This window comes from Gossypium arboreum, chromosome 2 (assembly GCF_025698485.1).
Source record: "Gossypium arboreum isolate Shixiya-1 chromosome 2, ASM2569848v2, whole genome shotgun sequence".
In the NCBI taxonomy this organism is placed as follows: Eukaryota; Viridiplantae; Streptophyta; class Magnoliopsida; order Malvales; family Malvaceae; genus Gossypium; species Gossypium arboreum.
The window spans coordinates 5,596,751-5,740,929 of record NC_069071.1 but is presented as its reverse complement, the minus strand read 5'-3'; the positions used below and the strand labels follow the sequence as shown (position 1 = coordinate 5,740,929).

General features: G+C 35.2%; 4 protein-coding genes, 2 long non-coding RNA genes, 4 other non-coding genes and 2 pseudogenes across 10 annotated transcripts; 9 read left to right on the top strand and 3 right to left on the bottom strand.

Annotated features, from left to right (window-relative positions):
* The first annotated feature begins 6,803 nt into the window (after nucleotides 1–6,803).
* Nucleotides 6,804–8,411, top strand: LOC108465189 (linamarin synthase 2-like; annotated as a pseudogene).
* Nucleotides 8,412–41,216: 32,805 nt separating this feature from the next.
* LOC108465208 (UDP-glycosyltransferase 85A8-like) lies at nucleotides 41,217–41,642 on the top strand. The gene has a single exon (XM_017765529.1). It carries the CDS (start codon nucleotides 41,217–41,219, stop codon nucleotides 41,640–41,642), a length of 426 nt encoding a protein of 141 aa, XP_017621018.1.
* A 1,739-nt stretch (nucleotides 41,643–43,381) lies between these two features.
* Nucleotides 43,382–44,677, bottom strand: LOC128284178 (zinc finger BED domain-containing protein RICESLEEPER 2-like). Its single transcript, XM_053021934.1, has 3 exons — nucleotides 43,657–44,677; nucleotides 43,527–43,556; nucleotides 43,382–43,428 (listed from the first exon to the last, which is right to left on the bottom strand). The coding sequence occupies exons 1-3, from the start codon at nucleotides 44,675–44,677 to the stop codon at nucleotides 43,382–43,384; spliced, it is 1,098 nt and encodes a 365-aa protein (XP_052877894.1).
* Nucleotides 44,678–49,524: 4,847 nt separating this feature from the next.
* On the top strand, nucleotides 49,525–51,462 carry LOC108466597 (linamarin synthase 2-like). Its single transcript, XM_017766983.2, has 2 exons — nucleotides 49,525–50,172; nucleotides 50,342–51,462. Exons 1-2 carry the CDS (start codon nucleotides 49,674–49,676, stop codon nucleotides 51,283–51,285), a joined length of 1,443 nt encoding a protein of 480 aa, XP_017622472.1. The 5' UTR covers nucleotides 49,525–49,673; the 3' UTR covers nucleotides 51,286–51,462.
* Nucleotides 51,463–51,855: 393 nt separating this feature from the next.
* Nucleotides 51,856–52,840, bottom strand: LOC128286607 (uncharacterized). The gene is made up of 2 exons (XR_008277221.1): nucleotides 52,500–52,840; nucleotides 51,856–52,258 (listed from the first exon to the last, which is right to left on the bottom strand). It is a non-coding gene; the product is annotated as an uncharacterized LOC128286607 (long non-coding RNA).
* LOC128286603 (uncharacterized) lies at nucleotides 52,225–52,812 on the top strand. The gene is made up of 2 exons (XR_008277218.1): nucleotides 52,225–52,593; nucleotides 52,712–52,812. It is a non-coding gene; the product is annotated as an uncharacterized LOC128286603 (long non-coding RNA).
* A 4,324-nt stretch (nucleotides 52,841–57,164) lies between the features above and the next one.
* LOC108466712 (linamarin synthase 2-like) lies at nucleotides 57,165–58,098 on the top strand. The gene has a single exon (XM_017767087.2). It carries the CDS (start codon nucleotides 57,303–57,305, stop codon nucleotides 57,906–57,908), a length of 606 nt encoding a protein of 201 aa, XP_017622576.1. The 5' UTR covers nucleotides 57,165–57,302; the 3' UTR covers nucleotides 57,909–58,098.
* An 11,333-nt stretch (nucleotides 58,099–69,431) lies between these two features.
* On the bottom strand, nucleotides 69,432–69,538 carry LOC128289601 (small nucleolar RNA R71). The gene has a single exon (XR_008279246.1). It is a non-coding gene; the product is annotated as a small nucleolar RNA R71 (small nucleolar RNA).
* A 31,231-nt stretch (nucleotides 69,539–100,769) lies between these two features.
* LOC128289537 (small nucleolar RNA R71) lies at nucleotides 100,770–100,875 on the top strand. The gene has a single exon (XR_008279183.1). It is a non-coding gene; the product is annotated as a small nucleolar RNA R71 (small nucleolar RNA).
* A 10,689-nt stretch (nucleotides 100,876–111,564) lies between these two features.
* On the top strand, nucleotides 111,565–111,671 carry LOC128289461 (small nucleolar RNA R71). Its single transcript, XR_008279110.1, has one exon. It is a non-coding gene; the product is annotated as a small nucleolar RNA R71 (small nucleolar RNA).
* A 10,471-nt stretch (nucleotides 111,672–122,142) lies between these two features.
* Nucleotides 122,143–122,248, top strand: LOC128289819 (small nucleolar RNA R71). The gene has a single exon (XR_008279463.1). It is a non-coding gene; the product is annotated as a small nucleolar RNA R71 (small nucleolar RNA).
* A 9,383-nt stretch (nucleotides 122,249–131,631) lies between these two features.
* On the top strand, nucleotides 131,632–133,437 carry LOC108465224 (linamarin synthase 2-like; annotated as a pseudogene).
* The last annotated feature ends 10,742 nt before the right edge of the window (nucleotides 133,438–144,179 follow it).

The following is a 144,179-nucleotide window of genomic DNA, read 5'->3' as shown; positions in this document are numbered from 1 at the left end:
AATTAATTTAATTAGTCATAAATTATTTGAATATAATTGAAACGAACTTATTATAATTTTTTTATATTAAATGATAATATTTATTCTAATGTTTATTAAAATTTAGATAGATGTTTATGTAAAATAATTATATCTTCAATTTAAAATCTAGATGATTGAAATTATTTATTTATTAATTAAGAATTTTAATTAAATTTTTAATCAGTAAAATTATCTTTTTACTATACGCAAATTTATGATTTAGTTGCTACATTTTTATTTGATATAATTTGTGTCGGATATATATTATCTTCAGTCATATTATAATTATAATTATGATTTTTTTATTATATATGTTTAAATTTAAGATTTAATTACTATATATTTTTTGTTTAGTAAAATTTGATTTATTTATTATTATTATTGACATTAGTTCGTTCAAATAATTATTTTAATTTTTTTCAATCAAAACAAATTTATTCATTAAGGAAAAAGGTGGAAAACAAGAAACAGGGGAAAGACAATGACTCAATTTATTCAAACCAAGGCTGGTTCTTATTTGGTTGTCCCACTTTTTTAAAGGCATTGTTTCTTGTTTTGAGCAGCCAATTTCGAAAAACAAAAAGCAGGCATTGCCAATAGACTAACATATCAAAATTCTTGAATGTATTTTCGTTGCATCTCTCACCAATCGTTATCAAGCATGTTTAAATTCATTCATTACCGAATTATAACACATTATTTACTATGCATAAGTAGCTTTCACTTTCACTAGCAAAATTGACATTTAGCGGCGTTTTTTAAGGTCTTTAGCGGCGTTTTCAAGCGCCGCTAAAACTATTTGCAGCGTTTTTACAAGCGCCGCAAAAAACGCCGCTATAGACAGCGCCACAAAAGTTTGTGGCGTCTATTTAAAAAAATGCCGCTAAAGGTCATGACCTTTAGTGGCGCTTTTCCCACAAACGCCGCTACAGGTCATGACCTTTAGCGGCGCTTTTCCCACAAACGCCGCTAAAGGTCACTAAAGGTAATGAAATTTTGAAAAATAAAATATTATAAAAGTCATGAAAATATAAAAATTTAAAATTCATTATCAAAATATTGAGAAGAATAATATCCATGATATAAATATAAAAATTTTCTATTAAATTTTTAACTAAAAATATTAAAATAAAAATAAAAATTTAGAATCAAAACTAAAATAAATAATAAAATTAAATTAAATATAAAGATATCAATGAAATAAGGACTTAAATCATAACCATGTAAAATATAAGATATTATCATCAAGATATCCGAAAAAGTTGTCAATATAGAAACCCAGTGCTCTCACCAGGCTTTAAACAACCTTACAAATGCCCAGAGCAAAACATTTACAGGGTCAAAATCTCACAATGTGTGGAAATGCAGCTCTTAGCGATGCCAATCTCCGTTCACTGCCACAAATCTCACCAGAAGCTATGTAAATCTGAGTTTCCTTATCGAAACCTAATGCTTGCAAAACTAACGTCGCTTCTTGGGTGTCGAGGACACAACCCTTGTTATCTCCTCTCTTCGACATTATCTCTTTCTCTCCACCAAGGGTATGCATACCGAAAGAAAGGGTAACTACCTAGTTACATTTCGTATCATTGTGTCCCGATTCTTGAAACCGATAATATTAAGATCACAAGATACTTCATAGATTTAAAAGTGCAGATTAATATCTTGTCATCACTAGTGCAAACATTTGATGCAACTCATAAAAAACAAGGCAAGGGTACACCATGGTCATACTTTGGTTATTTGCCTACCAATGTGAAGGCATCATCTTGTTATTTTTATTCCCTGTCGACATTATACTTTAGAGAAGTTCTCATATCTAAGTCGCAGACACGATTTTCTATCTTATTTGTAGGATGTGTGAATGCTGGGGTTCACTAATCACTACTTTGTGTCTCCTAAACAGATGGTACACCACTTTTTGCTATGATAATTTGAGTGTTTTGACATGAATATTTTTAAGCTAAAAATAGTAATTAATAACGAGCAACCAAACCTGTTCTAAGTAGTACTTTTCATTTGACCAGCTAACAGGAGACATCTGAAAAGCTTGAAACCCATATTTCCTATTAAACTTCTTTGCCAGCCTTTTGATAATCCGAACTTCATCCATTAGAGAATCAATGAAATGGCTCACATCAAAAATGTCACCAAAATCACTGCCAAACAGATCATGAGTCAAAGACAATTTACAACAGCTGAGAAAGAACTAAACAACCTTTCCAGAATTATAAATTTATCTAGGGTCCGCCCAGAATGATGTCTTATCAAGTTTTGGAACAACCAAAGTGAGATTTAAAAGTCGAGCAATGACTACCATGTCACAGATCTAAAAGGCTTAATCACTTAAATTAATAACATAATGTTGAATAGAAGAACAAGGAAAAGATGAGCTAGAGGAAAACACAGACATCAAAGACGCATTTGATTCAAGCCCCCATTGCATGAAACTTTGAGAAAACCATTACTTTTATAGTTTCCTGCAAAATGCAGATGCAAAAGAATGAAGGTCTTACTTTTACCCAAAGATCAAACTGAGAAAGCAAAAATATTTCCTTCAATAAAATTCAGGGACACATACAAGGTACCAATGTTTATTATTTTATCTTTCTGAAAACCCATTTTTTCAGAAAACCTATTTCTTCTTCCAATTACACTAGAAAAAGGGAAAACCATGTAAACCCTAAACCCTAGTAAATGAGAAATGAAATTACCTCTAAGTTCTTCGACCAAATCCTTAGAAAAAATAGCACGAAACCCAGTATACCTCGTTGTACAAACAGAGTATATTCTCTTTTTCGCTTCCTCTTCATTATAAGATCAGAACAAATAAAAAAGAAAAATAAAACCCAAAATTTAATGAAATCTGAGGGAATAATTATAATTTAAAAACCTTCCGACAACAGAAGCGAGGGTTTTAACATAGGTATCGATCATTTCTTCTTTCAAAGGTTTTGGGCGTTCTGGGAATTCCAAAATGATAAGCCAATGTTCGGAATCACGGCCATATAGGAAAACTGACGGTAATCAGGAAGAGTTGTTCAAAGGGGAGTAGTCGAACCCGGATGTCTTGGTTCGGGTCTGTATTTTGGTTGAATCGGGGATGAAAATTCACAATTTCATTTATAGAAAAAAGTTGAAAATAAGTAAATACCTGGACAATGCCGGTGTGGTCTCTGAGATTAAAAAAGGTAAGGCCGCCATGGACCTGGTGGAGAGCGACCCAGCACCCGAAAACCCACATCTTGATTAGACAAATCACCCCAATAAGTGGTACAAGAGACCCAACGGAGAGAGTCAGAGAGAGGGGGTATGGGGGTGGGAGTTTCAGGGGAAAAGGAAAGAGGAGGAGATTGAAAATTGGAAGCAGAAACAGAGGAAAGGGTTCGTGTTCGACGGTTCCTTGGAAGCGATTTTGGAGTTAGAATGGAAGGGAAAACAGGGAGAGCTCTGGCGCGAAAGGAGAGGATAAGGAAGGATTTGAGAAGCACAGACATTGTGTTCTTAAGGCTTTTTGAGGAAAGTGAGTGAAATGGTGGTTCGGGTAATCTTTTAGTTTAGGGATATAAGCAGAAAACACAGGGTTTAATGGATTGGGTGCTGGCGTGCAAAGCACATGGCTTCTATATTGTTTCAAAAATGGACTTTAAAAATCCGTTTAAAGATCGTTCCAAATGGCTTTTCTCTAGTGCAACAGCTTGATTCTCAAATGCCTGGGCTTATCAAATTTTGCAGCGTTTTCACTAAAAACGCCATTATATTAATTTTAAAATTTTTTTAACATATTTTTTTATTTTTTCTCTTTTGGAATTTTTTTAATTTTGAATATTGAACTTTTTAATTGAAATATGGACTAAAATATTAATTTTAAGTTTTTAATTTTTATTTTAAATTTTAATTTTTAAATTTTAAATTTTAAATTTTAAATTTTTAAATTTTTATTTTTGAGTTTATTTTTATTTCGATTTAATGTGTAATTGTAGACGTGAAATTCTAATTGTGGTTTAAATGTATAGTTAAAACTTTAATTTTGATTTAATCATACACATTTAAAAAATAAATACATCAATATATTTTTATATTGAATAAATATAAATATTTATGTATCCATGCAATATATAAATATAAAATGATGTTATATCAATAATTGTGTAAAAGAAAATGAAAAACGTGGAGACACAAATATATATTTTAAAAAGAAAATGAGTTACAATTAAGAAACGTGGAGACACAAATGAGTGCGAGAGAATTTTCGTTCAGATAAATAAATATATATTTTAATTAATCAGTATAGATAAATATTAAAATAGTATAAACAAAAACTATTAATAAAATTTAAAGGTAAACTTATCATTTAAAACATTTTTCACAAAATATCCCTTCAATCCAATAAACAATATAACACCTTATTAATATATAAAAAAATTTTTATCAAAATCAAGATATCTATTATCGATAACAATAATTAATTATAGGGTTTAGGATTTAATTATTGAATATGATTCAATTAAGATTAACATACTATATACCCATGGCCATTAAACCTTAAACCATAAAACCCTAAACCATAGACCTTAAACCTTAAATATTAAACCGTAAACCAAAAAATAAATTTAATCAATATTAAGTATTGCTTCCATAATTTATTATATGAACATAAGCTTTTACATTAATATATATGTATATACACATCAACATCCATGTGATGTTTTTTGGGGTTTAGTGTTTTAGAAGTTATAGTTTAGGGTTTAAGGTTTTTAGGGTTTAGGGGTTATAGATTAGGGTTCATGATTTTTTGGGGGTTTAGGGTTTTAGGGGTTATATGACTTTTAGCGGCGTTTTACCGGAAGCGCCGCTATTGCTCCGACTTTTAGCGGCGTTTTACCGGAAGCGCTGCTATTGCTCTGTTTTTAGCGGCGTTTTAACAAAAAGCGCCGCTATTGCTCTGTTTTTAGTGGCGTTTTACCAAAAACGCCGCTATTGATCTGTGTTTTACAATTTTTGTGGCATTTTGTGATAAAACGCCACTAAAAACGCCGCTAAAACCCTATTTTCCTGTAGTGTTTTAATTATTATTATTTTTATGGGTTTGGATAGGCGGTGATAAATCGTAATCTATACATATTTTTTACCTCTTGCTTGGCATATTTATGAATGATTTTTCTTTGTTTTTAGTAAATTTGATGCTCCTAATCCTTTAATTTCATATTTTATACTCAGGAGAGCTTAGGATAGCAAAAAGAGCGAGAAACGGGCAAAAAACGGACAAATTGGGCTTAAAAGAGTGTTTCACACGGCCTAGGCACTTCCACACGGGCAATCCACATGCCCGTGTGAGGCACACGGGCAGACCACACGCCCGTGTGTCAGGGCCGTGTCGACATTAATCCAAGTTAGAATTGCACACGGTTTGAAGCACTTGCACACGGGCATGGCACACAGCCGTGTCCCTGTCAAGCCCAAGTCTAATTCTACTCGGAAAAGGGCACTTTTGAGGGTTCTGAAGCATTTTAAAGCCTATATAAGCACCCTAGGGGAGGATTAAGGGAGACATACAGAGTTGGAGGCAGAAAATACCCGCGATTAGCCATCAGAATCACCTCGGAGCCAGGATTTACATCAAGACTGAAGATTTTCATCTTAGAAGTTCTTCGGTTTTCTTTATGTTTTGTTGTCTTCCAAACTTTGAGATGTTTTCCATTATTATTATGAACTAAACTTCCCAAATACCTAAGGGAGATGAACCCTATGACGAATCCTATTATACTTTGATTTATATGATAAATATTTTTCTTATTCTTAATTATGAATTTTAATTCTTGCTTTTATATTTTAGGATATTACTCTAGGTTTTTGATATGCTTGTTCAGTGGAGCAAAAGTCCTTGTTTAAGAGTAGATCATTCATAATTAAGTGGAGTTGAATGCAATCCTAGAGATAGGACGATATAAATCTGTCGGATTAGAGTCAAATCTAGTAAGGGAATTCATAGATCGAGTTAATGCGACAATAGGAGTTTTAATTAGAAAGAGATTTCAATTAATCAACCTAGAGTCAGTTGTTCTTAGTCTTGAGAGAGATATTAACATAAATTAGGGATTTCTAAGAAATAAGTCAAGTGAATAAATCTTCTAAGTCAAAGGTAATAAGTGAATCTAGGTGGATTCTTTCTTCGGTATTGTCTTCTCAATTGGTTTTCCTAAAGTATTTTCCAACTTTCATCTCTGTTGTGATCTTAGATAAATTAGAATATTAGTTTAGTTTAAAAACACCCTTAAATTCTTAGGCTAGATAATAAGAAGAGAGTAACTGCTAGTACTTTAGTCCTCGTGGATACGATATTCCAGTCTCACCATAAATATACTACTGTTCGATAGGTGTGCTTGCCTTAAGTCGAATTATTAGTTAGTTCTGCGACCATCAGGTGGTGTTTTTACTTACGATTAGTGTAAAAATTTCAGTAGCAATGAGTTTAAATATTGTAGCGATATTGTAACGTGAAAAAAAAAGTAAACTAAACTCAGGACACCGCACCCAATCGCCCATCCAAACTCACGTGGCTCAGAATTATGAAGCACTATTGAAAAGCAGTTGATATTTTCTCAACCTTATCCAATGGGAATTATTTTACACCATAATCAAATGGAGCCATAATTTCCGCCTGCTTTATCCTGTTTATCTCTATCTCCTCACTTTTTGTATATAAATGTCACAAGTTGTAATAGTATCTTCAATTTTCACTACCTACTTGACTTATTTGCTTAATTATTATTTGCGGAAAGATGGGTTCAATTAAATCACATGCAGTACGTCTCCCATACCCAGCACAAGGTCATATTAACCCCATGATGCAACTGGCCAAGCTCTTGCACTCTAGAGGCTTCTATATAACCTTTGTCAACTCCGAGTTCAACCATAGACGGTTGATATGGTCTAGAGGAGAAGAAGCTGTTAAGGGTCTACCTAATTTCCAGTTCGCAGCAATACCTGATGGGCTGCCACCTTCCGATTCCGATGCGACTCAGTCTATTCTTGAAATATTTATTGCCACACGAAATAATTGTTTGGCTCCATTCTTGGAGCTACTATCTAAGCTTAATTCCTTGCCCCAATTGCCGCTTGTTACTTGTATAGTTTGTGATGGAATCATGAACTGTGGTACCAAGGCATCTCAACTCATTGGGGTGCCTTATGTTCAACTCTGGACTTCTTGAACCGTTAGCTTTCTGGGATTTTTGCACTACAAAAACTAGCTCAAAAAGGCATTGTTCCATTCAAAGGTTACAAATTTTATGTTTTTTTTTTTGTGCTTTGTAACTTAATTTTGGGATATCTTATGTTCATTGATAATAATCTGTTTGAAGTTTTATGGGTTACATACAACATGATCCAGGCTTATTTTTTTTACATATTGAAACAAAAACATGCGTTTTACTTTCGTTGTAGATAAACGCTTTCCTAACGATGGGACACTTAAGATGCCCATTGATTGGATCCTTGGTATGCCTAACATGCGTCTCAAAGACATACCAAGCTACATAAGAACCATTGACCCTAATGATTTCGTGTTTAATTCCATCATAGAAGTATCACAAGAATGCTTAAATTTATCTTCAATTATCTTTAACACGTTCGATGAATTGGACAAAGAAGTGCTACAAGTTCTTGCATCCAAATCACCTAATATTTATGCAATTGGTCCACTCGCCTCACTAAGTAATAACTTACTCGAAATCCAATACGACTTATTAAATTCAAAACTATGGAAGGAGGACATAAGCTGCATCGAATGGCTTAACATAATGGAACCCGAGTCAGTGGTGTACGTGAATTATGGTAGTGTAGCGATGATGTCTAATCATCATCTAAAAGAATTTGCTTGGGGACTTGCAAACAGTAAATACCCATTTTTATGGGTAGTTAGGCCTGATCTTGTGATAGGTGAATCAGTTATATTTCCAAGAGAATTCTTAGAGGAAATAAAGGGAAAGGGTTTCATAATAAGTTGGTGCACCTAGCAAAAAGTGTTGTCCCACTCAGCGGTCGGCGTTTTCCTTACACATTATGAATGGAATTCTAATTTGGAAGCTCTATCCGAAGGTGTGCCTTTAATTTGTTTACCATTCTTCGATGATCAACAAACGAATTGTCGATATATGTGTACCACGTGGGGCAATGGCATGGAAATCAATCCAAACATAAAGCGTGAAAATGTGGAAGCTCTTGTTAAAGAGATGATGGAAGGAGATAATGGGCAAAGGATAAGGCAAAAGGCATTGGAATGGAAGAAGAAAGCTGAAGCTGCCATTAGCCTTAGGGGATCTACTGTTACCAACTTTGATAGAATGATAAATGAAGCCCTAAGCCATGGTCGAGTAGTAAAATCATAATACAATTGTGTTATATGTTGTGTGCATGTTTTCTTTACAAACTAAATTATTAAATATTAGATTTTCTAATTAAGAAAATTTTTAATGATTGAATTTTTATTACTTCTACAATTTAGTCATTGTAACTTAAATTAATTATTAATTTGGTAAAATTACTTATCCATAATTGACTTCCCCTATACTATATCCCATATTTTAATAAAAAATATTTACAAGCTCGATTTACTGGAATGAGGCCCTGAAATCGTATTTTTCGACACCACTAATTTTCAGGTCGCTATAGGTTCGATTCTCACTTATAAGAATGTAGTACATTTCATTATCAACCATTTACCTTTCCAAAGAGCACCAATGACGAAAGAATTAGTTATTGTTGTCAATAGTGAACGTCCTAATTATGAGAAAAAAATAAAAAAAAATAGAGATGAATCAACAACAAGATTATTTTTTTGTAATAGTAGGAATAAACAACATTTGAGTAGTAAAAATAGTAGGCAATTTAGAAAAACAAAAAGGAGCTATTGCCAATAGATTAACATATCAAAATTATTGAGTGTATATTTCATTGTTGAGTGTATATCCACCATGTCTAAATTCATTCATTATCAAATTATCACACATTATGCACTATTTCAATTATTAAGCATAAATAATTTTCATTTTAAATATTATTACTTTTAGTTTGGATCTTAATTTCATCATAATCAATTAATCATTTAAAAATTACAATTTTTTTTCTTATATCTTAAAAAATTAATCAAGTTTTTCCTTATTAAAAATGAATTTAGACATTGAAAATTAAATTATAAGAATAGATAAATTAAATGACATTATAAAGAAATGATGTCTTCGAGGAAACACCAATAGGAACCGTTGACGGAAAGAAAAGACAGAGGGTTCAAGAATTAGAAGGAGCTCATCAAGTTACTAACTCAAGCCCTTTCACCAACAATGATATATCGGCGACTACTAATAAGCAGGCCGACCGGTCACAATGAAAATCTTAAGTTGGAATGTTCGTGGCTTAAGACAGCCACGAACAGTAAAACGTCTCACAAATAGCTTGAGACAATTTCAACCTCAAATTTTGTTTTTAATTCAAGCAAAAGTCAATTCAAGAAGGATGGAAGCAATAAGGAAAATATGTATACAAATGGGATTGATGTGCGTGCGGAAGGATCAAAAGGGGGACTTTCTCTTGGTTGGAAGGAAGGAGTATATGTTATGTTAAGAAGTTATTCTAAATCTCATATTGATATTGAAGTTATGGAAAATAGTGAAGAGGAATGTTGGCATTTTATAGGTTTTTATGGCTCACCAATTGAACATAAAAGGAAAGATTCATGGAACCTTCTTAGACAGCTAAAAGGAAATAACAAGTTGCCATGGCTTGTAATGGAGGACTTTAATGAAATACTATACTCGTTTGAAAAAAGTGGGGGTAGATTAAGGGAGGAAAGACAAATGTTGGCATTTAGAGAGGCTTTGGAAGATTGTGAATTGAATGGTTTAGGATTTTTAGGACAATGGTTTACACAAGAACGAGGGAGACTTCCAGGTAATAACATTCGTGAAAGATTGGATAGGGGGTAGCCAATCCACTGTGGTGGGAAAGATTCCCGAATTTCTCAGTTAAGCATAAGTATCACAGTATTTATGATCATTGTCCCATATTTATTAATATAGAGACGCATGAAAGAGTGAGATTTGAGAACAGTAAAAATTTGTTCAGATTCAATGCTACTGGGTGCTAGAAAATGATCTCAAAGAGGCAATAAAACAAAGGTGGGAGTTGGGAGATAAGAATTTGCCAAAAAAAAATAGAAGATCTGAAATTGAAATTGAAAATTTGGGTTAAATCTAGTAGCAGCTCCAGATGAAAGGTAAGAGAGGAATTAAAATCATGACTTATCTACTTAAATAGAGAAGATCCAGATAATAGTGTTTTGGCAGAATTAACAGAAGTCAAACTAGCACTCAACATGGAAGCCGGCAAGGAAGAATTGTATTGTGAACAACGGGCAAGAGTAAATTGGTTGAGAATGGGGGACCGAAACACTGCCTTCTTCCATAATTTTGCAACCCAGCGCAAAAAAAGAAATACAATAAAGAAATTGGAGGATGGTAGGGATGGATGGGTGGAGCCTGACATCGCCATTAACGAACTTGCAACCAATTTTTTTCGACATCTTTTTTTTTATAATACTCTAGAATAACATATTTTTATGTATTAATTACATATTTATTTTGAGTATAATCCTATTAATTTGAGTTATTTATGGTTTTTTATCTTGTAGGGACTAAATTGAAGACAAAAAGAAATTTAGGGGCAAAAAGTTTGAATTTAAAGATAAAATGTGCCAGCATACGAAGTAGGAAGAAAATAGTGCCAAAAATGCAAAAAAGTGGAAAACTTGGGAGCAAAAGTGTAAAGAATAGATTTTTTAAATACAAGACTCTATTTAAATTTTAATTATATTAGGATAACTGTTAAAGATTATTATTAGATTTAATTTTAGCTTTTATCTTCATTTATCTTTAATTATATTTATTTATTTGTATTTATCTTTTAGAATTTAATTAGGAATAAACTAGGTTTCCTAGTACTATAAATAGGGGATGGAGTGACACAAATTTCACTCATCTTTTCTGTCAACACTCCCTTTCCCAAAAAGCTTAGCCTTATTTTCTTTCATATTATTCAATAAAAATTCTGTTTTCATTACATTTATTTCTTTTCCCTAAAAAGCACGACCCACTAAATTCATTTAGCCAAAGGTTGTCGAAATTCCCTAAAAAGGGTTCATGAGGCTTAGAACCCACGCTTAGCCTTCTTAACGAGTATTTATCTCTTCTCCGCACTACAGAACTGACGCTTCCATCCATGTCCCTTCAAAATTGATTTTTCATCTTATGAAAAGGCGGTCTCTTTGCATGTTTTGGGAAGGTTGTACAGTTGATTCGTTAGCTTACTGCATCAGTGGTTGTCGAGCCCAAGAGACAAAATGACGTGGCATTCGCCATTGAGAAGTGATGATCTAGTGTAAGATAGTCCCACAAAAGCGACGCTTGGCTAGAGTCAGGTTCCTCTAAATCGTAAGTTTAAAATCTAAGTGGGGTTGGTGGTTGTAGGCGTCCTCCTCCACTATAACCGACTTATTCTGTTCTAGAAGGATCACCTAAAAGCTGATGATAGAACCCAAGGTGGATCGAGACAACCGGAGGCTGGAATCTCTCCATAAAAACTCTTTCCTCAACTATGTTTTTCATTACAATTTTAATTTCAATTTATGCAATTTCAATTCAATCAAACTTTTAATTCTATTTTTTTTCCAAGTATGTAGGTTTTCTTGGGCACGACTCAGTCTGGGATTTCGAGGAAAATGAACTTGTGCAAATATAGTCCCTGAGGATTTGACCCTACTTCTTTTATAATATTCTTTTCATTATTTTATAGGGATAGGATATTTTTGGTGCTCTCAACGACCGCATCAAGTTTTGGCCCCATTTTCGGGGACTGGTAATGTACTAATCTTGTTTCTTTGTTTCTTATGACTAGATCTACTTTAGGTATTCTTGCGTTTGATTCAGAGATAGAAAAGACTACAAGAGCTAATTGCAAAGAAACAAAGCTACGTAAAAAAACAGTCAGGAATAGTTAGGATTCAGAGTAACCCACCACCAGAAATTGAAGTCGACGACGAAGTTGAGTCTAGGGTTAACAAAAACCCTCCTTAAAAACTTGAAAGCGAAAAAGTAGAAGTTGATTCACCGAAAGAAGTGCTTAACATTAGGGTTAACGAAAACCTGAATCTAGCACATCAACCTATGGCTCAAACGATTCGGCAACTGGCCGAAGCTTCGACAGAAAAACCACCATTGTGCATTGTGTATCCTACCATTGATGCTAATTTTGAATTAAAGTCAAGTTTAATCCAATTACTGCCAACTTTTTGTGGGATGCAAAACAAAACTCCCCACAAACATCTGAAAGAGTTTTATATAGTTTGTCTTAGTATGAAACCTTAGGGGGTAACTGAGGATAAAATCAAATTGAGAGCTTTCCTTTTTTCCCTAGTAGATTCAGCTAGGGAATGGTTATTTTATCTATCCCCTAGGTCTATTACAACTTGGGCTGATCTTTCTCGTTTGTTTCTCAATAGGTTTTTTCCAGCATCACATGTAACTGAGTTAAGAAGAGAGATTGTTGGGATAAGGCAAAAAGAAGTAAAGTCTCTTTACGACTATTGGGAGCAATTTAAGAAGTTGTATGCAAGCTGTCCACAACATGGTATAATGGAACAGTCTCTACTCCAACACTTTTATAAAGGCCTGAAACCCATAGAGATGAATATGGTGACGCCGCTAGTGGAGGAACGTTGGTCAACATAACTCCCCAACAAGCAAGGGACTTGATATCCACGATGGCTGTTAATACTCAACAATTTTTAGCCAATCCTAAACCCACTAGAACGATTCATCAGCTAAGTATTTTAGCTTTAGAAGATAAAGTTGATTGACTTACTAATATCATGAATTCTCTTTTTACAGTAAAAATAGGAAAAACCCGACTGTGTGGAATTTGTGCAACATCTGAACATACAACTGATGCATGCCCTAGTTTGTGTGATGATACTATGGCCCATTTCGATATTGTGGGAACTTTTCTAGACCGCCCCAAAGGCGATATAACCCCTATGGAAATACATATAACCCAGGATGGAAAGACCATTCTAACTTTAGTTATGGGGCAAACCTGTAGTACAACCAGCCATACCAAAATCAGTTTCCACAACAACTGCGAGATCCAGGTATCTCTTTAGAAACCATGGTTAATAAATTAGCAACTAATATGCTTAATTTTCAACAGAAAATCAAGGCGTCTATAAGAGAATTGACAATATCAATTGAGAAAATGAACTCACAAGGGAAGCTACTGTCACAAACGGAACCTAATCCAAGATAACATGTGAATGCAATGAGGTTGCGAAGTGCAAAAGTACTGGAACCAATTCTTGGTAGAAATCTTGGCCAAGATTCCGCTCAGAAAAAGCCCAAGAATGATTAATAGGTCTAAACGAAACCTCCATTGCCTAAAATTCAATCTCATTTCCAGGACTATTGAACCAATGTTAAAAAGATAAAGAAAACAATGAGATCTTTGAGACATTCAGAAATGTCGAGATCAACATACCACTGTTAAATTCCATCAAATAAATTCCGCAAGGAACTCTACACCAACAAGCAAAAATTAACTAGTAATGAAAGGGTAAGCGTTGGTGAGAATGTATCCGTAGTATTACAGTGGAAGATGCCAGCGAAATGCAAAGATATGAGCATGTTCGCTATACCATGCAAAATAGGCCACTAAGGATTTAAAAAAGCTATGTGTGATTTAGGGGCCTCTATAAATGTAATATCTTTTTCTATTTATGAATCACTTAATACGGGTTTTTTTACGAAAATAGGTGTTAGCAGACAGGTCTATTGTGCATGCCAAATGAGTCATCGAGGACGTATTAGTGTAAGTCAAAGGACTTATCTTCCCTGCAGATTTTTATGTGATAAAAATGGAAGAGGATAACACTCCTGGGTCTTCAGACATCTTGATGGGGTGACCTTTCCTTAGTACTGCAAATACTAAGATTGAAGTGCATAGCGGAACCCTCATGATAGACTTTGATGAGGAGATCGTGAAGTTTAATGTTTACGATGCTATTAGTCACCCAAATGGAATCTTGAACGTAAAATGTGTCGACATAATTAACTCATTAGTAGAAAAAACTTTTGAGTCATCTTATGGAGATAAATCTAAAATGATGTTTGATGATTTTGAATCTGTTAATGAATTATTGGCTCCTATGGATACTAAACTTCTACCTTCTATTGTGCAGGCACTAGATCTAAAATTAAAACCACTTCCTGAGCATCTCAAATGCACATTTTTGGAGAATGATGAGACCATTGCCAACTTAAAAGGGATCAACCCCTTGACATGCACACATAAGATTTTCTTGGAGGAAAATACGAAACCAAAGAAAGAGGCGCGAGGACTATTGAACCCAAATATAGTGGATGTGGTAAAAAATAAGAATTTTCGAGCCCATACGAATGAAAGAATTCAGCTAGAACAGCTCCAATACTAATTGGGGCATCAAGCTAACGACGTTAAACAAGAGCTTGTTGGGAGGCAACCCAATTTTGTTTTATTTTATTTTATATTTTTATTTTATATTTATATTTATATTTTATTTATTTTTTTGCATGTTAATAAATTTTATCTCTTTTCTTATATACAGGAGAATTGAGGAATCGAAAAAATTAAATTTGTAAATGAGAAAAAACATTAACAAAAAATGACATGGTGAGTGTTCTAAACCCTTTCTTTTCATCATATTTATTAATATTATTTTTTCACATCGAGGAAAATGTGTTTTAAGTAGGGGGAGGCATTCCTCATTATTTTTGTCATTTTATCTGTTGTTTTTACTGTGTGTTACTATTGTTGCTGCCTTATGCTCGTTTCTGCCCACATTTATTTTTTTTAGAATATTCTGCCTCTTTTCATGTCCAAGATTTTTTCCAGGACTTGCCCATTGTTTGACCTGCAAGCATGATTCTTGACTATTGAGTTAGTTATGATTTTGCTAAGTTTGATTTTGACTCTACTATTTTATTTATATTAGGCTAAAATAATTATTATTAATAAAATTAGCTCTATCTTGCTTTTAGTAAAATCGATTAAGTTTAAACGCAAAGAGGACACTTAATATAATTGCATGCTAAAATTATGTTCATAATTGTTAGGTGGTTGTTGAAACTTATTTTTGACACTTGATTGTTTTTCCTAGTCCTCCAAAATAAAAATTTCGTTTAATGATAATAATAAATTTTGATGTTTCCATGGTTATGAATGCAGCTTAAAAACGTGACTGGCTGAGTAACCGAGGTAGAGTGCTTGGGTTGTCATCCTACTTCACGTCAAAAGGTTGTGTGACGTGTTAAGTAAAACTCTGCTAACCAGAATTAAACAAAATTTTTTTAAGAATGTGTTAGGTTGATTAACCGGGGTGAGGTGCTTGGCTATCATCTCTCTTTGCGTCAAAAAGTTCAATATATTCTTAAGCAAAAAAAGAAAAAAAAGAAAAAAAGAAATATATTAATAAAATTGTATTAGGGGACTAAGGGTGAAACAAATTGGGTGTCTTGGTAAGTTTAGTAAATTACCTGATTTTCATGAAATAATCCAAGTCGATTTTGAGTTTTGTGTGTATTAATTGGAATACTTTTTCAGTTTTACTTAAAGCAAGTTAAGGGTTCTCTTTATTTTTCATATGCATTATGCCTACTTCTTATAAAACTTTGAAGTGATATTTCTTTCATGGAAAAATTCTAAATTTCACAGTGGATAGAAACCATACTTGAGGGCAAACATGGGCTAAGTAGGGGGAATTTGATAATACTCTAGAATGACATATTTTTATGTATTAATTACATATTTATTTTGAATATGATCATACTAATTTGAATTATTTATAGTTTTATCTTGTAGGGACTAAATTGAAGGCAAAAGGAAATTTGGGGGCAAAAAGCATGAATTTAAAGATAAAATGGGCCAACATGAGAAGTAGGACGGAAGTAGTGCCGAAAATGTAAAGAGTGGAAGTCTTTCGAGCAAAAGTGTAAAGAAGAGATTTTATATGTAATGGCCTAAATTCAAGGTTATCGGAATAGTGGTTTCATAACCACAAATCCGATTTAAAGAGAAATTTATTTCAATATTTTTACATGAAAATTGATATGATAGGAAAATCGTATGAAAATATTGATAGAAAATTTTTTTACCGATTTAGTGGTTAGTTAAAAAGAGAAATTATTGAAGACATTGGGTAAAAACAAGGTAACGGGACCTTATTTCGTAAAACCGAGTCGAAAATAATTTTATAAATATTTATGAAATGTTAGTAATGTGGTATTAAAATTTCGTTAGGAAATTTTAATGTTTGGGTAGTCAATTAAGTGAAAAGGACTAAATTGTAATAGGTGTAAAAGTTACTAGAATGATTAAATACTTAAGAGTCTAATGAGAAAGGATTTAAAAGGCAATTAGACCCAAAATTTATTATGGCTGGACGGCAAGGGCATGAAATCAGTAGGAAAATTGATAAATTAAGGGAAAAATTGGAATATTGTAAAATTAACTAAATAAAACTAGGACTAAATAGGAAATATCTAGATTTCTCTTCATTTCTATTCAATTCCAACAGCTAAAAACGCTCTAAGCTGGTATTTCATAATTTTTGCACCAAGTGAGTTAATCATTGCCTTTATCTTGTAATTTTTGTGTTTCTAAGACTTTTACAACTAGGTCCTACTATTAAATTCATTAGTTTTTGATTTCATGGATGAAATTGAAAGTCACCATGGTTGAGTGCTGTAAGTTTATGATGACATAGAATGAAATTAAAGCTTTAATTTGTTTATGAGATGATTTTATTAGGTAATTTCAATAGAAATTCATTTTTAGGACCTAATTGTGAAAATTCTTGGAATTAAAGTATATTGCTGAAATTATGATTCTTAAAGGTTGTAAACTAATTTAAGGTGATAGAATAAAATGTTAATTGAGAAAAATTAGCTCAATTGAGAGGCTAATTCAGTAGGGACGAAATTATCATTTATTAAAAGCTTAGGGGAAAATTGGTAATAAACAGTGTCGAAACCATTTTTAAAATCGAGTTTTCGGAAATGGGAATCGACTTTAAGAAAAATGAAAACGGGAGTCGCCACCAATCTTTTTAGGTGTGATTGGATCACCTTTAAAACATTTTGTTTTAAAATCATTAGTTTTGGTCTACGTAATAAAAAGAACGGGTTCGGGAGTCGGTTACGTACAAGGAAGGATTAGCACCCTTGTAACGCCCAAAATTTGGTGCCTAATTAATTATCAAATGTCTTTAAGGTCTGAAATTTAAAAATTTTAAGATACAATCCTCTTTAAAATATTTTGATTTTGAAAATTGGGATTCACTTGTATCAAAATATTGATACTAAGTTAGCCTTTTTGGAAATCCCTATCTCGAAACGACAAAACGCCACATCCAGTAAGTAAGAACACAACGCTTTGAAATTCCAAGACAGTTGCTCGTTTTTTGAAAATCTTAAAAACTTAGAAGGGTACTTGACTATTTGAACTCAACGAGAAAAGTTGCAACCCAATAAGTTAGGGCACTACTTTTCTCGATGATTTCAAATACCAAGCATTGCCTTTTTATTTTTTGAAAACTTTGAAGTCTCTTTTTAAAACCGATGCATGAAGGAGCATATTAACATAACATATGAGATAACATATAATTCAACATAAAACATAATACATATTTAAAAAGAATAGGTAAAAATTCTGAACACATAATTCAACATATATTTAAACACAAATGATGTATGATATACAATTTTAACACATATAAAAAAATGCATTTGAAAATAAATTATAAAAGTCTAAGATATTACATAATATATAAAATACATAACATAACAATAATACATTAATTCTATAGTAAAAGCAAATATTGTTTAAAAAAATATGTATAATATAAACAATTGATAAATAGAATGAGCATATAAAATGTGATATTTAATGATAGATTTAAAATATAATATATAAAAATATATTTATAAGAATAATACTTATATAAAATTATAAAATATATTGGTTTAGAAAAATAATGTATAAAATATCAAATATGTAAAAGAATTTATATTTATAATAAAATAATTGTATAATATATATAAATATAAGTTTAGAATAATATGAAATAAGTGATTAATGATAAAATATACGTATTATGCAAATTATAATATTATGACATCTTCAAAATGTGTAATAATAGAATATAAGTAAAGTAATTATTAACATATAAATAAAATAAGTATATAATACAAGTTAAAACCTTTAATAATAATAATATATAAGTAAAAAACATATAATAGTATAAAAATGACATAATATAAAATGAGTATAATATATAATATAAAGTATATATGTAAAATAATATATAATGTATAAATAATTAATAAGTATATAATACAAGTAAATAATAATAATAATAATATATGAATAATGTATAATAAATAATAATATAAATAAAATAAATAATTATATAATATATAATATAAAAGTAAGGTTTAAAATAAAACAAATACAATATAAAAAATTTGTATACATATAATAATAGAAATAAATACATAGGATTAGATTTGAAGTTTAATAAAATTACAGGGGCAAAATTAAAAAAAAATAAAACTGAATTGAGGTCCTAATTAAAACACGCGAAAAACGAAGTGGACTTATTGGGCAAAATGCCCTATTCCCAAAACGGTAGCGTTTTAATTCTGGACTTAAAACAGCTATTGTAGGGACTAAATCAAAACTGAAACAAAATACTAGGGCTGAATCATAAATAAAATAAAACATAATTGTAAATACAAAAAAATGGAAGGATCAATTGGGTAATTAACCCGATCCTCAAAAACATGCGGATCCTCCCCGGGTAATCGGGTCAACGCGCGGTCCTGGGGCCTTAATACGACGTCGTTTTAAGCTTATTGGATTAAGCTAAAACGACGTCGTTTAGTTAAGGCTATATAAGCCAAACCTTTGGTTTTAAATCAATTTAAATCTATTCTAAAAAAAAAAGAAAAGATTCTCTGAAAAAGAGTTGGGGAAGGGTACTCGGAGGGTCAACGGACCTCCATCCAGGGGTCTACACGCGCTCACGCACCCCCGTCGTCTCCACCGTGCACGGTGGTCGGAGGTTTAAAAACCTCCCCTTTTAACGCCGACTAAAGGTACCACTTTCCTTTTTATTATTTGCAGTATATATATGTATATATATTTAAAAAATTTCACCTTTGTGTATTCAATCGATTGAGATGCTTGCTGTGTATATGTGTGCAAGAATAAATTCTTTTGCTGAATCTCTAAATTTTTATTGATTCTCTCTGTGTGTATTTTTTTAGAACCCCCCGTCTTTACAGATTTGTGAAAGGCTTTATAGCCTTAAACTACTGCCTATTTTGGAAAGAAATTGGAAGATTTTTTTCCATTTCCTGTTCTAGTATATCTGCTGCCTTTTTTGCTTTGATTTCTTTCCTTTTCTTGCAGATTACTTGAGAGGATCTCGATGGTGACCGTGCTGGGCATGACACAATGCTGAAGTCACGGCCCACTGGTAGAGGCATGATCGGTGGCTGAGCTAGTGTGTCGAAGGGCCACAGGACAGTGCCATAATGGTGGCCTCGATTTCGGGGACTGGACAGACTCTCCCTGAATATTCCAAAAGCAGTTGCGGCGCGATAGTGTTCAGAAAACCCTAGGGTTTCTTGTTCCTCTTAAGTCATTTGGGCCTTTTGGGCCGCTGATGTATACGGGTCAAGGGTGTAAAGGGGCTTACTGGGTAATGTTTGAGTTGGGTCGGCTATTATGGGTTAGGTTGGGTTTGAGGGTGTAATTTGGGTCATACGGGTAGTGCTTTTTTTGGTTTTAAGTTTTGGGCCGGTAGTGTTTGGGCTTTGTAACCTGGACTTAGATTGTTTAATAAATAAATATTTATTTATTTATCTATTTTCATTTGGTCTTAAGGGTCGGTTAAATTTGGGCTATTACAGATATCCCTCTTTGCTCATTGCTGTGTAACGGGAATCGAGCAAAGATTTAGAAAGACCAAATTTGACCAGTCCTATCAAATCATGGTCTTCAATCTTCTTGTAAGCTTATGACTGTTATGTTGATATCTTCGATCTGCTCTCTGCCAAACACAGAGACGCCAAATCTGCTTCTTTGATTTGTTCTCTGACAATACAGAGATGCCAAATCATCTTAGATTTGCTTCATCGTAAGCACGTGAAAGCCAAATCAGCTATGTCTTCGATGTTCCTTGTAAGCATAAGAATGTCAAATCTTCTTGGATCTTGCTTCAGTGAAAACATCTGAAGGTGAGATCTGTTATGTATCTGCTCCCCATTGAAGTGGAGATGCCAGACTTCGATTTGCTCTCTGACAATACAGAGATGCCAAATCATCTTAGATTTGCTTCATCGTAAACACGTGAAAGCTAAATCAACTATGTCCTCGATTTGCTCCTTGTAAGCACAAGGATGCTAAATCATCTTGGATCTGCTTCAGTATAAACATCTGAAGGTGAGATCTGCTATGTATCTGCTCCCCGTTGAAGTGGAGATGCCAGACTTCGATTTGCTCTCTGACAATACATAGATGCCAAATCATCTTAGATTTGCTTCATCGTAAACACGTTAAAGCCAAATCAGCTATGTCTTCGATTTGCTCCTTGTAAACACAAGGATGCTAAATCATCTTGGATCTTGCTTCAGCCAGATCTGCTATGCTGCGGCCTATTACCCTACTGCTTAGGGGATTAAGGCACGCCATCTTTGATAATCTGTAGAATGATTATGCCTGATAATTAGGATGCTATGGTCGAAGTGAGTCGAATGTTCCTAATTAAATATGTTATGATGCAGAATGTTGTGAACATGACCCCTATCCTAGACGTCACCACTCATTTCTTCATTTGTCTTTTCAAAGCATTATTCTTGCTCAGCTTGTAGGCTTGTACCCTTCCTCCAATGCTATGATCCACTGAGGATGTCTGTAAAACAATCTTTCCTTAAAATCGAATCGTTGGTTTTGTCCATTTTCCTTTTAGACTAGGAGAAGGAAATTCCTCGAGTTCCTTCATCTCTTTCTTACATGAATTTCTCGAACAATTGTCCTGTTTTAGTTTCTTGTATTATCTAGAAATTCCAGAGTAATGCACAAAACTTCGTTTGTGAACATATTTAGTTCATCTATAATTATTTCAATGCAACATACTTAAAGAATAATGGAAAATAAATAAACTTTATTGGATTAGAATGAATTATCGAAAAGATACAAAGGAAATTAATTTGAAAGCTTATCTTTAAGAAGAAATAGAATCTAAAGATAGCAAACAGGATAAAAGTTAAGTGCCCAAGATATCATCGCTTGAGTGTCTATACACCAGCTCCATGAAGTCTTTCTTGAGTTCAACATGTGTTTAAAAGATCCAAAGCACTTTGTTGATGCCCCAATATGCAACATGCTTCGCTTTTTGCAAGATTACCGTTTACTCTTCAAAATTTGAGTTGCCCTTTCGGGTTTTCAACTCAAAACCACTTTGGTCACAAGGTGCCCTTTGCAGGTTTTCACCTTGGCCTCTCCATTTTTTTTTTGTTTTTTTAGAAAAAATCTCAAGGCGCCCTTTGTGGGTTTTCACCTTGGATTCTCTTCTCCTTTAGACAAAGTATTTTTTAACTGAGTCTGAGTTCGCTGGATTGGGTAAACTTTTCCCATCCATTTCCGTTAAGATCAATGCACCGCCAGAGAAGGCTTTCTTCACGACATACAGCCCCCCCCAATTCGGTATCCATTTCCCCCTAAAGTCCTTTTGAATGGGAAGAATCTTTTTCAATACAAGGTCTCGCTCATGGAACTCTCTGGGTCGAACTTTCTTGTCATAAGCTCGCATCATTCGCTTCTGATATATCTGACCATGTCAAATGGCTCTTAGCCTTTTTTCCTCAATCAAGTTTAACTGGTCACATCGAGATTGAACCCATTCAGCTTCATCTAACCTTATTTCTGTCAAAATTCGAAGAGAAGGTATTTCTACTTCAATAGGTAACACTGCCTCCATCCCATAAACTAACGAGAATGGGGTTACCCCAGTAGAGGTTCTGACAGATGTTCGATAGGGCAGGAGTGCAAATGGTAACTTCTCATGCCAATCTCTATAGGTCTCAGCCATCTTTCCCACTATTTTCTTAATGTTCTTGTTGGCAGCTTCTACTGCCCCATTCATTTTTGGACGATAGGGAAAAGAATTGTGATGATTGATCTTGAACTGGTCGCAAACCTCTGCTATAGTTTTGTTGTTCAAGTTCAATGCATTGTCGAATATGATCTTCTCAGGCATTCCATACCGATAAATGATCTCCTTCTTCAAGAATCAACTCACAGCTGACTTAGTAACATTCGCATAAAAAGTGGCCTCTACCCATTTTGTAAAGTAGTCAATCACCACAAAGATAAACCGATGTCCATTCGAAGCTTTCGGTGATATTGGTCCAATGACATCCATGCCCCACATGGAAAAAGGCCATGGAGAAGTCATAACATGCAAAGGTGAAGGTGGTACATGAATTTTGTCCCCATAAATTTGACACTTATGGCATTTCTTGGTATAGTTGATACAGTCCTCTTCCACAGTGGCCCAATAATAGCCAAACCTCATTATTTGCCTTGCCATCGTGAACCCATTTGCATGCGTCCCATATACACCTTCATGAACTTCTTCTAAAATCAGCTTAGCTTCCACAGCATCAACACATCTCAAAAGTACTTGGTCTTTCCTTCTTTTGTATAGGATATCCCCATCCAAGACATAGTCGCAAGCCAACCTTCTCAAAGTTCGTTTGTCATTTTCATTAGCCTGTTTAGGGTATTTACGATCTCTCACATATTGTAATATATCTTGATACCAAGGGTTATCGTCCTTTTCCTTTTTCTCAATGTTACAACAATGAACTGGAGCCTCGTAGACACTCATTTGAATTGGTCTCATCTCTTCCTCTTTATTCGCCTTAATCATTGAGGCCAAGGTTGCTAAAGCGTCTACCATCTGATTCTCATCTCGTGGGAGATAATTGAAGGTGATATCATCAAACTCCTCAAGTAACCCCAAAACTACCTTTTGATAATTGATCAATTTAGGGTCTCTTGTTTCCCATTCACCTCTAAGCTAATAAATTACCAACGTAGAATCTCCATATACTTCCAGGGTTTTTATACCTTGCTCTATGGTTGCTTGAAGTCCCATGATGCATGCTTCATACTCAGCCATATTGTTCGTGCAATCAAAGTCCAACTTGCACGTAAATGGGTAATGATCGCCATTCGGGGATACTAAGACTGCCCCAATTCTATTTCCGACTGCACTAGAAGCCCCATCAAAATTTAGCTTCCAAGGAGAATCTTCGGTCGTTGCTATACACATTAACTCCTCATTTGGAAAATCAAAGTTCAATGGCTCAAAATCCTCTAGAGCCCTACTGGCCAAAAAGTCTGCTACCGCACTTCCTTTGATAGCCTTCTGACTTACATAGACTATATCAAACTCTGAAAGCAAAATTTTCCATCTTGCCATTCTCCCATTTAGAGCCGTTGACTCTATCATGTATTTCAATAGATCAAGCTTTGCGATGAGCCAAGTGGTATGGTATAGCATGTACTGTCTTAATCTCCGAGTTGTCCAAATCAACGCGCAACACAACTTTTTAATCGGTAGATATCTCATCTCACAGTCAGTGAATTTCTTACGGAGATAATAAATGGCCTTCTCCATTTTCCCTGACTCGTCATGCTGACCAAGCACACATCCCATAGAAGTACTGAACACTGACAAGTACAGTATCAACGGTTTATCTGGGCTAGGTGGAGATAACACCGGAGCATTCAACAAATACTGCTTGACCTTTTCAAAAGCATTCTGACACTCCTCATCCCAAGTACCTTGATTGTGCTTTCTGAGGAGACGAAAGATAGGATCGCATTTCTCGGTCAGTTGTGAAATGAACCGAGCGATGTAATTCAACCTTCCTAGGAATCCTCTAACTTCCTTCTGAGTACGTGGTGGAGGTAACTCTCGTATGGCTCTGACCTTGTCTGAGTCAACTTCAATTCCCTTTTCACTGACTACGAAGCCTAATAACTTTCCCGATCTGGCTCTAAAGGTACACTTTGCTGGATTGAGCTTCAACTGAAATTTCCTCAACCTCAAGAACAATCTTCCCAAGACCTCAATGTGTTTTTTTTCTGTATGCGACCTGGCAATCATATCATCAACGTATACCTCAATATCCTTATGCATCATGTCATGGAATAAGTTTACCATGGCCCGTTGGTATGTTGCCCCTGTGTTCTTCAGTCCAAACAGCATTACTTTGTAGCAAAAAGTGCTCCATAAGGTTATGAAGGTGGTTTTATCCATGTCTTCTGGATGCATCTTTATCTGATTGAACCATCCATGAAGGAAAACAACGAATATCCTACTGTGTTATCCACCAAAGTGTCTATGTGTGGCAGAGGGAAATTATCTTTGGGGCTAGTTTTATTTAAATCTCTGTAATCAACACACATTCGTACCTTCCCGTCTTTCTTAGGAACTGGTACAATGTTAGCTACCCATTCAGAGAATTTCACTTCTTGTAAGAATCCTGCATCGAACTGCTTCTTGACTTCATCCTTTATTTTTAGAACAATATCTGGCATCATTTTTCGCAACTTCTGTTGGACTGGTTTACAATCCTATCTTATTGGAAGATGATGTACTACAATGTCGGTACTTAATTTGAGCATATCCTGATATGACCAGGTGAAGATATCCTTGAACTTTCGAAGCAACTCAACCAGACCATGCCTTGTATCCTCGGTAATCAGTGTTCCAATTTTCAACTCCTTCCCCTCCTCTAGGGCTATATTCTCTATTGCCTCTTTTTCATGTGGCATGATTTGTTTCTCCTCCTGCTTTACCATTCTTAACAGATCCAGTGATATGTCACAATCTTGAACATCCTCAAAATCCTGAGGTTCTTCTAAACACATGTCTTGCTCGCAAGAGAAATCAGGAGCTGTGGTATCAGTGCTCATATCATTGATATCTAGGGACCTGTGGGGGTATGAAAGAACATACAAGGAATGAATGAATCTAAGAATGATTGTTTATGTGCTATAAATAAAAGAATAAGAATTGCCACAATTTAAAGGAATATTGGTTGGTAAAAAAAGAAATAACACTCGTTTAAATTGATAAAAGTTATGTTTTTTTTAAATAATAATAGATGAACATAAGCCTATCTTCGCAAATGTAATCTTACTACTCCTAGGCCCTAGAGTAACAGACATATTTCGAGAGTTACTTTGAAAAATTCCTAAAGACTACAGGAAGGTCCTCCGCAGTCCAATTGTTCAGAGAGCTCCCCGGTTCGTAAGGGTGAATACCCTCGAGGCTTCCTTGCTCCACTCCCTCATCGTGTACAGCATTAATTTGATGACTTTCCTCTACCAGTAATCCACCTGACTTAAAGGATTTGGATATAGGTGGGAATGTCATCGGTTCTCACTCCACTTCTCCTCCATTCAAACGCGCCTTTCTTCTCGCTTGGCGCTTCTCAATCTCTTGCATCTTGTGCTTATGGCCTGGCTTGAAACCCAAACCAAAGCGATCTTTCTTCTCAATCATTTTGGGATCTGAACCCCTCCTTGCAACTGTCTTCCTAGTCTTTTTTCTGGCAATGCTCCCTTCCCTATCAACATTTGCAGGGCCATCCTTGTGGCTCTAGACATTTTGGGTACCGGAACCTCACTTCCTTCCAAAATGAAGGTTGCATTGATAATTTCTAAAAAGTGGAAAGAACACTCAATAGCCTCTTCATTTGTCTCGACGTAAGGGGTCTTGCTAGTGGCTGCTGCTATAATGTCCTCCTCCGTATTGATGGTTATTAATCGTCCATCTGTCACTAACTTCAATTTTTGGTGCAATGAGGAGGGCACCGCTTCTGCCGAGTATATCCATGGTCTTCCCAATAAACAATTATAGGAGGGTTTGATGTCTATCACCAAGAAATCAACTTCATATGTACTTGGCCCAATTTCTAAAGGGATGTCGATTCGTCCCATCACTTTCCTTTCAGTTCCATCAAAAGCTCTTACCACGTTGTGACATGTTTTCATATACGAACTGTCAATGGGTAATCTGTTTAATGTGGATAATGGAAGGATATTCAAAGCCGACCTATTATCAACGAGTACACTTGGCAGCATGTATCCCTTGCACCGAGTAGTGATGTGCAAGGCCTTGGTTGACCCTATGCCTCCAGGTGGAATTTCATCATCATTGAAGTAGATGAAATTGTCAGCATTGATGTTATTCACCAATCGATCAAACTTGTTAACGGATATGTCGTGGGTGACATATGTTTCGTTAAGCACCTTCAATGATGCATCCCGATGTACCTCAGAAGTCAGAAGTAGGCTAATACTGATATACGCGCCGGCTGCTTACGTAACTAATCGACCACACTGTACTCGCTGTGCTTAAGGAATTTTAGAAACTCCTTAGCCTCCTCTTCCTTTACCGGCTTTTTGGCAGGCACTTCAACCTCTTTCTCCTTCTCAATGTCAACATCCTTTGTTTCGTGGGCTCCACTCTGATGCCCCCCATCATAACGCTTCCCACTTTGCGTATGGGAACCTTCATTTTGCTCGCTCTTAGACGCACTGTCTATGCTATCCCCCTCAGGTACTATTACACTGCAGTCATAGCTTCATGGCACCCTCTTGTCATCTTTGTAAGGGAAAGGAGTGGGTTTATAGATGACGACCTTGGGCCCGGTTCGTGCCCCCACTTCAATATTCCCCGGCAAGGAAATAATAATTCTTGGTCGGCTGGTTCCTTGTTGTTCATTTTTCAGCACACATATTTGTCTTTTGCAAGAACTACTATAAAAAATCTGTAGCTCTTTGTTAACCATAAGGCCTTGCACCATGGCCTTGAACTCCTCACAATTTTGGATCATATGACCCATCTTTCCATGGAATTCACAATAATTCTCTATTCCTCTTCTACCTTTCTCAGAAGTCAACATACCTCTCTTCACCATCTCCTCCTATATTGTTTTTATGGGTGTCTTCACCTCAGTAATATCTTCATTGATTTTTCCTTCCCTGGTTTCATCAATGGCATTCACTCCTTGATTGCCATGATCTGGTAATGGATTTTCAGCATTAGGGGTACTATCGAACCTTACAACCCCTATTTTGATAAGCCTCTCCACGACCTTCTTGAATCCAGTGCAGTTTTCAATCGAATGCCCCGGTATTCCCGCGTGATATTCGCATTTAGCATTTGCATCATACCATTTGGGGTACGATGGCTGTAGCGGTTACAAGAGAAATGGAGCAATGGCATGTGCATCGTATAAGCTTTGATAAAGCTCACGATACGTCACAGGGATAGGCGTGAATTGCATCCTCTCCGAATTCTGTCTTGTACCCGATTCTTGACTTTGAGTACTTTGTTGCTCGACCGCAGCTGTTTTGTGTTGATCAACTGTGATGGTCCTCAAGTTGAGGCTATTCATATTATTCACCTCGTTGTCTTTTCTCCTTGGGGTCGATCTTTTAGCCACTTCCCCCTCAATTTTACCGCCCCTTACAGCGTTCTCAATCATCTCTCCTGCCATAACTATATCCGCGAAACTTTTTGTGGTGCTTCCAATCATGTGAGTGATGAATGGCGCCTTTAGAGTGTTGATAAATAACATGGTGGTCCCCTTTTCTAACAGTAGTGGTTGTACTTGCATTGCCACCTCCCTCCATCGTTGTGCATATTGCCTAAAACTTTCATTAGGATTTTTTTCCATGTTTTAAAGTGTGGTCCTATCTGGCGTCATATGGTTGTACTGTTGCATGAAGGCCTACGCCAGATCTCTCTATGAACCGATTCTTGCGTGGCTCAACTGATTGTACCATCTAGTCACTGCTCCTACTAAGCTGTCTTGAAAATAATGGATCAATAATTGATCATTGTTCACATGCCCAGTCATTCTCCTACAAAACATTGTTATGTGTGCCTCTGGGAAAGTAGTCCCGTTGTACTTTTCAAACTCTGGCATCTTAAATTTATGAGGAAGCACCAAATCTGAAACCAAACTTAAGTCTTTGGCATCAATCCCATGATGATTGCCAGCATCCTCCAATACTCTAAATTTCTCCTCCAACCACTTGCAACGATCCTCTAACTGTTTTGAGGATTCAGTTGTCATTCTTTCTTTCTCCATTAGATCCAAATCAGGAGTGATAGGTTTGATCGAGCTATCACCCAAATTATTTCCCAACCCAGATGGGAAATTCACGAGGATTCCAGCATCAACCGGCCCATGTTGAGGCCTCACAGTGACAGATGGCCTTCTAGGAGGTGTCTCAGTTTGTAGTGGCACATAAGGCAGAGTAAAACTCGGAGGAGGACCCTCATTCTCCTCTTCAATGATTGTTATGGGAGCTTTTCTTTTATCAATGGCCTCAGCAGCTGGGCCATTTCAGCCATCATACTCCTTTGAGCCTCAAGCATTTGTTCCCTCATGTCATTCTGCATTTTGGCCAACTGCTCTTGCAATTGGTCTTGCATATCCTTTTGCAATTGCTCGAACCTTTGATCCATACTCTTAGTTTTAGTGCGAGTGCCGTAAGGATGTGTGATTTCCAGATTTTCTTTTCTACCTTAAGAAGTAAACTTTAACTAATTAGGGTCTTTCTATAACTTTGAATGCAAACGATGCGATGAAATGCTATGAGATGCAAATGCATGAATGTAAAAAGACATCGATCTCAATTCAATCTCATTTAGAAAACTTTATTTAGAAAAATATTATCTTTACGTATAAATGGATTACATATACGCCTTTGCCCTAAAACCCAAAGTTCTAACTTTATCTAATAAAAGGGCTAACTCTCGACCCTTATCAGACGCTGACTCATACATCATACTCAAAGCATCAGCTCGTACTGCTAAGTCTCGAACATATTCAGCAACCTCTCGGATCTGAGCTATAGCCTCCCCAATAATGTAATCCCTATCTCTGACTTGACCTTTAACTTGATGGATCTCTTCTTTGAGACAATCTTCTTGTGCCTCGAGCTGCTCAATCCGCAGTTCCCCATCATGCAATGCCACTTCCAAATCTTCAACCTTACTTTTTAGCTCCTCTAACTCGACCGTAGGATAATGGTTTCGGTGCCAACGTAGGGATCTTCCAAGCTCAGTTACCTTAGTCTTCAACCCTTTATTCTCTTCCTCTAATGCCGAATTCTGTGATTGCATTTCTTGGAACTTCCTCTCCCAATACTCAGCTCTAGCCTTTTCCTCTTGGACCTTTTTCTGCAATTGATCTGAAGATCCTCCTACTCTCGCTCTCCTTAAGAATATTTGTGCCTTTTTGTAATACTCCTTTAGATTATCTCGATCTTCCTCTTTTCTTTCCTCTCTTTCTTGACCTCCATCTTTTGAACGTCGACTTCTAAGCTCAAGTACATTTTCTCTTCTTCGAGCTTTGCTACCCTCTTCTTGAACTCCAAGTTCTTTCTCTCAAACTCTTGCTTCATAATTTCTAACTCTGAGGGCATTACTTGCAAATATTCCTCTATCGGTCGAGCTCCTTCCACGCTTGGCTTAGGAATGTTATCATTAACCCTTCTGTCTCTCCATTCGACGTATTCTGGTGTCGTAGCAAGGCTAATAGCTACTCCTTTCAACTGACAAGTCTTATTCCAAGCATTAGAAATCTCGCTAACCTTCCTCTTGTAATCGGTTCATTTGTACATGAACTCACTTTGAGCCAACCCATAAGTTGCTGGTACAAACTGCCTCAATCCAAGTTGCCTCAACACAAGCAAAGAGGCATAACCAATGGCACCCCAAATTCCCAACAAAGGGACCCAATTGAAACTTCCGCATTGGTAAAGAATCTCACCAGGAATCATCCACGGAGCCCTCCACTCAACATCTTTCGACTGAAGGTTCTGAAGTAGCGCTATCCAATTCTCTTCTGGAACATCAACTCTCCTAGTTGAAGCTACTATGTCCTTCAACGGTGAATAATCCTTGAAGAAGACTTGACAAATCACCCTATCTATCAATCAGAAATGACTGTAGAACCAAGCCAAAAGTAACTGAGCACATCCTATAAACCTGCCAGCACCAGCCCTCCTACATGCACCTAAAGACCTGAATGTCTCCGCCAAAATTGCAGGGACAGAAGTGACCTTTTTACTGAGTCGATGAAAAAGATCCGTGGTTGCCTCGTCAACATATCCCAAAGCCCTAGGAAAAACCATCAGTCTATACAAACTTAAAGCAAAAACATCTACCTTTTTCGTCTCATCAGGGTGTGTCAAAATCAGATCTTTCAAAGCGTCCCACGAAATGCACTTGCACTCACCCTTCTCTTTAATTCTGGCTGTGATCCATTGCTCGCTCATCCCCGTAATAGTCATCAATTTCTTCCAAAAGGTAGGGACACAAGAAGCTCGAGAATAGATCCTATCATTCTGAAACCTGGGACAACGAAGTAAAGCAGTGTACTCCTCCACAGTAGGTACCAAGTCTACTTCCCAAAAGTGAAACAACTGTACGTCGGGTTCCAAAACTGGGCAAGGGCTCGGAATAAGTGCTCGTCTACCTGAACATCCAGCAAGTAAGGTAAGTCTCCGTAATTATCGTAGAATAACTGCTTGGTCTTTTTGCCCCACTGATCCCAAATTTCCTTAAGCTCTTGGAGACTATTCTGTGTGACACTAATACGAGTGTAATCTGACAGCTCCGACACGTATCCCACAACTATACTATCTCCCTTTTCTAGTTGAGTTTGCTCAGACCATCTATGGACGTTGGCGTTGCCCTCCACTCTATCAAGAAGTCTGTTCTCCATAATAAAACTTCCTAACTTAGAAACTGACCGTGAATCGATACCTTTTAAATGCAAAATGACATGCACAAAACCAAAGAAAAGAAATAGTTAGTATCACATGATATCAATAAATCTCAACAATAATTTATAAGTCAACAATAATTTATAAGGGTAGTATCTAAAGTTTTACTCTAACTAAGTTGGGCTCTTACGGTTTTTCTATATGAGGTTGGTTCTAAAGTTTGAGGTACTCAAACCAGCAGATTCCTCGATTCTCACCCATTATAGGCTCATTTGAATCGAGTTCAGTTCAGGGGAATACATTTCCCTATGGCTACACGGAGATGAAAATCTCACGAAACCATAAGTACAGATGTATCCTGAAAGTGATCCACTATCCTGCACGAAGGCGAAAACCTTACGAAGGCGTAGTTTTTCACTCCCACTTAAGGGTGTGACCACAACGGTCATGCAAATGCAATGCGTATCAGAATATATAACATATGCAATAATACAAACACATGTAATGTAAAGAGGATTAAATTTTAAAATTTTTAATTTCCGACATTAAGACAAGAGATAATCAATCACACGGCTTGACTCTCTTATTAGTCCCCAGCGGAGTCGCCAAGCTGTCGTAACCATTTTTAAAATCAAGTTTTGGAAAATGGGAATCGACTTTAAGAAAAACGAAAACGGGAGTCGCCACCAATCTTTTTAGGTGTGATTGGATCACCTTTAAAACATTTTGTTTTAAAATCATTAGTTTTGGTCTACGTAATAAAAAGAACAGGTTCAGGAGTCGGTTTCGTACAAGGAAGGATTAGCACCCTTGTAACGCCCAAAAATTGGTACCTAATTAATTATCAAATGTCTTTAAGGTCGGAAATTTAAAAATTTTAAGATACAATCCTCTTTAAAATATTTTGATTTTGAAAATTGGGATTCACTTGTATCAAAATATTGATACTAAGTTAGCCTTTTTGGAAATCCCTATCTTGAAACGACAAAGCGCCACATCCAGTAAGTTAGGACACAACGCTTTGAAATTCCAAGACAGTTGCTCGTTTTTTGAAAATCTTAAAAACTTAAAAGGGTACTTGACTATTCAAACTCAACGAGAAAAGTTGCAACCCAATAAGTTAGGGCACTACTTTTCTCGAAGCTTCCAAATACCAAGCATTGCCTTTTTATTTTTTGAAAACTTTGAAGTCTCTTTTTAAAACCGATGCATGAAGGAGCATATTAACATAACATATGAGATAACATATAATTCAACATAAAACATAATACATATTTAAAAAGAATAGGTAAAAATTCCTGAACACATAATTCAACATATATTTAAACACAAATGATGTATGATATACAATTTTAACACATATAAAAAAATGCATTTGAAAATAGATTATAAAAGTCTAAGATATTACATAACATATAAAATACATAACATAACAATAATACATTAATTCTATAGTAAAAGCAAATATTGTATAAAAAATATGTATAATATAAACAATTGATAAATAGAATGAGCATATAAAATGTGATATTTAATGATAGATTTAAAATATAATATATAAAAATATATTTATAAGAATAATACTTATATAAAAATATAAAATATATTGGTTTAGAAAAATAATGTATAAAATATCAAATATGTAAAACAATTTATATTTATAATAAAATAATTGTATAATATATATAAATATAAGTTTAGAATAATATGAAATAAGTGATTAATGATAAAATATACGTATTATGCAAATTATAATATTATGACATCTTCAAAATGTGTAAAAATACAATATAAGTAAAGTAATTATTAACATATAAATAAAAATAAGTATATAATACAAGTTAAAACCTTTAATAATAATAATATATAAGTAAAAAACATATAATAGTATAAAAATGACATAATATAAAATGAGTATGATATATAATATAAAGTATATATGTAAAAATAATATATAATGTATAAATAATTAATAAGTATATAATACAAGTAAACAAAAATAATATATGAATAATGTATAATAAATAATAATATAAATAAAATAAATAATTATATAATATATAATATAAAAGTAAGGTTTAAAAATAAAACAAATACAATATAAAAAAATTTGTATACATATAATAATAGAAATAAATACATAGGATTAGATTTGAAGTTTAATAAAATTGCAGGGGCAAAATTAAAAAAAATAAAACTAAATTGAGGTCCTAATTAAAACACGCGAAAAACGAAGGGGACTTATTGGGCAAAATGCCCTATTCCTAAAACGGCAGCGTTTTAATTCTGGACTTAAAACAGCTATTGTAGAGACTAAATCAAAATTGAAACAAAATACTAGGGCTGAATCATAAATAAAATAAAACATAATTGTAAATACAAAAAAAATGGAAGGATCAATAGGGTAATTAACCTGATCCTAAAAAACATGCGAATCCTCCCCGGGTAATAGAGTCAACGCGCGGATCCTGAGGCCTTAATACGACGTCGTTTTAAGCTTATTGGATTAAGCTAAAACGGCGTCGTTTAGTTAAGGCTATATAAGCCAAACCTTTGGTTATAAATCATTTTAAATCTATTCTAAAAAAAAAGAAAAGATTCTCTGAAAAAGAGTTGGGGTGGGGTACTCGGAGGGTCACCGGACCTCCATCCAAGGGTCTACAGGCGCTCACGCACCCCCATCGTCTCCACCGCTAACAGTGGTCGGAGGTTTAAAAACCTCCCCTTTCAACGCCGACTAAAGGTACCACTTTCCTTTTTATTATTTGCAGTATATATATGTACATATATTTAAAAAATTTCACCTTTGTGTATTCAATCGATTGAGATGCTTGCTGTGTATATGTGTGCAAGAATAAATTCTTTTGCTGAATCTCTAAATTTTTATTGATTCTCTCTGTGTGTATTTTTTTAGAACCCCCCGTCTTTACAGATTTGCGAAAGGCTTTATAGCCTTAAACTACTGCCTATTTTGGAAAGAAATCGGAAGATTTTTTTCCATTTCCTGTTCTAGTATATCTGCTGCCTTTTTTGCTTTGATTTCTTTCCTTTTCTTGCAGATAACTTGCGAGGATCTCGATGGTGACCGTGCTGGGCACGACACAATGCTGAAGTCACAACCCACTGGTGGAGGCGTGATCGGTGGCCGAGCTAGTGTGTCGAAGGGCCACAGGAGAGTGCCTTGATGGTGGCCTCGATTTCGGGGACTGGACAGATGCTCCCCGAATATTCCAGAAGTAGTTGCGGCGCGATAGTGTTTAGGAAACCCTAGGGTTTCTTGTTCCTCTTAAGTCATTTGGGCCTTTTGGGCCGCTGATGTATACGGGTCAAGGGTGTAAAGGGGCTTACTGGGTAATGTTTGAGTTGGGTCGGCTATTATGGGTTAGGTCAGGTTTGAGGGTGTAATTTGGGTCATACGGGTAGTGCTTTTTTTGGTTTTAAGTTTTGGGCCGGTAGTGTTTGGGCTTTGTAACCTGGACTTGGACTGTTTAATAAATAAATATTTATTTATTTATCTATTTTCATTTGGTCTTAAGGCCCGGTTAAATTTGGGCTATTACAAACAGCTTGCACAAAAACAGTTTGGACAGCAGCAGTAGACTAACTTTGAAAAATCACCATAAATTGTAGAAATTGAATTAGAAGATGAAAAAAATATGGAATTAAATCTTATTGAGTTTATTTTCTTATAGAATAAATACTGTAAGCAATGGATTTTTAAATTTTGAGATATAATGAATTTTGTGAGACAAGGTCAGAATGAATTCGGGTTCCCCTGTTCTGACTTTGAAAAATCATAAAAAATTGAATAAAAATAATTATGGGGTTAAATTTATATGTATAAAATCCTGAATGAGTCTATTTTTAAGAGAAACAAAAAATAACATAATTTAAATCCTGTATGAAGAGATACTTAATTTTTAGTGAAGACGGGTAAGAACTGTCAGACAGCAGAATAGGGGTGATTTTAAAGAATAAACTGTACTTATTTGCTAAACCAAAAATTCTTAAAATTTTATGATAATAAGATATATGAGTCTAGTTTCAGGGAAAATTAACGGATCTTAATTTGGAGTTCCGTAGCTCGAGTTATAAATAATTTAGTGACTATGACTCAAATAGACAACTTTGAATAAACTATAAATAATAATAATGAAATTATAGAAATTGTTGCATATGAACATGAAATGTATTAAATTGATAATTAAATTTATTTATTTAGATCCAGAAGATTCAAATACGAAGCTAGATCGAGGAAGGGAAAAAGTTCAGGATTAGTAGATTTTTGTACACGAACAAGTATCAAGGTAAGTTCGTGTAACTTGAATTATATTCTTAAATGCTTGAAATGTATGTTATTGATGTGAATATGATTTGAATGTTCATTGTATGGAAATTGATGAAACATTGATATATTTGATAAAAGGGGGAAGAAATCCCGGTTGAATGAAAGAAAATTTCGATGGATCTCTGAAAAAGAATTGACGGTAAAAAGGATCTAGCCTGGACGGGTGATCCTATTATGATATAGCCCTCCCGAAGAATATGTGTAAAATGGATTTAGCCCGGACGGTTAATCCGAATTAGGATCTGAATTTAGCCTGGACTGGTAATTTAGATCCAAGCTCATTAGAGTAATTGTCGTTGCAGGGGATTTAGCCTGGACTGGTAATCCCGACAATACTCTATGAGTTTATATTATAAGGGATTTAGCCTGGACTGGTAATCCCGCTGTAAGGATGAGGTTCGCGGGAGTGTGCTCTCTGAAATGGAAATGTGCGCACATGAATGTGAATTGACAGACCCAGGAATGTACACTAAAAGTGTACCTCTGAAAATCCATCAAAATTCTGATAAATTCAATGGGATAAATATGGAAAAATAACAAGGAAATGGAAATTATGATATTGATGAGCTCATCAATCATGGTATATATTATTGGTACATGGAAATTATTGTACTAACTTGAATGTTGAGTTTGTGCATATTAGGGTAATAATGCATTGAATGGATATATGAATGTTTATTGTATTGTATTGAAAATATTAGGTAAGTATAATTCTTGTTACATGAGCTTACTAAGTACGAAGAGCTTACTAAGCACGAAGTGCTTACCCCGTTCCCTTTTTCTCTGTTTTGTAGTGTTAAGAGCTCGGAGGTCGGATTTGGTATGAAGAAACTTTATTTGAAAATCAATGGCATGTATAAGTTAATAAAGTAAATGTTAACGTGAATTGAATATAAAGTTAGCCATTAGTATGGTTAACAAACCTGGTTTTGGGTATGTGATAACGTTATCTTATAAATATGTATGAATTTGTCTTGAAAATATGTTGAATTGGTTTGGTTGAAGTGGATTGGTCTCGATTTAATATTGCAGGGAAGGTTAGATATTTATAAAGGGGCTATATTGAATATAAAAAAAAAAATTGTAAACTCCGGTAATACCTCGTACCCTATTCCGGCAATGAATATGGGTAGGGGGTATTACATTATAAATACAAAACTCTATTTAAATTTTAATTATATTAAGATAATTGTTAAAGATTATTATTAGATTTAATTTTAGCTTTTATTTTCATTTATCTTTAATTATATTTATTTATTTGTATTTATCTTTTAGAATTTAATTAGGAATAGACTAGGTTTCCTAGTACTATAAATAGGGGATGGAGTGACACAAATTTCACTCATCTTTCCTGTAAACTCTCTCTCTCCCAAAAAGCTTAGCCTTATTTCCTTTTATATTATTCAATAAAAATTCCATTTTCATTACATTCATTTCTTTTTCCCCAAAAAGCATGAGCCACTAAATTTATCTAGCTAAAGATTGTTCAAATTCCCCAAAAAGGGGTTCATGAGGCTTAGAATTTGTGCTTAGCCTTCTTAACGAGTATTCATTGCTTCTCCGCACTACAAGACTGACGCTTCCGTCCATGTCCCTTCAAAAGTGATTTTTTCATCTTGTGCAAAGGCAGTTGCTTTGCATGTTTTGGGAAGGTTACACAATTGATTAGTTAGCTTACTGTATTAGTGGTTGTCGAGCCCAAGAGACAAAATGGCGTGACATTCTCCATTGAGAAGTGATGATCTAGTGTAAGACGGTCCTACAAAAGTGACGGTTGGCTAGAATCAGGTTCCTCTAAATCGTAAGTTTAAAATCTAAGTAGAGCTGGTGGTCGTAGGTATCCTCTTCCACTATAATTGGCTTATTCTGTTCGAGAAGGATCACCTAAAAGCTGATGATAGAACCCAAGGCGGATCAAGACAGCCGGAGGCTGGAAACTCTCCATAAAAACTCTTTCCTCAACTCTGTCTTTCATTTCAATTTTAATTTTAATTTATACAATTTCAATTCAATCAAACTTTTAATTCTGTTTTTTTTCCAGGTACGCAGGTTTTCTTGGGCACGACTCTGTCCAGGATCTCGAGGAATAGGAACTTGTGCAAATCCAGTCTCTGAAGATTTGACCCTACTTCCCTTATACTATTCTTTTCATTATTCTATAGGGATAGGATATTTTTTGTGCTCTCAACGACCGCATCATTTTTCTTCTAATCCACTACAAAGTTGTGAAAGGCTCAAAAGCGAAATACAACCATGTATTACAGACTCTCTAAACGAAGGACTCATTAGAGATTTTAAGGAAAAGGAGGTAGTGGAAGCTTTAAAAAGTATGGCACCTCTCAAAACATTAGGAAGAGATGGATACCTAATGTTTTTCTACCAAAAATTCTGGCATACTATAGGAACAGACGTTAGTAAATATTGCCTTTAAGTTTTGAATAATGGATGGATTTTGAGGAAATTAATAAAACCAAGATAGTGCTTCTCCCAAAAGTACAAACCCCTACAAATTTGGGACAATTCAGGCTAATAAGTCTTTGTACTGCCATATACAAATTGATCTCAAAGATGGTTATCAATAGATTTCGAAGGGTGTAACACTTATGTATTGAAGAAACACAAGGTGCTTTTGTTCCAGGAAGACAAATAACTGACAGCATAATGATAGCTTATGAATTACTACACTCTTTCAAAAAAATAAAAAGGAGGCATAGGATATTTTGCTTTAAAACTAGATATGAGCAAAGCCCATGACAGAGTGGAATGGGACTTTATTGAAAGCATGATGAAAACGCTAGGTTTTTGCAATAGGTGGATTGAGCTCATAATGAGATGTGTTCGAACAGTGTCATACTCAGTAGTAATTAATGAGATTCAAAGGGAAAATTTTAAACCAACAAGAGGAATCAGACAAGGAGATCCACTGAGCCCCTATTTATTTATCATATGTGCAAAATGATTCTTTAAGCTCCCGAACAAGGCTAAAAGGGAAAGACAAATTGAAGGGGTCAAAGTGGGAAGAGGAGAGCTAGCTATCAATTATCTCTTTTTCATTGATGCCAGCATCTTATTTGGGAAAGCAACTATGGACAGCACAATGTCAATAAAGGCTGTAGTCAATGAATATGAAAATATCTCCGGACAACTAGTGAATTTTGAGAAGTCTTTCATCTATTTCAACAATAATATGCAAGATGTCATAAAAGGATAGATAGGGGGAGTTTTGGGTGTTCGGATTTCAAACAATCCAGAAAAATATCTGGGTTTAACTACAATGGTTAGGCAAAGAAAGAAAGGTGCATTTATGGAACTAAAAGAAAGATTCATCCAAAAATCGAAGAATTGGAGTATTCGCAATTTGTCCTTTGGGGATAAAGAAATTTTCATCAAATCAATTTTACAAGCCCTACCGATTTATGCCATACAGTGTTTTAAGTTACCAGTTTTACTTTGCAAAGAATTAGAAAATCTTATAAGTAAATTTTGGTAGCATAATTTAAAATCTAATAAAGGCATCCACTGGTGCAGTTAGACAGCTATGTGTAGTCCAAAAGAGTTTGAGGGTATGGAGTTTAGGGATTTAACAAAGTTTAATACGGTCCTGTTAGCTAAACAAGGATGGAAACTAATCACCCAACCTGACTGTTTGTTTGCGTGCGTTATGAAATTAAAATATTATCCGCATGGTAATTTTTTAAATGCAAGTTTAGGAGCTTACCCCTCCTTTACCTGGCGCAGCATTTGGAACGCATGAAGCTTGCTTGAAGAAAGAACAGGCTGGAGGATAGGAAATGATGAATCAACAAATATCTGGAATGACGCTTGGCTACCCACTCCTGATAGTGGAAGAATAAAAAGTCAAAACATTAATATCAACTATACAAAAGTTTCAGATTTAATCAATAAAGATTCATTTTCATAGAACTACGAGGTGATATGGAACTTGCTCGAAGGAGAGCAAGTAAAGGCAGTTTTGTCAATTCCTTTGGTGAATAGGATATAGTCGGATGTCTTAGTATGGAGAGGGGACAAATCAGGCGAATACACAGTACAAAGTGGTTTTAAATAGCTAATGTCTAAGACTCTACACTTACAGAACTATATTACAGACCAAATCAACAATAAAGAATATTTTACAAAGATTTGGAACCTCCTGATCCCAATTAAAATAAAAAAACACACTTGTGGAGGGTGGTCAATAGTTTTATTCCGACGCTCAGTATTCTTAAATTTCGAAGACTCGGGAACGATAATGCATATCCAGTTTGCTCAGTTGAAGAAGAAACTGTAGAACATCTATTTCGAGATTGTGAATTCACGAAACAAGTCCTTCAGGAAGTTGGGTTGGACACCTCGCATTTGAACGCTAGATATACATGGAAACAATAGTCAGCATTTTTCTTCCATATGAATAATACTAAAGCATGCACAATCATGGCATTACTATTTGGGCAATATGGTACAACAGGAATAGGATTTATCATGAAGGAAAAAAGGATAGAGTTCGAGAGGTTATCGGTTTTATTATAGATTATTTAAGGGAGTTAGAGCAAATTAAATCATCAACAGAAACTGGGCTCATTCCAAAAGAGATATTCTGGAGACCCCCCATGGAAAGACAGATCAAAGCCAATTTTGACGCAACATATTCACAACAAGATATGACAGCAAATACGGGAGTTATTTTAAGAAACCATGAAGGATTTGTTATGGGAGCATGCTCTTACCCACTAGGAAGGACAAGGGACCCGACTACTACAGAAGCGAAGGCGTGCCTACAGGCAGTCATCTTTAGGGAAGAAATGGGCTTCTGAGATCTAGTTGTCGAAGGTGATGCCCTTACAATTATTAAAAAGCTTAAGTCAGACACAATGGATAGATCGGTGATTGGCAACATTATTAATGAAATCTAAAAGAAAAAACTCAGTTTTGTTACCTTCCGATTCCGATGAGACTCAGTCTGTTCCAGAAATATTCATTGCCACATGAAATAATTGTTTGGCACCATTCTTGAATGTACTATCTAAGCTTAGTTCCTCACCCCAATTGCCGCCTGTTACTTGCATGGTTTGTGATGGAATCATGAACTGTGGTACCAAGGCAGTTCAACTCATTGGGTGCCTTATGTTCAACTCTAGACTTCGTCAACCATTAGCTTTCTGGGATTTCTGCACTACAAAGAACTAGCTCAAAGAGGTATTGTTCCATTCAAAGGTTACAAATCTTATGTTTTCTTTATGCTTTGTAACTTAATTTTGGGGTATCTTATGTTGATTGGTAATAATATTTTTGAAGTTCTATGAGTTACACGCAATATACTCCATGCTTCTTTTTTTTTTTTGCATATTGAAACAAAAACATGGGTTTTATTTTCGTTGTAGATGAACGCTTTGCTAACGATGGGACACTTGATATGCCCATTGATTGGATCCCTGGTATGCCTAACATGTGTCTCAAGGACATACCAAACTTCGTAAGAACCACTGACCCTGATGACTTCGTGTATAATTACATCATGGAAGTATCACAAGAATGCTTAAATTCATCTTCAATAATCTTCAACACCTTTGATGACTTGGACAAAGAAGTGCTACAAGTTCTTGCATCCAAATCACCTAATATTTATGCAATTGGTCCATTCGCCTCACTAAGTAAGAACTTACTCGAAATCCAATACGACTTATTAAATTCAAGCCTATGGAAGGAGGACACAAGCTGCATCGAATGGCTTAACACAATGGAACCCAAGTCGGTGGTGTACGTGAATTATGGGAGTGTAGCAGTGATGTCTAATCATCATCTAAAAGAATTTGCCTAGGGGCTTGCAAATATTAAATATGCATTTTTATGGGTAGTTAGGCCTGATCTTGTGATGGGTGAATCAGTTATATTTCCAAGAGAACTCTTAGAGGAAATAAAGGGAAGGGGTTTCATAATAAGCTGGTGTACCCAGCAAAAAGTGTTGTCCCACTCAGCGGTCGGCATTTTCCTTACACATTGGGGATGGAATTCTATTTTGAAAGCTTTATTTGAAAGTGTGCTTTTAATTTGTTTGTCATTCTTTGGAGATCAACAATCGAATTGTCGATATGTGTGCACCACGTGGGACAATGGCATGGAAATCAATCTAGACATAAAGCGTGAAAATGTGGAAGTTGTTGTTAAAGAGATGATGGAAGGAGTTAATGGGCAATGGATAAGGCAAAAGGCATTGGAATGGAAGAAGAAAGCTGAAACTGGCATTAGCCTTGGAGGATCTACTGTTACCAATGTTGATAGAATGATAAATGAGGCATAGAATGATAAATGAGGCCCTAAGTCATGGTTGAGTAGTAAAATCATAATACAATGTTGTGTGCATATTTTCTTTACAAACTAAATTATTAAATATTAGATTTTCTAATTAAGAAAATTTTTAATGATTGAATTTTTATCACTTCTACAATTTAGTCATTATACCTTAATTAATCATTAATTTAGTAAAATTACTTATCCATATTCAATTCCCTATAATATATCTCATATTTTAATAAAATATATTTACAAGCTCGATTTACTGAAACGAGGCCTTGAAATCATATTTTTCGACACCACTAACTTTCAGATCACTATAGGTTCGATTCTCACTCATAAGAATGGAGTACATTTTATTATCAACCACTTACCTTTTCAAAGAGTACCCATGATGGAAGAATTAGTTATTGTTACTAACAGTGAATATCCTAATTATGATAAAAGAAATTAAAAGATAGAGATGAATAAAAACAAGATTTTTTTTTGATACTAATAGTAATAAACAACATTTGAGGGTAAAAATAGTAGGCAATTTAGAAAAACAAAAGGAGCCATTGCCAATAGATTAACATATCAAAATTATTGAGTGTATATTTCATTGTTAAATGTATATCCACCATGTCTAAATTCATTTATTATCCAATTATCACACATTATGCACTATTTCAATTATTAAGCATAAATAATTTTCATTTTAAATATTATTACTTTTAGTTTGGATCTTAATTTCATTATAATTAATTAATCATTTAAAATTACAATTTTTTCTTATATCTTAAAAAAACATTTTAATCAAGTTTTGCCTTAGTAAAAATGAATTTAGATGTTGAAAATTAAATTATAATAATAGATAAATTAAATGACATTATAAAGAAATTTATATAATAAACTTTTATTTTGACATTTAAATTGAATGACTGTTTAATTTTATTTTCACATATTAGAACAAATTATTTATTTATAGTAGATGAGTAGGGGTGAGCATTCGATCGAATCGAATCGAATCGAATAGAAAATTTTCGAGTTAATCGAGTTTTCGAATCTTATTTTATCATCCTAACTTTATTTGAAATTTTCTCGAATCGAGTCGAGTGAGATGTAATTTGAATCGAATCGAATCGAATATATTTGTTCGAGTTAAGTTTAAAAAAATGACTCTAGCATTATTTATTTTTATGTAATTTTTCAAAAAATAATTTTCTTTAAAGTTTTTAAACATGAACATACAACAAAAATTAAAGTAAATAAGTGAATAAATACAAGCAACACAACATTAACCTAAATAAACAACATTAGTCCAAAAAACAACAAAAAAATACAACAAGATTATAATAAAAAACATAAGTAAAAGTCAAAGTAAACAACATAAGTTGAAGTAAACAACAACATTATAATAAAAAAACATGAGCAAAAGTTTAAAATACAATAGAAACCTACACCACTCAAAAAAAAAAAGAATACAACAAAAGTTCAATTAACCAACAACAATAACAAACCAAACCAAACTAATAACAATAACACATCGGTTCAAAAACCATTATAGAATAGTTTAAGTTTCTTCATGAGTCCAAATAAAAACAAAAACAATACAACAACATTGTAATAAAAAACATAATTAAAAGTCTAAAATACAATAAAACCTACACCAGTCCAAAAAAAAGAACACAACAAAAGCTCAATTATCCAACAACAATAACAAACCAAACCAAACTAACATCAGTTCAAAAACCATTATAGAATGGTTTAACTTCTTTCTTGTGCTTCAATCACTGTTGATAATCTTGAAACATCTAGTAAAAGTATTGATTGAGTTAGTTAAATGATAAAAATGTTTGCAAAATAAATTAAATAAACACTTAACTTTATAAACTAATGTTAAGTGTATTACCTTCTTGATCTTCGGGTATTTTGAATAAATCTAGCAAATTTAAAAACAAAAGTGTTAGTTAAATTATGGGAATGCTTACTAATATAAATAATACAAAAGCTTATTTTATAAATTAAAATTTTTATATTACCGTCTTCCATGATTTGAAGTTCATCAACATAATCTTCAAGATTGATGGCATCACTAGATTTCCGAAGCCAATCTTGTGTGCAAACTAAAGCCTCGACCATGAGAGGAGTTAGAGAACTTCTAAAACTATCGAGAACACGTCCACCCGTGCTAAATGCACTTTCCGAGGCAACTGTTGAGATAGGAATAGCAAAAATATCTCGAGCCATTTGTGCAAGAATAGGGAACCTAGGGCTGTTCATTTTCCACCACAATAGTAAATCAAATGAACTTGAATTGTTTACTTCTTCATCTTCACCCAAATATCTATCCAACTCAGATTTGCTTTCTAATCCAACTTGTTTCTTCTTCTTAAGGTATTTTTGTTTGGCCAAGCCCGTTTTCATTTCTGACTGATCTATTTCCATTGAACTGCAAAGATTAGTCAAAGAACTAGATCTACCTTCAAACAATTCAATTCTCCCAGCATTAGAAGAATACTCATTGAACAAGCAATGCAATTCTTTATCAATCATTTTTATAATGTCATTAGCGACATTAGGAAAAAGCAAGTTGACCCCAAAGTCCAAAAAACTCATTTTACATCGCGGATCAAAGATGACCGCCAAGTAAACTAGCATGTTGATCTTGTTTCCTTCACCCCAATACTTATTATATTTCTCTCTCATTTTGGAAGTCATAGAAATTATTTCTAGATCTCCACAATCTTGCCACCCATCAAAAAGACAATGCACATCCGTCAATACTTCAAAAAGTGAATGAGAGGTAACATGCAAAGATCCGGACACCTTCAATGTAAGATGATAAAAAGGCTCCAATACTTTTATAACTCTTCGAACAATTTCCCAATCATCAAATGTAGGAACTCCATCTCCAGCAGTAAGATCAAGAAAAAAATTATGGTCATCACGTACATATGATTCAAATGCACGCTCATATTTTTCAGCCACCTTTAACATCATATATGTTGAGTTCCATCTAGTAGGCACATCTAAACACAATTGAGCCTTACTATCTATCATTTCTTCTTTTACCCGTTGGTTGAATTTTGTCAACCTTGATGGTGATGCTCTTATATACCTCACAGCACCTCTAACTCGATCCACGATACGAAGCATCCTTAATACCATATTGCACAATGAGATTAAGAATGTGTGCAACACATCTCATATGAATAAATTTTCCATTTGCAACAGAAGCATTTCGATGATTGAATTTCTTTCTCAAATATTCAATGGCAACACTATTGGCGGATGCATTATCAACCGTAATAGTGAAGACCCTCTCAATCCCCCAATCTCGAAGACATTTTTCAATGGCTTGACCTATGCTTTCACCTCTATGAGCGGATATTGGGCAAAAATTTATAATCCTTTTTTGCAACCTCCACTCATCATCCACCCAATGTGCTGTTAAAACCATATAAGATATCCTCTGCAATGAAGTCCAAGTGTCTGTAGTCAAACAAACTCTACTTATATCTTTTTCAAAATAGTTCTTCATCACACTCTTCATGGAGTTAAATAAATCAAGACAATCCCTTCTAATTGTCCAACGAGATGGAAGACTAAACCGTGGGCAGGCTATAGAAAGAAAGTATTTGAAACCCTCTCCCTCTACAAATTTAAAAGGTAGTTCATCCACAATTATCATACGAACTAATGCTTTTCTAATAGCATCTTTATCAAACACCCAAGTTGATAAATCTGTTGTTTCTTGGCTAACCTTCACAAATGCTAATTCTGATTGCTTCGGATTAGAAGTATTACCTCGAGGTCTTTTTAGGCATGTTTTCAAATGGTTATTCAAATTCGTTGTAGAACCCGAAGTTGATTCCATGGTGTAAGTAACATCACATGTATTGCACCTTGCTCTCTTCTCCCCCTCTTTAGTCACAAATTTGGTGAAATGGTTCCAACAAGATGCTCTTGGAGTAATCTTTTTTCGAACATTTTCATTGGTTGTTGTTTGATCATCTTTACTTGGGGAAGAATTTTGTGAACTTTGAGTTGAACCATCTCGCTTTGAATCACTCATCTACAAGTAAATATTTGTTGCAATCACTAACCATGACCAATAATTAATTTAAAATCAAACCTAATAAATCGGTTAAATTAAAAATTAATTAATATAATAGTACAAAAGCATGTTTCTTGGTATTCTTGCAAATAAACAAAACAATCCAAAAGCCATGGCTTATTTAAAGTATTCATAGTCGTGATATCATAGAAATTTTGCTTTGGAAATCATTGCTAGTGGATACTAATGAAAATAGATGTACATTAAGTGCCAATTAACCAAAAATAGATGTTCATAAAATAAATGTACAGATGGATAAATAAACATTAATGTTGTAGTTTTTCTTCTTCAATTATTGAAGAAAAATTAGTTAATTCATAAGGATAAAAATCATACAAAAATCTAATAATTACAACTTGAACTAGTAATACAAACTTAATTAACTAAGTTTTAAAAAAATCTTATAAATTAGTAAACCCTAGGAAATAAATAACATTTAATAACAAATTAAATTTATAACGATCGAGATGGAACAAAGTCTTCAATAATTTAACCATTGAATCAAAACAAAGTCTTCAATAATTCAAAAATGTTTCAAGAGTCAAGACAAACCTTAAAGATGCAAAAACTTGAGCTTAAAATGGAAAAGAACAAAGTACCTCGGTCATTACTCAGAAGGAACAGCAACTCGATTTGGAGGTAAAAATTTTAATTTGAAGGTTGAAATAAACTAAAAGAAGAAGAAGGATTTTAATTTTAAGATTTTTTTTTAGCAAAACAGAGTAAGGTTTCGTCTTTCGTAGAAATGGGGGGTAAGGGTTTCGTTGAAATGGGGGGTAAGGGGTTTGAATAACAGTGTTTAATTTTATGGTTTTGTGAAAAATAAAGTCTGGAGAGAATAAGAAAATTAATTGGATTTGGCTGCTGGAGATGGCATGGGGCTTGGGGGTTTGAATTGATTTGGGGGAGGAATTGGGTTTGGGTTTTAGGAAAATAAAGTTTTGGGCAAACGGGCTTGGGGTTGGGGTGAGGAAAAATGGGATAAAATAAAATATTTGGGCTTAGGGGTAATTGGGTTTGGTAATTAGTAAAAGTTTAAAATTTAAAAAAATTTAAAAATATAGTTTATATTCGGTTTATTCGAATTATTCGAGTTATTCGAATTCGAGAATTCAACTCGACTCGAATTCGAAATTCGAAAAAAAAATTCGAGTTGATTCGATTAATTCGATTAACTCGATTAACTCGATTCGAATAATTCGAAATTCGAATTTTTTTTCGATTTTTTCGAATCGAATCGAGTTTTGCTCACCCCTATAGATGAGTATTAGAATTTATAATTATTAGCACTGAATCCATAATATATGTTCTATATAAAATATTAGAGTAAATTACTCAGTTAATTACCTTAAGTTTTATAAATTTTCATTTTAGACATAAAAATATAAATTTGCAAAACGGAACTATCAATACAAACCGTTTTCATTCCACCATTAATTTGGGTTAAATAATATTATTGTACATTTAGTCATCTAACTTTAATAAATTTTTATTTTAATCACTCATTTTTTAGAATTATCTTTATTCTTTTATTGGGAAATCTATATTTTTTATTTATTGAGATTAAAATTAATTCTAAAAATAAAATTAAAATTTTAACAAGGTTTTTCCTTGTGAAAACCCAAGGCTTTTCATATATAAGATCTAGGCAATTCCTTATAAAACGAAAGTATTTCTCTTTTATAAAAAAATTAAAATAAATTTTAAAATAACCAATAAATGAAGTTGAAAATATAAATTAGTTTTTCACCATAAAGCCTTAAGTTTTTCTATAAAACTCAGGTAATTCGTAATAAAGCCCATAATTTTTCACTTTTTATTAAAAAAAACCTACATCTAAAAAGAAAAAAAATGAAGAAAATAAAAAGATAAAATTGTTTTTCATGTAAAAGCTCAATTTTCCCATGCTTTTCTTATAAAACCCAAATCTTTCCATTTCTTAGAAAAACTAAAATTACTTTCAAAAAATAAAAATAAATAAAAAGTAACAAATAAAAAAAAAGTAACGAGCCCCACTTTCTCTTTTCATAATTTTTAAAAATAATTTAATTCAATAAAAATTTAGAACTCCCTAATTTGACAACCCTCAAATTATCATTTCAAATGATGATTTGATATCAAACTTATGAAACAATATTCAAAAACTATTATTTTGATTTATAAAATATGAGTGTATTATTTTAATAATTTATTATTTTAAATTATTTTTGCCAAAAAGCAAAAGAAACAAACAAACTTGCATCTTTTGATTGAGAGGATATTAGATCGCCGTGGAAAAACTATACATACTGTAATGCTCTATTCCGTCTAATCTTTCATCTTTGACCACACAGTATTTGAAATGATAGGTGTGGCGTGGTAGTTATCTATCTCATCTATGAACTATGTGGTTGTACATTTTATTATAAACTGTTTATCTTTTTGAAAAATATTCGTATTGAAAAGATTAGCCATTACTGCTAGTCATAAATATCTTGATTACGACAAAAAAAAATAAAAAAAAATACAGACGAATTAAAAACGTGTTATTTTTTTTTTGAATAGTTGGAGCAAACAACATTTGTGGAGTCAAAATATTAGAGCAGCCATTTTAGAAAAACAAAAGGAGCCATTGCCAATAGATTAACATATAAAAATTAATGAATGAATTTTCGCGGCATCTCCCACCAATCGTTATCCGCCATGCCTAAACTTATTCATTACCAAATTATAACACATTATGCTTTATTTTAATTATTAAGCATAAATGGTATTTTTTTTTGAAAAAATAAGGTTACAATTTAAAAAATCCTAAAAAGATCTAAAAGTTTTGTCTTTTTGGATAACTGTAGTCACCAAATCAACGGGTACTTCAAAAATCTGGAGGGGTGCCTGCCAAGAGAGGTTAATCTTTGTCAATTAATCCACAATTTAGTTTCACTCCCTAGGAACATACTTAACATTCCATTGGCCTTTAGAACACAAAAGACGTTTAACTCTTCTAAGTAAGGTAATGCTAAAATACTCTGTTTCTTCCATGGACAAGACCCTTATCACTTCAAGATTATCAGTCTGAATCTGGACTTTCTTATAACCCTTGCTTAGTAAAATGAGAATTCCATCAAGGATACCCCAAAGTTCAGCCTCCAAATACGAACATTTGCCCAAATAATGGGTGTACCCCAAAATCCCAATTACCAACTCGATCTCGAACCACACCTTCCGCTGAAGCATTTCCAGACTCTCTAGCGACTGCTCCATCAGAAAATAAGTGAACTCAATTTTCTACGCAATGATGACTTATTACTGGATTGGATGTAATAGATTTCATTTTAAATATTATTACTTTTAGTTTGGATCTTAATTTCATTATAATCAATTAATCATTTAAAAAACCATTTTAATTAAGTTTAAAATTTGAGTCAGTGTTTAATTTTATTTTCATATATTATAATAAATTATTTATTAATAGTAGATGAGTATTAATAATTATAGTTATTAGCACTTGATCGATAATATGTGTTGTATATAAAATATTAATATTTTACGAATGCTATTAATCATTATTTCATTTGATATGTTTGTAAGAGATATATGTTTTTTTATTAATAAAAACTTCAATATAATTTAAGATTAGTTTTTATATTAACTTTTGTTTAATTAAATATATTTTCTAATATTTAATTAATTTATATATATATATTGTTATAGCAATTAAAAATCCATGTGCATCGCACGAATGAAAACAAATTATTTTAAATAATTAATCAACTTGATTGAAGGTTGACTTAGAAATAAAAGATAACAACGTGCATCTTTGGGTTTTAATGACACAAGATTCAATCATAATATGATACCCAGCACTGTTGGGCAGAAGTTGATATTTTCTCAAGCTCGTACATATTATCTTCAATTTTCACTAGCTACTGACTCCATTGCTTAATTATTATTTGCACTAAGATGGGTTCAATTAAATCGCATGCCGTATGTCTTCCATTCCCAGCACAAGGTCATATTAACCCCATGATGCAACTGGCCAAGCTCTTGCACTCTAGAGGCTTCCATATAACCTTTGTCAACACCGAGTTCAATCATAGACGGTTGATACGGTTTAGAGGGGAAGAAGCTGTTAAGGGCCTGCCCGATTTCCGGTTCGAAGCCATACCCGATGGGCTGCCATCTTCCGATTCCGATGCAACTCAGTCTGTTCCGGAAATATTCATTGCCACACGAAATAATTGTTTGGCTCCATTCTTGGGGCTACTATCTAAGCTTAATTCCTCACCCCAACGGCCGCCTGTTACTTGCATAGTTTGTGATGGAATCATGAACTGTGGTACCAAAGCAGCTCAACTCATTGGGGTGCCTTATGTTCAACTCTGGACTTCTTCAACCGTTAGCTTTCTGGGATTTCTGCACTACAAAGAACTAGCTCAAAGAGGCATTGTTCCTTTCAAAGGTTACAAATTTTATGTTTTCTTTGTGCTTTGTTACTTAATTTTGGGATATCTTATGCTCATTGATAATAATCTCTTTGAAGTTCTATGGGTTACACGCAACAAGCTCCATTAGGCTTTTTTTTTTTTTTGCATACTGAAACACTAACATGCATTTTATTTTCGTTGTAGATGAACACTTTGTTAACGATGGGACACTTGAGATGCCCATTGATTGGATCCCTGGTATGCCTAACATGCGTCTCAAGGACATACCAAGCTTCATAAGAACCACCGACACTGATGACTTCATGTTTAATTACATCATGGAAGTATCACAAGAATGCTTAAATTCATCTTCAATAATCTTCAACACATTCGATGACTTGGACAAAGAAGTGCTAAAAGTTCTTGCATCCAAATCACCTAATATTTATGCAATCGGTCCACTCGCCTCACTAAGTAAGAACTTACTCGAAAAACAATACGACTTATTAAATTCAAGCCTATGGAAGGAGGACACAAGCTGCATCGAATGGCTTAACACAATGGAACCCAAGTCAGTGGTGTACGTGAATTATGGGAGTGTAACTGTGATGTCTAATCATCATCTAAAAGAATTTGCTTGGGGACTTGCAAACAGTAAATGCCCATTTTTATGGGTAGTTAGGCCCGATCTTGTGATGGGTGAATCAGCTATTTTGCCAAGAGAATTCTTAGAGGAAATAAAGGGAAGGGGTTTCATAATAAGTTGGTGTCCCCAGGAAAAAGTGTTGTCTCACTCTGCAGTCGGCGTTTTCCTTACACATTGCGGATGGAATTCTATTTTAGAAGCTTTATCCGAAGGTGTGCCTTTAATTTGTTGGCCATTCTTCGGAGATCAACAAACGAATTGTCGATATGTGTGCACCACGTGGGGCAATGGCATGGAAATCAATCCAGACATAAAGCGTGAAAATGTGGAAGCTGTTGTTAAAGAGATGATGGAAAGAGATAATGGGCAAAGGATAAGGCAAAAGGCATTGGAATGGAAGAAGAAAGCTGAATCTGCCATTAGCCTTGGAGGATCTACTGTTACCAACTTTGATAGAATGATAAATGAGACCCTAAGTCATGGTCGAATAATAAAATCATAATACAATTGTGTTATATGTTGTGTGCATTTTTTTTTTACAAAAAAATTTATTAAATATTAGATTTTCTTTTTGAAATTAGGAGACCTCAGCTTTTGGAATTCAACCAAAATTTCATTAAAAAATGTTAGAACTTAAATACAATACAATTAATTAATAAATTGATTATTCTATATTAAATATATTGTTGAGGCAATTTTTCATTTCACATGATGATTTGATATGAGACTTGTCAAACACTATTCAAAAATTATTATTTTAGTTTATAAAAATAGTGTATTATTTTAATAAATTATTATTATTTTAAATTATTTTTGTCAAAAGCAAAAAAAAAAACAAATAAATTTACATCTTTTGAGTAAGAGAACACTGCATCGCTATGGAAAAACTATACATACCCTCATGCTCTATCCCACTTATCCTTTCATCCTTATTCACACAATCTTCGAAATGATAGATGTGGTGTAGTAGATATTTAACTCATCTATTAATTATGTGGTTAAATGTTTGATTTTCACTTATGGAATAGAATACATTTTATTATCAACCGTTTACCTTTTTGAAGAATACTCATGATGAGAAGATTAGTCATTACTACCAGTCGTAGATATCCTGATTATGACAAAAAAAGTTAAAAAAAATACATATAGAGGTCCAATTTAGCCCGAGCCCAAACAAAAACTAAATGAAAAAAATAAATAAAACCAAAAATAAATAAAAAGTCCAATTATAAATATGCCAGCCCAAATTATAAGCCCGAATATAAACAAAATCCAATAACCCAGGTCCAAACTACCATCCCAAGCCCACAACCTAAATTATTTTTCAAAAAACTAAAAACCTTAAGACCCCCTGTGCCGCTGCTACTGGCAACGTCAGCGTGCTCGCTGCCCAAGGTCTGGTATGCCCCTGCTGCCATTGCACCAAAATGGCAAAGGTGCACTTCCCACCGTCACCGTTGACCGCTCACCACCACCTGGAAAATAGAAAGAAAAAGGACAAAAATAGTAGCAAGTGTGGTAAATGTCAGAAACGATAAAAATATGTATAATCGGCTATAAAAGCTAGATTTGAAATGTATTTTCACACACACGAAAGCAATAAAAAAACAGAAAAGAAAAAAAGTTCGAAAGTGATTCTCTTATTTATTTTTTCTTTTTTTTTAAAATCTATTATTTTTTATAAAAAGGAAAAAAGGTGAAAAAGGAAAAACTCACTTGTCAATTCATCTTCTGCCATTGTTGGAAACTATCTCCAATGCCCGAATATCTCGAAACCCATTAAGGTTTTGACGAGGGTTTGACGAACGCGGTGAGACCGAGGCTTTCTTCGCGTTATCTTCCTTTTTTATTTATTTCAGAAGCTATTAGGTTAGATATGAGTTTGGGGTAAAAAAAGAGGGCTAAAAATGGCAAATTCTTTTACTCAGGCCACCGGAGGCGGCAGTCACCGTCGTAGATGAACGGTGGCCACGGCGAGGCAACAGCGGCCTCCATGGCCGACCCAAGGAAGCCTACAGAGAAAAAAAGGGAAGAAAGGTTTTTTTTTTTAACTGCAACAGAATGAATTTTTTTAAACATTTTTTTATTTTTATAACCCCATAAAACGATGTCATTTTGGGCATAATTTTCAGAAGCCAAAACAGCGTCGTTTTAGGGCCGACTTGATGACCTGACCCGGATCTTTCTAGGATCCGCGTGTTTTTGAAGGGGAGGGGATATTTTCATCTTTGGCCCTTCCGATTTTTTTATGCCCTTCTGATTTTTTTATCTTTTTAATTTAGTCATGTTCATTTTATTTGTTTTAATTCTCGCCCCAGAATTTAAATTCTTATGCAATTTAGTCCCTTGACTCACTATGAATCCCCTGGGGAGCGACACGTGTCAATGTGATGGGATAATTGTCATTTGACCCTTAAAGTTTTATATCTTATTTAGATATAGTCTTTTAAGTTCTGTTTCTTTATAATTTAGGCTGTTAGTTTTGTTATATTTTAAATTTAGTCATTTATTCCCTTTTCTTTATTTATTTTGCGATTTATGCTTTAAGTTCCTTTTAAATTTCAATTTAACCCTTATTTGATTAATTTTGCCTCTTTATTTACTATATTATTTATTTTAGTAATTAAAATTTATGTTTTTCATATTTCCTTTCATTTATACATTTTATTTTTATGCTATCCTTGTTATTATTATTTTATCTACTCATATTATTATTATGATAGTAGTCACGATATGATTATTGCTATTATTATTATAAACCGATATTCTTATTACTATCATAATTGCATTATTGTTATTATTTACCAACATGTTTTATTTTTTTATTTTCATTTATTTTATTTTTATTTATTACCCTAATTTCATCATTTCATTTTTTTTACCCGCATGACTTTTTCATTTTATTTTGCTATCATCATCACGTAGATCATATTACAATGTATTTATCATTTTTCTTTACTTTGGTTACATCGTTTTAAAAGTTACATTCGTTTTACATAATGCATATGAAATATTTAAAACCGAGACAATTATTTTTGGTATTCAAGGAGTCGTACTCCTAACTTATGGAGTATGGTATCTTCTAAAACTGAAATAAACGAATATCTTATTTAAAACAACGAAAAGCAAGATTTAGGTAGCGATCGAATGGCGATTATTCTGGTTTTCGAGGATTAGAGGCATCGTGTCCTAACTCACAAGGCATGATCCTTCTCCTCGATTAACTCAGAATAAGATATTTTTTATTTAATTCAATTTAGTTAAGTAATATTTTAATACAAAAAGAGATCGTGTTTTAAATTCTCTTCAAATTTTCAATTCTCTTCACTAAGACATCAAGTAATCTATTAGGTACCAATTTTGGACGTCCCGAGGGTGCTAATCCTTCCTTGTACATAACCGACTCTTGAACCCATTTCCTGGATTTTGTAGACCAAAAATCATTGTTTAAATAAAACCTTTTATTGAAATGACCAAATTACAATATGATCCAATCATACCTCATAAAAATGATTGGTGACAACTCTATTTTTGTTTTCAAAATAATGTCGATTTCGAAAAGGTTTCGTCAATACATATATATCAAAAACATTTTTTTTTTTGGTAATAGTGGGAGAAAACAACATTTGAGGAGTGAAAATATCAGAGCAGCCATTTTAGAAAAACAAAAAGTATTTTCGCGGCATCTTCCACCAATTGTTATCCACCATGTCTAAATTCATTTTTTTATTATATCTTAAAAAACATTTTAATCAAGTTTTACCTTATTAAAAAATGAATTTAGACGTTGAAATTTAAATTATAATAATAGATAAATTAAATGACATTATATTAAATTTTATATAATAAACTTTCGTTTTGACATTTAAATTGAATGACTGTTTAATTTTATTTTCATTTATTATAATAAATTACTTATTAATAGTAAATGAGTATTAAAATTATAGTTTTTCCTTTTATCGAAAGACTAAAATTAATTTTAAAAATAACAAATAAATGAAGTTTTTTATAAAAATTCAAGTAATTCATAGTAAAACCTATGGTTTTTCTTTTCTTATTGGAAAAAAGAAGAAGCTAAACTTACATCTACAACGAAAATAAAAGGATAAAATTATTTTTCATGTAAAAACACAAGTTTTTTTTCTTATAAAACTCGGGTTTTTCCTTTACTAAAAAACTAAAATTAATTCTAAAAAATAAAAGAAATAAAAAATAAAATGTGGGACTAAATTGAAAGGTACTTACAAAAATTAATTCTAAAAAAATAAATTAAAAGTAACAAACCTCACTTTCTCTTTTCACCATTTCTAAAAAGAATTTTATTTAATAAAATTCACGAAAAAAATAAAAAAAAAAAGAAAGAGTAAAATTACATATTTTGAGTGAAAGGACACTTCATCAATGTGAATAAACTTTACATGCCCTCATGTTCTATCCCGCCTAACCTTTTATTTTTTATCACACAATATTCAAAATGGTAGGTATCATGGTGCAGTTCATCTATTAACTATATGATTAGAAGTTCGATTCCTACTTGTAAGAATATAGTATATTTTATTATCAGACACTTCATCGATATGGAAAAATTATACATGCCCTCAAGTTCTATCTTACCTAATCTTACATTTTTGACCCCACAATATTCGAAATGATAGGTGTCATGTCGCAATTGCCTACTTCATCATCTATTAACTATGTGGTTGGAGATTCGATTCCTTACCGAAGAATACTCATAATGAAGGGATTAGTCATTGCTACTAACATTGAATATTTTCATTACTATTTGAAAAAAAATTAAATAGACAAGACGAATAAACAAAACATTTTTTTTTTTAATGGTAGGGACAAGCAACATTTGAGTCAATATATTAGAGCAGCCATTGTAGAAAAACGAAAAGGAGCCATTAATAGATTAACGTATATCAAAATTATTGAGTGTATTTTCGTGGCATCTCCACCAATTGTTATCCACATGTCTAAATTCATTCATTACTAAATTATGCATTATTTTAATTATTAAGCATAAAAAAACTTTCATTTTAAATATTATTACTTGGATCTTAATTTCATTATAATCAATTAATCATTTTAAAAAAATTTAATCAAGTTTAAAATTTAAATCATTGTCGTGATGGTTTGGATAATGTGATGATTCAAACGGATAGTCTTAAAGTGGTGATGGCTATTTGAGAGAGTTCTACAGAAGAGGCCAATTCGGCTCTGATTAGAAGGATTCTTCAATTACTGTCTCAAATTTCTCATTGAAATATTTATTATATACTCAGAGCAGAAAACCATAAAAGCTGATAGACTTACCAAGATGAATCACTCGGGAAGCCAAGATTTGCGAATGTTTGGAAAACCCCCGTTTAGGGAGTTAGGCCAGTTGGCATAGATTAATTCTTGTATTTTTCTATTTTCCACCAAAAATAATTGAATCACTGTTTGATTTTATTTTCATATATTGTAATAAATTATTTATTAATAGGTAGATGAGTATTAATAATTATAATTACTAGAACTTGATCCATAATATGTGCTCTATATAAAATATTAGAGTAAACTATTCAGTTAATTACTTAACTTTTATAAATTTTTATTTTAGAGATAGAAAACATAAATTTGAAAAAGGGCACCATCATTACAAGTAATTTTTATTTTGGTCACTCACCATTAATTTGAGGTTAGACAATGTTGTTGTACTAGTCATCTAAATTTAATAAAATTTCATTTTAGTCTCTTATATTTTTGAATTATTTTTATTTTTGAAAAACCTATACTTTTCATTTATTGAGAAAAGATTAAAATAATTCTAAAAATAAAAAATAAAGGAAATTAAAATTTTAACAAGGTTTTTCCTTGTGAAAACCCAATGCTTTCCTTATAATAACCTAGGTGGTTCACATAAATTAAAATTAATTTATAAAAATAAATTGTGGGAGCAAAATGAAAATTACTTACTAAAGTTAAATTATAAAATGAGTGTACAATAAAATGGTTTAACACTAAATTAATGACAGATGATGAAAATAAAACGATTTGTAACAGTAATGCCTTTTCTGAAAATTTTTCATTTACAATGGAAAAAATTATTAAAATTAGATGACTAGTTTATTTAAAATAACAATATTTTACGAATACTACTAATCATTATTTCATTATTGCATTAGATATGTTTGTAGTAAATATATGTTTTATTTATTAATAAACTTTAATATAATTTAAGATTAGTTTTTATATTTATTTTTGTTTAATTAAATATATTTTCTAATATTTAATTATTTTTATATATATTGTTCTAGCAATTAAATATATATGTGCTTTGCAGGAATGAAAACTAATTATTTTAAATAAAATATAGAAACGTGTATCCTTGGGTTTTGATGACACAAGATTCAATCATAATATAATACCCAGCACTATAGGGAAGCAGTTGATATTTTCTCAACCTCGTACATATTATCTTCAATTTTTGCACTAGCTACTTTACTTCATTACTTAAATATTATTTGCAGAAAGATGGGTTCAATTAAATCGCATGCAGTATGTCTTCCAAGCCCAGCACAAGGTCATATTAACCCCATGATGCAACTGGCCAAGCTCTTGCACTCTAGAGGCTTCCATATAACCTTTGTCAACACCGAGTTCTATCATAGACGATTTATACGGTCTAGAGGGGAAGAAGCTGTTAAGGGTCTGCCTCATTTCCGGTTCGAAGCCACACCCGATGGGCTGCCACCTTCCGATTCTGATGCGACTGTTAAGTATCAGAAGATTATTGAAGATGAATTTAAACATTGCGGATGGAATTCTATTTTGGAAGCTTTATCCGAAGGTGTGCCTTTAATTTGTTGGCCATTCTTTGGTGATCAACAAACGAATTGTCGATATGTGTGCACCACGTGGGGCAATGGCATGGAAATCAATCCAGACATAAAGCGTGAAAATGTGGAAGATATTGTTAAAGAGATGATGGAAGGAGATAATGGGCAAAAAGTAAGGCAAAAGGCATTGGAATGGAAGAAGAAAGCTGAAGCTGCCATTAGCCTTGGAGGATCTGTTGTTACCAGCTTTGATAGGATGATAAATGAGGCCTTAAGTCATGGCCGAGTAGTAAAATCATAATACAATTGTGTTGTATGTTGTGTGCATTTTTTTTACAAAATAAATTATTAAAAATTAGATTTTTTTGTTGTTGTTGAAATTAGGAGAATTCCGAAATTTCTATAACCTCAACTTTTGGAATTCAACCAAAACTTCATTAGAAAATGTTATAATTTAAATACACTTAATAAATTCATTATTCTATATTAAACGTATTGTTGAGGCAATTTATGAAGAGTGCTTACTAGTGTCTTGCACTACTTGACTTTATAATTTGCCATATATGGTGTTTGCAAATTTTGGTAACAAAATTCTTGAGCTATGATCTTTTATGATACTTTATATGAGTGTAAGCGCATCTATAATATTCAAACCTATTATAGGAACATATATTGTAGATTGGCTTGGATTGGATCAAGCAAATTGGCTTCCCTATTTTGAAGAGTTTGGATTGAATCGTATGAATTCATAAGTCTTATTGAAGATATTCGCTAAACTTATTATCCTACTATTTTGATGGGAAGATTTATTCTAATTGATCTAGTATGTCATTTGTAACATCCCAAATTTTCCAATACAGTAAATGACATTGTTTCAAGGACTGCAATAGTGAATTTTTTAGTAAATTCAATAATGAGACCAGAAAAGATAATTTTTTTAAAAAATAATTATTAGGATTTATTGTTAGAAATCAACGAAGCAAATATTAGGTGTGAAATTGTGGGAAAGTGGACTAAATTGTAAAGTTGGAAAATTTAAGGATATTATTATAATTCAATCAAATTAAGGAAATAAGAGTTGATAATAGAAGTCACTTTTGGGACTAAATTAAAAATTTTGAAAAATACAAGGACTTATTGTGTAAATTTCTCAACAATCGAGAAATGAGCCAAAAAGCATGAAGTGAGTGTCTTACGATCAGTATTGTAAGTAAGTGAAAAAAAAAAGGACTTATGGGGCTAAATTGAATGAAAATGTGAATTTAGGGATTAAATCATAAATTTTTCATTTTTATCGAGTAATGTCATAAATGTGAATTTACTATGGATAGTTATGGCCGAAAAGCATAAATCAATGAAACTTTAAAGGATTAAGTGCATTGAATGGAATAGAGAATAGTGGTAAGACAAAAAGGGAGACTAAAGTTCAATTTTACCTGGCTTTCTACGGTACGCACCTAGAGATAATAATAAGGATATTGATTGCATAGCTAAAATGGATTTTGATACAGAGGAAGTCTTGATTATTATGGAAGAACCTCCAAGGGGGATTTCCCGTATTTTAAGTTAATGTAATTTTTATTTTTTTAGCCACCAAAAAAAAGTTCAATTTTACTACATAAGGGGCATTTTGATCATTTTGAATGGAATCTAAATATAAAATATTTTATTTTGAGATGTTATGTTATTGGGAGCTGTTATGAACCATTGATTTGGGGTATTAAAAGAAAGGTGAACTTTGATTCACATGAAAAGTTGACTTGGACTTGGACTTAATATTTTTAAATGAAATAAAAGAGATAAAGATGAAATTTTTATGTCGTCTTCTTCATTTTCTTTTTAATTCAAACCAAAATCTCACCAAAAAACTTTGGTTTCTTGGTAAAATCAAGTAGAAAACTTGGTTTTAAGCTCACTTCCTCCCTTATTCTCTTTAATTGAGCTTAGGATTCCAAGATAGTGAAAGAAAACTTCAATAATGTAAAAAATGGTATTCTCAACATCTTCTAAGTTATTATTTGTAATTATTTTCATAAGAAAGCTTCTAAAACTTTTATATTAAATTTTTTTTGGATGTTGAGAAATTATGAAAATGGTGGAAAGAGAACTCCTGGCTTGTAATAGTGAAAATTTAAATGTTGGAAAGTTAGATTTTAAATTATGGTACATTTAAGAGGCAAGTAACACAAATTCTCTTGATTTTCTTTAAATAAAATGTTTTGAAATTGTTAAAATGGTGACAAGAATCATGTGTTGTCTATGTATATTTAAAATATAAAAAATAAGGTAGCTTAGTGTGTTGAGTAATTAGAAGTATAGAGGCCCAAACAGAAACTAAATATATATATATAAAAAACAGAATCCATTAAGTCCAAGTCCAATTACAATGGCCCCAAAAAAAACCCTAATGGCCTAGTGGCCCAATAGCCTAAACATTTTTTCAGTAAAACCAAAAACCCTAAGACACCTTGCACCACTGCTCCTGGCCACGTCCTCATTGTTAACTCCACTGCTACTTGCAAAAAAGAATGAAAAAAGGACAAAAGCAGCAACGCAGGAACAACAAAGAAACAGTAGCAAAAAATAGTGGAAACTGTAGAAGCAACGGGAAGATACAAAAAAAAATAATATATAACATATGGCTATAAATGTCATAACCACTGATTGTAAAAAAAAGAAGGAAGATATAAAAAAAAAACACAGAAATTTCGAAATAGAAATCATATACAAATATTAAAAGGTGATTTACTCTTTTTTTTATTTTCTTTTTTAAGTAACAAATAAAAATAAAAAATTCCACCTGTCGTTTGGTTTTTGTGCCACCGTTGGTGTCTCTTTCGGTTCGAGAGGCCATTGAATCCCTGGGGATTCAGCCAAGGCCGCGGCGTGGGACGTCGGGAACCGAAAGGTTTTCTTCTTTTTTTGTGAGTTTCGGCTTTAGCTTGGTATTTTCGACTCCGAATCGGAGTTCTACGTAGAAAGGGGGATAAAATGGTTTTTTTGGCGATTTTTCGGCCACCAAAGATGGTGGTCACCATCATTGGCGACTAGCAGCCACAACGGAAGTCCGCCATTCCTATGGCTAGACTTAGTGTCCTTTTTCAGAGAAAAAAGGAGAGAAAAGAATTTAAAAAAAAAATAGTTTAAAAATGATTTTTTGAAACACTTCAGGCCCTAAACGCCCCAAAACAGCGTTGTTTTGACGCAACCAGAAGCCTGACCTGAACCACCCCTAGGATCCACGAGTTTTTGTGACTAGGGTATAATTGCTATCCTAGTCCTTCTGCTTTTTAGGCGGTTTTCAATACAATTCTATTCTATTTTTTATTTTATCACTTAATTTTAATTTTTTTCGATTTAGTCCTTCGTATGTTGACCAGCTGGGGAATGATGTATGTCCAAGAGTTTTGGGATAATTTCCCATTTAGTCCCTGTTTCTTTTTGCGCATTTCATTTTGGTATTTTATTCCATTTTATTAGTTTATTTTTATTATTTACGATTTATACCCCCTAATTTCATTTAAATTTCAATTTAATCCTTTGTTTATTTACTTCAAGCTTTTTATAAATTATTTTCTTATTTTATTTATTTATTTGTTTGTTTGTTTATTTATTACTTCTTTGTTTTTATACATACTTAAGAATTAGATTGTATACATGCTTTTATTGGTGCACTTTATTTATTTATTATTATGATATGATCATTAATATTAATATTATATTATTATTATCATATTCCTTTATTTACTTGTTATTTATCATTCTAATATTCTACCTACGTAGCTATTTTATATTATTTGATTATCACTATATCATACTTATATTTAAACATTTTTCTATTTCATACTCTGGCCGAATAAACTAAATATACATCACTTTAAGTTTACATTAATTTTTATTCGACACATAAAAAGGGGAATTTCAAAAACAGGAACGTTCTTATTTAGAGATTCGAGAAGTCATGCCCTAACTTGAGGGGTTTGATTTTCTTTTTGAACCTAAATAACTGAATATCCTTTTAAAACTAACAACACACGAGATTTAAACAATAATTAAATAATGAGCAATTTTATTTTTGAGAATTCAGGATATCGTGTCCTAACTTACGGGACATGACCTTTTCGTTTTGGTTATCTCGAAATAAGGAAGCTTATTGTATAAGTTTTGATTTAACCAAATCATTTTAATAAAAAATCCTATAAAGAGGGATCGTATTTAAATTTTTGAATTTTCAATTTTCGACACTAAGACACCAAGTAATCTACTAGGTACCAATTTTGGGCGCAACGAGGGTGCTAATCCTTCCTCGTGCGTAACCTATAACACCCTTAACCCGAATCCGCCGCTGGATTAGGGTTACGAGGCATTGCCGATCAATACACAGTTCCGAACAATCATTCATTACAATTCAAGCACAAAGTTTATAATCTCCTTGACAATTTTTTTTCGAACTCAATTAATAACCATCCTCTTATTCCTACAAGTTAAATTCGTACATTTGTATCATGTAGTCAACTAAAATCAATCATGCTTTTCTATTCATTACACATATACGAATCAAGCTGCAATATTCAACCATATCAATATCATTTATTTAATCAAATTACGAACCAACTAACAATCATCAAAATCATAGTGCACGTGCTTCATAAATACAAAGTTTGAACCATGTGACCATCAATTACATAGCATTCGAATACTTAAACCATAATTGAACATAATTTATCTCATATACCGAGCTTACATTAAGACATCCTTTAGTACAATTTCATGCCTTTTACTAAATATTAAACATACCTGTGAAAAAAAATAGAATAAAATAAATAAAATAAAGAACACACAAATTTTACGTGGAAACCCTTTCGGGAAAAAACCACGGGCAGAGGAGAAGAAAATTCACTATGTCGAAAAATTTGACTCTATACAAGAGGAATAGACTATGTCTATTTATAGGCTTGTAAAGCCATATTCTAGTAGGATTGAAACACCTTATCCTAATCAATATAAAATAGATGGAGTTTAATAAGGTTTAAAAAACCTTATTCTAAAATAAAATAAAAGAAGTCTAGTTCTATATGGATTTTACTTTTATTTTATTTTCCATCGTATTTTATTTAAATAAGAATTTGGGTCACTTAATTCTAACAATCTCCACCTTGACACAAATTCTCAATGAACAAGTTCTTCACCGCGAACTTTCAATAAACAAGTTCTCCACCTCTTCCATAAAACCCCTTAAGGGTTTAACTTCAACAATGAACACTAACCAAGTCTAAGCAATGCTCAAACTTGGTTATAGGAAGTGACTTAGTCATCATATCTGCAGGATTTTCATGAGTACTAATTTTGCTCACAACAATATCACCACAAGCAATAATATCACGAACAAAATGATACCGAACATCAATGTGTTTTGTTCTCTCATGAAACATTTGATTTTTGTAAGAAAGATGGCACTGATTGTCACAAAATCATGTGCTGATTTGAAGGTCTTCATTAAGTTCACTAAAGAGTCCTTCAACCAAACAGCTTCTTTACAAGCCTCAAGAATCGCCATGTACTCGGCTTGGTGGTAGACAAAGCGATGTAGTAGTTTGCAAAGTGGCTTTCAACTGATTGCACAACCTCCGATTGTAAAGACATAACTTTGTGAGAGATCTTCTTCTATCAAGGTCTCCCAAAAGCAGCATCAACATACCCAATGACTCCATCTCTAGTTCTTCCAAAGCGTAAGCAAACATCGGTAGTACCTCGTAAGTATCTTAAAATCCATGAACTACTTTCCGGTGTTCTTTACGAGATTCGCCATGAATCGCTAACTACATCGATCGCATATGATAAATCTGGACGTGAACAAACCATAGCATACATGAGAGATCCTACTGCACTAGAGTATGGAACATGTGACATGTACTCAATCTCATCATCTGATTGTGGAGACAAAGCTGATGAAAGTCTGAAATGAGCTACTAAAGGAGTACTAACAGGCTTAGCACTCTGCATATTGAACCTGCAAAGAACTTTCTCAATGTACCCCTTCTGACTTAGGTACAATTTACTTGCTTTTCTATCTCTAAGAATCTCCATACCATGTATCTTCTTTGCTGGTCCTAAATCTTTCATCTCAAATTCTTCACTTAGTTGGGCTTTGACCTTTCTTATCTCTACTTTAGCTTTTGTTGCTATCAATATGTCATCAACATAAAGAAGTAGATACACAAAAGAACCATCATTGTTTTTCTTAAAGTAGACACAACTGTCAAAACTACTTCTTTTGAAATCATGAGAAGTCATAAAGGAATCAAACCTCTTGTACCCTTTGTCTTGGTGATCTGTTTCAAACCGTAAAGGGACTTTTTCAGCAAGCAAACATAGTCCTCTTTTTCGAGACTGTAAAACCCTCCGGTTGTTGCATGTAAATATCCTCCTCAAGTTCTCCATGCGAAATGCGTTTTACATCTAACCGCTCAAGCTCCAAATCATGCATGGCCACAATACCAAGCAAAGCTCGAATCGAACTATGCTTAACAACCTGGGAGAACACATCGGTGAAGTCCACTCGGAATTTGATCAGTAACCCTTTGCAACAAGCCTTGCTTTATATCTAGGTTCTTCAACTCCTAGAGTCCCTTCTTTCTTTTTAAACACCCATTTACAACGAACAACCTTTTTACCTTTAGGAAGTTTTACAAGATCCCATGTTCTGTTTTTGTGGAGTGATTCCATCTCCTCTTGCATAGCAAACATCCACTTTTCTGAGTCTTCACAGCTAATCGCCTCAGAATAATTAAATGGCTCTTGATTCGCATCTATATCTTCACAACATTTAAAGCATAAGCAACTAGATCACCTCGGCATACTTCTTTGGAGGTTTAATTTCTCTTCTTGTTCTTTTTTGGCGATAGAGTATTGCGGTGAAGAAGCAACTCTATTCTCAATTTTTGTCTTGGCTTGAGGAGTTGATTACGTATTAATCGATGCTCCACCGCTTTTGGTTTTCTTTATTGGAAGAGTCTTTAAGAGATAAGTTAGGTAGCATAGCAGTTTCATCAAAAACAACATCTCTGCTAATCACAACTTTTCTATTTTCAGGACACCATAACTTATAGCCTTTTACACCAATTTTATAACCAAGAAAAACGCATTTAATGGATCTCGGCTCCAATTTTCCATTATCAACATGAGTATACGCAGGACACCCAAAAATCTTTAAATCAGAATAATTAGCAGGATTACCAGACCATACCTCTTGTGGAGTCTTTTTCTCAATGGCAACGGATGGAGATCGGTTGATCAAAAACATGCGAGAGGTCGTCGCCCAAAATGACTTCGTAAGTTGGCATTTGACAACATACATCGAACCTTCTCCATGATCGTTCTCGTTCATTCGCTCGCAACGCCGCTTTTTTGTGGAGTATGATGAAGCGTCAAGTGTCTCATGATCCCTTCGACTTGCACAATCTATTAAACTCATCGAAGAACTCTAAGCCATTGTGCATGACGGAGGTATTTTATCTGTTTTCCCGTCTGTTTTTCAATCATAATTTTCCAAGACTTAAATGCGGAAAACACATCGCTTTTCTGCTTCAGGAAGAACGCCCAAACTTTTCTGGAAAAATCATCAATAAAGGTTAGCATATAATTAGCTCTACCTCTCGAAGGCACTCTGAATGGCCCCCACAGATCAGAATGAATATAATCCAACGTTTCCTTCGTGTTATAGATTCTTCTAGTGAATCGAACTCTCTTTTGCTTCCCAAAAACACAGTGCTCACAGAAATTCAATTTGGAAATTCCTTGCCCATTAAAAAGTCCTCTTTTGCTTAATTCTGCCATGCCTTTCTCACTCATATGCCCTAGGCGCATATGCCAAAGTTTAGTAATATCATCATCTGACAAGGAAGAGGAAGCGGCAATTGCATCACCGAGAATGAGAGAACCTCAAAACATATAACTTGGCAATCTTTCTCGCCCTTTCATCACAACAAGGGACCCTTTGAAATCTTTAAAACCCCACTTTCATTTGTGTATATCATGCCCTTTTGAATCAAGAGTACTCAACGAAATTAAATTTCTTTTCAATTCTGGAACATGCCGCACGTCACTAAGTGTTCTGACAACTCCATCAAACATCTTAACTTTAATTGTTCCAACACCTGCGATTTTACACGAAGCATTATTTCCCATCAAAACAACACCTTCAGATACTGTTTCGTAAGTTGTAAACCAATCCCGATTGGGACTCATGTGGAAGGTGCAGACTGAATCAAGTATCCATTCCTCGCCACTTTAGAATCATTGATGAAGCGACTAGAAGTTCACCATCATTGTAGTCTTCTACAACATCACTTCACCGAATTTTTGGTTATTTTCCTTTTGATTCACACCTCCTTTTAATCTTATTTTGTAGCTTATAGCACTCAGATTTAATGTGCCCTTTCTTCTTGCAGAAGTTACAAGTTTTACCTCTGTTTGAAGACTTTGATCTACCCTTAGATTTACCACGAGGATTCCGTTCCTGTGTCCTACCACGATCATCATCAACATTCCGATCTTGTCTCCCAAGAACAATGAGACCCTCTCCCTGAGAGTCGGGTTTAACCACAAGATGCTCCATCTTATCATACGAGGTTAAAGAATCATAAACCTCATCAACTGTGAGAGACTCGCGGCTATATAAAATCGTGTCTCTAAAGGTTGAATAAGACGGGGGCAACGAACAAAGTAGAATCAACCCTAGATCTTCCTTATCATACTGAACCTCCATGGCCTCCAAGTTTGAGAGAATTTCTTTAAACACCGATAAGTGTTCGTGTACTGACGCACCTTCCTCCAAACGATGAGCATAAAGACGCCGCTTCATATGCAACTTGCTTGTTAGAGTTTTCGACATACATATTTGTTCTAGCCTCTTCCATAATGCGTTGGCGTTTTCTCTTTCATCACATCCCGCAAAATTTCGTTGGACAAATGCAGATGTAATTGTGTTAATGCCTTTCGATCCTTACGCTTCTTCTCTTTATCTGTTAATGTCGAAGGCATCTTATCTATCCCTAGCAGGGCATCCTCCAGATCCATTTGTGCAAGAACTGCTTGCATCTTAATTTGCCACAACGCAAATCTGGTGTTGCGATCCAACAGCGGAATTTCATACTTCAAAGACGCCATTAAAGGTGATCGAGATGAATAACCCGGAAGCTCTGATACCAATTTGTGAAAAAGAATAGAATAAAATAAATAAAATAAAGAACACACAAATTTTACGTGGAAACCTTTTCGGGAAAAAACCACGGGCAGAGGAGAAGAAAATTCACTATGTCGAAAAATTTGACTCTATACAAGAGGAATAGACTATGTCTATTTATAGGCTTGTAAAGCCATATTCTAGTAGGATTGAAACACCTTATCCTAATCAATATAAAATAGATGGAGTTTAATAAGGTTTAAAAACCTTATTCTAAAATAAAATAAAAGAAGTCTAGTTCTATATGGATTTTACTTTTATTTTATTTTCCATCGTATTTTATTTAAATAAGAATTTGGGTCACTTAATTCTAACAATACCATTTTGCATATCTAAACATATTCAGATATTAAACCATCTCAATCCATATCACACGACATATTATTCATTAGCATATAAGACAATAGCTAACATTACAGCATCGCCAAATATACTTTTGATAAACCTCAAAAGTAACATATTTTAATCCCATGCTTGGCATATTTTTGAATGAATTATCACAAGATTTAGTGAATTTGATGCTCCTAATCCTTTAATTTCATGTTTTATATCCAGATGAGTATAGAAAAGTGAAAAGTGCAAGAAAAAGGCCAAAAACAGACAAAATAGGTTTATTTTAGTGCTACACACGGCACAGACTCTTCCACACGGGTAATCCACACGCCCGTGTGAGACACACAGGCAGACCACATGCCCGTGTGTCATGGCTGTGTCGACTTAAAACCATATCAGAATTGCACATGGTATGAGCACTATCACACGGGCGTACCACACGGCCCTGTCCCTGTCGAGACCTATTTTGATTCTACTCGAAAAAGTCTAATTTTGGGGCTATTTTGGGCATTCCAAAGTCTATTTAAACACACGAGAAAAGGATCAAAGGGGAGACACAGAGTAGAAGGCAGAAAATACTTGAAGACAGCCATTGGAATCAGCTCGGAAGCAAGATTTACTTCAAGACTAAAGATCTCCATTCAATTTCTATCGAATTTTTTGGGTTTTTTTATGTTTTGTTGTTTTCCCAATTTTGAGATGTTTTCCCCTATCATTATGAACTAAATACCCTAAATACCTAGGGAAGATGAAACCTAAGACGAATCTTATTATCTTTTAAATTATATGATAAATACTTGTTGTTATTTTGAATTATATGATAAATACTTGTTATTTTGAATTATATGATAAATACTTGTTGTTATTCTTAATTATGAGTTTTAATCCTTGCTTTAATATTTCAGGATATTAATTCAGGTTTTGATGTGCTTATTCAGTGGAGCAAAAGTCCCTGTTTAAGAGTAGATCTTCCATAATTAAGCGGAGTTGATTGCAATCCTAGAGATAGGATGACATAAATCTGCCGGATCAGAGTCAAATCTAATAACGAAATCTATAGATCGAGTTAATGCGACAATAGGGGTTTTAATTAGAAAGAGGTTTCAATTAATCAACCTAGAGTCAGTTGTTTTTAGTCTCGAAAGAGATATTAACATAAGCTAGGGATTTCTACGGATTAAGTCAAGTGAATAAATCGTCTAATTCAGAAGTAATAAGTGAAGTCTAGGTGAATTCTTCTCTAGGTGTTGTCTTCTCCATCGGTTTTCCAAAAGTATTTTCCAACTTTTATCTCTGTCATGTTCTTAGTTAATTAGATAGTCAATCTTAGTTTAAAAACATCCCTTTAATTCTTAGGCTAGATAATAAAAAGATAGTAATTATTAGTACTTTTAGTCCGTGTGGATACGATATTTCTGGTATTACCATAACTATACTACTGCTCGATAGGTGCACTTGCCTTAGTCGTGATCGTAGTCTAGTTTAGTGGTTCATAAAATGATCATCAAGTTTTTGGTGCCGTTGCCAGGGACTAAGATAGTAGGAATGCTGGAATTTTATTACTTTAGCTATTTTTTATTTTTATTGCAAATTACTTTTTGTTTTAATTTAATTTTTACTTCTCCTTTAATCTCCTTGTTATTTACTTTTGGCAGGAATCTCTAGTTTATGACTAGAAGGAACCTGTTAGGACCTTTGCTATTTGACAGTGAGATAGAAAGCATAGCTCGCAGAAATCGAAGAGAAATAAGGCGAAGCCTACAGTATATAGAGGAAGAGCAAGAGGACATGACCGATATACCCGAAGAGATGGTGGACAATTCGAATAATCCACTACCTCCTGTAGTTGCTGCAAATCTAGTAAATCAGAATCTTGCTCCTTGTACTATGTATGATTATGCTAAGCCTACTTTAACAGGAACTGACTCAAGTATTGTGAGACCTGTTGTTTCTGCAAATAATTTTGAACTGAAACCTAACACGATTCAAATGACACAACAGTTTGTTCAGTTTGATGGTTTGCAGGACGAGGATCCAAACACTCATTTTGCAATTTTTTTGGAATTCTGTGACACCTTTAAGATCAATGGCATTTCTAACGATGCCATTCGCCTTCGGTTGTTTCCCTTGTCATTACGGAATAAGGCTAAACAATGGTTGAACTCATTACCACGAGGGTCAATCACTACTTGGGAACAAGTGACCGAAAAATTTTTGCTTAAATATTTTTCACCGGCTAAAACGGCTAAATTGAGGAATGATATCTCTTCTTTTGTGCAGATGGATTTAGAAACACTTTATGATGTATGGGAAAGATACAAGGATTTATTGAGAAGGTGCCCTCACCATGGGTTACCTTTATAGTTATGGTTCAGACCTTCTACAATGGTGTGAACCCCTCAACAAGGCAACTGATTGATGCCGCCGCCGATGGAACCTTGAACAACAAAACACTTGAAGAGGCTTATGAATTTATTGAAGAGATGTCACTAAACAACAATCAGTGGCAAGTCATGAGAACAAAGCCAACAAAAGCAGTTGGTGTTTTCAACCTCGATGCGGTCACAATGCTATCTAACCAGGTAGAACTATTGAATAAAAAGATTGATGGTTTGTATGATTCTACTCAGATATATCCAGTGATGAGGTGTGATTCAAATGAAGGAGGGGTACACAACACAGACTATCCATTCTTCAACCCCAGCACCGAGGGAGAACAAGTCTACTATATGGGTAACAATTCTAGACCTCAGAATAACCCTTATAGTAACACTTAGAATGCAAGTTGAAGGAACCATCCCAATTTTTCATGGGGTGGTCAAGGGAATCAAAGGCCACAACATCCTCCAGGTTTTCAACCCAACAGAAGAAAAAGCCAAACCTTGAGGAGATGCTTACAAAATTTATCTCGATGTCAGAAACTCATTTTTAGAATATCGAGACAGCACTTAAAAATTAGCAAGCATCGATTCAAGAGCTCCAAACTCAAATAGGTCAGCTTGCTAAGTTGATCTCTGAATAACCACAAGGTGGCTTGCCCAGTAATTCAGAAACTAACCCAAGGGAGCAACTCCATGCTATCACTATGCGCGACAGAGAAGGGTTAGCTGAACCTAAATCTGAAACGAGGCAAGAAGCTGTGGTAAGCAACAGTAGGGTTAAGGTGAGTCATGGTACACAAAAGTTGGTAAGAATAGAATATAGACCTCGTATGCCATACCCCAATGCGACAAGGAAAGACTACACAGACGAATAATTCAGTAAATTCCTTAAACTACTTAAAAAATTACATATTAACTTACCGTTTATTGAAGCTCTTTCGTAGATGCCAAATGCAGTTAGATTTTTAAATGAGCTTTTAGAAAACAAACGGAAGTTAGATGAGTTATCGCATGTAGAGTTAAATGCAGTTTGCTCAGCTATTTTGCAAAATAAGCTAGCCAACAAACTGAAAGATCCAGGGAGTTTTACGATTCTTTGTCTAATTGGTAGTTTGAATGTTAATAATGCTTTAGCTAATTTAGGGGCAAGATTTAATGTGATGCCCTACAAGATGTTTAAGCAGCTAGGACTAGGGAAAACCAAACAAACTAGGATGAGCATACAATTAGCTGATAAAACTATTAGATTTCCTTGGGGTATCGTTGAAGATGTGCTTGTTAAAATTGACAAATTCATATTCCCAGTCAATTTCGTTGTCTTAGACATGGATGAGGACAGTGACATACCCTTAATTCTAGGCAGACCCTTTTTAGCAACTGCTAGATCTATCATTGATGTTGAAACAGGCGAACTTACACTTTGTGTAGGAGATAACACAATTATTCTCCAAGCTCGTGATTCTGTTAAAATGTCTAGTGATAGAGATGATATTACAAGTCATTTTGATGTGAGTAACATTACAACTCAACTCTTAGTGTAGAAAATTCTTTGCAAAGATGTGATGGAGCCACGGTCAAACTTATTCAATACCAACAGGACGTCTCTTGAAGAACGAAGATTACAGATTGAGGAACTAGATAAATGGCTGACACAAGTTAAGATGAAATCGAGAGTTCAAAAGGAACCAAAGCGAATCCATGACGAGCCTACAGATGAAACGAATCAATTTAAGGTTGGGGACAAGGTACTGTTGGATGATGCAGACCCTCGTATTACCAATTCTGAGCTTAATAGAGTAATTCCCTTCATGATACTAAATGTCTTCCCATACGGTGTAGTCGAGGTAACACATACTGATTTCGGCACTTTCAAGGTAGACAGTACTCGACTCAAACCTTATTTTGATAAAATTGATAGCAGGAAAGAGGAGTTTCGACTCTGTGAATGACCATAACCGTGCAAATATAAGGTGGGTCGAGATTAGACTCTAAATAAGCACTTCTCAGGAGGCAACCCGAGCACTAACACCACTAACTAGTTTATTTTTACCTATTTTTCAATTTTAAATATAGGTTTTTTTCAACCCACACGGCCTGGAAACACGAACGTGTCCCAGGCCGTGTGCTCTAACAGGGATTAAATAGTATGTTACACGGCCTGGCGACATGGCCGTGTATACCACATGACTGGGACACACAGGTGTGTCCTTGACCGTGTTAACCCTAAAGTTAAATTTTCCCAAATATCGATAGAGACATAGGCTAAAAAGAGCCACATGGGTGTGCGACACGGCCGTGTGTCCCACACTGCCTAGACACATGAGAGTGTCCCAGGATGTGTGAAAACTGGAGCTAATTCTTTTTGAATTTTAAATAAGACAGAGGGCTCCACGGGTGAGTTACACAGCCATGTAGTCGGACACACGGACATGTAGGATACCAAACAGGTGTGGGAGAAGCGAACAACGTAGCACACAATAGTGCGATACGGCTATGTGAACCACACGGCCTGGACACAAGGGTGTGTCCGAGGCCATGCGATGACTAAGCAAGTATTATCCTCGACAAACACGGGCTGAAAATCGAGCCACAAGGGCATGTGACACGACCATGTGGCCTAACACGGACCGTTACACGACTGTGTTACCTTAAAAGCCCTAACCCTTAGTTTTTTTTTCATCTTTATCTTCTTCTTCACTCAAAATTAACCCTAGTCGCTGCTCTACTTTCCCCCTACTCCAGCCTCCGTCACCCACTGCCAGTCGCCCCCTATCTCCTTTCCCCTCATCCTCTGCCTCCATCACCCACCGCTAGTCGCCCCCTATCCCCTTTCCCCTCATCCTCTTTCTTTCCTTTTTTTCCCCCTCTCCCTTGCGCACGCACAACTCTTCCCCTGCTGAACCCCTTTTTCCCCCTCCTCTCCTCCTTTATCTTTCTTCCCCCACCGTCCGACCACCCACCATTTTTCTTACTGCTATCCCATCGTTCGATCCCGCGCCACTCTAACTACCATCCATCATCGGTTTTCCCTTTTTTCCTATTTTTAGATTTATTATTATTATTACTCTTATTCCTTATTACTGTGCTATTTTATTTTGTTTTCTTACTATTATTTTCATTCTTGATATATTGTTTATTATTATTATTATTATTATTATTATTATTTTACTGATTTGTTTATTCTTATTCAGTTCAATTATTGACAATTTTATGTTTAATTTAGTTTTGGACTAGCAGTTTGCTTATATCTTCGGGTCATTGTCTTAACGAGTTTATTCGTATTTTGCTTACTTATTTATAATGATCATTTAGTTAGTTTTTATTGTATAGTAACATTTTGCGTTTCACTCCATTTTCTACTTTCATTTAATTGTTGGGCTGAACTTGGATGATTCTTCTTTATCTGCTTACCAATGATGTTCATTCGTGAAATTGAATTATATGATTGCTTTCTTGCAGATCTATTATAATAAACACACGAGGTAAGAAGATTACCGTCCCCGCTTCGAAAAAACGAAAGGGCCCTAGCTCGACCTCTTCTTCGAGCGCATCTGCTGAGGCTCGCCATCCTTATTTTCGATTCTCGGCGGGCCCTCAGGAGGAACTATGCCAGTTTCATCGAGTACGACCTCTGGTGTGGGTCGCTGCATTGATTGGGCTGCGTTAGAGCAGGTACGTTTGGCTAACGATGTGCGCGCGATTATTACCACATCTCCATGGGGTAGATTCTTCCCCATGTGTTGCTTTGGGACTTTACACAAAGGAGTTCATGAGCGTCGAGGACTTTCTCCACCTTCATCGACATATTCATTACTCACCCTCGTGATGTTAGGTGGAGCTCACAGGCAGCCTGACTAACTATGACGCGAGTCGCTCGAAGGCGACGCATCTTTTTCTAGCCCTACGGTATATTCACGCCTTCCTAGCTCACACTTTGACGGGTCAGAGAGAGAGCACAGGAGTGGTTAGTACCTATGACGCTTATTTCCTGTAGAGCATGATTACCGGACATGTGTTTGATGTGGCATATTTATTGCGCTCGCTTGCCACAATCAGACTAAACGCCATAAGAAGGGCCCTATCTTTCTTGGCCCTTACGTGACTCATCTCACTTGACACTTCGGTTTACTCGACACACCGGAGCAGTCCTCGACCCTTACCCTAGTCGGTTAGATATCTCCTGAGTGCATCTCGAGCATGATCCATATGAGGATGATCGAGCGGCGACGTAGAGTGGACCCTCCTTAGTACAGACTAGTCCAGCCTGACATTCAGTATGACCTAGAGGACGTCACTGATGATGTTCCTCCCTATCACGAGGACCCACCACAGCCTCCACCATCGAGTCACCGACATGTTCCTTCTGCTGCTAGTTCCCTAGGAGTATCCTCCGAGGAGTTCGCTAGTTTCCGTCAGTACTGTACACAGAGGTTCGACAGTATTGATGCAACTTTACAGTGGATCTGCCAGTACCTTCACATCACTCCTCCAGTGCCACTGACTCGTGACACTGATCAATCTGATGACGAGGACTTTTGAGTCCATTTATTTTTCACTTTTTTTTTCCTTTTGTTTTTATTTTTTTTATATTCTAAAAGACTTTTATTAGTATATTTTGAACCCCTTAATTATATGGCTGTTCCTTTCTGAGTAACTATAACAACCCCATCGATATAACTCCCTAAAACATTATTGGTGATATCGCAGTTTCAAAAGGTTCAGTCGATTAGTGCTACTTAGGAATATACAAACAATCCTCTGGGGAAAGATAATCCATGACTGCCATGTCTTGCTCGACCACGACACCGACCACCACGATAACCTCTTCACTTGGCACTGTGATTGTGGAACCCAACTTTTACCATCACCAGAGTATCCTGCCCCACCTTCACCTCTGGCTAGTTACGCATGCACTTCATTTCCAATGTCTACAAATCCGCTTTCGCTATTCCGAGGATTACATCCAAATTCAAGGCAGTTTCACTTCTCCCCCATCTTTTATGATATTATGCTTATATTGTTATTATCTATCTTTGTACATTGAGGACAATGTACATCTTAAGTGTGGGGAGGTTATTTATATAATTATCAGAAAATCCCTGAATTATATTTTATTCTCAAATAATTTTCTCATATTACTATTAGAATGAATTTTGATTGATTTATGATTTTTATTGATATGTTTTGGATCAAAACATAGGTAATTGTGCATTGATTATTTAAACTAGCAAGCATAATAAGTTGAATTTTTGAGAACTGAAATTGTTAGATTGTTTCCTTGAAATGAGGTATTAACTTGAGGTTCTAAATTTACAGGATTGACATCAAAAACCCATAATTTTTGTGAGATTTTCATCCTTTTAGAGCATATATCTTTCTTGATCACTTTTATTGATGGTTATGAGTGAGTCAATACTGATTTGTTATTCTAGAACTTGCATCGATTATACATGTCAAGACCACACCTTTGATTTGATATACTAAGATGATGAAGGCACTTAGGTTTTAGCCCACTTACTCCATAAAAAACCTACCCACATAATTAACGTTTAGTGAACCCCTTTGAGCTTTGAACATCATTTCTTTATTTCCCTTTAATGATAACCCACAACTTAACCCTTTTTGATTCGTTAAGAATTTCTAACTTTTTATTAACTCCCTTTTTATCGATATTTGATTTGATTAGTTACCTAACTATGTTCGTTCATTTCAGTTACTGAATTATTTCTTATTATGTACTTTCTGTTCTTATTCTTAATTAAAATATATATATATATATTCATGTAATTACATATTGTTATTCTTTTATAATGAGCTTGGATAAGTTAAAGTTACTATTTTGAGAAAAAGCTCACTTTATTAGTTTTGGATAGTTTTAATTTTGGCACTTGTTTGTAATTCAATAATTAGCTTTATTTTTCTAAGTTTGGCAATTTATTAAATTGATCTCGATTCTAATCCTATTTTTCAGTCTTTATCCACACCTTTAACCCAAGCCCCATTACAACCCTACTAAAGACCTTTTGATTTGTGTATCATCTCATTTATAATGGTGGAGATTTGATTTTCATGCAAGCCTATGGTAATAACTTTTCATATTTGACTAATGAGTGATTCATTGTTGAACCTTAAACACTTTGAGTGATTTGAGTGAATCTTTAGTGAGTATGTCAACTCTTGTTGATTTGGAATTAAAGGTAATTATTTAAATAAAGGGAAATACCTATGATTTTATGATTAAAATGCTCAACTTGGATTGTTTGAAACTTTGATGTTCTTTTAGTTAAATTCTCAATGTATGATTATTTGTGAATTATTTTGAAATATTATTGATAAGAATTATAAATTGAGAAGAATACATTTTAATTGTGAGTTGAGGATTTTGCTTGAGAACAAACAAATGCTTAAGTGTGGGGATATTTGATAAACCTCAAAAGTAACATATTTTAATCCCATGCTTGGCATATTTTTGGATGAATTAGCATAAGATTTAGTGACTTTGATACTTCAAATCCTTTAATTTCATGTTTTATATCTAGATGAGTATAAGAAAGCGAAAAGTGCAAGAAAAAGGCCGAAAACGGACAAAGTAGGTTTATTTTAGTGCTACACACGGCACAGACACTTCCACACGGGTAATCCACACGCCCGTGTGAGACACACGGGTAGACCACATGCCCGTGTGTCATAGCCTTGTCAACTTAAAATCATATCAGAATTGCACACGGCCTGAGCACCATCACACGGGCGTACCACATGGTCGTGTCCCTGTCGAGACCTATTTTAATTCTACTCAGAAAAGGCTAATTTTCGGGCTATTTTGGGCATTTCAAAGTCTATTTAACCACACGATAAGAGGATCAAATGGGAGACACAGAGTAGAAGGAAGAAAATACTCAAAGACAGCCATTGGAATTAGCTCGGAAGCAGGATCTACTTCAAGACTAAAGATTTTCATTCAATTTCTACAGAATTTTTTGGGTTTCTTTATGTTTTGTTGTTTTCCTAATTTTGAGATGTTTTCCCCCATCATTATGAACTAAATGCCCTAAATACCTAAGGAAGATGAAACCTAAGACGAATCTTATTACCTTTTGAATTATATGATAAATACTTGTTCTTATTCTTAATTATAAGTTTTAATCATTGCTTTAATATTTCAGGATATTAATTCAGGTTTTGATGTGCTTATTCAGTAGAGCAAAAGTCCCTGTTTAAGAGTAGATCTTCCATAATTAAGCAGAGTTGATTGCAATCCTAGAGATAGGAAAATATAAATCTGCCAGATTAGAGTCAAATCTAATAACGAAATTTATAGATCGAGTTAATGCGACAATAGGGGTTTGAATTTGAAAGAGATTTCAATTAATTAACCTAGAGTCAGTTGTTTTTAGTCTCGAGAGAGATATTAACATAAGCTAGGGATTTCTATGGATTAAGTCAAGTGAATAAATCGTCTAATTCAGAAGTAATAAGTGAAGTCTAGGTAGATTCTTCATTGGGTATTGTCTTCTCCATCAGTTTTCCAAAAGTAATTTCCAACTTTTATCTCTGTCGTATTCTTAGTTAATTAGATAGTTAATCTTAGTTTAAAAACATCCTTTTAATTCTTAGGCTAGATAATAAAAAAAATAGTAATTACTAGTACTTTTAGTCCTTGTGGATACGATATTTTCGGTCTTAACATAACTATACTACTGTTCGATAGGTGCCCTTGCCTTAGTCGTGATCGTAGTCTAATTTAGTGGTTCATAAAATGATCATCAACTTTTAATACTACTAATTTATGCACAATTCACCAGTATAACAATAGCTATTTCTAAACCCAATTACCGAACCAAACATACCCAATTCATATACTAAGCATTATGCCAAAATTACATATACACAATCAATTCATTTCTCATTTATCCGGCTAGCAAATTAGCCTCAAAATTCATACCAATTCCACCATTTAATATTAAGCTAATTATATTTTTTCATAACCTAATACAAACATCAACATGTCATATTATAACTATATATATATATATATATATATATATATATATATATACGCATACCATATACCAAAATCTCATACTTATCAAAATGAGTCAAATACCCTAGTTGAATATACAACCACATATATAACACATTTCATAATCATGCATTAAACCGACATCTTGACCTTTAAATACCGAACAACAAACAATCATGTCATAGGCATAAGTATTTATTTTACCTATCATTAGCCAAATATAATTATACATTATATATCATAATTTATTTCACAAAATGACCAAAGCAATTTTCATCATTCACAAACCAATTTACAATGGAATTTTATACATCAAAAACATAGGTTATTAATAAGCCATATCAAATAGCCAAATTCACATGGTATAGCATAGTCATTACATAGCAAATATGAACACATACCAACATTAACATCTAACCGAATAATTAACCACAAAATGCAAACTATGCCATCAAACAAACTTCTCAAAATGAGCTAATTAAGAAGACCGATTATTCACAAGCATTGACATCATTATCAAGCCATTTTCGCATGGCTATTTATAAACAATTCAAAACTAAGCATATCGAAACTAGCTTATACATGCCATATGCCATAATTAAAAACTTCAAAAGTACCGAATGACGTTCAATAGTGTGACAACATTCCTTGACGATCCTCGAGCTCGAGCTAACTTTAGTATATCTATAAAACAATGAAAGAACACGCTAGGTAAGCTTCAAAAGCTTAGTAAGCCATAAGCAAATAAATCATCTCAAGAACATTAATAAATTAATTCAAATAGGCCACATTTAACAAATCACATACACATATACAACCACATTTAACAAATCACATACATATATACAATCACTTTTCTCATATAATCCATATTACCATATTAAGTAACTTCACTTACCTTATTTCTCAATGAACATATAAACTTCATACATACCTGAATTGTTAAGGATACTCGAAAACACATATATCACATACAAAGCCATATCCCAGATATGGTCTTACATGTTATCACATATCGATGCCTCTGTCCCAGATAGGGCTTTACACGAAATCTCATATCGGCCTCAATTTCCCAGACATGGTCTTACATGAAAACACACCTCAGAAGTCCTAATGTCATGACATCAGTATCCTATACTATTCCTAAGGTTCATATGAGGCTTTCAACTTTGTAACTCAATCAATTTATGCTTGAAACAAGTCCTCCAATGCTCAATTCAATTCAACAACATATATAAATAAATAGTTCAACTCAGCAATTAATACATTTAAATTTAAAAAACATTTATTTGCACATGAACTTACCTCGTACGTAAATGAACAGATCAGAACAACTATTCAACAACTTTCGACTTTCCCCGATCCAAATCAGATTTCTTTCTTTCTTGATCTAAAAAAAATTAAAATTTAACTTATTTAATCACATATTCATTCAATTTCACCCAAAAACATATAAATGGGGATTTTGCACATTAGCCCCTAATATTTTACATTTTTCTCAATTTAGTCCCTATTTCAAAACAACACAAAATACACAAAATTTCAATAGACTCATACTTGGCCGAATCTTCCCTAGGACTTTAGCAGCCCATTAATTCCATTTATTTCACCTTTTAACCCCTCAATTTACAAATTTCACAATTTAATCATTAATAAGCATTTTTTTTATCAAAAATCACTTAATAAACTATGAAAATCTAACAACAATTATTTATTTCTCATCATTAAACAACAAAAAGATTGAATGTTCATCAATGGCATTTCACAAATTCATCATCAAATCCAAAAATTAAAGCATGGGCTAGGTAATATATGAAGCAACGATCTCAAAAACGTAAAAATTATCAAAAATCGAGCAATAAACATACCTAAATCAAGCTCCCTAGGTGCCGAACTTAAAATCTTCAACAATGGCCTCTTTCTTTGTCACATTCGGCCATAAAGATGAACATGCATGATTTTTTTATGTTTTGTTTTATTTTATTAACATTAATTCACAAATTACTATATTAACCTTTATTAATACATTTAAAACCTACTAACATATGTCCATCCATGTCCATTTACTAAAATTATGGTCTAATTACATAATAAGGGCTTTACATTTAATAAGCCATAGCAATTTAATACTTTTAATAGTTAATAAGCAATTTTTACATTTTACGCGATTAGGTCCTTTTTTTCAAATAGAACACTCAATCGATAAAATTAATTCATGAAAATATAATACCATCAAATTCACATGCTGTAAATACCAAAAATAATATTAAAATATTTTTACGACCTCAGATTTGTGATTCTAAAACCACTGTTTCTATTTAGCTAAAATTGGCCTGTTACATAACCGACTCTCAAACCAATTTCCTGGATTTTATTGACCGAAAAGTATCATTTTAAATCTTACATTTAATCAAAATGAGTTTTGAGGTGATCCGATCACACCTTATAAAAAGGATTGGTAGCGACTCCCATTTTTGTTTTTTTTTAAATGAAAGTTGATCTAAAAAAGGTTTCAGATTGGCTCCGCTGGGTACAAAATAAGATAGTAAAGCCGCGAGTTGATTACTTTTTGGTCTTTTTGTCGAAAGTTGATAATTTGGTTTAAATTAACTATCATTTTATTGCATTTCATCTTTCATGTTTTGCCTTTGATGTCTCAAGTTATATAGCGAGCTAGTATATCTGTTTTATTGGTTAGAAAGTTTCTCTTTGTATGTTTTCACGTACATTGCATTGCACAATCATTCCATTTTTCCCACCTTAAGTGAGAGTGAGAAACTATTTCTTCATGAGGTGTTCACCTCCGTATAGGATAGTGGATCGCTTTCAAGATACTTCCGTACTTATGTCTTTGTGAGATCTTTATCTCCTTATAACCATAGGGAAATGTATTCCCCTAAATTGAACTCGGTCCTTATGAGCCCATAATGGGTGAGGATCAAGGAATCTGTTGGTTGAGGTACCCTGTAACGCTCGGGTTTGTGCAAGTGTGCACAGTTGTTATCAAGTAATAAGTATTGAGTTATTGTCTCCACAGGGATTGTATTTGTGCTACGTCACTTAATTTGTAAAATTTTATTAACAATTTGGTAAATAAAAACACAATTTAGTTGAGAACTGATGATTAAAATATATTAGACTAAATGCAATGATCCCTAATGCAAATTAACCTATGCAAACTATATGAATGAAATAGATTTTAGTGAAATTAAAGACAATTTGTAACAATTATAACATAAATAAACTAAGATAATTACTTTAATTAAACTCAATTTATTATCAACATGCTTAATAATTTTTGGAAAAACATTCCATGACAACTCGATCTTTCATGAGTTTGGAAAACAAGGTCCTTTCGAAATCCTTTACTTAGTAAATACGCATTTTATTGATCCTTATTTACTAAGGGTTTCTTAGTATTCGTGCGAGGTAACAGGGATGTTTAGGATTGAAACAGTTTAATCACACAAATCTAAAAACTATGCAGATAACAGAGCCTGGTTAGGGTTGTTATGCAACCTGGAATTTAATCGGGTTAGGATCTAAATTGAGCATGCACATTTCAATTATGCGTCCATTATCCATCGTCTGGTTGGGATCACTCAGCTAATTTAGGTGCATTTCAACCACGTATGAATGAAATATAAACTTGATTTTAATTGAAAACATGATCGATTAAGGCATAAACATTATAAGCATGAATCTAATAAATATTATTAAATCAAAGCAATCATCCTAGCTTAAATAAAATTAAGCTAACATCGTTGTAAACAAGAACAAAGAACACATAGCAAACATCTTTAAATTAAATTAAAGAAAAGAAAGATTAAACCCAATTCAGAGTGGCTATCACCCAAGACTCTGACTGACGAGGCTTCTTCGTTCCTTTGCTTCGCTCCTTTGCTAATTGCTCTCCAAGGTGGCCGACCAAGGGTTCTTTAACAGGCTAATTTGCCAAAAATCCTTATACAAAAATGATGATAGACGTGAAGGGGAAAGAAAGCTAAGAGAGTTAAGAGAGGAGAAAATGATGAGTGAGTGAGGGATGATGGAAAAGTGTGAAATGGGGTCTTATTTATAGGTGAGGCAAGGGAGCTAGTTTTCTAAAAATAGAAGTATCCATCATTTGAAACTTCATCCAAGAGTGGCTGACCATGATTTGTGGGAGTGTGGCTGATTTTTGCTTGATTTAAGTGCCACAACATCATCAAGATCAAGACTCGATCAACTGCAAATCTCCGGGTAAATCTTTGATTTCTTCAACTCTAAAAGGACCTTGTGTAATTAAACCAAAATTTAATTTATGAACATCCACATGCAATTGAATTTTGGGTTGACTTGGTCCTCCATTTGGATGGTTTTGTAATCAACATAAAGCTCTCAGACCTGTCTAACAATAGTTGATAATTTAGAGGACCAAAGAATATATTAAAATAAATTATTAAACAATTTACTTAATTAATTAAAACCCAATTTATTAATGAAATATATTAAAATAAATTATTAAATATAGTTTTATATTTTATTAGTTAATTTAATCATGCATAGCCCACTTTATAGCTTGAAAATATAATATGCTCAAATTAATATAAAAGAAACCATTTTTCGCATGAAAACTATATAATAAAGCATAAAATCTCATTTTAATAATATCTATGTCCCAATTTCATATTTTCATATATTTCATTAACTTACTAAACAATTACTTGGTTTTAACAACAAATTTAAGTAAAAAGGTGACGAATTATATAGGAAAAATCCTATATATTTTTCAGTTTACATACCCTTACTTTAGAACCGAACTGTATATAATGAGCTTTAAGAACCTACCCTAGTTAGAACCATACCAAACCTCTAGTGGTCACTCGAATAGGTGTTCTATTTATTATTTCTTGCTTTGAATTCTACCTTTGTATGAAACTTGTTTCCTTTTGTTTTGGTTGTGATGGCATTGCATTTTCATCATAGAAAAGGGTGTTGATTTGCGTTCAGCTGCTAAATAGAGAGCTTGTCATGGAAAAGGGACTTCTTGATAAATTGGAGGACAATGCGGTCGTCCGGATATGGTTCGAGAAGACACAACAAGAGAAGGACGACAGCCTGATGGAGGGATATATGTCAGAACTATGGAATTTCACTTGCATCAATGTAACTGAAAATGATCTCTAAGAGTTGAAAGAAATATGAGACCAATGGGATGACGAAACCAAGCAGTTATTCTACTGTGACTGTAGTGATTTACCTTATTTACTCAATGTCAAAGTGGATAAGCACTTATTCCGAGCTCTTGCCCAGTATTGGAATCCTGCCTATAGCTGCTTTACTTTTGGGAAGGTAGATTTGGTACCCATCGTAGTAGAGTATACAACTCTGCTACGTTGCCCGAGAATCTACGCCGACAAAGCTTATTCTAAAGCCACCAACATCCCGACTTTTTTAAAGAGGCTAATGAGCATAACTGGGATGAGCGAACAATGGGTTGCAGCCCAGATTAAACAAAAGAGAAATAGTAAATGCATCCCTCGACAAACTTCGCAGGATTTGATCTTGGCACATCCAGATACAAAGAAAAGAGTCGACATCTTCACCTTGAGTATTTACAGGTTGGTCATCTTCCCCAAAGCACTAGGGCACATAGACGATGCAGTTTCAGATTGATTTGATTGGCTTAACAAAAAGGTCACACTCGTCCCGGTAATTTTGGCTAAAACTTTTAGATCTCTTAGTGCATGCCAGAGAGTGGGTGAAGGAAGATTTGTCAGATGTGCACAACTCTTCCTAGCTTGGTTCCATAGTCATTTTTAGAAGGTAGAAAAGGTCTCTTATCGAGTATTCTTCAAGAACTACTCTCTGTTGAAAGAATTCGCGACTACTCCAAAATAAGACAACATTTTGGAGGAAAAGTGGATGGCAATTCTCTAGAGTCTCCAAGACGAAGATGTTGAATGAAGGGCCCCTTGGATGATCCCTGATGAAATTTTGTACCGATGTGGAGACTTATACTAGGTCCCTCTACTCGGGATATGGGAAGCTATTGGATATGCCCCTCTACTAGTATTAAGGTAATATAGTTTGAGGTAGTTTATACCGACAACGCAAGGGTTCGCTTAGTGTGAGTTTGCATACAAAGGTGATAATTACAAAAAGAAGGTCCATGAAATATCAAACGCTTGGAACCAAACTCACAAAATGAAAAGATTTGTCACAAATCCAATGACGACCCCCGAATATGATTGGTGGTAGGGTAAACGAATCAATGACAATATCCCTACGTCAAGTTAAGAAAACACTTGATCAATAGAAGAGCACTTACAAGTGATCCTGTTTGAGTTGGAGATCGTAAAGAAAGACTTTGAAAAGAGGAGTTCAGAGCTGGGGATAGAATAGTTGGAAGAGGAAAAGATGCAACTTGGATTAAAGGTCGACGTCCAGAAGATAGAAGTCGAGAAAATGAGAAAAGGAAATAACAAGTCTGAGAAAGACTTAGACAGTCTAAAAACAGATTCTAAGAAGTTGCGTTTGTCGATGAGGACTGCCGGTTTGGGTAAAACATCAGAAAAATGGTAGCAAGAAATTAAAGAAGAAAAGATTAAAGCTGATCAGCGAGAAAGGAAATTCCAAGATACTCGAGTTCAGATTTGTTAGAAAGCCGAAATGAAAAGGTTAGATTGAGAGCCTAGGCAGCAAAATTAGAAAGTTTAATACATTAATATCGTAGTTGCATCCACAATTAAGTTGAAAGCAAGCCTAAATAAGATTGAAGAGTTGAAGGGAAAGATAGAAGAGCTCAAGGCGACACCGCGAAATTGTGAACTTCGAGTTGAGCTTCTTGAAACGAACAACGAACACTGGAAAGAGCAACTCCAACGATCTCAATGCCAGATTAAGGATAGAGATCACATCATAGGCGAAGCTGTGACTCAAGTACGAGAAGTAGCCAACCATTCGCAAACCCTAGCAGTTCAAGCCGACATGCTGAGCTTAAAACAAGGATCAAAATCTGATCAGGGCCGAGAATTAGATTGGCTTCTTAGGAAATTCAAGGCTTTGAGTATTAGGGCAAGGTCGTATATGTAAAATATTCATTTTATGTAAAAAGATTTATTTTCTAGTAAAGTTGTTCTAATAGAATTGAATCAAAATCAATGCCTCTTTTTGCATTTATTTCATACATCAGCATTACATTTCATCATATGCATTAAATTTTATAAAAAGACCTTAATTAATCGAAATTATGATAGTTACCCTGGAAACCAACAAGAATCTACCAACTGAATATCGTTACGGTACCTTCAGAAAAACCAAAGCCATGGATCAAAGATTAGAGAGATTATAACAAATTCAGAAAGATATGCAAGATCAGTTGCAAGCACAGCTGCAGGAACAATTAGGTAAAGTATAGTAAGACGTAAGGGATTAAATACAAGAATCCTAACAAAGTATGATAAGCCAATTGACCCAATTGCTGGTCGGAGGGATTGAAAAAAGGAAAAGTATTGTGGTTAACTCTAGGGATGATAATGAAGACCCTACATCCACCCAAGCCTACCCCAATGAATGTCCAAGGCCAACCTGACACATATCCATGAAGGGCACCCGTTACCATAAGACTTCAACAATACCAAGTCGGCACTTCAACAGCGTTGAATTACGCAACAGGTTCAGGCTCCAATCTTGGAGATAATCCAACCAACCCTATCGTTCCAGATTTAGACGATATGGGGGAAATGGATAGAGTAAGAGTAGAATTACCAAAACAGCTAGAAGATTGGTGCAAGTGGTTGGAGGAGAAATTCAGAGTTATGGAGAATGCTGATTACCTTTGTAGGGTCAATGCTAAGGAATTGAGTTTAGTCCCATATCTAGTGCTCCTATCGAAATTAAAAACTCTAGAATTTGAAAAATATAATGGGACTAATTGTCTTGAAGCCCATATCACAATGTTCTACCGAAGAATGACGGGATACGTCAATAACAGCCAATTATTAATCTATTGCTTCCAAGATAGCTTGATCGGGTCGACTGCCAAATGGTACAATCAACTAAGCCATGCCAAAATCAACTTATGGAAATGTCCTAGTATACTTAGTAGAATAGTTAGGATATAATTGGCATGTCATAGGGATTAGTGTATGTGCTTATGTTGAAAAGATTGTTCAATGTTAAGACAGTGATTTATCCCTTACGGCATAGCATGTAAGTGCATCGTGGGCCAATATTTCAAGGTGTTTGAGTGAATGTGTGCCTTTCACAAAATATGTGTTAAGGTGTTCAGTTGAAATTTCAAGTAGTTGAGTGTAACACCCCAAACCCGGCCTAGACGCTATGGTCGAATCTAGTGATGTCACATGGAATGGAATTCGAAATCGAACTTATCAAGTTAAATCGTTCCCTTTTATTTGCCTTTATTTAACTTTCATCCATTTCAAAACTATTTTTCTTATTAATTTGATTCGTTTAAACACATATTCTGTAGCGGAAGCTTTTAAAACTGTGAAATTTAAAGGAAATGTTTGCGTTTAGGAAAAACGTTGTGTTTAATAAAACCGAGTTTTCATTGCAATTTGAAATTTTATGAAAACCATTAAAAATCCCAAAATAAATGCAAACCGTCCAAAAGTCCCAAATTACATCTAGAATAACCCATAAACATAGAGAGTAAACCATTAATGGAGTTTAAGTAGTGCAATAAACATGTGGTCACTGTTGAGTCCTCTATCGCGCCGGACCGTCTAAGTCTGGGGATTACCTATACAGTTAAAATAGAAAGGGGTGAGTTTACGTAAACTCGGTGTGTAATCTACATAGAAGACATGCATACAGTCAAATAACAATCATCAGTCAAATGTAGTCTGGGCCTAAGCCCATTTCAGTTTCAGTATCAAATATGCATTAGGGCCTAAGCCCATCATAGTAACAGTATCAGATATACATTAATCAGTAAACAGAGTCCTACCCAACCAACCTCTACAGACAATCTCCGTCTATCCCTATATTCCATGTGGGGTTTAAAACACCCACCCATCCCTACACTCCAAGTAGTACCGAATGCAACACATAATCAGTAAATTGCAGCTGAGCTGCCAGATAATAGCCTTAAAAGCCCTTCAGTATACTTCCTCCAAATATCAACATCCCAACCAAATGCAATGCAATATACAGCATATGACATGCTAATACATGAATATCAGTTATACACACAGTTCAGTAGGCATTCATATTATCATCATGCTCAATACATACATCATACATCCAGTTCACGCATTTAAGGGTCTAAGTAGTGCTTATCGACCCTACAGTGGGTTCACAGTCAACTTGGGAAACCCTTGCAACCTTAGAATACATTTAAGTTAAATGGGCTCACTCGCCCGTGTAGACTACCCATGCGGACCCACACGCTCATGTAGCCCACACGACCCAAATCAGTCTAGCCCGTGTGTCACACACAGCATACCTAGCCATCACATGGTTGTGTCTCGTACGCACGGCCTGGCCTCGTTGATTACACGCCCGTGTTATGGTACATAGCCTACTACACAGGTGACCACATGCCTGTGTGGCATCAACAGTGGGGTTTTCAACTTTCACAAAAACCCTATTTTCTGCATTTTCGGGTACCCACCTATATTGTTTATGTTGCTAAAACAACCACGAGCACTCCCAGGCCTACACATGACATTCTAACACCCAAAAATCAACCTAAAACCATGATTTATTCGAAACCACCACACTAGCAAAGACTTAGAACATCCAATTAACGCTTACCTCGAAACCCCCGAACGCTTTCCACTACAATAGGCACGAGACAACCCCTTACACCTGATTTTCGACTATCAAAACAATATACATAGGTCTCCAATTAATATATTAAAAACCAAGATTATGGGGTACCAAAATCACTTACCACTACTGACAAAAATAGAGAGCGAACTCCGGAATAGTAAATATGAACGAATAGCAAAGAGAGTAGTAGCGTTTGAGAACAAATTGACAAAAAAAGGAGAAGAAGGAAGGAGAGGGTTGCTGTCCAAGCTTTTTTTTTTTGGAAGGGGAAAGAGTAAAAATAAAATCTAACCTAACATATGATAACCCCTCAATCTCACAATCCCTTAATTTTCTCAATTAACCACCCAATAGCATCCACTACTCAGAATTTCAATTTAACTTGAACTCCACCATTTGTCATATGCCTCAAGCAAAAATAATTCCCTTGCTCGTGTAAGAACTCAAACACAGAACCTCCAGCCAACACAACACACCCTTACCACTCGAACCAGCAGGCTCATTCTAATATGGTTTTATAAATAAATTAATATAAGCCTACTATTCAATTATAAAGCTTAAGTTAGAAAAATATCAAAATTTGCTAAATGTAAGGCTTGGACTTGGGACCTCTCATACACACCCAGAACAATTAACTACTGAACCAGATACAGATTTGTGTCACGTTTCCACAAAAGCCGAAATAGAAATTTGAGGGGTTACAACTCTACCCCCTAAAAGAAAATTGCGAATTCAAAATTTATCTGATTAGAACAAATGAGGATACTACTGACGCATCACATCCTCTGGCTTCTACGTGGCCTTCTTAGTGCTATGATTCCGCCACAGCACCTTCACTAATGGAATAGACTTTCTACGAAGAACCTTTACATCATGATCCAGAATCTAAACCGGCTCTTCCTCGAAGGTAAAATCTGGCCTAACCTCAATCTCCTCAATAGGAACAACATGAGTAGGATTAGAGCAGTAGCGCCTCAACATCGAGACATGGAATACATCATGAATACTGTCTAACTCTAGAGGTAACTCCAACTGATAAGTGGCCGGTCCCACTCGCTTCAGAATTCAGTAAGGCCCAATAAACCTAGGGCTCAATTTTCCCTTACGAACGAACCTCTAAACCTTATTCCATGGCGAAACATTGAGAAACACAAAACCCCCACAGAATACTCAATCTCACGCCTCTTCAAATCTGCATAGGACTTCTGTTAATTAGAAGCCGCCTTCAGACCCAGAACCCGTCGTTCACTCAACTCAGTCCAACATAGGAGAGTGCGACACTTACGTCCATACAAAGCTTTATAAGGTGCCATCTGAATGCTAGACTAGAAGCTGTTATTATAGGCAAACTCTGCTAGCGGCAGATAATCCTCTTGACTGCCTCAAAAATCAATAACATAACTCCTCAACATATCCTCCAGTATCTGAATCACCCTCTCAGACTAACCATCGGTCTGAGGATGGAACACAGTACTAAAGTCCAATCTCAAACCCAGAGCCTCATGTAACTTTTTCCAGAATCGAGACGTGAAGTGAGGATCTCTATAAAAAATAATCGACATCAGAACCCCATGTAGTCTAATTATCCCCAAGACATACAATTTTACCAACTTCTAAAGAGAATAGTTAATCCTAACCGAAATGAGGTACGCAGACTTGGCCAGTCAATCCACGATGACCCAAACAGAATCCTTCTTAGTAGGTGCCAAGGGCAAACCACTAACGAAGTTTATCGTCACTCGATCCAACTTCCATAGCAAAATATTAACCAGCTGTAGCAAACCCGAAGGTAACTGATGCTTAGCCTTAACCTGTTGGCATGTCAAACAATAAGCCACAAAATCAGTAACCTCTAGTTTCAATCCTTGCCACCAATACAGTTTTCGAAGATCTAGGTACATATTATTCCCACCGGGATGCATAGGATAAGGGCTACTATGCGCCTCCCTCAAAATAGACTGCCTCAGATCAGTATCATTTGGTACACAAATCCGACCACAAAAATAGAGTACCCCATCGTTATTCAGCCTTAAGTCCGTAGTGCTATCACTTTCAACCTGATAGAACCGAAGACCCAATGATTCATCCTTCAACTGTCTATCCTGAATCTATTCTATTCAAGTTGATTTAACCTACAGTTCAGCCAACACACTACCGTAGTCGAACAAACTAAGTCGAGCGAACATCACTCTGAAATCAGTCATCGCCCTATGACTCATTGCATTGGCCACCACATTGGCCTTTCCAGGATGGTACTCAATAGTACAGTCATAGTCCTTAAGCAGTTCAATCTATCTACACTGCCTAAGATTCAACTCTTTCTAAGTCAGGAGGTACTTAAGGCTTTTGTGATCGATGTACATAATACACTTCTCACTATACAAATAGTGCCTCTAAAATTTCAAGGCAAAGACTACGGTGGCAAAAACAAGAGCAGCATAAAAAAGAGTAGGCTACCTAGCCTCAGTCTATCTAGCACCTCTGTCTGATGCTCTCTGTCCACGGCCCATACCGTTACCACCCCTTACTTGACCATGACCTCTTGATGGTTGTTGAACTACCCTCTGTGGTTGCGCAGTACCAGAACCCGGAGCTTGCATCTGATCGGCCCTCAACGGATACTCCCGAATGCAGTGCTATAATGACCCACACCTCAAACACGCCCTAGTCCTCCTCCAACACTAGCCCTGATGGCATCTCCTACAGTCTCTACACAACTGCAATCCAGTAGGAGCAACAGGGGGCCCAAATCTAACTGGCCCATCAGTCCTGGCCTTTTTTCTTAGGCCTTTGTACCAAACTCGAGGGCTCTGAATCCCTTTTGTTCTTACCCCTCTCACAGTCTCTATTTTGGCGCTCAGCGCCCTTAACCTCCTCGGTGATTTTTGCCTTCTCTACTAGGACTGAGAACTCTCGCTCCCTCTGCAGAGCTATCAGTACCGTCAAATTATCCCTAAGGCCATCCTCAAAACGGATACACCTCTCATACTCGAACGCCACTATACCTCACGCATAGCGGCTCAATCTCAGGAATTCGGCCTCATACTCGGCCATAGATCAGTCTCTCTGAGTGAGATTCAAAAACTCACGCCTACGGGCATCAATATAACTTGCTCCCACATACTTTCTTTGGAAGGCAGACTTAAAGAGCTCCCAAGACAGGCGATCGGGCTGTGTGCCTTTCTTAACAGTCAGCCACTACTGATAAGCCTCATCGTGAAACAACGAGACTGTATCTTTCAATTTCTACTAAGGGGTACAGTCCAAATCATCCATTATCCTCTCAGTATCCAGCCGCAATAGAGGCAACTCTAGTGACACCCCTAAAAAGTTTAACTCCATTGAACCGGAGTCGTTCTGTAACTAACCCTCAACCCTCAGACCCAATGTTGGGTCCAGCGACCCTCTCCAGTAACCTTAACATAGCCTAAGAAATGTGTCATCCTCAGCCATACGATCTTGAGACCCAGTCTCAGTAGCAGGTGACACCGGCGTCTCACTCGTATCTAGATTCGGCATGCTGTCCAAAGAAGAAGACTCAGCTCGAGCCCCTCTACGGCCTCTACCTTGGCCTCTAGTACCTCGTCCACGGATACTCGTGCGCTCATGTCTATTCAAATTATCTATATTATGAATTTTATGAATCAGTTACAGTTTCAGTATTTACTAAAAGATGTTTTATGTAAAGCAGTATCATAAATTCAGAGTTTGTTTTTTGCAAACACAGTTTCTAATAGTTTCAATTTCACTATGGTTTTAGTAGACACTAACTAGAGTGTTTTCATGACAAACTATCTTATAACATCATAACAGTTTATCGAAATACTTACAGAATCAGCGCCCGAGACTTTGTGTAGCATATTCTCAGTCTAATCATTTCAAATCATTTGAAAATCAGTTATTAAAAACCAAGTTTTAAAAACGAAAATCCACAGCCGAGTTTTGCAACCTGGCTCTAATACTACTAAATGTAACACGCCAAACCCGGCCTAAACATTATGGCTGAATCTAGCGATGTCACATGGAATGGAATTTGAAATCAAACTTATCAAGTTAAATTGTTCCCATTTATTTGCCTTTATTTAACTTTCATCCATTTCAAAACTATTTTTCTTTTTAGTTTGATTCATTTAAATACATATTCCGTAGCGGAAGCTTTTAAAACCGTGAAACTTAAAGCAAATCGTTTGCGTTTAGGAAAAATGTTGTGTTTAATAAAACCAAGTTTTCATTGCAATTTGAAAGTTTATGAAAATCGTTAAAAACCCCAAAATAAATGCAAACCGTCCAAAAGTCCTAAATTACATCTGAAATAACCCATAAACATAGGGAGTAAAACCACTAATGGAGTTTAAGCAGCGCAATAAACATGTGATCACCGTTGAGTCCTCTGCCACACCAGTCCGTCTAAGTTTAAGGATTACCAGTATAGGTAAAATAGAAAGGGGTGAGTTTATGTAAACTCAGTGTGTAATCTACACAGAAGACATGCATACAATCAAACAAAAATCATCAGTCAAATGTAGTCTGTGCCTAAGCCCATTTCAGTTTCAGTAGCAGTTCGGGCCTTATCCCATTTCAGTTTCAGTATCATAAATGCATTAGGACCTAAGCCCACCACAGTAACAGTATCAGATATACATTAATCAGTAAACGGAGTCCTACACAACCTCCCTCTACACACAATCTCCGTCCATCCCTATACTCCATGTGGGGTTTAAAACACCCACCCATCTCTACACTCCAAGTAGTATTGAATGCAGCACATAATCAGTAAATTGCAGTTGAGCTTCCAGATAATAGCCTTAAAAGCCCTTCAGTACACTTCCCCCAAATATCAGCATCCTAACCCAATGCAATGCAACATATAGTATATGGCATGCTAATACATGAATATCAGTTATACACATAGGTTAGTAGTCATTCATATAATCATCATGCTCAATACATACATCATACATACAATTCACGCATTCAAGGGTCTAAGTAATGCTTATCGACCCTATAGTAGGTTCACAGTCGACTTGGGTGACTCGTGCAACCTTAGAATACATTTCAGTGAAATGGGCTTACACGCCCATGTGATTTACCCGTATGGGCCCACATGCCCGTGTAGCCCATACGACCTAATTTGGCATGTGGATCACACTGTCTGGCCCAGATTTCCACACGCCAGTGTTGACTACCCATGTGGACCCATACATTTTTGTGGCCTTCACGGCCCAAAACAGTCTAGCCCATGTGTCACACACAGCCTACCTGGCCATCACACGATCATATCTTACACGCACGGCCTGGCCTCACCGATCAAACACCCGTGTTATAGCATACGGCCTACAGTATGGGCGACCACAAGTCCGTGCAGCGTCGACAGTGGGGTTTTTGGCTTTCACTGAAACCCTATATTTTGCTTTTTCAGGTACACACCTGTATTGTTTATGCTGCTAAAACAACCACGAGCACTTCCAAACCTATACACGACATTCCAACGCCTAAAAATCAGTCTAAAACCACAATTAATCTGAAACCACCACACTATCAAAGACTTAGAACATCCAATTAACGCTTACCTCAAAACCTCCGGACGCTTTCCACTATAGTACGGCACGAGACAGCCCCTTACACTCGATTCTCGGCTGTCAAAATAATATGCATAGGTTTCCAATTAATTTCTTAAAAACCGAGATTACAGGGCACCAAAATCACTTACCACTACCGATGAAAATAGAGACCAAACTCCGAAAGAGTAAATACGAACGAATAGTAAAGAGAGTAGTAGCGTTTGAGAACAAATTGACAAAAGGAAGGAGAGGGTTACTGCCCAAGCTTTTTTTTAAGGGCGGAAAGAGTAAAAATAAAATCTAACCTAACATATGATAACCCCTCAATCCCACAATCCCTTAATTTTCTTAATTAACCACCCACTAGTGTCACAGGGCTAGACCTTTCGTCTCGCAATCCATGCGACCTTAGGCGATTCGCTCGTCTAAACTCGACTAAGTCAGCCTTTACTCGAGTGAGGATTCCTTAAGAGCTCCTCCAAGGCACCAAATTGAAAAGCGAAAGTGATTTATGCCAAAAGAAGCAACCAAAAGAACAACAGAAAGAGCTTACAAAGTGTTTGAGTAAACGCTCTCTATTCTCTTTATTCACAAATAATAATGAAACAATGTATGGAGTGAGTACAAATGAGGGGGAGGCTCTCTATTTATAGTTGAGCTCCTCCAAAACTGACGATCAAGATACATTTACATCGACGGACGAGATTAACCATATCTCATGATTCAAGGGATTTACAAAATATTGCCATATCAAATCCTATCTAATATTTACAAGATATGATTCCCTCTATCTTTTAAGATTAGTTACCATAATTGCCTAAGTTGTCATATCTTCGCTATTAGGCCAACCAGGCTTCAATCTGACAGGCTTCTCTAACAGTTCCTTGAATTGGGCCAACTCTCGTGGGCCAAATGACCCTTATCTAAATAATAGAACTTCATCAGATACATTTGGTGTGATGGTCATGGGCTTTGAACTCTGACCCGTGACATTCTCCCCCACTCATTCTCGTAACGTCCTCATTGCGACTTCCGAATAGAACTAACTTGATTCGCCTCGATCTCGTCTTGATGCCTTAGTCTTTCCCTTTCTTCGGAACTTCTGTCTCGGCTTTCGTTGCTTCTTAACTCGAGCCATCCTACTCGTTTGTACATCTCAACAATAAGGAGTTATGTCACTCCCTTGTCCACATTCTAATTCCCCTCGAACAGAATCCTCGTGATTCACAACTCTTGGCTTCGCTTTGCCCACTGATCGCGATTTTCGTGACAGGTAAGTTTTAAATATTTATAATTAATCATTCTTGAAACTAACTATTATCGCTATGTAGGCAAGTGTACCTATCGAACAGTAGTATAGTTTTAGCAAGAGCGGATTGTCGAACCCAAAGAAACTAAAAGTATTAGTAATGACTGTCTTTTTATTATCTAGCCTAAGAATAAGGTGGTTTAGTTTTAACTAACTAATTAACTAATCTAAGAATTCACAGAAAGTAGAATTGGGGGATTACTTTTGGAAAACAATTGAATTAAGACAATACCTAAGGAGAAATCCACCTAGACTTCACTTGTTATTCTGACTCTGAATCGGACGATTTATTTATTTAACTTGTTCCATAGAGATCCCTAAGTTATGTTATTATCCTTATTCAAGACTAATAACATCTAATCCCTAGATTGAATAATTGAGACTTTTCTCCAATTAACACCCTAGGGTTGCATTAACTTGATCTATGGATCCTCTTATTACATTTTACCCTAATCCGGCAAAATCTTGTCGCGCAATCAACTCCGCTTAATTATGACAAATGTACTCTTAGACAGGGTCTATTCCTCCTCTAAATAAGAGCTTCTCTTGAATCAGTATCCGGGGATATCAAAACAAGAATTAAGAACACATAATTAAGAAAAAATTAAATATCTATTATACAATTTATAAAATAATAACAAGATTCTTCTTAAGTTTCATCCAGCTTAGGTATTTAGGGGGTTTAGTTCATAACTAAAAAGGAAAACATCTCAAAAGAATAATAAATACAAAACACAAAGAAAACCCAAAACTCCTGAAGGGAAATTGAGGGGAGATCTTCAGTCTTGATGGTGACTCCGGCTTCTGAGATGGATCAATCGGCTTCCCTTGAGTAGTTCTCTGCCTCCTTCTCTCTGTCTCCTTTCTTCCTCCTCTAAGGTGTATTTATAGGCGTTGGAATGCCTAAAAACCATTAAAATTGGCCTTTTTCGAATTGGTCTAAACTTGGGCTCGGCAGGGACACGCTCGTGGGACACGCCCGTGTGACACGCTCGAGTGACACGCTCGAGTGACATGCTCGTGTGAGTGATGCTTCAATTCTGCCGGATTGACACGGCCGTGTGATATGCCCGTGTGAGGAAGTCTAGGCCGTGTTGATTTCGTACTTTGGCACATTTTCTCAGTTTTTGGCTTGCTTCTCATTCCTTTCGCTCTCCTATGCTCACCTAAGTATAAAACATGAAATTAAGGCATTAGGAGCATCAAATTCTCTACTTCTAAGGAAAAATCATCCATAAAATGCGTTAAGCATTGGGTAAAAATATGTATAAATTACGGTTTATCAAATACCCCCACACTTAAGCATTTGCTTGTCCTCAAGCAAAATTCTCAACTCATAATCAAAATAATTCTTTTCAACTTATAATTTCTATCAATAATAACTCAAAATAATCCATAGGTAATCATACATTAAGAATTCAACTAAAAGAACATCAAAGTTTTAATCATTCCAAGTTGAGCATTTTATTCTGAAAACATAGGTATCTCCTCTCGTCTAAGTAATTACCTTTATTCAAAAAGTCATAGAGTTTTACATACTCACTAAAGATTCACTCAAATCAATTGAGGTGTTTAAGGACAATAAATGAAGCACTCAATAGTCAATAATGAAAAGTCATTACCATAGGCTTGCACGAAAATCAAATCTCCACCACTATAATTTGAGATGATACATCAATCAAAAGGTCTTTAGAGGGTTGTAATGAGGCTTGGTTAGGGGGTGTGGTCACAAGCTGAAAAAAAGGTTAGAATCGAGATTAACTTGAAAAATTGTCTAACTAGAAAAATAGCTAGTCATCAATTGCATACAACAGAACTTTTCTCAGAATATGGAATTTAACTTCTTTAGCTCAGAAGATTACTACTATTAAGATGTATACATTTTTTTTAAGAACAAGTTAAATACAAAGTAGAATAAAACTTAGCTAAGCAACTATTTCAATTCCAATCTCGACAAAAAGTCGGGATCAAATTAATTTAGGGGATTTCAACAATAATTGGTTAAGGGTTAATATTAAGGGTAATATAAGAAATGGCTTGTTAGCTCAACGGGGTTCACTAAGGGTTAATCGTAGAGGTAGGCTTTTCATGGCATGAGTGGGTTAATCTTAAGTGCCTTTCTCATTTTGATAAATCAAATCAAATAGTGTGGTCTTGACATGTATAATTAAGCAAGTTCTAGAATAACAATTCAATACTGATGCACTCAAAGCAATAATAAAAGTGAGCATAAAAGAATTAATAGATGCTCAAAAAGCTCAAAAATCTCACAAAAATTATGGCTTTTTTATGTTTAAAACTTCTGAATTCCAACTCAAAGTAATATCTCAACTTTGGGGAAAACAACCTAAAATTTTAAATTCTTAAAAATCAACTTATCATGATTGATTCTCTAATTTCTTAAGGTTTAAACAATCAATGCATAAATGCCTATGTTTTAATTCAAGATATATTAATCAAAATCATAAATCAATCAAAATTTATCCTAAATACGATATGAGAGATTTTCAAGAGAACAAGGCAATCATTTAGGGATTTTTCTGATAATGAAATAAATACCCCCACACTTAAGACGTACATTGCCCTCAATGTATAAAGATAGATAGGAAAATATAAATTTGTAATCATAAGATAGGGGGAGAAGTGAAACTTCCTGTATGATGAATTCCTCGAACTGGAGAGTAATCGGTGTGAGAGTGGAGGAGGATACTCCGGCGGTGGTAGAGGTTCATTAGTCCATAGGTCGATGATGTACCCGTGCGACATACACCATAAAAAGTAGGTGTCGTGAGTGTTGATGACGCCAGTGCTCTCTGGCCTTCCTATAATTGTGTGAGCCAAAATGGCGTGCAGGTACCTTAGAGATGGAGGGAGAGCCAATGCCTTGGAGTGGCTAGGATTGTAGGTAGCCCCACTTGGTACTAGTACGTCCCAGCACCGTGAAGGAGAACGATGGATATGGTGGTTAAGAGTATCTAAGTCATTCTCCTCCATGAATTCCTCCGTATATAAGCCTAGTGCTGTACTGAATTCTGGGACACTGAGCTGGAGAACTAATCCACCTAGGCAAAATTGGACCGTGCCAAGATTATCGTAGTTCGTCATCACGGTCTGAAGATGAAATGTAGAGCATAATTCCATCATAAGCTCGAGATACGTCGACTCGATGATCCCAAAGAAAAGCTCCCAAGGGTCGGTGGTTAGGAGGGCCAGAATCGCATCAGCCAACTGAACTTATTCTAGTGCAGCCCAGTCGATGCAGAGGCTCGCAATTAAAGGTTGGGCTCGGAGTATTTGGAAGAGTTCTTCTTGGGCCCGATGGGGAACCTCAGGAAAGGGTGATGAACTTTCGCGGTCGGACTCGAGGAAGATGATGCTCCCTTCCTTTTTTTGAAGCAGGGACAACAGCCTTTTTACCACGTGAAAACGACATTGTATACCTGCAAGTGGAAAAATCAATTCGTCTTGATGAGTAGACAAGGAAAAAAAGATGCGACTAAATTCGAAGAGAAAAATGCATAAATATGTACAGCCACAACTATAAAGTTTAACTAAAATAATAAGTTCAATGACCTATTTTTGTGGCATTAGCATGGTGATATAAGTAAACATGGTAAAGAATGGAATGCAGCATACTATATAAATGAACAGAAATGTCAACACAAGAAGCATGAAAATTTCAACTATCCTAACCATGAATATGCACTTTTAACTAATTAAATGGAGTGGAGAAATCATGTAATGAGTAAGACGTCGACCATGAAAAAGATGATAACTTGTTCTATAAATGAAATTTGTGTGATAGAAAGATGAAAAAAACATGAAAAATATAGATTACTATGATAAATAGCATTATAAATCAGTGAAATAAAAGAGAAAGGAGTAAACAAACGCTAAAGGAAAGAGATTGGGCGTCGAGAATAAAGTTGGGAGCGACGCACGGGCATGGCAGGAAGGGCGCTTGGACTTGCAGGGGCTAGGGTTAGGGTTTTTGGGTGAAGAAAAAAATGAATAGTGCAGCCTATTTATAGATTTTGGGGCACACGGCCATGGAGGACGCCCGTGTTCCCTAATTTTTACCTGTGTAACTCGCGAATTTAGAATTTGGGTGCGTCTGAACATTTAGTCCATTCTCGTGTTCCTTGGGCATGTGGTTGAACACGGCCGTGTCGCACGACCGTGCCTGGCTTCGTTCGCTTCTTCCATGCCCGTGTATGTAGGCCCACGCCCGTGTTAGTTTAACAGGTTCGACCACGGGTGCTTGGTACGGGAGTGTCGAACGCCCGTGTTGATTTGACAGGTTCAGTCACGGGTTCTAGACACGGGCGTGTCGTACGCCCGTGTTGTTTTGGCATGTTCGCCCACGGCCATGTCGCACGGCCGTGGCGAGTTATCGTAGCCCGTGTTGCAAAAATCTTTACGCTGTTTTCACACGGCCGTGTGCTTGGCCGTGTCTATGTGCAAAAGCCTGTATTCAAGATCTCTGTTAGTAAGTTAGGTGTTAAATTCTAAAATTTAAAGAAGTTAATACAATTAGTGCTCGGGCTGCCTCCCGAAAAGCACTTATTTATAATCTAAGCTCGACCTACCTTTCCATTGAATGGCCATGGTGGTTCAAGAAGTTTATACTCCTCATTCCTGCTATCATTCTCATCAAAATAAGGTTTTAGAAAGGTGTTGTTTACCTTAAAAATGCCGAACTTTGGATGACTTACCTCGACTGTACCGAATGGGAAAATGCTAAGTACCGTAAGAGGAATTTCTTCATTCGGTGTGGTAGTGATAATGTGAGGATCTACGGCATCTAATAAGACATTATCTCCAACCTGAAGTTGATGTGGAAAGGTGTTGAGCTCGTTCTGGCATAGTTTTTGTTTATCGTGTGTTCTCGGTTTATGCGTTCGCCATTGTAGCCTTCGATCTTCATGAACAGGTCTTCTGCTACTACTTGAGAATGATTCGTGTGCTTCCTTCAGTACCATATTGTCAGTTTTGGTAGAATGGGTTAAAAGATCACCTTCAATTTTCGATGTGTTGCCAGAATTACGTGCTTGAAGGGTGATTGTTTTGTCTCCCACACGGAGTGTGAGTTCACCTGTGCCAACATCAATAATCCTTTTAGCAGTTGCTAAAAAGGGCCTTCCTAAAATCAAAGGAGTGTTGCTATCTTCCTCTATGTCTAAAACAATGAAGTCAACAGGAAATATAAATTTATCGATTTTAACTAACACATCTTCAATAATACCCCTTGGAAATCTATAGTTTTATCTTCTAATTGAATGTTCATCCTATTCTGTTTGGGTTTCCCAAGACCTAATTATTTGAACATTTTGTAGGGCATGACGTTAATATTAGCCCCTGAATCAGCTAATGCATTATTAACATCTAAACTACCAATTAAGCAAGGAATCGTAAAAATCCCTATATCTTTTAGTTTGTTAGGTAGTTTATTCTGGAGAATAGCTGAGCAAACTGCGTTTAGCTCCACATGCGATGCCTCGTCCAACTTCCGCTTATTTGCTAAATGCTCCTTTAAAAATTTCATTGCGTTTGGCATCTGCGATAGGGCTTCAATAAACGGTAAGTTAATGTGTAATTTTTTTAAGAGTTTAAGGAATTTACCAAATTGTTCATCTGAGCGGTCTTTCCTTGTTGCGTTGGGGTATGACGCACGAGGTTTATATTCGACATTCACTGATTAATTTTTACTATGACCTACCTTATCTTGATCTCTACTCACCACAGTTTCTTGCTTCGGTTCTGGCTTAGGCTCAACGAATTCTTCTTCATCCTGAACATTAATCGTGTTGAGCGGTTCCCTTGGGTTGGGTTCAGTATTACTTGGTAAGCTACCCTGTGGTCGTTCGGAGATTAGTTTGGACAGCTGGCCTATTTGCATTTCGAGCCCTTGGATCGATGCTTGTTGATTCTTAAGTGCTGTCTCGGTATTCTAGAAACGAGTTGCTGACACCGATATAAACTTTGAGATCATCTCTTCAAGGTTCGGCCTCTTTTCCTGTTGGTAGGGTGGTTGTTGGTAGCCTGGAGGTGGTCTCTGATTTCTTTGGCCTTCCCATGAGAAATTTGGGTGGTTCCTCCAACCTGCATTGTAAGTGTTACTATATGGATTGTTTTGAGATCGAGAATTATTACCCATGTAATTTAACTGTTCGTTATCCATGTTGTGGCAATATGGTTAGTATTCCGAATTGCTTGATCCACCTCCACTTACTTCGCACTGCATTACTGGATGAACCTATGAAGAACTAAGAAAACCATCAATTTTCTTATTCAAAAGTTCTACCTGATTAGAGAGCATAGTGACCGAATCGATGTTATAAACACCGACAGTTTTTGTTGGCTTTGTCCTTATGACTTGCCACTGATAGTTATTCAGTGACATCTCCTCTATAAACTCATAAGAATTCAGGTGTTTTATTATTGATGGTTCTACCAGCAGTTGCGTCAACCATTTGTCGAGTCGAAGGATTCAAGCCATTATGGAATGTTTGAACTTGCAACCATAGGGGTAATCCATGGTGAGAACACCTTCGCAGTAGGTCCTTGTATCTCTCCTATGCATCGTAAAGAGTTTCTAAGTCCATCTGTACAAACGAAGAGATATCATTACGTAATTTAGTCGTTTTAGCCGATGGAAAAATTTTAGTAAAAAATTTCGGTCATTTGTTCCCAAGTAGCAATTGACCCTCGTGGTAACGAGTTCAACCACTGTTTAGCTTTGTTCCTCAAAGAAAAAGTGAATAACCGAAGATGAATGGAATCATCAGAAACACCATTAATTTTAAATGTATCGCATAGTTCCAAAAAGTTTGCTAAGTGAGTGTTGGGATCCTCATCCTGTAAACCATCAAACTGAACAAATTGTTGTATCATTTGAATAGTGTTAGGTTTTAGTTCAAAAGTATTTGCAGCTATAGCAGGTCTAATGATCGCGATTTTCATGACAGGTAAGTTTTAAATATTTATAATTAATCGTTCTTGAAACTAACTATTATCACGATGCAGGCAAGTGTACCTATCGAACAATAGTATAGTTTTAGCAAGACCGGATTGTCGAACCCAAAGGAACTAAAAGTACTAGTAATGACTGTCTTTTTATTATCTAGCCTAAGAATAAGGGAGTTTTTTTTAACTAATTAACTAATCTAATGTAACGCCACTTACCCGTATCCAAGGCTGGAATAGGGTACGAGGCATTACCAGACTTAACCATACACAAAGGCGAAAACTGGGCCATAAATTTTCATTTAATCCAAAACTTCTCAAACACATGCATATCGTCCCTTAAACATCCATGTCCAAGGAAACATTACTCATCTCCATATTACATATTTAATTCATAATCCATAGGCATGCATTCAACTTACAGGATATATTACTAATCATGCATAACAAACAAACCTAACTATATCATCACATCACAAACATAAGACATAACATGTTTAATTAAACTTACAAACCATAATGAATAAAGGCCATATCTCATGACCATATATGATAGCTCAATGCAGATCAATACGGTTGGCCAGAGTCATAATAATAATACATATCACAAACTAACTTCCTATACATGCCACTCACTTGATATTTCTAATATTTGAATTAATTCTCCCAAAAGAGATAGCTTGATAGTGTGATTCTGCCTCCAACGATCTCCAACCCCGAGCCGACCTTCCAAAACTAAAGAAGTGGAGAGGAAGGGGTAAGCTTTACGCTTAGTAAGTCCATATGAAATTAATAAGCAATTACCATCATGCTTTTCTAAGATAAAACACCAAAATTGTACAATTTACACATGTTCAGGTTAAGCTATTTTACCAAGTTACAGTTACTAAATCATTTATATCTAGCGATATGAAACTCCAAATTAAGTTTTTATAATTTTCCTTGAAACTAGACTCATATACCTTTCTCCCATAAATTTTCAGAATTTTTAGTTTAGCCAATTAGTACAATTTATTCATTAAATTTTCCCCTATTTCAGTTTTCAGCTACTCTAACCTCTGTTCACTACGAATCAGTTTTCTTTCTGTACAGAATTCAAAGGGCTATGCCGTTTATTTATCTTAAAAATAGACTCAATAAAGAATCTATATATGTAAAGAATAACTCCTAATTATTTTTGTAAAATTTTCGGTGAATTTATAAAATAGGAATAGGGGATCTTGAAGTCATTTAGACTATGTCTCACAACAATTTAAATATCTCATAACATAAAGTTCAATTGCATGTACCGTTTCCTCTATGTGAAACTAGACTCATTTATATTTAATCTCATATTTTATTAAGCCCCTAAATAAATTTCCACAATTTATGGTGAATTTCCAAAGTTGCACCACTGCAGTAACCCAAAACTGTCAAGGCTGAATTTACTCATTCACCACTATTATTCACCAAATCCATACAATATCATTTCATCCATCAAGGTAAGAACACATAATTATGCTTCATAAGCATGGAATCATAATCACAAGGTCATCACAAAAGCATTCTCATGATCATTCTTACCACACAATTACAATATATCAAGTTCTCTACTCAAGAGTTTACGCACATACCTGTTCATCGTACTCATTTCACAACACTTACCAACATGTCGCTTTCATCTGGAGTATTTCACTTCGTTCACTTGAGATTTACCCATTGAACACATCAGAATATAATTTAGATACACGAAATCAAGCTACCATAATTTCACCCATAATGAACTCGAAACGCAACTCAACGAGCTCGGGTGTTCACATCCATAATGAACTCGGAACACAACTCAACGAGTTTGGATGCTTGCATCCATAAGTGAATTCAGAACGCAACTCAATGAGTTTAGATGCCTCATAATTCTCACTAACTTGGAAGGCAACTCAACGAGTTCGGATCTCAATTTCCTAGTGACATGTCACTTGTATCCTAACCTATTCCTAAGGTTCAAACGGGCTCTTTCCTCAATCATACACCTTTGCCATCTTTCTCATGATGTCAATATCGATACTCCGGTGGTAACTCATATTTTTCAAGTATTCCACATAATTTGTATAGTAATTCAACAATAATCATAGAATGCAACAATTCGTAAACAATAATCATCATACAATTATAAAGACGTCAACAACATATAGTAATGTTACATCATTTACATAATATCAAATTATTCACATATATGTATACTTATAATTCATATAATATCATAACATTAACATTAAAATACACATTGCATTATTAAAATCATATGAACTTACCTCGTATGCGAAAATGGTCATTTTTACCATTTTGTCCACAACTTGGTATTTTGCCGATTTTAGCCCGAATTTCAATTTTCCTTGCTCTATCATTTCAAATATAGCCTAATTAGGACTAATATTATTCAAATCAACCAAAAATCATATTTTAGAAAAATTAAAATTTTGCCCCTAAACTTTCACATATTTACACTTTTGCCCCATATCTCGTAAATTAAAATTCATCCCATTTTCTTATGTTTTATGACATGATGATCATTTTTCCCTTCTATAGCAACATCCAATTCTCACTCTAACATGTACTTATGAACATTTGGTATTTTTACCGATTATGTCATTTTACTCGTTTTCACGTAAAATCGCTTAGCAAAAGTCGTTTATCTAATACCAAACCTTCATTTTCTAACATTAGACATCAAAATACTTTCATATTATTCATGGGTAAATTTTTAGACATGAACGTTAGCTCAAATTAATGGTAAAAATAAGTAGAATAAGTTACCGGGATTTCAAAAATACAAAGAACTTTAAAAACGGGGCTAGGGAGCACTTACAATCGAGCTTGGGAGTTTGAACAAACCCTAACCATGGCTACTTCTGGTAGAAATAGTTGGATGAAGAAGATGATAGCTAATTTGGCTTATTTTCCTTTTTAATTCTTTTAATTATTAGTTTACCAAAATACCCCTAACTTAAAAATATTTTATTACACCCATTTCATGTCCATTTTTGTCCAACAATTAACCAATGGTCTAATTACCATTTAAGGACCTTTAATTTAAAAACTCATAACAATTTGGCACTTCTAACATGTAGAACTCAACTTTTGCATTTTTTACAATTTAGTATTTTTGACTAAATTAAGTGCCCGAACGTCAAAATTTTCAAACGAAATTTTCACGAAATTATTATGTGAACTCATAGACCTTAAAAATATAATAAAAATAAAATTTTCATCATCGAATTTGTGGTCCCGAAACCACTGTTCTGACTAGGCCCAAAATCAGGGTGTTACATCTAAGAATTCACAGAGAATGGAATTGGGGGATTACTTTTGGAAAACGATTGAATTAAGACACTACCTAAGGGAAAATCCACCTAGATTGTACTTGTTATTCTGGCTCCGAATCGGATGATTTATTCATTTAACTTGTTCCATAGAGATCCCTAAGTTATGTTATTATCCCTATTCAAGACTAATAACACCTAATCCCTAGATTGAATAATTGAGACTTTTCTCTAATTAACACTCTAGGGTTGTATTAACTCGATCTATGGATTCCCTTATTAGGTTTCACCCTAATCCGGCAAAATCTTGTCACCCTATCTCTAGGCGCGCAAACAACTCCGCTTAATTATAACAAATGTACTCTTAAACAGGGTCTATTCCTCCTCTGAATAAGAGCTTATCTTGAATCAGTATCCTGGGATATCAAAACAAGAATTAAGAACACATAATTAAGAACAATTTAAATATTTATCATACAATTCAGAAAATAATAACAAGATTCGTCTTAGGTTTCATTCCCTTTAGGAATTTAGGGGATTTAGTTCATAACTAAAAAGGAAAACATCTCAGAAGAATAACGAATACAAAACATAAAGAAAACCCAAAACTCCTGAAGGGAAATTGAGGGGAGATCTTCAGTCTTGATGCTGACTCCAGCTTCTGAGATGGATCAATCGACTTCCTTCGAGTAATTCCTTCCTTTAAGGCGTATTTATAGGCTTTAGAATGCTTAAAAACCCTCAAAATTAGCCTTTTTTGAATTGGACTCAACTTGGGCTCGGTAGGGACACATCCGTGTGAATCGTGCTTCGAATCTGCCAAATTGACACGGCCGTGTGGTCTGCCCGTGTGTGGAAGTCCAGGCCGTGTTGATTTTGTACTTTGGCCCATTTTTTTTTTGTTTTTGGCCCGTTTCTCGTTCCTTTCGCTCTCTTATGCTCTCCTAAGTATAAAACATGAAATTAATGCATTAGGAGCATTGAATTCACCAATTCTAAGGGAAAATCATCCATAAAATGCGTTAAGCATGGGGTAAAAATATGTATATATTAAGGTTTATCAAATACCCCCACACTTAAGCATTTGCTTGTCCTCAAGCAAAATTCTCAGCTCATAATCAAAATAAATCTTTCTCAACTTATAATTTCTATCGAAAATATCTCAAAATAATCCATAGGAAATCATACATTGAGAATTCAACTAAAAGAACATAAAAGTTTCAAACATTCCAAGTTGAGAATTTAATCATGCAAACATAGTTGTCTCCCCTTATCTAAGTAATTACCTTTGATTCAGAATATCACAAAGTTTCACATCCTCACTAAAGATTCACTTAAATCACTCGAGGTGTTTAAGGACAATAATTGAAGCACTCAATAGTCAATAATGAAAAATTATTACCATAGGCTTGCATGAAAATCAAAACTCCACCACTATAAATTGAGATGATACATCAATCAAAAGGTCTTTAGAGGGTTGTAATGAGGCTTGGTTAGGGGGTGTGGCCACAAGCTAAAAGTAAAAGTTAGAATCGAGATTGAATTGAAAAATCACTTAACTAGAAAAAGATTTAATATCACTTACGAACAATAGAGCTTCTTCTCAAATTATGGAATTAAATACTTAAGCTCAAAAACAAAAGATTACTACTACTAATATGTATACAATTTTTTTAAGAACAAGTTAAATTACAAAATAGAATAAAACATAGTGTTAAGGGTTAATATGAACTGTAATACAAGAAATGTTTTGTTAGGCTCAAGAGGGTTTGATAGAGGTTAATCGTTGAGGTAGGATTTTCATGGCATGAGTGGGTTAATCCTAAGTGCCTTAATCATTTTGACATATCAAATCAAATGGTGTGGTCTTGACATGCATAATCAAGCAAGTTCTAGAATAACAGTTCAATACTAACGCAATCAAAGTAATAATAAAAGTGAGCATGAAAGAATTAATAGATGCTCAAAAGGCTCAAAAATCTCACACAAATTATGACTTTTTTATGTTTAAAACTTGTGAATTCCAACTCAAAGTAATACCTAAACTTTGGAGAAACAACCTAAGATTTTAAATTCTTAAAAATCAACAGATCATGCTTGATTCTCTAATGTCTTAAAGTTTAAACAATCAATGCATAAATGCCTATGTTTTAATTTAAGATATATCAATCAAAATCATAAATCAATTAAAATTTATCCTAAATATGATATGAGAGCTTTCAAGAGAACAAGGTTATTATTCAGGGATTTTTCTAATAGGGAAATGAAGTAAATACCCCCCCACACTTAAGATGTACATTGCCCTCAATGTACAAAGATAGATATAAGAATATAGAAAAAAGATAAGGAGAGAAGTGAAACTTCATGAGGATTCCTCGAACTAGAGTTTTAGAGAGTAATCAGTGCGAGAGTGGAGGAGGATACTCTAGCGGTGGTAGAGGTTCATTAGTCCATAAGTCCTGCGCCAAAAGAATATTATATCTAGTGGTAGCTATGGTCGTGGTCGATCAGGACATGGTAGTCGTGGAGAACCGTTCTCGGAGGAGTTTTTAGTTCCTAAACGATGATGAGCTTAGGAGCTCTACATAACTGTGATAAAATAAGGAACTTTTTAGGGGATATTAGGAGGAATAATTACTTATAAAGAAATAACTGAAATTGATGATTAAAAAAAATAAAATTCTAAAGTCTAATAATAAAAAAAATAAAAAGTAGTTTTAATAAAAATTAAAAACATAAAATAATAAATAAATGTTTTTAAACATCTTCATCGCTGGATGGTTCGCGAGGTGGGACTGGCAATGAGATGTGGAGGTGCTGACAAATCTACTGTAGAGTAGCATCAATGTTGCCAAATCGTTGAAAACACTACTGCTCGAATCGAGTGAGGCACTTAGAGATGTTAGCATATGAAGCCGCCGCATGAACTGGACGAGAGGGTGGTGGTGGCTGAGATGGGGGTCCTCGTGTTGTGGAGGGACATCATCAGGAATGTTCTCGTAGGCCTCCTCCTCGGCAGAGTGGGTGAGACAACATTGAGGAGGGTAGGTTCCTCAGCGCTTTTCAATTATCCTCATGCTAAGCATGCTCAAGATGCTTTGTTGAGACATCTGGCCAATGAGGGTTAAGGATGACTCTTGGGCTGCGGTGCTAAGGAGCCCAAAGTGTCGAGCCAACCGAGTAACATAGGGGCCAATGGAGATGACCCCCTTCCTATGCCACTCCGTCTGGTGCTGAATCACGAGGGCAATGAAATAGGCAAGGTCGATAACGTGCCTGTGCAACATAGACCATAAAAAGTAAGCGTCATAAGTGTTGATGACGCTGATGCTCTCTCGCTTTCCTGTAATCGTGTGAGCCAAAATGGCGTGTAGGTACCTCAGAGATGGAGGGAAAGCCGATGCCTTGGAGGGATAGGATTGTAAGTGGCCCTACCTGGTACTAGTACGTCCCAGTACTGAGAAAAAGAACAATGGATGTGGCGGTTGAGAGCATGTAAGTCATTCTCCTCTTTGAATTCCTCCATATATAAAGCCAGCGCCGTACCAAATTCTGGGACACTGAGCTGGCGGACTAATCCCCCTAGGCAAAATTGGACCGTGCCGGGGTCATCGTAGTTCATCATCACGGTCTGAAGATGAAATGTAGAGCATAATTCCATCGTAAGCTCGAGATGCGTCGGCTCGATGATCCCAAAGAAAAGCTCCCAAGGGTCGGTGGTTAGGAGGGTCGAATCGCTTCAGCCAACTGAACTTGTTCTATAGCAGCCCAGTCGATGTAGCGGCCCGCAATTAAAGGTCGGGCCCAGAGTATTTGGAATAGTTCTTCTTGGGGCCCGATGGGGAACCTCAGGAAAGGGTGACGAACTTTCGCAGTAGGACCCGAGGAAGATGACGCTCCCTTCCTTTTCTTTGAAGCAGGGACAGCGGCCTTTTTACCACGTGAAGATGACATAGTACCTGCAAATAGAATCATCAAGTCATCTTGATGAGTGGTCAAAGTAAAACGAAGACAAATTTTAAATAAAAATCATAATTTCAGCCACAACTACTAAAACTAACTAAAACAATAAGTTCAATGGCATACTTTTGTGGCACTAGCATGGTGATATAAGTAAAAATGGTCAGGAATTTAATGGAAATATACAGAGCATAAATTTAACACATGGCATGGGCTGAAATGGTAAATAACAAAAAACAATTGAAAACTATGAATATTGATTTAGAATAGGTGAGTAAGGCATGAGAGTTTCATAAAAAATATGTCATGGGGAATAAATGATAACTAATCTTAAAAGAAATGAAACTTGAATGATAGCATAGTGTGAGATACATGAAGATTATAGCATTAAAAATGCGTGAAGTTAAAGGTAAAAGAGTGAACAAACGCTAAAAAATGGAAGAATAAGCGACAGGAATGAAGTTGAAAGCGGCACACGGGCGTGGCGGAGAGGGCGTGTAGACTTGCAGCGGCTAGGATTAGGGTTTTTGAGTGAAGAAGACAATAAATAGTGCAGCCTATTTATAGATTTTGGGGCACACGGCCAGGTAACACGCCCGTGTTCCCCAATTTCGGCCCGTGTGATTCGCGAATTTTGAGTTTGGGCATGTCTAACATTTAGTACACGTCCATGTTCCTTGGGGTGTGGGTGCACACAGTCGTGTCGCACAGCCGTGTTTGGCGTTGTTCGCTTCTCCCACGCCCGTGTCAATCTAGCAGGTTTGACCATGGGTGCTAGACACGGGCGTGTCGAACGCCCATGCTGTTTTAACAGGTTCACCCACAGTTCTTCCACACGGGCGTGTCGCACGCTCGTGTTGTTTTGGAAGGTTCGACCATGGCCATGTCGCACGGCCGAGACGTTTTATCGTAGCCTATGTTTGGGAAAATCGTTGCCCTATTTTCACACGGCCTTAAGCACACCTGTGTGCTTGGCCATGTTTCTCTAGATAACCTGTATTCAAGAGCTCCGTTAGTAAGTTAGGTGTTGAAGAGTAAATTTTAAAGAAGTTAATACAGTTAGTGCTCGGGTTGTCTCTCGAGAAGCGTTTATTTATAGTTTAAGCTTGACTTACCTCTCCATTGAATGGTCATGGTGGTTCGAGGAGTTTATACTACTTATTCTTGCTATCATTCTCATCAAAATAAGGTTTCAGACGGGTGTTGTTTACCTTAAAAGTTTCGAACTTAGGATGACTTACCTCGACTGTACCGAATGGGAAAATGCCAAGTACCGTAAGAGGGATTTCTTTATTCGGTGTGGTAGTGTCAATGTGAGGATCTGCGGCATCTAATAAGACTTTATCTCCAACCTTAAGTTGATGTGGGAAGGTGTTGAGCTTGTTCTGGCGTAGTTCTGGTTTATCATGCGTTCTTGGTTTATGCGTCCACCATTCATCTAGCTCCTCGATTTGTAGCCTTCGTTCTTCATGAATAGGTCATCTACCATTGCTTGAGAATGGCTCATGTACTTCTTTCAGACTCATTTCCTGCAAAGTAGGTTGCACCATATTGTTAGTTTTAGTAGAATGGGTTAAACGATCACCTTCAATTTCTGATATGTTGCCAGAATTGCGAGCTTGAAGGGTGATTGTTTCGTCTCCCACACGGAGTGTGAGTTCACCTATGTCAACATCAATAATCGTTTTAACAGTTGCTAAAAAGGGCCTTCCTAAAATCAAAGGAGTGTTGCTATCTTCCTCTATGTCTAAAAAAATGAAGTCAACGGGAAATATAAATTTATCGATTTTAACTAGCACATCTTCAATAATACCCCTTAGAAATCTTATAGTTTTATCTTCTAATTGAATGTTCATCCTAGTCTGTTTGGGTTTCCCAAGACCTAATTGTTTGAACATTTTGTAGGGCATGACGTTAATATTAGCCCCTAAATCAACTAATACATTATTAACATCTAAACTACCAATTAAGCAAGGAATCGTAAACTCCCTGTATCTTTTAGTTTGTTAGGTAGTTTATTCTGGAGAATAGCTGAGCAAACTGCGTTTAGCTCCACATGCGATGCCTCGTCCAACTTCCCCTTATTTGCTAAAAGCTCCTTTAAAAATTTCATTGCATTTGGCATCTGCGATAGGGCTTCAATAAACTGTAAGTTAATGTGTAATTTTTTTAAAGGTTTAAGGAATTTACCAAATTGTTCATCTAAGCGGTCTTTCCTTGTCGCGTTGGGGTATGGCGCACGAGGTTTATATTCGACATTCACTGATTTGTTTTTATTATGACCTACCTCACCTTGGCCTCTGCTTACCATAGTTTCTTGCCTCGGTTCTGGCTTAGGCTCAACGAATCCTTCTTCATCTTGAACATTAATTTCGTTGAGTTGTTCCCTTGGGTTGGGTTCAGTATTACTTGGAAAGCTACCTTGTGGTCCTTCAAAGATTAGTTCAGAAAGCTGGCCTATCTGAGTTTCGAGCCCTTAGATCGACACTTTTTGATTTTTAAGTGTTGTCCCAGTGTTCTGGAAATGAGTTTCTGACACCGATATAAACTTTGAGAGCATCTCTTTAAGGTTCAGCTTCTTTTCCTGTTGGTAGGGTGGTTGTTGGTAGCCTGGAGGTGGTTTTTGATTTCCTTGGCCTCTCTATGATAAATTTGGGTGGTTCCTCCAACCTGTATTGTAAGTGTTACTATATGGATTGTTTTGATATCGAGAATTATTACCCATGTAATTTAACTGCTCGTTATCCATGTTGTGGCCATAAGGTTGGTATTCTGAATTTCTTGATCTACCTCCACTTGCTTCGCACTGCATTACTGGGTGAACCTGTGAAGAACTAAGAAAACCATCAATTTTCTTTTTCAAGAGTTCTACCTGATTAGAGAGCATGGTGACTGAATCGACGTTATAAACACTGGCTATTTTCGTTGGTTTTGTCCTCAAGACTTGCCACTGATAGTTATTCAGTGACATCTCCTCTATAAACTAATAAGCATCTTCAGGTGTTTTATTATTGATGGTTCCGCCAGCAGCTGCGTCAACCATTTGCCGAGTCGAAGGATTCAGGCCATTATGTAACGTTTGAATCTGAAGCCAAAGCGGTAACCTATGGTGAGAGCACCTTCTCAGTAAGTCCTTGTATCTCTCCCATGCATCGTAAAGAGCTTCTAAGTCCATCTGCACAAACGAAGAGATATCATTACGTAATTTGGCCGTTTTAGCCGGTGGGAAATATTTTAATAGAAATTTTTCAGTCATCTGTTCCCAAGTAGTGATGGACCCTCGTGGTAATGAGTTCAACCACTGTTTAGCTTTGTTTCTCAATGAAAAAAGGGAGTAACTAAAGACGAATGGCATCATCAGAAACACCATTAATTTTAAATGTCTTGCATAGTTTGAAAAAGTTTGCTAAGTGAGCGTTGGGATCCTCATCCTGCAAACCATCAAACTGAACAAATTGTTGTATCATTTGAATAGTGTTAGGTTTTAGTTCAAAAGTATTTGCAGCTACAGCAGGTCTAACTATGCATGATTCAGTTCCTGTTAAAGAAGGTTTAGCATAATCATACAGAGTGCATGGAGCAGGATTTTGATTAACTGCAATTACAGGAGGTAGCTGATTGTCTTGGTTTTCAGCCATCTCTTCGGTTGGGGGTTGAGTATCATCCTCTTGCTCGTTCCCTATGTATCTGAAGCTTTGCCTTATTTCTCTTTGGTTTCTACGAACTGTGCGATCGATTTCTTCGTCAAAAAGTAGTGGTCCTGACGGGTTCCTTCTAGTCATAAACTATAAAAACCTGCCAAGAGAAAGAAAAAGTAAATTAATAAATAATAATAAAATTAAATTAAATTACAAGAAAAATAAATGGCTAATGTAATAAAAATTGAGAGTTTCTATTACATTAGTTCCACGGCAACGGCGCCAAAAACTTGATCGCGATTTCTGTGACAGGTAAGTTTTAAATATTTATAATTAATCGTTCTTGAAACTAACTATTATAGCGATGCAAGCAAGTGTACCTATCGAACAGTAGTATAGTTTTAACAAGATTAGATTGTCGAACGAAAAGGAAGTAAAAGTACTAATAATGACTGTCTTTTTATTATCTAGCCCAAGAATAAGGGGGTTTTATTTTAAATAACTAATTAACTAATCTAAGAGTTCACAGAGAATGGAATTGGGGGATTACTTTTGGAAAACGATTGAATTAAGGCAATACCTAAGGAAAAATCCACCTAGACTGTACTTGTTATTCTGGCTCCGAATCAGACGATTTATTTATTTAATTTGTTTCGTAGAGATCCCTAAGTTATGTTATTATCCCTATTCAAGACTAATAACGTCTAATCCCTAGATTGAACAATTGATACTTTTCTCTAATTAACACTCTAGGGTTGCATTAACTCGATCTATGGATCCCCTTATTACGTTTCACCCTAATCCGACAAAATCTTGTCACCCTATCTCTAGGCGCGCAAGCAACTCCGCTTAATTATGAAAAATGTACTATTAGGCAGGGTCTATTCCTCCTCTGAATAAGAGCTTATCTTGAATCAGTATCCTGGGATATCAAAACAAGAATAAAGAACACATAATTAAGAACAAGTTAAATATTTATCATACAATTTAGAAAATAATAACAAGATTCGTCTTAGGTTTCATTCCCCTTAGGTATTTAGGAGATTTAGATCATAACTAAAAAGGAAAACATCTCAGAAGAATAACGAATACAAAACATAAAGAAAACCCAAAACTCCTAAGGGGAAATTGAGGGGAGATCTTCAGTCTTGATGGTGACTCCGGCTTCTGAGATTGATCAATCGGCTTCCTTCGAGTAATTCATTTCTTCCTCTCTGTACCCTTCTTTTTCTCTACTTTTAAGGCGTATCTATATGCTTTAGAATGCCTAAAAACCCTCAAAATTAGCCTTTTCTGAATTGGACTCAACTTGGGCTCGGCAGGGACACGCCCGTGTGAATCGTGCTTCGAATCTGCCAACTTGACACGGACGTGTGGTCTGCCCGTGTGAGAAAGTCCAGGCCGTGTTGATTTCATACTTTGGCAATATTATCGCGATGTAGGCAAGTGTACCTATCGAACAGTAGTATAGTTTTAGCAAGACCAAATTGTCGAACCCAAAGGAACTAAAAGTACTAGTAATGACAGTCTTTTTATTATCTAGCCTAAGAATAAGGTGGTTTAGTTTTAACTAACTAATTAACTAATCTAAGAATTCACAGAAAGTAGAATTGGGGGATTACTTTTGGAAAACAATTGAATTAAGACAATACCTAAGGAGAAATCCACCTAGACTTCACTTGTTATTCTGACTCTGAATCGGACGATTTATTTACTTAACTTGTTCCATAGAGATCCCTAAGTTATGTTATTATCCTTATTCAAGACTAATAACGTCTAATCCCTAGATTGAATAATTGAGACTTTTCTCCAATTAACACCCTAGGGTTGCATTAAATCGATCTATGGATCCCCTTATTACATTTCACCCTAATCCGGAAAAATCTTGTCACCCTATCTCTAGGCGCACAATCAACTCCGCTTAATTATAACAAATGTACTCTTAGACAGGGTCTATTCCTCCTCTGAATAAGAGCTTATCTTGAATCAGTATCCGGGGATATCAAAACAAGAATTAAGAACACATAATTAAGAACAAGTTAAATATTTATCATACAATTCAGAAAATAATAACAAGATTCGTCTTAGGTTTCATTCCCCTTAGGTATTTAGGGGGTTTAGTTCATAACTAAAAAGGAAAACATCTCAAAAGAATAATGAATACAAAACATAAAGAAAACCCAAAACTCCTGAAGGGAAATTGAGGGGAGATCTTCAGTCTTGATGGTGACTCCGGGTTCTGAGATAGATCAATCAGCTTCCCTTGAGCAGTTCCCTGCCTCCTTCTCTCCGTCTCATTTCTTCCTCCTCTAGGGTGTATTTATAGGCTTTGGAATGCCTAAAAACCCTCAAAATTGACCTTTTCTGAATTGGACTAAACTTGGGCTCGGTATGGACTTGCCCGTGTGACACACCCGTGTGAGTCGTGCTTTGATTCTGCCAGATTGAGACGGCCGTGTGGTATGCCCGTGTGAGGAAGTCTAGGCCATGTTGATTTCGTACTTTGGCCCATTTATTAGTTTTTTGTTAAAACATGAAATTAAGGCATTAGGAGCATCGAATTCACCAATTCTAAGGAAAAATCATCCATAAAATGCATTAAGCATGGGGTAAAAATATGTATAAATTACGGTTTATCACCCACAGTCTCTCGGCCTCCTTGCTCAAGAACTTCGAAAGGGCCCCTACATTCTTTCCAAGTGAACAAGTTAGAATGCAACACACTATCAAAGTTTTTGGAATGTACCTTTTCATTTACTCTGGTCAACTGTCCTACATGCATCACTTCTTTTTCGTTGAAGTCTGATGCACCACCCACCTCTCCCATAGGTGGAAGCCTTTTCGATGACTCAGCCACTCCGACGCTTCACTCGACTTGAGCCTCATTGGTCCTAGCTTCACTGTTTTCATCACAACTTCTTTCTCTAAGTTCAATGACAAACTCATCTCTTCCTTGGGTGGAAGCCCCTCCGACGACTCATCATGCTCGGATGTTGCCTTTCCTTTTACTACAACTTTCTTTGGACAATTGCACAACTCATGCAAACCACGACACAAGAAGCACTTTACTCACTTCTTTTTGCTCCTCTTTGCCCTCTTGGTTTTGGCTTTTCTCTTGGTCGAACCAAGCTTCTTGGACTCCTCGTCTTCTCCATCGTTCCCTTCCATGATAGACTTGTTCCTTTTTGCCCTATTGGCTTTGGCTTTTCTCTTGCTCGAACCAAGCTTCTTGGGCTCCTTGTCTGCTCCATCGTTCCCTTCGATGACAGACTTCCTCGGACACTTCCGCAACCTATACAGACCATGACACAAGAAGCACTCCACTGGCTTCTTCTTCCATTCAGCCTCCTTGGCTTTGACACCTCTTGCGCTCGAACCAAGTCCCAAGGCCTTATCCACCACTGCTTCTTAAGTGCAAATTTTTGTGGACATTTCATAAATATATGTGGACTGTCATAGAAAAAGCATTTCAGCTTGTCCATTTTCCTCTTGGGTTTCTTCTTCCCAATTCGTGGTTTCCCATTACCACTATTGTTGCCATTGTCATTGCCTTGTTGCTGTTGTCTTCCTTGTGATTCCCTTCACATATGCCCCTTTCCTCAGACTTAGAAAACTCAAACTTGTCTTTTGATCACGTGATTCGTAGCAAGTAATAAATATTTATAATGAAGATCAAACCTAGACTAACTATTATCACGACGAAAAGGCAAGTGCACCTATCGAACAATAGTATAGTAATGGCAAAACCGAGATATCGTACCCAAGGGAACCAAAAGTACTAGTAATAACTATCTTTTTATTATTTAACCTAAGAATAAAGAGGGATTGTTTATTAAATTAATTAACTAAACTAATTAACTAATTAAACTAAAGCAAAGGGGAAATTTGGAAAAAGACTTGAAGAAGAGTAATTGATAAAAACGACACCCAAAGAGGAATCCACTTAGATTTCACTTGTTTATGACTCTGAACCAGACGATTTATTCACTTGACTTAATTCGTGAGACTCCCTAACCTATATTATTATCTCTTTCGAGACTAATAATGTCTAACCCTCAGTTGAATTAATTGAAATTTCTTTCTTAATTAAAACCCCTAGGGAAGTAGTAAATCACTCTATGGACTCCCATATTAGGTTTCTTAATTAACTTTAGTCCTAAATATACAAGAGATGACATCCTCACTAAAGATTCACTCAAATCATTCAAAGTGTTTAAGGTTCAAGATTAAGCACTCGACTGTCTAACATGAGGAGTTATTACCATAGGCTTGCTTGAAAATCAAATCTCCACCACTTGTAAATGATATGATACACAAATCAAAAGGTCTTTGTATGGTTGTAACGGGGTTTAGGTTACGGATATGGATACAAGCTGAAGAGAAAAAGGTTAGAATCGAGATAATTTCAATATATTATCCCACTATTAAAAACATAATTACTGAATCACACACAAATATCTAGGACAATATTACATGAGCTCTCTTTTTTTTTTCATGACAACTTTAGCTTGCTGAGGATTACAATAATACTACTGAGTGTGTGTGTGTGTGTGTGTGTTTTAAAAACAAATCAATACAATATAGAAATCATACTTCATGATTCAGTAACAAAAAAATGGTGAACATAGTGAGGTAATCAATATTAAATTCAATCTCGATAAAAAGGGTAAATTAAGTAAGAGGATTTCAACAATAATGGGTTAATGGGTTAATGATGAGGGTTCATCAATAAAAAGGTTAATAGGCTCAAGGGGGTTCACTAATGGTTTAATTATGTGGGAAGGCTTTTTATGGAGTAAATAGGTTAAATCCTAAGTGCCTTTATCATCTCAGTATATCAAATCATATGTGTGATCTCGACATGTATAATCGAAGCAAGTTCTAGAATAACAGTTCAATGTTGACACACTCAAACCACAAAAGAAGTGAGCAAGAAAGAAATCTATATGCTCAAAAGACTAAAAAATCTCACCAAAAATTTGGGTTTTGTGATGTCATTCATGTATACTTAAGATTTCAAGATAATACCTCAATTTAGGAAAATAAAAAATTTTAGTTCTCAAAATATTAACTTATCATGCTCGATTCTCTAATGTCCTATAATCAAATAATCATGCATAATTCGCATGGTCTAATTCATGACATATCAACAATAATTATAGATCAATCAGAATTCATTAGATCAAGATTATGAGAAAATCACTTAAGCACAAGATCAAATTCAGGGATTCGAGAATAATGCAAAAAGTTAGGTATCATGTTCATGTTCACCCCCCCACACTTAAGATGTACATTGCCCTCAATGTAGAAAGATAGACCTTTTAAAATAAAGAAGATCATAAGAGGGAAGGAGGTGAAACTCCCTGGTATATGGATGCGGAGCTTGATTCTGAGGCTGGAGTTTTTGGGGAAAGTGGTAGTTGTCACTGTTCTTGGCTAGATAAAGAAACTGGGTCGTTGAACATGGCACTCGTGAGGTATTGTTCCTCATTTGTTTCCTTATTTCATAAGATATTTCTAGCAACTTTGCTTGGAAGTCTATAAAATCATGAAGAGCTTATCAAGAGTCGGTGTGGAAGAGAGCGTAGTGGGATTACTTGTTAGAAATACCAGAAAAATAAAGAAAGTAAAATTTACTAATATGGATATGTCTTTCAAAAGAAAATAATAAAAGTGAAAATAAAAATAAAAATAAAAGGATAAGAGGATTTAATGATCCTCGTCAGTGGGTCCCTTAGGTGGTGGCGCTGGGCTGGCGATGTGGAAGTACTGGCACAACTGCTACATCATGGCCTGCATGTCATCTATCTGTCTATCACGTCGCCGATCTCGCTCGTGAATCATCTCGAACTGTATAGTGTAGTACTGCTCGAAGTGAGCGAGTCGATCAAAAAGGTGTGCCAATGAAGCAGCCGTATGAACTGGTCGTTCCCCAGGTGGCATGGTAGAAGGCTCATCGTACTGTGGGGGAACATCATCAGGAATGTCCTCTAGATCCTCCTCGTCAATGGCATGAGAGAGACAGTACTGAAGAGGATCGGTCCCACGTCAGCGCTCAATCATCCTCATGTGTAACATAGTCGTGATGCCTTGTGGGGACATCTGACCTATCAGTGTAAGCACTGATGACTGGGCCACAGTGTTGAGGAGGCCAAAGTGTCTGGCAAGGCGCGTCACGTAGGGGCCGATAGAGATTACTCCCTTCTGATGCCGTTCGATCTGACGGCAAATGGCGAAGGTGATGAAGTATGCCAAGTCAGTCATATGTGCATTCGCCATGCACCATAAATAGTGGGCGTCGTGGGTGTTGACGATGCCGGTGCTCTCTCTCCTTCCGGTCAAGGTGTGTACCAATATGACATGGAGATAGCATAGGGAAGGGGCCAGAGCTGAGGCCTTCGACTGACTGGGGTCGTAAGTGGAAGAGAGTGGTGCCAAAGCCTTCCAGCATAAGGAGGGAGAAATATGGATATTGCATGGCAGTGTATTCATGTCCTCCTCCTCCAAAAACTCATCGGTGTAAAGTCCCAGAACGACTCCAAACTCTGGGACACTCATCGCGCTAACTAGACCGCCTAATTGGAAGTGAATAGTGCTGGGGTCGTCATTGTTCGACATCACCACCTGTAAATTAAAAGTAGAGCATAATTCTAAAGTTAGCTCTAAATAAGTGGGCTCGGTAATAACGAAGAACTATTCCTATTGGTCTCTGGACAGGAGGGCTCGGAAGGCATCAGCTAGCTGGACTTGCTCCACGGCAGCCCAGTCGATGCAGCGACCTGTAGTGAGGGGTCGCGCGCTTAGTATCTGAAATAGCTCCTCCTGCGAAGCTTGCTGAAACTTAAGGAATGGGTGCAGAACTTCGGCTGTAGCACGTACCGAGGAAGAACCTGGTCCCCTACGTCTCTTTGAGGATAGGATCGCGGCCTTCTTGCCCCTCAATGATGATATAATGTACCTGAAAATGTATGAGCATTGATATAGTAGTTCCAAGATATGTTAACATTTTAATGATATCAAGAGAGAGGTGAAATTTTTATATGATTATTTACAGAAATCAAAAATACATCATCGGTTAAGCAAGAATATTAAAACTAATGTATGCTATTTAATAATTGAAACAATTTAAATTTAGAGAATACTAAAGCAAATTCCTAATTTAATTAGAACAAATTGGTAGTATTAACAATATCTTTGTAAAGCATATAAAATACTAATGTAGCAACACAAATTGGAAAAACAAGGTTGACAAAGTGAACCAAAAACTGTTGTAGGGTGGCGCACGAGCGTGTTGGTTGCGAGCACGGGCGTGTGGCGTGGGGGTACAGCCGTGTGGAGGAAAAATACAGGGAAAAGAGAGGGGAAAGTGAGGACTAATGCAAGTGGAGTAGAGTTTAGAGTGGTTTGGGGGTTGAGGAAGTGAGAATCTGCGGAATGGTGGCCGGAATAGGGATTAGAGAGTTGGGAGGGGGAGATTTCAGCTAGGGTTTTGAAAGGAAGAAGAAAATAAATAGTGATTTACTTATATAGGGGAGGCCACATGGCCAAGGGCCACGCCCGTGTACTCTAAAAGTGAGCCCTTGTTTTTCAAATTTTTTCAATTTAGGTCGTGCCCAGCTACTATCCCAAGCCCGTGTGTTAGGGTACCACGCCCGTGTATTGTTGTCCATGACTTATCGGCACGGGCGTGTCGCGCACCCGTGTCGAAGAAACAGAATCGAGCCTTACCTCTGGCACGCTTGTGTTTTTCTATTCTCACGCTCATGTTCATCTATCAAGTTCACCCACGGCCATGTCGCACGATCGTGGGGATTTATCACATCCTGTGTTTTGGGGAAATCATGTCCTACTTCCATACGGCTGTGTTTCTTCCCCTGTTTGGCCACGGATTTAGACACACCCATGTGCCTGACCGTGTGTGCTGAAAAAATTTGTTATTCAAAGATTTAGAAATAAAAAATAAAGAAATCAAAATATGTTAGTGCTTGGGTTGCCTCTCGAGAAACGCTTATTTATAGTCTAAGCTCGACTTACCTCTCTAATGAATGCTCAGGGTGGTTCGAGAAGTTCATACTCCTCATTTCTGCTATCAATCTTATCAAAATAAGGTTTTAATCGGGTGTTGTTTACCTTAAAAGTGCCGAACTTGGGATGACTCACCTCCACCATACCGAATGGAAAAATACTGAGTACCGTAAGAGGGATTTCCTCATTCGGTGTGATAGTGACAATGTGAAGATCTGCGGCTTCTAGTAAGACTTTATCGCCAACCTTAAGTTGATTTGGAGAGGTATCAAACTCATTCTGGCGTAATTTCGGTTTATCGTGTGTTCTTGGTTTATGCACTCTCCATTCGTCTAGCTCCTCTATCCGAAGCCTTCGTTCCTCATGGGCGTCTTTATTCTCTACATTATAGTAGTGCACTGTCTCTGTTGTCTTGGTTCGAGGAGGTTCCTACAAGGACGATTGAATATTAATTTTATCATTGACAGGTTTTATAGCATTATCTTGAGTCTTAGCGGTTTTGACTGAGTCGCGTGCTTGAAGTGTTACTGCGTCGTCACCTACACGAAGTGTTAGCTCTTCTGTGCCTACATTAATAATGGTTCTGGCAGTTGCTAAAAAGGGTCGTCCTAAAATTAAAGGTACCTCGTTATCCTCATCCATGTCTAAGACGACAAAGTCTACTGGTAAATAAATTTGTCAATTTTAATGAGAACATCTTCAATAATACCCTTAGGAAATCTAACTATTTTGTCAGCCAATTGAATACTCATCCTAGTTTGTTTGAGTTTATCGAGACCTAGTCATTTAAACATTTTATAAGGCATAACATTTATACTTTCCCCTAAATCAGCTAAAGCATTATTCACAGATAAACTACCAATTAAGCAAGGAATTGTAAAACTCCCTGGATCTTTCAATTTGTTAGGTAGTTTATTCTTTAGAATAGCTGAGCAGACTGCATTGAGTTCTACATGTGATGTATCGTCTAATTTTCGCTTATTGGTCAGAAGTTCCTTTAAGAATTTTGCTGAGTTGGGCATCTGCGAAAGAATTTCAATAAAGCTAAGTTAATATGTAATTTCTTTAAGAGTTTGATGAACTTACCGAATTGTTCTTCTGTTCTGTTTTTTTTCATCGCATTAGGATATGGTACACGAGGTTTATAATCCGTACTTACCTGTTTAGGATCATCATTGCTTACCTCTTCTCGACCTTTGTTCATCGCGTTGTCTTGTTGTAATTCTGGCTCAGGTGCAATAAATCGTTCCTTATCTTGAGTACTAATGGCGTTGAGGTGTTCCCTCGGATTAGGTTCAATATTACTTGGTAAGCTACCTTGTGGTCGTTCAGAGATTAGTTTGGATAGTTGGCCTATCTGAGTTTCGAGCCCTTGGATTGATTCTTGTTGATTCTTAAGTGTTGTCTCGGTATTTTGAAAACGAGTTTCTGACACCGAGATAAATTTAGAGAGCGTCTCTTCAAGGTTTGGTTTCTTCTCTTGTTGATAAGGTGGCTGTTGAAAACCCTGAGGATTTTGTGGCTTTTGATTCCCTTGACCACCCCAGGAGAAATTTGGGTGGTTCCTCTAACCTGCATTATAAGTATTACTGTATGGGTTATTTTGAGATCTAAATTTATTGTTACCCATATAGTTGACTTGTTCCTCTTCGGTTGTAGGATTGAAGGATTGATATTCTGTATGCACACCTCCTCCGCTTGAGTCACACTTCATTATTGGATGTACTTGCGTAGAACCAAGTAAACCATCAGTCTTTTTATTGAGAAGTTCTACCTGATTTGACAGCATAGTAACTGAGTCGACGTTATAAATGTCGGCTGTTTTCGTTGGCTTTGTCCTCATAACTTGCCACTAATAGTTATTCAATGACATCTCCTCTATAAAACTCCTCTATAAATTCATAGGCATCTTCCGGTGTTTTATTGTTGACGATTTCGCTAGCAACTGCGTCAACTATTTACCGAGTCGAGGGATTCAGACCATTGTGGAATGATTGTACTTGAAGCCAAAGCGGTAACCCATGGTGAGGGCACCTTCTCAATAAGTCCTTGTATCTCTCCCATGCATCGTAAAGTGTTTCTAAATCCATCTGCACAAAAGAAGAGATATCATTACGTAATTCAGCCGTTTTAGCCTACAGAAAGTATTTTAGTAAAAAATTTTCGGTCATTTGTTCCCAAGTAGTAATTGACCCTCGTGGTAACGAGTTCAACCACTGTTTAGCTTTGTTTCTCAGTGAAAAGGGAAACAACCGAAAACGTATGGCATCATCAGAAACGCCATTGATTTTAAATGTATCGCAAAATTTTAGAAAGTTTGCTAAGTGAGCGTTGGGATCTTCATCCTATAAACCATCAAACTGAACAAACTGCTGTATCATCTGAATAGTGTTAGGTTTCAGTTCAAAATTATTTGCGACTACAAGAGTCTAACTATCTTTGGATTCGGTTCTGTTAAAGAAGGTTTAGCATAATCATACATAGTGCGTGGAGCAGGATTTTGATTAGCCACAATTACAGGAGGTAGATGATTGCCTTAGTTTTCAGCCATCTTGTAACGCCCCCGTACCCGAGACCATCGCCGGAGTCGAGCACGAGGTGTTAACGGACTTAATTCATTAATTAAACAGCTCAAACAATTTATTTTAGAGTTTCTAGACAAGCTAGCTAACTATGTCACAGTCGCTAAAAAAATCATATCTCGAGTTAAAAAACTCGAAATCCAATTCCATAAAATTTTTATGAAACTAGACTCAGACATCTACTTACTAATTTTTTTTAGAATTTTTGGTTCGTCCAATTAGTACAGTTTATTAGTTAAAGTCTCCCCTGTTTCAGGGTTCAGCTACTCTGACCCCTGTGCACTATGAATCAAATTTCTTCCTGTACAGAGATCCAATGACTATTACGTTTGTTTCTATTAAAAATAGACTTAATAAGGAATCCATAAATATAAAATTTGAGTCCTAATTATTTTTACACGATTTATGGTGAATTTATAAAGTCATAATAGGGGATCCAGAAATTGCTCTGACCTTGTTTCACCAAAACGTAAATATCTCATAAAATACAACTTTTTTACCTATTTTGTTTCTTCCACATGAAAATAGATTCATTAAAATTAAATTACATATTTTATTCATCATCTAATTCTATTTCTACTATTTTTAGTAATTTTTCAAATTCACGTCACTACTACTGTATGACACTATTTTATAGTCAATTTCACCATTTTATGGTTTTCCATGGAGTAGGTAATACATTAAGCATACATAACACTAAATATAAATTTTGATTAGCCATTACAATAGCTAATCATCAACAAGCATTTCCACATCACTCATTCACCATATCATAAGATTATATACACAAAAGGATTATAATGCTATACATGCCATATTCCCAAAATATGCAAGCCACTATACCGAGATGGTCTGTTGATAGTGTGAGCGTGCCTCCGACCGTCTTGATCTCCAAGCCGGCTTGTCAAAACTACAAGGAATGGAAGGGAGGGAGTAAGCATAAATGCTTAGTAAGTTTACATGTAAATAGCAAGTAACATAACCATACAATAATACGAAGTCCACATTTGCATAATACCACCAAAGCATTCATATCATATTTCTCATTCATGATCTTACCATGTTATTGTTATATTGAAGTCTCAACCCGAGGGTTAAGTACATACCTGTACAAATTATCCGTTCCACAACACTTAATAACTAGTCACTTTCATCTCGAGAATTCTTCCATTTCACTAGAACATTACCCGTTGAACACAATCGGAATATAATTCGGATACACGGATTTCATGCACATAAGTGCCATACCCGCAGCTAGACAAACTCAATAGCCTGCGAAAATTATGTAGCCAAGCTATCATGTAACCCGCCCATAAGTGAACTTAGACTCAACTCAACAAGCTTGAGCGTTCGCATCCATAAGTGAACTCGAACTCAACTCAACGAGCTCGGATGCCTAGTTACATCTCACGAACTCAGACTCAACTCAACAAGTTCGGAACTCAAATATCCTAGTGACATGTCACTTGTATCCTAATCTATTCCCAAGGTTCAAACAGGTTTTTTCCTCAATTACACATCTTTGCCCTCTTCCACGGAATGTCGAAACCGATACTCGGTAGCAATTCATATTTAACAAGTAGCACACATAATTTGTATATTACTCAATAATAGCCACAAAGAATAATATTTCATGATATTAATCATCATATCATTTAAATAACATTAAATTACTTAAAAAAGACAATTATGTTACTGCATTTACACATGAACTTACCTCGTATGCGAAAATGGACATTTTTACCATTTTGTCCACAACTTGGTATTTTGCTGATTTTAGTCCAAATTTTGATTTTCCTTGCTCTATCATTTCAAATATAGCCTAATTAGGACTCATATTATTCAAATCAACCCAAAATCATATTTTGGAAAAATTACAATTTTGCCTCTAAACTTTCACATATTTACACTTTTGCCCCAAATCTCGTAAATTAAACTTCACCCTATTTTCTTATGTTTTGTGACATGATGATCATTTTTCCTTTCTATAGCAATATTCAATTCTCACTCTAACATGTATTTATGAACATTAGGTATTTTTACCGATTATGTCATTTTAGTCGTTTTTACGTAAAATCACTTAGCAAAAGTTGTTTAACACAATCTCAAGCTTCATATTCTACCATAAAACATCAAAATTCATGCATATCATTCATGGATAAATTTTTAAATATAAACCCTAGCTCAAAATATTGGTAGAAATAGGTAAACCGAGCTACGAGGATTTCAAAAATGTAAAGAACATTAAAAAACAGGCATAGAAATCACTTACAATCAAGGCTAAAAAGTGTTGAAACCCTAGCTATGGTGGAGAGAAAAATTAAGCAGCAACTTATGGAGAATATGATCATTTTTGTGTTATTTTTCCCATTTTATTTCATTTAATATCCAAATGACCAAAATGCCCTTCCTTACTAAACTTTCAAAAATTCCATCCATGTCCATTTTTTGTCCATAAACTTAGAAATTGGTCAAATTGCTATTTAAGACCTCCTAATTAATATTTCAAAGCAATTTCATACTAGAAACTTCTAGAATGCAAGTTTTGCAACTTATTCAATTTAGTCCCAAATTTCAAATTAAACACTTTATGCATAGAATTTCTTCACGAAAGTTTCACACAATCATGAAATCATATTATAGACCTCAAAATAATTATAAAATAATTATTTCTATCTCAGATTTGTGGTCTCAAAACCACTATTCCGATTAGGCCGTAATTCGGGATATCCAACTTCTCTTTGATTGGGGGTTAAGTATTGTCTTCTTGCTCATTCTCTGTGTATCATAAGCTTCACCTTATCTCTTTTTGATTTCTGTGAACTGTACGATCGATTTCTTCATCAAAAAGTAATGGTCCCGACGGGTTTCTTCTGGTCATAAACTATAAAAACTTGCCAAAAGAAAGAAATTAATTAATTAGTAATAATAATAAATTAATTAAATTAAATTGAAAGAAAAATAAATGGCTAAAGTAATAAAAATTGACCGTTCCTAATATTTTAGTTCCCCGGCAACGGCGTGAAAAACTTGATCGCGTGATTCGTAACAAGTAATAAATATTTATAATGAAAATCAAACCTAGACTAAATATTATCACGACGAAAAGGCAAGTGCACCTATCGAACAATAGTATAGTAATGGCAAGACAGAGATATCGTACCCAAGGGAACCAAAAGTACTAGTAATAACTATCTTTTTATTATTTAACCTAAAAATAAAGAGGGATTGTTTATTAAATTGATTAACTAAACTAATTAACTAATTATACTAAAGAAAAGGGAAAATTTGGAAAAAGACTTGAAGAAGAGTAATTGATAAAGACGACACCCAAGGAGGAATCCACCTAGGTTTCACGTCAGCTAACTTTGAACCAGATGATTTATTCACTGGACTTGATCCGTGAGACTCCCTAACCTATATTATTATCTCTTTCGAGACTAATAACGTTTAACCCTCAGTTGAATTAATTGAATAACCCTCAGTTGAATTAATAGAAATTTCTTTCTTAATTAAAACCCCTAGGGAAGCAGTAAACCACTCTATGGACTCCCATATTAGGTTTCACCCTAATCTGACAAAATCTCGTAACCCTATTTCTAAGCGTTCGATCAACTCTGCTTAATTATGCCAAATCTACTCTTAGACAATGACTTTTGCTCCTCTGCATAAGCACATCAAATCATGAATTAATACCCGGAATATTAACTCAAGCATTAAGAACACATAATTAAGAACAAATCAAGTATTTATCATACAGTTTAGATAATAATAACAAGATCCATCATAGGTTTCAACCCCCTTAGGTATCTAAGGGGTTTAGTTCATAATAAAATAAGAGTACATCTCAAAAGTATGAAAATAACAAAACATAAAGAAAACTCTAAAACCCCTGAAGGAATTCTAAAAGAGATCTTCAATCTTGAAGTAGCTCCGGCTTTTGGGATGGATCGTCTGGCTTCCTTCAAGTAATTCCCGGTGAGTGGTTATGTACTCCAGAAAAGTTCTGGAGGAGGGCCCCTTTCTAAGTCATACTTAGGGTGTTTATATAGGCTTTGGATTGGCTTTCTTCCTCCCTAAGTATCCTGTTCCATGTAAAATATAACTTTCTTAAAAAAAGGGACATGCCCCTGTGCCACGGCTGTGTGACGTGATTGTCAGGCCGTGTTCAATCCGTTAAATTGCACACGGCCGTGTGGATCAATGGCCAGGCCAAGTGAATCGTGCAAGCCTTGGTCGACACCCTCGAAAGACACGGGCGTGTGAGCTGCCCGTATGGCAAGGCTTAAGCCTTGTCATCTTCTCGATTTGGTCCGCTTTGTCCCTTTTTGGCTCGTTTTTGGCTCTGTTTAACTCTTGGTGATCTCCTGAGTACAAAACATGAAATAACCGGATTAAGAGCACCAAAATACACAAATCTAGTAATAAACATCCATAAATATGTTAAGTATTTGGGGTAAAAATATGTATAATTTGGCATTTATCATCTTTCCCTAGACCAAGCTTAACCACAGATTCCGCTATCGTCATGGCTTCCAACAACTTTTGGACACCTCTTTGTTTGACCTCTCGTCTGACCTACGGCTTCAATCCCTCTTGAAAAGCAAGTAATACTTCTTTCTCGGTCACATCTGAGACTTGGAGCATAAGTTCTTTGAACTCTCAAACATACTCCCCTACTGTCCCCCGTTGCATTATCCCTTGCAACTTTGTCTAAGCTTCTTCCTCGGGAAACTCTGGGTAAAAATGTCCCTTCAACTCACATTGGAACTCTTGCCACGTTTCAATCTCACCTTGCCTTTTATTTGTGGTCCTACCTCGCCACCATAAAAGCACAATATCAGTAAGAAATAATGAAGCAGTATTTACCTTAGCCGCATCATCCATGATGCCTTTGGCATGGAAGTAGTTTTCCATCCTCCACAAGAAATTGTCCATATCACATGCAGACTTTGTCTCCACAAACTCTTTCAGCTCTGGGACATACTCGTTACTGAGTGCTGCACTTGCCACTCCTTCCCCCACCTATGCTCGATACAAGGCCAGCTCTCCCTCGAGCTCCTTTATTCTTGTGCTTAAAGCCAGCGTCGTGGCTATTATTTTCTCCTTCAAAGCCTTCACCATGGCTTCGAGAGCATTGTTCCTATCCAACAGTTTATCTTTATGTGAATCAAACAACTCATTTACCTTATCCATGGTCGAATTAAGAGACATCTTCACATAGTCTCTGGACTGTTCCTTCCAGTTGTCTATGCGACCCTCAACATCGAGTGCCTTCTTTACGTCCTCCATGGATCCCTCGAGTTTACCCACACGTTCCTCTACTGCCACAGCATCTCCCTCAAAGACTTTCTCACCCACCTTTGTTCGAACTCTTCTTTCGACATCCCAACAGTGCCTTCGAACCAACAGCTCGGATACCACTTGTCACGGGGCTAAACCTTTTGTCTAGCAATCCATGCAGCCTTAGGTGATTTGCTCGTCCAAACTCGCCTAAGTCAGCCTTTACTCTAGTGAGGATTCCTTAAAAACTCCTCTAGGGCCTCAAATTGAAAAGCAGAAGCAATTTATGCCAAAAGAAGCAACCAAAAGAACAACAAAAAGAGCGCTCGCAAAGTGTTTGAGTCAATGTTCTCTATTCTCTTTATTCACAAAGAATAATGAAATAATGTATGGAGTGAGTACAAATGAGGGGGAGGCTCTCTATTTATATTGAGCTCCCCCAAAACTGACGGTCAAGATACATTTACGTTGACGGATGAGATTAACCATATCCCATGATTCAATGGATTTACAAGATATCGTCGTATCAAATCCTATCTAATCTTTACAAGATATGATTCCCTCTATCTTTTAAGATTAGTTACCATAATTTCCTAGGTTGCCATATCTTCGCTATCAGGCCAACCAGGCTTCAATCTGACAAGCTTCTCCAACAGTTCCTTGAATCGAGCCAGCTCTCGTGGGCCAAATGATCCCCATCTAAACAATAAACCTCCATTGGATGCATTTGGTGTGATGGTCACGGGCTTTGAACTCTAACTTGTGACATTAGCATCTCAACTTAGAATTTCAATTTAACTTGAACTCCACCACACGCCACACACCTCAAGAAAAAATAATTCCCTCGCTCACGCAGGGACTCGAACACAAGATCTCCAACAACACAACACACCCTTGTCACTCGAACCAGCAGGTTCATTCTGATATGGTTTTATAAATAAATTAATATAAGCCTACTGCTCAAGTATAAAGCTTAAGTCAGAAAAATACCAAAATTTGCTAAATACAAGGCTTGAACTTGGGACCTCTCACACACACCCAGAACACTTAACCACTGAAGCAGATACAGATTTGTGTCACATTTCCACAAAAGCCGAAATAAAAATTTTAGGGCGTTACATTGAGTGTATATTACTAAGGTTTACTAAGGTTGAAATAAATCAAAATTTTGATAATAAGACTTGTTAATAGACATAATGAGCTATAAGTGTTACAAAAGTAATACATGTTAAAAATGGGGCTAATAATAATGATACACGAATTGAGCAAGGTGTTTAAATACTTGGCAAATGAGAAAAAGCAATGAAAACTTATTACTTGTTAACTTTTCATAAGAATGAGGTGAGAAACTTTGAAACAAAAACCACTGGAGTTAATTGGCTAATTATTGAAAATGTGTATGCATTGTGTAAAAGAAGTGTATTTAAATTGTGGATAAAAAAAATGCTCATTGTAAGAGCAAGAGTAGCATATTAAGTACATACCCTAATTGTATAGTAGAAAATAAATTATATGAATTGGTCTTAGGAGATTTGAGCACTAGTGTTATGTTAGTAAGAAATATAGGAGGGAGTTTTATTAACATATTATTTAAGTTCTCTTGCAAAAAAAAAATTTAAAAGATTGAAGCTACTAGTGGTTGAGGTAATTTATGATAATCTATGAGTATTTGCTAAGCTTTCGAGCTGGACATGTTAGTGATTTCAACTCATAGGTGAAATCCATTTCGAGAAGATTGAATTAGCGAGTTAAAGGCATTACATCATCACATGAGGAATAGAAGGTTTAAACTATGGTATTGTATAAGATTTTCTTAGTGGTGGAATGTACATAAGGGCTTAGACCTTGTAAGGAGTTGTACCTATGATGTTTTATGATTTTGAGTGAAGAATGTATTTAATTCGATAATTTGTAGGTTATACTTTGGCTTGGAATTGCTCTGAACTTAGTTTTGTGTTGAATGATGGTCCTAAATCTCATTTGAAAGTGTTTTAAAATTATTTGAAACACATTGATTTGTTATAGGGATGTTTAGGGATGTTTTAAAATGTTTTTAGACTAATTTCCCACTTTAGGCGCTTGAGTATCGATGCTTGGCTACTATATGGTATCATAACAAGTCAAACAAAATAACCCTATATACATTAACAAGGACTTGCATTGCCACAACTTTGGACTTATGCCTCAACAACTGCCCTTGGTCCAAGCCACTGCACTGTTTTGCATTATTTTAGCTTTCTAGGGTCCGTTTTGGGTCCCAAACACCTCCGACCATCCTCGAGCAACTTTAAAATGATTTTAAGTTTTCTTCAAAGTCTTTTAATGCTCAAAAACATGCATTAGTACTTTAATAAAAATGTATTTAAGTTTTAAGCTTTAGAAAAATTCTTTTTTCCCTCTAAACAATCTCGATTTTAAGCCACAATCACATGCTTTATGATTTGGTAATGTCCATACATGTCTTCAATAGATTAAAAAGAATTGGAGTAAAAAACAACCCCATTTCTCCTTTTCCACACAGGAATACCCATGCACATAAAATCATCAAACTTATCTTGTTTAACTAGTGTCTTCCACAAGCGGATCATAAACGGGTAATCTCAAAGAATATGGTGCGTATCTTTTCGAAGATGAATTGACTTTAAATAGAGATATTACGAATTCAATTTCTATAACAATTTTTTATTTATATTTATTACATAATATAACTTAAATATAAAAATATTTTCAATTTTAATATATTCTAAATAATTAATTAAACTCAATCAAAGATTCACCTAGAAATAAAAAAAAATTATGGGCCACTATATAACCAAATCCCATCTCTTATTTGCATGGTTTCTTTTATTTAAGTTAGGAAAAGTAAAAGAGTTGAATTTCCCTTCTTTACCTTAAAGTTATTTAAGCTTCCTTTGATTTCAAAAATAGAGATCATTTTTATTTTGTTGGAAATGAATAATATTGCAGAAAATGTGTTGACGTAATTTTTTAAAAATGATTTTTTAAAAATAAAATGAAATATGTAAAATTAGATGTCTTATAAACACAAAAATATTCTTTTTTCTAACTGTTTTTCAAATATTAAATTAGATGCCTTGGTTAGAATCCATATAAATGTATTTTTTATTTTATTTCTATTAAATAAAAATAGTTATCAAACATATTTTCATTCTTGTAAAAAAATTTGTTTCTATTTACGAAATGCAATTTTTGAAAATGAAAATAGATAATATTTTCAAGAGGGCCTTAATTTTTATTTACCTCAATTAAGTAACAAAGCTAAAAAATAATAATAAAATTACTTTTAATCAATAATTTCATTTACTGTCTACAATTTAACCAAACATGATTGTTAATATTCCTTTACTTCATGTTAATATATTCCTTTACTTCATTTCTTTATTAATTTTAATTTTGCAAACAAAATAAACATATCATTTACTTTCCTTCCCTAACTTCGGTGCCTGAATGGTACGACATGATACTTTCATAATAATAACAACAATGAAACATAGATACGTGTCTTGGTATATTTTCATCATAATCTAGAAGCCTCGACCTCATCCACTTATTTTAACTCCTTAATTGCCATCTGCTTTATCGTTTTTATACCCCTCATTTTATGCTTATAAATGTCACCACGAGTTAGGGAAGGGGATTCATCATATCTTGAATTTTCACTACTTGACTTCATTGCTTAAAGATGGATTCTATTAAACCGCATGCAGTATGTCTTCCATTCCCATCACAAGGCCATATTAACCCCCTTATGCAACTGGCCAGGCTCTTGCACTCTAGAGGTTTTCATATAACCTTTGTCAACTCTGAGTTCAATGATAGACGGTTGGTACGGTCTAGAGGGGAAGAAGCTGTTAAGGGTCTGCCAGACTTTCGGTTCGACGCCCTTCCCGATGGGCTCCCACCTTCCAGCACTATGCGATTCTACACGAAAAACTTGTTTGGCTCCATTCATGGAGCTACTATCTAAGCTTAATTCCTCACCATATGTGCCGCCTGTTACTTGCATAGTTTGTGATGGAATCATGAACTTTGGAACCAAGGCTGCTCAACTCATTGGGGTGCCTTACGTTCAACTCTGGACGTCTTCTGCTATTAGCTTTTTGGGAGATTTGCAGTACAAAGAACTACCTCAAAGAGGCATCGTTCATTCAAAGGTTAGAAATTTTATGTTTTCTTTTGTGCTTGTAACTTAATTTGGGATATCTTACTGGTCACCCATGATAACAATTAATATCTTTGAGGTTCTCTATGTTAACATGTAATTTGTAGAGTATTCCATGTATTCTTTTGCATATTGGAACAAAAACATTGGTTTTATTTTCCTTACAGATGAACACTTTGTTAGCGACGGGACACTTGAAATGCCCATTGATTGGATCCCTGGTATGCCTAACATGCGTCTCAAGGACATACCAAGCTTCTTAAGAACCACCGACCCTGATGACTTCATGTTTAATTACATCATGGAAGTATCACAAGAATGCTTAAATTCATCTTCAATAATCTTCAACACATTCGATGAGTTGGACAAAGAACTGCTACAAGTTCTTGCATCCAAATCCCCTAATATTTATGCAATTGGCCCACTCACCTTGCTCAGTAAGAACTTTCTTAAAATCCACCACGACTTATTAAATTCAAGCCTATGGAAGTTGCATTAAATGGCTTGACAAAATGAAACCCAACTCAGTGGTATATGTGAATTATGGGAGTATAACAGTGATGTCCAATTATCATCTTAAAGAATTTGCTTGGGGACTTGCAAACAGTAAATACCCTTTTGTATGGGTTGTTAGGCCCGATGTTGTGATGGGTGAATCGGCTATTTTTCCGGTGGAATTTATGGAGGAGATAAAAGATAGAGGCTTCATAACAAGTTGGTGTCCCCAACAACAAGTGTTGTCTCACTTAGCAGTTGGTGTTTTCTTGACGCATTGTGGATGGAATTCTCTGATGTGTACCTTTAATTTGTTGGCCATTCTTTGCTGATCAATTAATGAGTTATAGATATTCGTGCACCACGTGGGACAATGGCATGGAAATCAACCCTGATGTAAAGCGTGACGATGTGGAAGTTCTCATTAAAGAGATGATGGAAGTGACGATGTGGAAGTTCTCATTAAAGAGATGATGGAAGGAGATAAGGGGCATAGGATAAGGCGAAAGGCCTTGGAATGGAAGAAAAAAGCTGAAGCTGCTGTTACTGTTGGAGGATCTTCTCTTACCAACTTTGATAGAATGATAAAGGAGGCCTTGCGTTATAGTTGAGTGGCATTATTTGAGTCTTTTGGCACGCAGTATTAATAGTACGTAAAAGACTTCGTTAAAATGAAATTTTGATTGAAATCATTTCTTATTAAATGTGAAAAAATTTAAATATTGAAATATTAATTAAATGTATGGTATTATATTAAATGAATAAAAATATGTTATTAGTCCTTGCAATTTGATCAAATTTAAGATTTAATCCCTATATTTAAAAGTTAAAAATTAAGTCCTATTTTTAATTTAAAAAAAATTGTCTCGATCATTAACATTATTAGTATTTGTTGTTAAAATTTATTTACTTGACATAGTAATTAAGCTACCATAATATGACATAGCATATGATTGATGAAAACTAAACATTATAAATTGTCAAATTTTAACTGAAACTACACCAATAATAATAGTTGGGTTAAGAGTTTTGAACCAAAAATAGAAAAATTTAATTTTATTTTTCTAAAATAAAATTAAATCTCAAATTTATTAAAAATACAAAGACTAACAGCATATTTTTACCTCAATAAATAATTATTACTCGGTGTGCCAAATTGTGACATAATATGATTGGATTTGCTTTTGTCTTTTATCAGTAAACTTTTTGTGTGTTGCATGCTCCATCTGTTTCTCTCATTGTCTCACTTCGATTTCCTTTAGGATTTTAAGACCATTCATTTCTATATATCAAATTTTAAATGTGACCCATATTCAATTTAAAATATATTTTATGATAGAAAGAAAACAAATTATTTCAATATAAGTTTTATCTCTATTATCCTGTAATAACCTCAAATGTTAGACTGTTGTGTCATTTGGTTGGACTTCCTTAATGAATTGAGTTTTAATTCAATTAGTATACGTATTATTATTAATACAATTATAAGGATAAACAATAAATATAAAATAAGTCAAAATAAATATAATATATTAAGTGATGGACAACCAAAAAAAGATGAATCTTTACTGATTTTTTTATAAAATAGAGTCAAGACGGTAAATTTATAAAATAATTTCAAACTTTGATGAAATACTAAAATAAATAGAGTAAGGTTATACTAGTCTAGAAAAGGTTTGATTAATATATGATTGACAGAAAAAAAATATTAAATATATTTTGTATTGTGTCATCCAATTGAGTGATTCCTTTTTTCTTCTAACTTGAAAGTATCAGTAAATACTATCGAAGAACAGATACTATGAATCAATTAATTGAAATTGAATTCATTTTTCAAAAAATTATCGAAAAAAATGATTTATTTGTTGTGATTTCTACGACCAGAACAAAAGCAATACAAGATCTAAAACAAAGCTACACCTCAACACAATTCCAAAACATCCAATAGAATCATATGACACCAATAAAATACCAAAACACAATTGAGAATTGAATCAATTCCAATATACTCAACCAAAGCACGACACCAATAATCTATTGTGTGTAGTGGTCAATTTTAGTTCTATGAATTTTGAAATTCCATTCAAGATTCAAACCGTAACAATTAAATTTAGATTATAGTAATTAAATTTATTTAGTTAAATTTTGCTACTAATTTTACACTACGCATAAAATTATAGGTTCGTCATGGATTTAAAATCTTGACACAAATTATAACAATTAAATTCATTAAGTCAGTTGTTTTTTTAAAGATTAATATGTGAAAATAGCTAATACCATGTGATAATATGTTGTTGCATTTGATTTTGGAAATAGTAGAACTTACTAAACTTAACAGTTACCATTTGATAAGGATTAAATTTTAAAATTCAAAAAGTATAGAAGCAAAAAAAAACAATTTAAAGTATATGAACTAAATCACAACTTATGCATAGCATGGAGACAAATAAAAATTTTAACTAAATTTTTTATTTATTTTATTTAATTTAACACTTTAAATCTATTGTCGGCAGAGTCTTAGTTCAATTGGCTTCGGTATTATTACTAGTGTAAGAAGACATAGGTTCGAGTGTGCTGTTTATCTTCTTATTCAAGGGTTAGAAAGGGATTATGCTTAGTTATAAGCATTGTATACAAAAAAAAAACATTTTAAATCTATCCATATTTGGCATCTCGTGGAAATATGCTTTCATTATTTTCTTTAATGCAACTTTCAATATAATCACAAGTTGATTATATTTGATGCATTGCTAGTATATAAGTGATGCGGTCATTGAGAGCATCAAAAATATCCTATCCATATAAAATAATGAAAAGAATAGTGTAACACCCCTAACCCGTGTCCGTAACCAGAATATAGTTACGAGGCATTACTGGACTTATACACTAACATTTATATAAAACTGAGTCAAAATTTTGCATTCCAAATCAAAACTTTTCATATTTCACCATAATGTCCCTAATATGGGCCTAGGGGGCCCAATACATGCTTTGGAAGTGATCCTGGACTAAACCGGCAACTTTAGAAATTTTACCTTGAAGATAAGGGCACACGCCCGTGTGGCCTGGGACATGTCCGTGTGGCCAGTCCGTAGGGATCCCATGGTCGTGTGGCCAGCCCGTGTGGAATTCTGACTTGCAACTTCTTAAGTATCAAAGGGGCACACGGCCTGGGCACATGCCCATGTGACTAGGCCGTGTGGTACACTGATTTTTCACCATTTTTAAGTCATTTTTATATGATTTGACAGACGATCGTGCTTGAAACCCGTGTCCTTCACACGACCAAGACACACGGCCGTGTGTTTTGCCCGTGTACTATCCTGACCTCATATTTAGGGATACAGGGGACACACGGTCATTTCACATGCCCGTGGGCTGTCCATGTGTCACACACGGCCTGGACACACGCCCGTGTATCTTACCAGTGTGGACAAAATAAGGCCATTTCCTAGCCCTATTTCTCACTCAAACTTAACCATTTTCCTGCATGAAAACTTACAAGTATATACCATCCATTTCAACCAATTTCCAATATTCAAATTGATATGTTTTTATTTTCAATCATGCTTCTAAACTTACTCTTACACAAAATTTGACAATTTATGTTCATGGATGGTTTTACTTAACTTGATTAACTTAAAAAAACTCATGATACAATACCATACCATATCACCCTTAAAACATACTGTCGAAACCATTTTAAAGTTTGAAAAAACGGGGTCGACTTTGGAAATGAAAACGAAAGAACGGGAGTCGCCACCAATCCTTTTTGATGAGGTGTGATCGAGTCACTCAAATTAATCATTTTAATAAAAGTTAAGATTTACTAAAATGATAATTTTTTGTCTACGAAAATTAGAAAATGATTTCGGGAGTCGGTTAAGCACGAGGAAGGATTAGCACCCTCGATACGCCCAAAAATTGGTACCTAGTTGATTAATTAGTGTCTTAGTGTCGAAATTTGAAAACTTAAAAGACTTTAAAATTCAATTCCTATCTTTGTAAAAGAACACTCGAATGTTAAAGACATTCTCGTCTCAAAGTAATAAAATGTCACATCCAGTAAGTTAGGACACGACATCTCGAACTTTTGAGAATGAGCTTGCCTTTTACTTAAAATTTGTGTATTTTAACCCTTTTTTAAAAGGGTATTCGATTATTTAGAGTGAACGAGAAAATTTGAAACTCAGTAAGTTAGGGCACGATATCTCGAACTTCTAAATACCGAATATTGCCTTTGTTTGCAAAAATCTTATCTCGAAGTAACAAGATGTCATATCCAGTAAGTTAGGACACAACACCTCGTATCTCCGATGTGAAAAATAAAATAGAATAAAATAAATAAAAATAAAGAACACATAAATTTTACGTGGAAACCCTTTCGGGAAAAAAACCACGGGCAGAGGAGAAGAAAATTCACTATGTCAAAAAATTTTTACTCAAATACAAGAGGAATAGACTATGTCTATTTATAGGCTTGCAAAGCCATATTCTAGTAGGATTGAAACACCTTATCCTAATCAATATAAAATAGATGGAGTTTAATAAGGTTTAAAAACCTTATTCTAAAATAAAATAAAAGAAGTCTAGTTCTATATGGATTTTACTTTTATTTTATTTTCCATCGTATTTTATTTAAATAAGAATTTGGGTCACTTAATTCTAACAATCTCCACCTTGACACAAATTCTCAATGAACAAGTTCTTCATCGCGAACTTTCAATAAACAAGTTCTTCACCTCTTCCAAAAACCCCTTAAGGGTTTAACTTCAACAATGAACACCAACCAAGTCTAAGCAATGCTCAAACTTGGTTATAGGAAGTGACTTAGTCATCATATCTGCAGGATTTTCATGAGTGCTAATTTTGCTCACAACAATATCACCACGAGCAATAATATCACGAACAAAATGATACCGAATATCAATGTGTTTTGTTCTCTCATGAAACATTTGATCTTTTGTAAGAGAGATGGCACTGACCGTCACAAAATATCGTGGCTGATTTGAAGGTCTTCATTGAGTTCACTAAATAGTCCCTTCAACCAAATAGCTTCTTTACAAGCCTCGAATCGCCATGTACTCGACTTCAGTGGTAGACAAAGCGATCGTAGTTTGCAAAGTGGCTTTCCAACTAATTGCACAACCTCCGATTGTAAAGACGTAACTCGTGAGAGATCTTCTTCTATCAAGGTCTCCAAGCAAAATCAGCATCAACATACCCTATAACTCCATCTTTAGTTCTTCCAAACGTAAGCAAACATTAGTAGTGCCTCGTAAGTATCTTAAAATCCACCGAATCGCTTTCCGGTGTTCTTTACCGAGATTCGCCATGTATCGCTAACCTGACCGATCGCATATGATAAATCGGACGTGAACAAACCATAGCATACATGAGAGATCCCTCTGCACTAGAGTATGGAACATGTGACATGTACTCAATCTCATTATCGATTGAGGAGATAAGGTCGATGAAAGTCTGAAATGGGCTACTAAAGGAGTACTAACAGGCTTAGCACTCTGCATATTGAACCTGCAAAGAACTTTCTCAATGTACCCCTTCTGACTTAGGTACAATTTACTTGCTTTTCTATCTCTGAGAATCTCCATACCAAGTATCTTCTTTGCTGGTCCTAAATCTTTCATCTCAAATTCTTCACTTAGTTGGGCTTTAACCTTTCTTATCTCTCTTTTATCTTTTGCTGCTATCAACATGTCATCAACATAAAGAAGTAGATACACAAATGAACCATCACTGTTTTTCTTAAAGTAGACACAACTGTCAAAACTACTTCTTTTGAAATCATGAGAAGTCATAAAGGAATCAAACCTCTTGTACCACTGTCTTGGTGACTGTTTCAAACCGTAAAGGGACTTTTTCAAACAAGCAAACATAGTCCTCTTTTTCGAGACTATAAAACCCTCTGGTTGTTGCATGTAAATATCTTCCTCAAGTTCTCCATGCAAAATGCGCTTTTACATCTAACCGCTCAAGCTCCAAATCATGCATAGCCACAATACCAAGCAAAGCTCGAATCGAACTATGCTTAACAACCTGGAGAGAACACATCTGTGAAGTCCACTCGGAATTTGATCTGTAACCCTTTGCAACAAGCCTTGCTTTATATCCGGTTCTTCAACACCGAGTCCCTTCTTTCTTTTAAACACCCATTTACAACGAATGACCTTTTTACCTTTAGGAAGTTTTACAAGATCCCATGTTCTGCTTTTTGTGGAGTGATTCTATCTCCTCTTGCATAGCAAACATCCACTTTTTCGAGTCTTCACGACTAATCGCCTCGAATAATTAAATGGCTCTTGATTCGCATCTATATCTTCACCATATTTAAAGCATAAGCAACTAGATCAACCTCGGCATACTTCTTTGGAGGTTTAATTTCTCTTCTTGTCCTGTTTTTGGCGATAGAGTATTGCGGTGAAGAAGCAACTCTATTCTCAATTTTGTCTTGGCTTGAGGAGTTGATTTCGTATTAATCGATGCTCCACCGCTTTTGGTTTTCTTTATTGGAAGAGTCTTTAAGAGATAAGTTAGGTAGCATAGCGGTTTCATCAAAAACAACATCTCTGCTAATCACAACTTTTCTATTTTCAGGACACCATAACTTATAGCCTTTTACACCACTTTATAACCAAGAAAACGCATTTAATGGATCTTGGTTCCAATTTTCCATTATCAACATGAGCATACGCAGACACCCAAAAATCTTTAAATCGAATAATTAGCGGGATTACCGGACCATACCTCTTGTGGAGTCTTTTTCTCAATGGCAACGGATGGAGATCGGTTGATCAAAAACATGCGAGAGAGGTCGTCGCCCAAAATGACTTCGTAAGTTGGCATTTGACAACATACATCGAACCTTCTCCATGATCGTTCTGTTCATTCGTTCTACAACGCCGCTTTCTTTGTGGAGTATGACGAACTTTCAAGTGTCTCATGATCCTTCGACTTGCACAATCTATTAAACTCATCGAGCGTAACTCTAAGCCATTGTGCATGCGGAGGTATTTTATCTGCTTTTCCGTCATTTTTCAATCATAATTTTCCAAGACTTAAATGTGGAAAACACATCGCTTTTCGCTTCGGAAGAACGCCCAAACTTTTTCGGAAAAATCATCAATAAAGGTTAGCATATAATTAGCTCCACCTCTCGAAGGCACTCGACGGCCCCACGATCGAATGGATATACTCCAACGTTTCCTTCGTGTTATGGATTCCTCTAGTGAATCGAACTCTCTTTTGCTTCCCAAAACACGGTGCTCACGAAATTCGGTTTGCAAATTCCTTGCCCATTAAGAAGTCCTCTTTTGCTTAATTACGCCATGCCATTCTCACTCATATGCCCTAGGCGATATGCCAAAGTTTAGTAATATCATCATCGACAAGAAAGAGGAAGCGACAATTGCATCATCGAGAATGAGAACCTCAGTAAAACATATAACTTGGCAATCTTTCTTTGCCCTTTCATCACAACAAGGGACCCTTTGAAATCTTTAAAACCCCACTTTCATTGTGTATCTGCCCTTTTGAATCAAGAGTACTCAACAAAATTAAATTTCTTTTCAATTCGGAACATGCCGCACGTCACTAAGTGTTCGACAACTCCATCAAACATCTTAACTTTAATTGTTCCAACACCGCTATTTTACATGAAGCATTATTTCCCATCAAAACAACACCTTGAATCATCGTTTCATAAGTTGTAAACCAATCCCGATTGGGACTCATGTGGAAGGTGCACTGAATCAAGTATCCACTCCTTGCTTACTTTAGAATCATTGATGAAGCAACTAGAAGTTCACCATCGTTGTAGTCTTCTACAACATCGCCTTCACCGAATTTTCCGTTTGTTTTCCTTTTGATTCGCACCTCCTTTTAATCTTATTTTGTAGCTTATAGCACTTTCGATTTAATGTGCCCTTTCTTCTTGCGAAGTTGCAAGTTTTACCTCTGCTTGAAGATTTCGATCTACCCTTAGATTTACCACGAGGATTCCGTTCTGTGTTCTACCACGATCATCATCAACATTCCGGTCTTGTCTCCCACGAACAATGAGACCCTCTCCCCGAGAGTTGGGTTTAACCACAAGATGCTTCATCTTATCATACGAGGTTAAAGAATCATAAACCTCATCAACCGTGAGAGACTCGCTATATAAAATCGTGTCTCTAAAGGTTGAATAAGACGGGGCAACGAACAAAGTAGAATCAACCCTAGATCTTCCTTATCATCTTGAACCTCCATGGCCTCCAAGTTTGAGAGAATTTCTTTAAACACTGTTAAGTGTTCGTGTCTGACGCACCTTCCTCCAAACGATGAGCATAAAGACGCCGCTTCATATGCAACTTGCTTGTTAGAGTTTTCGACATACATATTTGTTCTAGCCTCTTCCATAATGCGTGGCAGTTTTCTCTTTCATCACATCTTGCAAAATTTCGTTGGACAAATGCGATGTAATTGTGTTAATGCCTTTCGATCCTTACGCTTCTTCTCTTCATCTGTTAATGTCGAAGGCATCTTATCTATCCTAGCAGGGCATCCTCTAGATCCATCTGCAAGAAGCGCTTGCATCTTAATTTGCCACAACGCAAATCGGTGTTGCGATCCAACAATGAATTTCATACTTCAAAGACGCCATTACCGTGATCGAGATGAATAACCCGAAGCTCGATACCAATTTGTGAAAAATAAAATAGAATAAAATAAATAAAATAAAGAACACATAAATTTTACGTGGAAACCCTTTGGGAAAAAACCACGAGCGAGAGGAGAAGAAAATTCACTATGTCGAAAAATTTTACTCAAATACAAGAGGAATAGACTATGTCTATTTATAGGCTTGCAAAGCCATATTCTAGTAGGATTGAAACACCTTATCCTAATCAATATAAAATAGATGGAGTTTAATAAGGTTTAAAACCTTATTCTAAAATAAAATAAAAGAAGTCTAGTTCTATATGGATTTTACTTTTATTTTATTTTCCATCGTATTTTATTTAAATAAGAATTTGGGTCACTTAATTCTAACATCCGAGAATAAGCATTTTATTCAAAACTCGCGTTGTGATTTAAAAGAATATTTCGTTTTTTAGGTGAAATGAGAAAAATCGAAACCCAATAAGTTAGGGCACGATTTTCTCAAATTTCCAAATACGGAACATTGCCTTTATAAAGGAATTAATTTTGGGTTGGGTAAAAGTTAGTATAGGTTTGTAATAAAATGAGATAATAAAGAATGCATAAACGAATACAAACTTTGGTATTAACAGGCATAGCAGAATGAACGTAGATGCTAATGTGAATGATAATGATGATAAGAGAAAAATAAAATAAATGAATAAAACGAATAAGCTAAAATAAAAGGAAATAATAAATAAGCTAAAAATATTCAAATTAAAAAAGAACTAGTAGTAAATAAATAAAATTATGTAAAAATATTAAAAATGATAGTAATAGTGATGATAATAATAATATTAATGGTAATAATACAAGTAATAAATATTTTAAAGTTTGGAATGATGTATAATATATATATATATACATAAATAAATAACATATAATGTGAGTGATGAATAAAAATAAATGAGTGTATTTATAGGGTAATAGGTGAAAGATAGTATAATAATAATAATAATAATAATAATAATAATAATAATAATAATAATAATAATAATCATAATAATAACACAACAAGTCAAAGTAGAAAATAATAATATATTAACAAGAGCAATAATCATATATATTAATAATAAAACGATGACATGTTAATAAGGATAATAATAATTAATGATTAATAATACTAAATTAATTAATAATAAAGTAATAAGTAAATAAGCATAAAATATATATATATAATAATAATAATATGAAATCAATTAGTTTAATACTAAGATAATAATAATAGTAAAAATAATAATAATAATAATAATAATAATAATAATAATAATAATATATTGATAATAATAAATAAAATAATAGTAACAATAAGAATGTTAATAATAACAATAATCATAATATATACATGAATAATAAATGTAACAATAATAAGTAATAATAATATAAGTAGTAATAATAATGGTATTAGAATAAAATAAATATAAATACAAGTATAATACTAATATTAATAATATATTTAATTGATAATAAAATAACAAAAGTAACGAAAAAGACTAAATTGAATCCAAAAATGAAGTTTTGGGGCAAATCCGAAATAAACAAAGAGTAAAAGGGTCTATTTGAACACGCGAATAACAAGGAGGGACTAAAGGAGAAATATCCCCGCCCTCCTAAACGCAGCGTTTTATGCGGGACCAAAATAAAATAAAAACAAAATTACAGGGCAAAATTAAAAATAAAGAAAGATTTAATTATAAAATTGACAAAAAGCGGAAGGTCTAAATGCATAAATATCCCCTTTGTGGAAAACACGCGGATCCTAGAAGCGGGTCGAGTCAGTGCGCAGGTCATAAGGCAAAACGATGTCGTTTTGGTTAGGGCCAGTCCCAAAACGACGTCGTTTTGGTGGCCTATATAAATCAGATTTTTTTTTTAAAACTTCATTTTCTCTCTTCTCTCTTAAAAAAAGGAAAACTCTCTCAAGTTCTCTCCTCCCCTCCGATCTCAGGCCAGGAATTCGACCAAGGTCCGGCCAGCTACCACCGTGGGCTCGGTGGCCGGAACTCCAAAAAATGGTATTTTTATATTATTTTTTATTTTTATATGTATTTTTAATATATATGTATATCTAAAAAAGAATAAAAAAAAGGAAGATTCGAAAAAAGAAAAAAAGAAACGAAAATCACCTCTTTTTCGTTTTGATTTTGTTTTTCATTTTTGCTATCTTTTTTATGTTCAATCTCGACTATGTGTTTGAAAAATATGTTGTTTTCATTGATAAAAAAACCTCTCCTCTACATTCGGTTTTGTGTTGGCTTTTATAGCCTTTTTACATCACTTTTTATTATTTACTGTCTTTTCTTCTTGTAGGCGGTGAAGCAAGTGGTGGAGCAGGTGGCTGACAAGGGCGGTGCTAGTCAGAAGGTAGGGGAGGCACACCTAGGGGCTAAGGTTTCTTGGAGGAGTTTAGGGTAGTGGGCTAGGGTTTGGTTAGGTTTGGGTTTAGTTGGGGCTTGTTTTGTAATTGGTTTTTTTTTTTTTTTGTGTGTGTGTTTGCTGTACTGTTCATTTTGGGCCTGGGCAAATTTTGGGTCCTACACATACATTACTAGCCATTCCAATGGCTAGATTACAAACCAACATTTTTAAGTATTACTTGTCTACATTAGTCTATACATGCCATTATATCAAAATAAGTCTAACGTTTATACCAAAATCAAGGGATTGATAGTGTGATGATAACTCCGACCCCAAATCCAACCTTCACGAGCTTTGAGCACTATAAAACAGGAAAAATAAACCTAGTAAGCATTAATGCTTAGTAAGTTCATATAACCAAAATACACTTACTATTCATGTTCATTAAGTAA

Bases quoted from the DNA above. Each gene is read 5' to 3' on its own strand.
- LOC108465208 (XM_017765529.1), top strand. From the start codon at position 41,217: ATGGGTGAATCAGTTATATTTCCAAGAGAACTCTTAGAGGAAATAAAG.
- LOC108466712 (XM_017767087.2), top strand. From the start codon at position 57,303: ATGGGTTCAATTAAATCGCATGCAGTATGTCTTCCAAGCCCAGCACAA.
- LOC128284178 (XM_053021934.1), bottom strand. From the start codon at position 44,677: ATGATAGATAGTAAGGCTCAATTGTGTTTAGATGTGCCTACTAGATGG. The intron at 43,557-43,656 runs GTAATATAAAAA...TAAATTTGCTAG, and splicing joins ACTTCAAATCATGGAAGACG to ATTTATTCAAAATACCCGAA. The intron at 43,429-43,526 runs GTAATACACTTA...TACTTTTACTAG, and splicing joins AATACCCGAAGATCAAGAAG to ATGTTTCAAGATTATCAACA.
- LOC108466597 (XM_017766983.2), top strand. From the start codon at position 49,674: ATGGGTTCAATTAAATCGCATGCCGTATGTCTTCCATTCCCAGCACAA. The intron at 50,173-50,341 runs GTTACAAATTTT...TTTTCGTTGTAG, and splicing joins AGGCATTGTTCCTTTCAAAG to ATGAACACTTTGTTAACGAT.